The sequence below is a fragment of the Parambassis ranga genome, chromosome 13 (genome assembly GCF_900634625.1).
Source record: "Parambassis ranga chromosome 13, fParRan2.1, whole genome shotgun sequence".
Taxonomy (NCBI): Eukaryota; Metazoa; Chordata; class Actinopteri; family Ambassidae; genus Parambassis; species Parambassis ranga.
In genome coordinates, this window is record NC_041033.1 from 8,985,725 (window position 1) to 9,106,620 (window position 120,896).

At 41.7% G+C, this 120,896-nt stretch overlaps 1 protein-coding gene across 2 annotated transcripts; it reads left to right on the top strand.

The window, feature by feature from the left end:
* Positions 1-43,499: 43,499 nt before the first annotated feature.
* On the top strand, positions 43,500-103,859 carry clmpb (CXADR like membrane protein b). Of its 2 annotated transcripts, XR_003671597.1 has the most exons (8): positions 43,500-43,918; positions 87,459-87,610; positions 91,972-92,176; positions 94,429-94,596; positions 96,007-96,129; positions 96,644-96,785; positions 98,150-99,464; positions 100,274-103,859. XR_003671597.1 is itself a non-coding variant. In XM_028419912.1 (7 exons), exons 1-7 carry the CDS (start codon positions 43,870-43,872, stop codon positions 98,484-98,486), a joined length of 1,176 nt encoding a protein of 391 aa, XP_028275713.1. In that variant the 5' UTR covers positions 43,500-43,869; the 3' UTR covers positions 98,487-103,859. The 2 variants fall into 2 exon arrangements, 1 of the variants encoding a protein (XP_028275713.1); XM_028419912.1 differs by having other exon boundaries at positions 98,150-103,859.
* The last annotated feature ends 17,037 nt before the right edge of the window (positions 103,860-120,896 follow it).

Genomic DNA, 120,896 nt, shown 5'->3' on the forward strand with positions numbered 1-120,896 from the left:
TAACCTTGCGATTCACAGTAATCTTAGTGGAGACCTTAGAGTTGTTGTTTTTCCCTCTTCATCCCCAGCCCATGTCCTTTATCGTCACTGTCAGGGTGAAGCACATTACTTCAAACCCATGCAGGAGCTGCTCCAGGCTGTACTCTGTTCCTCACCGAAAAATAGATAGAACGAAAAGTTCAAGAGGAGTTTGACAGATCCGGCAAGATGGGACCACGTCAAATCCATTGCAGGCTGTACCAGGGGTTTGGATCTGTCATTGTCACAACTAATAATGTGTGGTCCCTCTATCCCTGGCTTGTGGGTTTCTCTGTTCAAAGAGGTACAGCATTTGCCTTGACATTCAGCTAATTCATTTATGATGTCAGGGAATCGCAAACTAAAACTGCTAGAGGACATTTTGGGAAACAGATACTGTGTGTGGGTCCGAGCCAGTGATCATCTCTAGCCTACTGTCACAGTGGACTTTCATCACCAGTAAAACCTCACATGAAAAAGTCATTGAGCATGTGCAACCACTTTAAGGTTTAAATTTGATTTACATTTTCTTTTTTCTTCAGACCAAGAACCAGGACATTTTGCTGTCATTAATATCAATTCCAGCCCATTAGAGATTATACCTCCAATGACTCAATCAGTCTCCAAAATACAGACAAACAGGCCTTTAGATCTTTGCCTTTCTTCCATTCTGAGTATCTATTTAAATTTCATGGGTGGCTCTGGCCCTCCAGGCAACCCTCTGGGCACATGCCCTAGGACCTGCAGTTAGAAGACAAATGTCACAGAGGTAGAGAGGCCATGATAATTTCTCCTCATTAATCTTTTAAAAACATCATCTGTTGACATCTCAATTTCAAAACAGGTTTCATTTAAAGTTTGTGAGTAAAGTCAAGTGTAGATGCCTGGTTCTTAAAACATAAGGGATGACTTGGTAAAGCTGTTAGTCATGTTCATTTAAACCTTTTGGATATAGAATAACTTTTTCATGATGAATGCATGAATAATTCAGTTAGAGATGATATTCAGTGTCTGCAGCAGCACAGCCCCCTTAATCATCATCTTCCAAAAAAAGCATTGCTTCTTTATTATACTGTAGACATATGCATTTTTGATGCTCTAGTATCATGTAATTTATCATTCATACTGCTATGCATATTTATATAACAGTCGTGTTTAGAATTAATTTAATTTAACCAGTGAGTTTACATGTGCGTTAGCATATGAACAGGTGTTTGGAGTATCTTTGCACATGTAAAGACTGTGTTCTGGTTTTTGCTGCTGGCTGTGCTGTGCTGACCACAGACAGGAGGAGCACTGCCAGAGCCCTGCAACATGACCTCCAGCAGGCCACCAATATGCATGTTTCTGCTCAAACTGTATGAGAGCCCGACGTCCACAAGTGGAGCTTATGCTTACAGCCCAACACCGTGCAGGGTGACAGGCATTTGCCAGAGAACACCAAGATTGGCAGATTCTTCAGTAGGGCCCTGTGCTCTTCACAGATGAGAGCAGGTTCACACTGAGCACATGTGACAGACGTGACAGAGTCTGTAGACGCAGTGGAGAACGTTCTGCTGCCTGCAACATCCTCCAGCATGACCGGTTTGGTCGTGGGTCAGTAATGGAGTGGGGAAGGCGTTTCTTTGGAGGGCTGCCCAGCCCTGACTGCCAATAGGTACCAGGATGAGACCCTCAGACCCATTGTGAGACCATATGCTGGTGCAGTGGGCCCTGGGTTCCTTCTGATGCATGACAATGCTAGGCATTGATGCTATGGACTGGCCTGCCCATTCCCCAGACCTGAATCCAATTGAGCACATCTGGGACATCATGTGTCGTTCCATCCACCAATGCCATGTTGCACCACAGACTGTCCAGGAGTTGACAGATGCTTTAATCCAGGTCTGGGAGGAGATCCCTCAGGAGAACATCTGCCGCCTCATCAGGAGCATGCTGACTATGTCATGAATGAAAATTTTCAACTGGAATATTTCGTTCATTGAGATCTAGGATGTGTTATTTTGGTGTTCCCTTCATTTTTTTTTGAGTGTTTCGTGATGCTGTAACAATATTATGTTTTCTAAAGGTATTACTCAAGCAGCAGCCTCTAGTGCTCAAAAATGAAGCCCATGTTGAAGTGTTAAAATTTTAAATTCACCCTGTGGCTCCAAACTATAGTCTGGGTCTACATTATTGCTAAAATGTTAGCCAGGCAGATTGTAGCTCTGCAACATCTACCACACATTTCTTATAGGACAAGGTTAGGCTAATCTTCAAACAATGAAATGGTTTCTATAGAGGAACCTGCTTTTTGAAAATACAATTAAACTTCATTTTCTCACTCAAATATCAGCAATTTATTTTTTTTCCACATATATTTAATCCAGATTTTAGTGATTAATCAGGTTGTGAGCTGTGATGTCATGCATACCGTGAGAGGACATTCCTGTGACATTATGCTCTTCTGCTTTCCATTCTCTCTGACCACACTGACGCACGCAACAATGCATCAGTTGGCTGCCCCATAGATTAAAAGAAGGAAGCGAGGATCTTCCTAAAAATAGTATCAACACTCCCACCAGCTGCTTCATGCTCCACCCGGGGACATCATATTCCATCAATCTTTCAACCATTTATTGACGGGATGTCCACATAAATTTGTCTGACGGGCGTTGGAGCTCTATGAAATATTAATTTTAAATTCTCTGTCTGCCATTTCTAGATGTGGGGGCAAGTCCTGTCCCTCTGGCAACAAAAAGCAAACGTTCATACATTAACTAGTGGATAATGCTGATGGAATACTGAACAGTACATATTGATGGCACCAGCCAATATCTCGTATCTCCACAGTGTAGTATAGGGACAAATTGCAAGAAAGTCACATTGTCATACGGGCAAATGGGGTGACCTAGTTATTAGAGAGACTGAATTATACAGCCAGACATTCAATCCCCACAAAAGCAAATATGCATTCATAGTCTTGAAAGGGTCTTGACTAAGACACAGAATCCCCAGAACTCACTCTGCTCCAGAAGGATTCCTCTGCCATTCATTTCTATGCATGTAACCTAAACAATGCAATGAAGGTACCCCATCTTAACCGGAGCGAGAACTAAACACATTAAAATCAGGGAGCTGCCATAAACCTACACTTCTGTTAAATAACTTCAAATTAAAATATAAACAACTGCGACAATACTCAAACCTTGATTGAGTATAAGAAAATGGAATATGGATGGACTGTCAAGAAGGGAACCCCCATATGTTTACATTTCTGTTTGAGCTAAATTGTATTAATTTAGGTTTCACATCTGTGCAAGTGAAAAACAACTTTAATAAAGATTTAAGTGAAAAAAAAAATATAAACAACTAAGTGTGATCCATGTAAGGGTATGCGAGACCAAAATAAATTTGCATTTTCACACTCTGCCTTCATCAAAGTGACAGGCTGGTAACTGCACTTGGATGAGGCGCCAAGGTTACTCCGTGGTTTGATGCTTCCTATTTAAAATCTGTCTTAAAGTAAATAAATTATGCACATCAATCCATGCAGCCAGTGCAAGAAAAATGCTGTTGAGTATAGTTATAGCAGCAGATATAGATGGCAATCGAAAGGGGTGACGGCGGTGTTCCATAAATCTTATGTATGTATATTACAGCCTTGCATGTGGCTCTAATGGTGCTGCATTCTTGTCTTATAACCATGACACTGGATATATGCAAACAGTAAATTTATTGTTTTCTATATTATGTTTTACAGAGTCTGGACAAAGTCATAAACTGCAGTATGAACATATATCAACAGACTGTGGAGCTGAAATACATCATTGACTGGAACAGATTGAAATTCAAATTCAACAGATTTGAGAGTTAGTAAGTGAAGTAGGGAGATTTGAATGATAAAGCACTAATCTCAGCTCAATTCTTTGTTCATGAGTGGGGTCAGGGAAGTGCCAGGCCGAGGGCTTGAAGCAACCGCGGTGCAACACAAGAGTGACAGGCGAAGAATAAGCAGGCCTCACAGTGATATATAGCTTTATTAATAGGTGACATGGGAAAGGGAAAAAGGTTGGGACAATCCCCAACCTCTGCTCCCAATGTTTTAATTCCATTATGATGCAGAGACAAGATAAGCACGCTGTACAGGTCAAAGACCAATGACACCCAAATCAATAGTGCTATCTACAACACAGCAGCCCCATGCCTAAATAACAAGGAACAAACAAAAGGGCTGAAATAAATTTGTTTACAATTTGAAAAGACAAACAAAGATGGCAATCCAGTCCCAATGTGTAATAGCTATTTATATCCAGATAAAAACAGTTTAACTTTAAGTCACTTAGGGTTATGCAACCCTACTACTCTATTCACAACCGAAAAAAAAGTACGGTAAGAATATTTTATTTTGAGCTCCTGCTTTGGGTTGAAACACACCCTTCAGTAAACACCTTTTACATTTCTTATGTACTACAAATGTTTGTGCAGTTTCCTTGCGACCACAGTGGGTGATATGTTCTGCTGCTTTCAACACAATTGCGCATGTACATATAAACATGGGAATGCTTACAGCTTTCTATTGCGGTGTGACTGGGCTCCAAACAGCTACAGAAATCAATATAAATAAAATATAACCAGTTTCTATTTGTGTACCTTCTCATGTGAGCTTACTTCTGAGGTACACAGTATTTCCTCCTTTATGAATATTCTTTGTTAAAGTTTATCTGTGGTGAATAAAAACAACATCTTTAACTTTTCCACCCTGCATAGCCTTGCACTGGGGGAGGTCTTCTTATTATCTTACTTTAATAATTTCCATCTGGTTAATGAGGGCTTATTTTCAATGAGCCCCAAGGCGGACTTGTTTGTATTGTTGTATTTCATCACTTGGTTAAATGTTAATTGAGTTTTTCATATCATTTGTGCTGAGTTAATGTCTCACTCAAAGGATTTCTACCAAATTAGCTTTAAGGGTCTCTGCAGGTGCTGCAATTCCACGCACAGTGTTAGGTTTTGTGCATAACTGTTTGTTGTTAAAGCATTTTCCATAATTAGCCATCTGTTGAGTTTGAAACAGTGACAGGGTTCACCTGTACTGACTATCATGTACACACAATCGCTTATGTTGGCCAAGCATGTGATCACTATTTTCTATGAGCAATTGATTGGAATATGAGAATCTGCTTTCTGCTGCCTATATGCTTCAACCTTACCCCCCATTATGAATCAATGGATTGCACTTTGTACCCTTTACTGTCTCATGGTACTATAGTCTATTTCATCGATATAGATATATAGACATGGCATCTCACTAACCCTTTTGATAAGCTAATCAAAAGGGTTAGTGAGACACCATGTAGCTAATGGAGTGGATGGAATCATTTGCTGTTAAACATCAAGCCCACACTGTAGTGGTGCTGCAGTTTAAAACGCCGCATTAGAGAAGTGTAACTGCTTTCTGATTAATGCATGAGCCTTAAAGGGTGTGGTATCCACAAATGGATTCTGAACTCCTTCTGAAGATCTTACTGTAACATACAGAAGGGATTTCCATTTCCTTTTCTCATATGCATGTGTTTAATACATGGTCACTGGTAAGGCCTAAACAAATTTACAGTGGCTGAGGTTAGACTGTTTGGCAGTTTTATGACAACAGGAGCCCCAAATGGACTACATGTTTCATTGTAATGAGAATTCTTCCTTTAGGGGCAGCAATCAATTAGTCAAAGGGCTCATGAACATAGGCACTAAAGTAAACATATGCATCAGCAAGTTTTTATTCATGCCCTGCACCAATGAATTTATGAATGCTACCGAGGTCACCCTGAGGGCACTGGAGTCACAGGCTTATATTGTATATTGCCTTGTACAGGGCTGGATATAAATATCTGGAATTGTAATTGATGATTTAAGGCTTAAGCTTCACATTCAGCAGTTGGTGAAAATAAAAATATTCCTACCTCTATAGCTAAAACGCTACAAATCTACCTCTTGACTTGAGCCAGTTAGCTTTCTTAACCATGACTGTTCCCTTGAAGGCTGAAGTTTAAATGACCCAAAATCATAACAATGAAGTTTGAATGTTGGTTTCTAGATGTTTCAGGTTTTTAGTTTTAAGCTTTTAACACATTTGAACATGATTACCGATTAGCATTTTCAGGCAACTTCAGACAACAATTTATTGGTGCATCTCAGTTCTCTCTGAAGATACAATATACTTTACATGTTTCAGGGTGTGTGTAAGTGTGACGCAAGCTGACAAGCAACACAACTACGAAGCACAAAACTACTATAAAGAGAACTGCAAATCTAACTGAACTCACAAGATACTTCATTCTACAGACGAAAAAAGTCAGAGGGCAAAAACGCGCAGCATAAACAACATGATAGTTCAGGGATTTGTGCACATATTTGCCTACATTAATGGTAAATTAATGACATGGCAATGACATCTGGCTGGTGTGTGTGTGATTCTGTTTCTCACATTTTGTCTTCATGTTAATTGTGCTTGTGTCTTTCTCTTAGACAACATACTCTCATTTAAATAACTATAGTTTTTTCCTTGTTAAAAAATAAAAGTCTATAAATGGAACTTTTATATCATAAAACTAGAGAGCAAAGGGGTACAAGGGATGTATCACTTCATTATACATCATGGCATCAACACAGTAAATGCACAAACATAACTGTTCCCTACAAACCAATGCACGGTGCATTGGAAGCCAAGAAAGACACCAACAATCTGGTAAAGAGGGTAAAAAGAGGGAGACGTCGTCAGGAGCAGTGACGGGCAGGCAGACAGACAGGAGAGTGTGGAGGGAAGAGTTGCTCTAAGCATCGCCCAAGTCGTGCTCAGGGCAATGAGCATGTGAGCATGATGCAGTGGAGGTACTGCAGTGGCAGCAGTTGGTAATTACCACTGTATCAGCAACATGTCGCTGTGTTGTCTAATTCATTAGCTACGCATCCACTCCCAATATATGGAGAGGAAAGCATTATCACCTCGCCCCCTCCCCTCTTTTTTTTCTTTCATTATACCATCTCTGAGTTAACAAGCTGTGGATGAAGAATATGGCAGAGTGTACAGAGGCTTAAAAAGGCATTTTTTATTAAGCGGTATGCTATATTATACTGTTTCTGTGGTACACATTACCAGCTGTAATATCTACAGTATGTGGTTACAATGAGTGTGATAAAACAGCATAAATAAATGATGTCGTCTAGTGAGCTACATCACTCACTCTTAAAATAAACCTTACATAGTTTCGAGCTGAATAGTTTAAAAGAACCCTTAGCAAATATATTTTTAAAGCTGCCCTCCCTGTGTGAATGTGTGTTCGTCACCCTCTTTCTTATGCATGGTCAACGCCGATGTGGCAAGCAGTCGTCCTTTTTTTCCTTTTTTACAGTAAGACATGGTGGAAAGTTTTGTTCAAACAACAAGACCTCCCCAAGGACCTTCCTCCGAGGTATGAAGTGCAGCCACCTGAAATATGAGTAGGTTGGGCAGCCACAAGCAAAATCCCACTGAGGGAATACCGCACACTACTAGCACATGAAAAAAACATTCATGCAAATGAAGATATGCACATGCTTACCTAGGCACGTGCACAACCGTACACACACACCCAAAGGTTCTGGTCACATGGAAATTCAGAAAACATTGGTAAGAGGATTCATCTGCTAAAATGGTAAAGTTGAATCATTCCCTATTTAAATAGAAAGTGAGTTTACTTGAAATGCAAAAGAGAATTTAATTTGTATTTCCCATTTAGACCCAATGCACTTGAGGCATTCTGAAAATTCCTGCAATGCCAAAACCAATCTACTGAGAATTTATTATGAAATTATTTTTTTATTATTATTTTTTTCCTTTCTGAATGTAATTTTGAAAATCCTCCACATTTATCCTCAGGGGACCATCTGCTCAACAGTGTGAATGTGACGTCAGGACATCAACATACACAGTGCTTCGGATTCAGCTACACTTTAGACTCCAGGCTATTGTGCACATAATAAGAATACTCTGCCCTCACTGACCATAGCAATTAGTCTTTGGATGTGCAATCACCACATTAAAAATGGCTACTTCAGTTTTGGATTGACAAATGAAGTGCAAATTAAGATCTAGGAGTGCAACCACACCGAAACAGCGAAGGCAAATCTCCCTGTGAGAATCAACATAACTAAACTCCCTCAGTGTGTTAACTGTAAGTGTACCCATACATGTATGACATCATCTTAAGCTAAGAGACTGTTGAGTGTGTGTAGGAGGAGGAGGGCATGTGGTGTAGTAGTGGAGCAGGTTTACCCCTCATCATTTCTCTCTACCTGGCATAAATCATCCTCATCCAATTATGATAATGTCTGTAGCCTAGATTATGTGGTTTTACCACAGGGTAGGAAAAAGATCATTCTTACAGACGTCTCCTACGGTGAATAAGAGTGAGATTTCATTTGAGCTTCAACGGGGCATGTCCTTTTAATTAATAGGCTCGATCGGCTGAGTTGGAGATGGTGCAGCTATTTAAAATGCTAAATGGTTTTTCGGATTTTCTCTTTCTTGTGCAAGAGACACCCTGCTACCCACCCTCAGCAGCACTGCAGACACACACACACTACGTCTCTCTCAGTGCTGTCAGAGTGCCTCATGGTGGCATCTGTGATTAATTTTGCCTGTGCTCAGAGCAGAACTTGCTTCTCCTGGAAGAGTTGAAGCATATGGGTGTGTTTCTGAGCATGTGTGTCGGAGCTGGAAGGAGTTACAGTGGCAGCTTGATAGATCGATGCCTAATGTCATCTGCAATCTGGTATTAATACCTGTCTGAAACAGGTGAGCAGGCTCTCGGTTCAGTGAGGACTGAAGGCTAGAACACAACATAAAAGCACCTACACATGCTAACTGGTAAATTTGTCTCTGAAGAAAAAACTGATTCTTTTTAAAAGAGAGAGAGAGCAGACAAAAAGTTCAAATGTTCTGCTGCACATGTTGTGGATGTACTATTCACAGCTACTAAAGCAGAAACACATGTAGTAAAATGTGTTATATGTTTGAATAATAATTGTACAAATCTTTGTTTTTGTACGGAGTAGTTATTCTGTTATTCTGTAATTATTATTATTTTATTATACAAATGTATATTATTATACATTATGTGTAATACTTACATAATAACTATTATTGTCTAATTGTGTTTGGGTAGATTCACTCTATATAAACTCGATTTTATGAATCACCCAACACATCCTCATGAAAAAAAAAAAACGCCACAAATGTATTTGGCGGGTGTGTTATCGACCAAATGAAGTGTTTTTTTTTTTATATAAGGACTAGATAGAATGATCAGGATTTCAAATCAGGTGGGGATTCTCTATTAGTGCATTAAGATATCATGAATTTCTAAATGGCTCTTTTACAGAACTGCAAATGAATCGGACTGTGCGCTGGCAGCAGATGTGCTACTGGCTTAAAACAGGCTGGATCCGCACATTTTTTAATCTGCCTAATAATACAGTACAGTATGCAGTACATTATAGTGTATAGTTTATCAAGAATAAATATTTTTGGACACATTTGCTTTCTTGCAGAAAGTGAATGAGAGGATACGACTTTTATGTCTTGCTTATTAAAAGTTCCTGTCCTGCATTAGTAAAATCATGACTGATAAAATCCCCAATGTTGGACATGTATAATTCATCCCTTTAAGGTTGAGTAGCCTCACAGGTATTGACCTTGTTGTTGACCTTGAGTGTCACTGTCTATCAACGTATCTCCGCTGTATTGCCTCTTCTGTGCCTGTTCACAGATAAACTGATAAATAGTTAACTGTGGAAGTTGTTGCATCAGATTTGAGGAGAGAACAGAGGCGATGGCAGAATCCTGGCCGCACTGCAGATAGTTTACCCTCGCTGGCCCTCAATAACCTCCCGCATACCCCACCGCCCCCCCATCTCTGTCTCTCCCCAGCATGCACCGTCACCCACTCACCCCTTCCCACCACCTCCCCCCCGAAACCCACTGGTCCCTGGGGCTACCATTTGTGAATTCATCTCTGCCCTCACAGCCCCGCTCAGCTGTCACATCGCATCTCACACACACAGACAGTCAGCGATAACAGTGTTAGGGCTTTTCATATTCCATACACCCAGTTTCCACCTCAGACTATACCGACATGCAATGTTACCCAATGTTAGTCCTTCTCTAATACAACCCCATCAGAGACTTCCTTTGCACCCAACGCTGTGGCTGTGGTGGGTTGGGTTTGCAATAATTTAGCACTTTTCTGTTTTTCTTTCAGTTTTGGTTTTCTAAAATCATCTTGGAGTTGTTTTTTTCTTTAGTGGATCTTAGGAATGATGGCCTAAACTCTGCATTAGAACATCACAAGCTGTTTTTCATTTAGACTAGTGCAGCTTCTTAAAAAAATAATTACAAGGAATACTGAATGAATCATCTTCAAATTGCTGTAAATCTAAGAGGTTTCATTTAAACTAAAAAGCCAAACAGCATGAGAGCCACAGAGCTAGCATACTTAATGTAAAAACATACGCACACAGACATTTCACAGTTTCATTTTAAAATATTATGTGACAGTGTTACATTTACAGTTCTCTAAGCAGCCACTGCATTTTTTGAGCAGCACATTACTTACACATCTCATCAAAAGAAGTGGTGTGTCTGTGCGCCTGTGTGATTTGAAAACAAGAAAACTTAAAAAATATCCATAGATGAAACTGAAAGATGTTTTGACTCAACTACCATACCGCATATTTACATCCAACAAACATGGCAGAATGCTGAATTGGCTGCCATCTTTGTTCAGGAATGAAAACCAGAGTCCGTGTACAGATGGGATGAATTCCTGTTGAATGCCAAATGAGTTCCAGGGAGCTGTAAGAACGCACATGTTGACAGGGCTCATCACCACCATGCTGAGAGAAATTGGGCCTCACACTGTGCCCATCATTATCAAGCATGGTTGATATTTTATACTGCCCTGCTGATTGTGTCACTAGGTATGAGAGTGGACAGCAAGCTTTGTCCACTAGTATGAGAAACGCAAACAATGCTTGGAGTGCAGGAATTTCATGTACTGGTGTGTTTTTCACACATATTGCCCTATTATTGTCCCTGTGTGTCCACTAAAATATAACAATTCATAATCTATCTTCTGTGTCACTGCTGTATAGATCAATAGTCTTCCTGTCTGAGAACAGAATGTCCCGTTTTGTACTACAGCAGTTAGACATCAAATGGGACATATATTTATATGTAAGAGCACATCAAAAACATCTAATCATAAACCTTGGGGATCCTTGTTTTAATGGCAGCTAAAATTTAGGACAAAAGCAGAAGAATGGGCTTAGCTGGAGGAAACAAAGTGTCTTCTGCAGGTTGGACAAATGTATCGTGTAGAGTGCAGGGTAGGGATCGGGGCCGGGTGGGACATGCCAAAGTGGAAAGTGAGAGAGGTAGTGAGAGTGTGACAGAAAACAGAGCGAAAGAAGGAGGAAGTTTGAGCACAAAGTAAAACAACAATAAATGTCAGCTCAGGGTGTGCTGCTGAACAGGACAGCAGGCAAGACTAAAAAATAAATATTTGATTTTTTCTAAAATTACACTGATGACTAAAAGAACGACAGTCAGAAGTCCCTGTGACAAGTAAAGAAAACTTTGGCAGGCAGTTGTAATACTTTTATCTTGGGCATAACTAACATTTTCAACAAAGCACAAAACAAAACTGTCTGAAAGACAGGTGCTTCTTTACACCCAATGCAGGATTTATTTTGTCAGTAACCCCCCCCCCTGTTACAGTACAAGGGAGTCCGCACTGCAGGTCAGTAAGATGGAGAGACCTCAAACACAAATGCTTCAAGCTGGAGTCTGTCAAGTCAATAACAACACCATGTGCATCTCTGCCAAAACAACTCAAATGATAGCATGGGAGGCACGATCCTGGAAACTTTTCCACAGGTTTGGTGAAAAAAAGTCTTAACACTGAGTCACGCAAGTCGATAGAACTCTGCCAATAGAGGTGACCTGCTTATTCAAAAAGACACACTCAATTCCTTAAAGGCCTTTACATGTCCACACAACATGTCCTCATACAACAAAATTGGTTGATTACCAATGACTCCATAATGTGATCATTTGGACATGGAAGTACAAAAATGACAGTCCTCTTAACACAAAACCAAAGACTTCAGACAAATCATATTGGTAGTGCTGCCATTATTATTTTTCCCATGCAGTCAAGTTATTATTCTTTTTGTTCTTAGTGACTGGTTTGATTTAGCAGCAAGCCAGGTTTAAACCAGACCTTTTTTTGTATAAATGGTATGAAATGTGATGCTCAACACAAATGCCGACCATATTTATATGATAAGAGAAATAATTCTCCACTCTCGCTTGAAACACACTCTTCATAACCCAAGTTCTGTTGGTTCAGACAAATGCATTATTTCCGAGATAAAGTCATGCAAAGCAGTGCTTGAAAACTTGTCATTGTGAATAACTGCCAGGACGTGCTGAACCGCTGAACCGTTGCCAGTGTTGTGTGTCCTCTCGTGCTGATATTCATTTTTGCTGACAGTCCCTTCCCAAAACCCCTTTATCACCCATTCTCTTGGACATATTTCTGTCACATGTCGAAGGAAGGTCTCTCTCGCTCAGTCACAAGGATTCGACCTTCCAGATAGACGCACACGCACACGTTTTCAGGTGTCATAAAAGTATGCTCCAATCAGCTGCTCCTTTCAGTGACCGCGATAAGGGGGAAAAAAAAGTAGAGCAGGGGAGGAAAAGGAAAACAATAACATGGCTTCACTTGACTTGAGTGAGTGACTGACTCAACTTGTTATTGAACTGTGCAAAGCTGACAAATAAAAAAAGGAGATGAAAACACAGTATGTCAGTTCTTCAATTTCACGCAAGACTGCCTTGCATCATTGCAGTGTATCCCTATAATAAAGAGCTTTTGCTTTCTGAATAGTGATTACCCCCTCCTTCTTCTTCAGCACGCCACACGGCTGCTCATCCAGCTACTCTAAGGGGTTCTTCAAACACAACAGCTTCTCGAACCTGACCTGACTTTGGTCGAATGAGGACATCTGTGCATCTGAATGTTTGTTCATGTGCTGAAACATTTAAGTGTGAACAATACTTTCCTCACAGCTCACTGGCACCATGTTACAGAGTGGGAGCCACAGGAGCAGGTGTCTTTCCATTTCACCTTTGTCTGTGTGCTTTCCATATTGACTGGGACACCTGTCACATCAACAGCCCTCCAGGGTGCTCCTACCCCAGTGAGGAAAAGAGAAGAGAAAGAAACAAAGCAGTGCAAGAGGAATTAGGCCGACAAGGACACCTGTCAAACTAGCAAGCAGGTTGCCCAACATGGTCTCGCAACTGCGAAAGTGATCGATACCGGGCTGACGTTGTAGACAGATGCACACACACACACACAAGCACACACAATCCCTGAGCCACAACCATCTCTACTCCCTGATTACCCTAACTCACTTATTTACGTGTCCACATATGCCAGCAAGAAAAATGTCCTGCATCAGCATTGTGCTGCTGGGCCATGTTTGCCATTAAGCTTTTGATTGCATTATGGGACATAAGCATGATTGATGCAAGTGGGGAAAATGGTGATGCTGCAGAGAGGGGACAGTGCACCTCCACATATAAATCAATCCATTTGGAGACTGATTATTTTGATCACTGCATAAATGGCTTTGCTCCAGGAGGGAATGTGGATAATTGTTACTGCGAAGAACTACATTAAGAAAACACAAAGAAAGGCAACATACAAAACACAAGGCAAATCCAGCAACATGTGTAGTAAAATGTAGGTGATTCATTTCTAAGGTTAAGTAGTGTTCCTACCAGAACTTCCCCCAGAACCTATTTTATTCAAATATATTCACATAATATAATGTTATACTGACTTTTAAGAGTAGTGTCATACAGCAGCATCTCTAAAGTGAGATAGTGAGACCACTGGAGTGGTCTACGAACACTGACGCTGTCTACAAGAAGGGCATGAATAGACTTTAGTGTGGCAAAGGACAGAATGCTGTCAAAAATGCTGACAATCAGGGAAAATCCCTCTCAACCTTTCCATTAAACTGTGGACAAACTGAGAAGCAGCTTCAGCAGCAGACTCCTGCAACCCAGCTGCTCTAAGGAACGGTACAGGAAGTCATTCCTGCCGTCTGCCATCAGACTCTATAACTCATCTGTGACCCTGTGTTCACAAGAGTGACTAAAGCTGTAAAATCACTTTTGTCGCTCATAAAGTACAGCTGCTGTAAAAGTTCTATTTGCTTTTGTCTCTTAAAATCGCTCAAACATACGATTTTGCTTATCTATTTTCAAGGAGATGTATGCTTGTAGTACAGCCGTATGCTAGGACTTTGCTTCCACTTTTTGTGGAACACCTTAAAGGTAGGGTAGGAGATTTCATTCTGATGCACTTTTTGTTAAATTAGTGTAACTTCTCTTTACAATCCGATAGCAACCAATTAGGTCGGCAGTTTCGCTTTAAAACGAAGAATATTTATCATCTGTGGAAGCTATAAAACGCTAAAAACGTCAACCAATCCTACGAGGCGCCCCTGCATGGAGTATTGGCTGGTTGTCACTCTCTTCCTGCTCTGCGCGCACCAGAGAGGTATGTGCATGATGGCCGAAGTCACAGACTGGTTGGGAGGCGTGGCTTTGGAGTAAGCTCCGAGGGAAAGGGGCGTGTGTTTACTTTCAAAATCTGGCTGACTCTCACTGAGTTTTCAAAATCTCCTACCCTACCTTTAACAATTGCCACTTCCCTAATGTGTCTGTGTGCCTGTTTTTTTCTCTTGCCCTTCTGTGTACCAAACTCTGTAATAATAATAATTTGGATTTTTGCCTTGACCGAATCTTGTCCTGCTTCTGAGTCCACCTTCACCTGTTAAACCAGCCATGACTACGTTAGCATTAGCACAGAACTACTGCAGAAAATGCTGATCTATAACTTGCACAGTAACCTTAATAATATTAATATTATCAACTCTGTCATACTGTTTTGGCCACAATCATTTTGTCATGTAACACTAACTGTCAGCGCTACATATTTGCTATGATGCATATTTTCCAAATGTGACTACTGCGGGTTATATTGAGGGTTTCTAAGGTGACAGCAAAATGAATTTATCTCGAATAGCAACACAGCCTGGAAATCAAAGATGACAGTGTTCACCCTTAAATGATGCAATGGTGCCTCCGGACAGCATTGCACTATAAAAAATTATCTGACTCCTAATAATCCCCTTGTAAAATCATTAATGCATAGCCTAATCAACTGTGCAGAGTAATTTACCCTTCTAATATGGCATTTGCCCTTTACATTAGGCCTGCATGCTGAGTCAGAGCATTATTCTACATTGTTAGTGCCTTAGCTTTCACCTTCGGGCAGGGTCTGCGGATGATGACCAATACAGATGACTTGGTTGTGGTATTCTTGCCATCTGCATTTCTAGTTCTTAGATCTAACATAGGGATTACTTCCATATCACTTTTGATTAAATCAGATATGTGCCTGATGCTGCGTTGTTCTTTCTTTTTCATGATAGCTCTGTCACATCCACTCATCGTTGCCATTTAGCTGTCTGCAGAGCTGCAGCTCTCCGGTTTCGTTCTTTCAGCTACAGCTAAACAGTAGGCACATTAGTCACTGTGTTTGGAGGGATTCGGTCACATCTGCAGTGGTGTTCACAACAGCATACTCTTGTTTTCTTTTTTCCGCCACCCATTCCGCCCCCACTGCTTTTCCTGTCTTTTCCTTCTCATTCTCCAGTTTAAGTAAAATGACAAGCCGATGTTCTGGAGCGAACCAGACACGCTCTAGTGGACAGACTTCAGTGTAATGAGTGACAACTACATGCAAGTCAGTCCCAGCAAACCAACAGTAAAAACAGAGAGCTGATCCGCAGGCCTAATGGAAACCACTGGTCCTGTAAGTGCCCATGTAATGGGCCAGATGCACAAATACACACAACACAGAAAGTCAAGAGATGAGACCCAATGATATTGTCCACTATCATGTTTTGAAGTTGCCCAGATTTCTATGACCAATAGACTCACAGAAGAAGATGGACCTTTAAAATATCAGAATTTCCCTGTGCCAAAGCTCCAGAGAACTGCTGTGTTTATTAGTAATTCATGCTTAGACAAAAAGAAAAAGACCGGTTGATATTTTTTTTTCTCATGGCATGAAAATGCAGTCCGCTTATTGCTACATGGAAGGGCAACTGCACACTTCTTTTTCAACTTCATCCATCGTCTACTGATGATATGACTCTCACCAAACAATTCTTCAGGTCCCCTAGGCAGAGCTGGCGGCAGACAGGGGTCATTAGTAACCGTCTGGACACTCTCCCCAAACAGCACCCACTAAGGAAAATCCACCCAAAATGGGGCCATGTGCCTATCATATTGTATTTCGTGCAAACTGATGATGGCTGGCACCTCTGTTGACAAGTGTAGACTCTGTGTCTCCCAAGCCCCAGTCCTGACAAGATCCTAAAGATCCTGGACACATTGTCTCCATCACCCCTTCAGTCATCCCTCAGAGGCTGGCTGTGGGACAGATGGAGAGAGGTGTGGATTTAGTGAAAGGGAAGGTGAGGCTCTTAGTTACTTTTTGTCCACACAGGCTGATAGAAAAAGTTAAGGACAAAGACTCTTGTGAGAAGTAATGAGTTAGTAGAGTTACAATACTGAGATAAGTTAAGTTAATGTTTGGCCACTGTCAGGTATTCATCTGAGGCTCATTGGCACGCTCTGCTTTGTACATCATTACCTTTGTGTCCTTTGTTCTTTGTAGTTGGTGCTCTCTCTCTGCACATTTCTGCAGATACGTCTGCATTTCTGATGTGCAGTTACTGCCTCTACCCCGCTCACACAGTTCCTGAGTCTGAGATTTCTTCCTGTTAGAAGCTAACTTTTCCTCTCCCCCTGTCACCAAGTGCTGCTAAATTGGGAATTACTGGGATCCATAGAGTATACAGATCTGCAAAATCTCTGTGGTGTCACACAGAGGTTTCCTGAAGAGTGTCTTTGAAGCTCAGATTGGTGACTCTGACTGTCACCATCCTGGCGGTGCCTGCTTATCTAGTAGATCATCCAAAAATGGGCAAAGAGGCTGAGTTCAGGCGGAGATGAGGCATCAGGAATAGACACAATGAGAGCATAGCCAAGCTGTGGTGGTGCCATCACTTCTTTTCAGGCAGCAGATCATGTTTAAGTGTAGGTGGCACTCATTATCGAGACCCAGACAATAATCATTTTCAAACCTCACTCCTTCATTTAGGCTGTTAAGATGGATACTTTTACGTGGGTGTCAGCCTTTTGGGGCCTTTTGGAACTGCTGTTTTTTGGGCGCCACTAGGTTGCTCTCTATAATATTGTAAGGTCTTACCTCCTTTGTTACCTACAATTACTGTTATAACATGGCAGGACTTCTGTGCTGATTTGCCCTATTTGATAACTGAGACCATTTTATTCCAAACGGCCATTTAATAAATCATGACCTGTAATGGCAGTGGTTCACCAGAACACTTAACCTGTGAGCAATGCTGTCATGTTCTCACTTGTACAGCTGCTAAAAGGCAAGAATCCTCATTTCCCCTAAATGAGTGGTGCAAATGGGTCGCGCAGCAGTTGTAGTGTTGTGTGAATAGCTTTTCCCTGAGCTAAATTGAGACTGTAGGGGGAAATCACTGATCTTGTACTTATCCTGACTGATGCCTCTAACTAAAATGTAAAGGGGCAGGAATCCTATCAGAGAGAGGGATGTAGCGTAACAGTGTGCGATCTGTGTGCCCACCAGCCCAATGTGTGTGTCTACTCCAATTATGATTTAACTTGCTGTCCGGAGAGTGTTGCCCTGCTTGGGCTTTTGCTTGTTTGGTGCCAGGAGGTAACTGGTTCAATTACAGCCCTCATTGAAAGCGAAGTGTCTGGATGTAAACACAATTGCTTCTAAGGAAGAAAGGTAGAAAAATGAAATAGGGACAAAGAGGAAAGAACTGAGAAATATTGTTTCAAATCTTGCAATACCAAAAGCACAAGTCAGCAATATGTTATAAATAAATAAAAACAAAGATTACACTCTGTACCTGGGCAGGATGCAAAGCTGGCCCAGCTGTGTGATGCTCGCTCTGCCTGTGGGCACTTTTACAGCCAACATTTACATTTATTTATGCTGGAGCTTGCTCACCCAACAGGCCCCATGATATCCTGCCAGTATCAGCAGTAACATCTGCTGCCTCACAACTTGTGCAAATGTCTATTCTCAACTTAAGCCCACGTAGTTATACATGAGATGAATTATGCATGATCAATTCACCTTACACACACACACACACACACACGCACACATACTCTCACACTACTTATTACCTTGTGTTGTAACATGGATGTCTCTGAGGTCGAAATCACATTTCACAAGACTCAAGGTTTCATATAGAGGCACCACCAGCACATAATTGAATCCCATCTGGTGTGTGTGGGATGACACTTTGATTGAAATATATCAATGGAAGAATCAAAGGGGCAAAGCTGCTTGCACCAAGGAGAGTGAAAGGCTTTCCTTCTTGTGGTCATATAATCAGGTGCATTATCATCCTCTACACTGCAGCAGCTGCACATTTCATTCAATACACTGTAATGGAGTATAACAAACCATCTGTCTGATGCAATGTGAACTAGTCGTCGTTTAATTCTGTCAAATAAAAAAAAATACAACAAAATATCAGGTGAGATTATACCTGGGACTATTTGACCCATTTTTGTTCAGCTTATGATGTAATATTGTTAATACGACTGGCAGGACTCTATGCAGGTGTATGGTATAAAAGAAAGGGAAATTGCTGTTAATAGGCTATAGATAAGGTTAATGCCAAGGTTACAAAGATTAATATAAATTGGCTGCAGATTAATGGTTATCTGATGAAAAACTAAATTATTAGTGTCATCTACGGAATAGATGACATTTAATAAAACGTCTTACGTTGCATTCTGACAATGTAAAAACTGCAGAATGCACATTTTGTAATTGTATCTCTCCATGTTTGTTTCTCTTTTCCGTAACATTTTTCTGACTCTGTCCACCGGATACAAATGTTACATACAGTATAATCACAGATAAACATTTACACTGAGAGGAATCATGACTTGGTGTAAACAGAAGATTTCCTGCCGTCCGGTCTGGACTTGATGTTTTGGTTTCTGTCACAGTACCTGCCATGTAAACAGACTGCAGTGTCACAGTGTGCAGAGGAACACCGGCGTGTACAAAGAGCACTGCTCTACGAGCACTCTGCCTTTTCTCAGCCTCTTCCTCTCTGGCTGTATTTATATTATGTGTGCATGTGTGCGAATGTGAAAAATGATACAGGGAAAGGACAAAGGGAGACGGGGACAAAGTAATATGACAGTTTCCCTGCCTGCAAGGTCTCCTTGATCTCTGTAACCGCTTTCAACCAGTTCCTACTGTTCTGCACAAGATGTCGTCGCAAAGAAAGGCGACCAAAATAAACAGCCATACTTTGTTCACCACAGGCCCATCTCTGAGGCCGGCTCACCAACAGATGTCCAGGGATTACCCCATCCCATTGGAGAGACACTGGCTCTGTTTTTGTTTGTGAGTTTGCTTTACTCTCTTGCAAATGTCAAGTATTTTTAGACAAGACTGAGCTGAAATACTGAATGAGTGGGCAGCACAGAACATGCAGCAAGACACTGGAGGCCTTTCATTCTGACAGCAGGTGATGCTTCATAACTGCTGACACTCTCCTGCAATATGGCACTGCATTTTTCAGGCCTGTATGTGTGTATCAAAGGAATTGCATCATTTGTCGAGTTAAAATGAGCATTCACCTTTGTTGATTTTATGTGTCAGAAAAATACAACAGACATCCTGTGTGGGTCAGGGGAATATTAGACAGAAAATGTTAAGAAAAATGTTTGAAGAGGCACTAATCACATGTAGTTACTCCCCTGTTGGTAAATGCAGAAATTTTAAACAGCATATACTTTGTGGGGTGTTTCAAGTCAGCACACACAATGAACTGGACACATGTGTTGAGGAAATTGTGAGAAGCAGCGTACAGGTTTAAGAGGATGTGATGGTAACACCTTGGTGCCAGATATCACAGGGAAACTGCAGAGTTCTCACAGAGTTCATACTTTGGCAGGTTGGAGCTGTTTTAGTAACTTATCAAGGAGCAATAAGCACATTCAGTGAAAAACGATCCCCATGATCATATGATGTAAAAATAACTAAAGAACCTTAAATTGGACGTTCATAGAGATGAACTCATTCACCTACCCGATTAACAAAAATTAGTACCCCCAAAGCGACTACCTCCTTCTTACAATAAGCCTGTTTCCTGAGTCTGTTTCCACTTTTATTTTGAAAATGCTTTTGTTTTGGAAGTATCAAATTTTTTTTGCAGTTGTTGCAGTTTAATTTACTGTTTTGTTTCAGTTTTCTTGTATTTCTTATACTTCGATAGTTTAATTGTTCTAGTGGCCCTAGTTTCCCTGTGTGTCCTGGTTTGTTTTACTTCCTGTCTTTTTCCCGCCATGGTGATTGCATGCCCCACCCTCGTTGTTTCCACCTGCAACTCTTCAGTGTCTGGGCTTCCCCACAATCTTTAGTTGTTGGTGTTACCTGTGTCTTCTGGATGTTCTTCATCAAGTCTCATGCATTAAGTGTAAGATACACGCATTCCAATAAGCTTGATTGTTGTCCACTTTTAAAGGGGCCCAATTGGGGCTATGTGTATTGCAAAGTGTGTATGTGTATTCCTGTCTGACAATTTGTCGGGTCATTCTCCTCTGACCTCTCACATCAACAAGGTGTTCCATCTGCACAACATGTCTCCTGCTGGATGTTTCTTTCTAGAAAAAATTTTCAAAAAAAAAACTCCAACTAGCTCATTATAGGCACCATCAATCATGTTGGCCACAACATGATTGGCATCTTTTCCTCATTTTGATGTTTAATTGAAGCTTGTATCTGGAATATTCCATGCACTGCACAGCTGCCACATGATTGACTGATTGGATAATGTCTCTACCTGCTCTGCCTCAAGCTGAAGGATCCTCCCATATGAGTTGGATTCCTTTTACAGGGGAGGTTTCAGCCTCTGGGCTTCTGTAAAGTGTCTTGAGACAATTTTAATTGTTATTGGCACTTTCAAGAATGAATTTAATAATTGAGAGAACAAACAGATGTGCCTTCAGCGGTGAATGCTTTGGTTAGTGCGGACGTTTTGTTGCTGTATAGGTCATGGTGTCTAATTATTTATGTAGTTCCTTGTGTTCCACCTTCTTCTGCTTTTTCTCTCAATCTGTCTTAAAAGCACTTCTGCTTGTCAATTATCTTATTCCCACAATGACTCATTGCCATCTGGCTATCTGATGTATTGATATAGATTAGTGCTGGAGAGGCACGCATTCAGTCGTAAGAGAAAATGTAGTTAACCCTTTCTCACAAGAGAATCCATTTCCGTTGAGCTTCTTTGCAAACTATTTATGCCCCCCCCCTCCCACATATCTATTAACCTTTTGTTTCACTCAATTGAATTTGCAAATGATTCTCTTGTGAAGGCAAACACAGAGATAAATTCTCCACTGGACTGAAGTAATTGTCTATTGATGGAGATTTGGCAGTTTGAAGTGCGGCTTTGAACGAGGTTGTATGACTATGTGTGATAACAAATGCTACACGCACGCTCCCTCCCTCTCACACTTGTACTCTAAGGACTGTTGCTTCAGTAAAAAAAAAATGAGACAAGCAGGCCAGCAGAGAGGTGACAGCATCCAAGCCAAGGTGACCCTCTATCAGCTGCTCGTAAGCGTGCACACGGCTGGGAAATACGATGGGCTCCAGAGGCCACAGCACGCCCACTAAATGGGGTTTCATCCTGGCATGGGGACGTACACGCCCAGCCCCTCACCCAGCAGGATCAAACCGTCTGAAGTTTCAGTGCTTTGATTACGGTAGAGTTCACATCACTGTGCTGTGATGATTACCACAAACTGTAAAGAAATAGTGCCGATTTTTCTTAGAGAATAAGATAAGACAAGTACACAATACAGGACCCCCAGTGGACAGCCATATGTCATTTCTACTTTGTTTGTACAGATTAAACTGAAGGAGTCCTACCAAGCTTGTTTGGCTGCTGAGCTTAGATGGATGGATGGATGGATGGATGGATGGATGGATGGGTTTAATAGCTGATGGTGAGCACCTTTTCTGATGAATACAATCATTCAGGATGTACAGAGAAGAAGTAAAGAAGTAAGTGTTTACATGAAGCTCTGCTAATGTTTTTCTTTCCCACAATAGCATCATTTGTCATTTAAGGTGTCACCTCAGATTTGTTAACCCACAGCTATATCAAAGCCAGGCTAAGCAAGTTAAAAAAAAAGAAATATCTTTTTTAAAACCACCAACGCCACAGTCTGGATCTCAATCTTAATAATTGAATGTGGGGATTAAAAGTACTCCAATATTAATGTGCAGCCAGGCCTCCCCAGCCAAGCTCTTCTCTTAACACAGTCATAAAGACATATATTTACCTTCCTTAGATGTAATTAAAGTGCTCATCCACTGGGGCTGTAAGACGAGCGTGCTCCCTCTGATATGCAGCTAATTGAGTATGCCTTCCTGTACTTGAAAGGTCACAGGGTTCCTCCCCCCCTCTCTCCCCCGTCCCCCCTTCAGCCGCAGCCACAGCTAAGAATCATCCTTCAGGTATCTGTAGTGCTAGGCTGACAGCGGGATGAGAATACATTCAATGAACCATAACACCTCTGGGTCAGTTTTACTGACATGGTTGTCCTTGGCTTGTTGTTGGAGGGAGGACTTCTATAAATGGTGGCACATTTTCTTTGTCTGACCATTTTTTTTCACATTTTAACCCCCCCCACTGGCTGGAGCGCTGCCCCTTTTCTCCAGTTGCCACAAGCAAACTAATTACAATAACTACACCAGCGGGAACCATTTTTTGGTTTGACACTCTGTGTAATAGAGAGCAGCGATTAACTGCTGTGATTTGTTGTTCTCTTCACTGCAGACGTGTGACGTGATGGGAGACGTCCCAGCCAGCAGGTCTGTTGTGGGTTTTTATCCTCTGTTCTGTAATTTTTATACATTTTCTTTGTTTTCTTAGTGACCCCAAAATCACAAAATCTAAATGATATCTAATTTATTATCATCAATAGACAGGCAGAAATGTTACATAATGTGTGTCCCTAATGACATTGGCCAGCGGGCACACTAATGTGTTCAGTAATTGTATGCACTAAGTAAATAATACTCCAGCTGAGAAATTAGCCAGAGGAACACATAAACACAATGCATCCCTAAGCTTGTTAGCCCACCTCCTATCACAAACTAATTAAAGTTTGACTTTTCCTTTAAAATGGTCTCACAAACAAAAACAACAATAGGTCCCTGTGAGCGACACCTGCCAGCAAGCAAGGCATCTCTCTGCATTTCCATTAAGGCTGTTTCTTCAGGGCGATGGACTCCCCTTCCTTTGTCCTTTAAAAAAAAAATCAATGCTGCTGTACTGTGGTTCTGCATTCACACATTGATGCTTTAAGTGGCGCTTGTCTTAAGAGTGTGTGGGTATGTCATGAGAAATATTTATCTTGAAAATTGTGGTTAAGAAATACATCGTCATGTTTTGTTTTATTAACATAACTTTGGAATAAACCACCAAAGCAGCACTGTGAAGCCACTGTTTTTCCTCCTCTCTGTTCCACTTTAGTGCTCCAGTAATGGCAAAGGGATTTGATTCGGCTGTCCTAGAGACACTCGGGGTTCCCATTATATCTGCCAAGCCAGAAGTGGGGGGGGGCTCTTGGTAAGAGGCACAGAGGAAAAAGTTCCCTCTGTAGAAATGATAATCGCCTTTTGAGTGAAGAAAGATAAGAAACAAGGAGGTGTGCTCTTACAGTTTAGCACGCTGGCCCTCGTGGTTCCTCATGATCCCAAAGTCATAGATCACTTTAACTTCTCTGCAGTCAGAAGGAAGGGCTAATCAGATACTTTCACTTTTACCTGAGTTTGGGCCAGTAGTTTGAAGTAATAGCGTAGTTACCTGGTACAAAGTGTAATGTTGAAAAGTGTAATTGAACAGTTGATAGCTGTGCTGGATAAGAGACAGAAATGCACTCTATTATTTGAACCAAAAAAGAGAAATGAGTAATTGAGCTCTGTTCATCCTTTGTCAGGTTAAACTGACAGTTTGCATGTTGACAATCACTGTGTTTATGGGAATATTATAACATTTGTTACAGCAGTTGGAGGCAAAATATGTTCACCTGCTAAGATGCTGCATTATATAATGTGTAAACTATTCAATTCTTATGTATTCATTTCATTTTTGTTCTTAAGAATATACATCAACATTCATGTCAGGGTGCCAGTGTTAGCCTGCTGGCTTGTTTTCAGCTGCAGTTCTTTGGCAAAATGTTCCAAAGCCATGCAAGGCTGACCATCTGGTAACAGGCAGAGGCCATGGGGCAAGCTAACAACAATTTAGCTAGTAATTAAAACAATAACAAAATAAGCATTGTATTTTTTTAAGATTAATAAGATGAATAAATAAGGCAGGACCTGAGACTTTGTGAGAAGAAATAACACAGAGCTCCTGTGGGTGTTTCTAAAAGGATAGCCAGTGGCACCATGTCAATGAAGGATACCTGTGTCCTTATACTCTGCTCTGATGAATTATAAAGGTGTGGATGATAGCAAACATCTTCACATGGGCTTCTCTTTAAAACATTGACATTGACTCGGGCAGATGTGGGAATTTATGTCATGTGGTTACTTGCAGATATGTGGATGTGCGGAGCACGCATTGGCCATAAGGCATTTATTTTATACTGTAACTAGATGTATTTAGATTAGTCTCTCACTTAACATTATGCAGTTACCTCCTTTCTATCCATAAGACTTCATAAGACAGCCCATTGCCCAAGGACATCAGCTGCCCTGTTAAAATCTCCATCTGTCCAGTCCCATCTGTGTAGAAACTAGGATTTGCTCTCTGCCTGCTCACAGGTGAACGTGTCCAATGATCAAGGTGAGCAACCACCTGCATGTATGTATGAGAGCTTCTGAAGAATGAGGCTGAAACGACTTTAAAATGTAGGATATCGAAGGGCTTTAAACCAATAAGTAGGCCATGATGGAATAGCTGCTGAACAATGTCCTCACATACTACCTGTGGAATGACAAGGTCAATACACAGCACTGCAATAAATCAATACTCGTTGTGGGTTTAGGGGGATATTTGCACTACACAGTGTGAAATTTTCAGGAATTATGTGAACCTATATATTTATTCTGGAATAAAATACACATGGGCATGGACCATTTTGATCTGTACCAGGAATGTGCTGAAAAGACAAAGAGCTATTCTTTTTTTCTAACATCAGCAACGATGAGGACAGACATCAAATATTCTGCCTAAAGTCATTGTTCCACTGACTAAGTATTATGACCTTTTTTGATTCATCTGACCAACCCAGCCATGCTGCTGTATCATTCAGCAGTTTTCATCATTGTCATCATTTAGCAGTGACGGCTGAAAGAATACACATCTGGTCTTCAACTTAGAGCATTGATATATTAAAAACATCCCACACACAGCATTGTCTTTCAGTTAAGTTAACGCTTTATGTCCCATTAAACAATTAACGCTAAGCCGCAAGGCAGTCAGACTCCCTAAGTTGTGTTGTCTGTCCATATTTGATGACAATCAAGGGCCAATCTTGGCATCTCTGCCTTTTTAAAATGATTTTTAGTGCCTTTTGCCCTTAGATCAAAGAACAAGATACATTTATGTCCATGTGAATTACTTCATAAATTCAAAAAAATACCCCTGTTTGCTCTCTATTCTGTTTTTAGCTTTTAAGCTTTCAAGTGTGGATAGATGTGTTCCTTTGTTGTCACTTCCATTCCACTCAGCACCCTCTGAGCTGTAATTGTGCCTGTTAGACAGAGAAAGTCTTAAGAAGTTCAACAAAGTTGCTGTCATAGTGTAAAAATGAGTGGCTCATTTACAGTATGTGCACTCTGGATTAAAGAGGAAGACTGAAGCATGGCCTGCAGAGTTTTCACTCGCAGCAATGATCGTAAGCATCTTATGAACTACTTTCCAAAAGAACTAACAAAGACTGTCCCTCGGGGAGAATGACTTAAAACGTGTTATCCTAGATATTTTACTGAAGTTTTAGGTAGACCTGCAAGAGTATGAGGATGTAATCAAAGGCGAGCCAAATCGTTTCTGCCGCAAAGGGTGCGACTTTTTACACACTTGGCTATATCTGAGGCACATTTCCCTAAGAAAAACCTGCTTCTTTGAATTTCTCTCTCGTCTAATTGTTTGCATCTCAGCTGGTTCTGGGTAGGCCTTTTATATAAATAAAAATATAAAAAATTATATTACTGTGCCAAACTTAAGTGATTAACCTAAAGATTAATACTGAGCCTGTGTCATTATAAGCAGTGCAATATCCCACCCAGGTGTGTCCAGGTGCTCTAAGGACTCTGGGAGGCTTTGGAAGAAACCAAATGTGTGACTGAGAAGGGGTGAGAAGAAGTCGAGTGTGAGACAAACAAGAGTGTGTGTGTCATTGTGTTTTGTAAGAATTAAAACTCAATGTAGATTTTACGTGTTTCGTCCTCAGGTAGTCAGTGCGTTTGTGTGTCTCGTAAGATGTAAATGTATAAAAGCCTGACTGGGTACATTTTATAATCAGCCACTTAACGTCAACCCAACAGGTAATATCGAAATAAACTTACCACAAGCTGTTGTCTGATCCATCAAAGATTGTGTTTAGTTGTTATCATAGTTTGATTGTTTGACTTTAACTATACATGGCATAGCAGACTACCAGGTGCACCTCTGACTCCTTTAAAAGTAGAGTCAGTTTGTCAGGAAGTGAAGTTTAAGCCCTGTGGAGGACCAGACTGGAGCCTCGTGGCAGCTCCGCAAAAGGGAGCTTTATTTTTAGCAGTTGAACAACAGGAAGGAGAAAAGGAGGCCAATTCTACCTGGCAAGATATGTAGGAATGATGACATCGGCTCAGTGGAGTGTAAACTGAGCACGGAGCTGTTGCTGCAGTTTGATAGGTTGAACACTGTTGGAGGAGGGGGTGGGGGGTGTTAGGTGAGGAGAGAAAATAGACAGCGGAGCAGTGACAGAGGTCCCTCAGCATAGGGCTCAGGTCAGAAAGTTCCTGTGATGATCAGCCACAGGATTGACTTCCCAGGATCCAGAAAGAAGCCTTCAGTCAGTGCAGTGATGCGTTCTCTTACACTGCCTCACATCCTCAGTCAAAGTCATGTTCTGCAGAAGCTATTTGTATATCTTTAAATATCAAACACAGCTGTCTCTGAAACAGTTGGGAGAACAGCACGTCACAAACATTAGAGAGGAAAATAAAACGGGAGGTAAACAGCTTTAGCACTGCAGATAATATCAGCATATTTCCCATCATGCTTGAATTTATAATCGAGCTGACCTTTTACTGATGTCTGATGTCTGATGGCATTCACATACAATTACACAGGGAACTGCTATATCAGTAACATCAGAATATTAATGTGCATGAAGGAAAATGCAATATTTTCGGAACTCAAAGCATTTCAGCAATTCTTTTGTGACGGTGCAGACCTTACTGAAGTTTGATTTAATGGATGCGGCCTGTGATTGCCTCTAATTTCCAGTTTTGGGGGTCCTCTGGAAACATTTCCATTGTTGTCTGTGCCCTTTTCATTTGGCTGGGTTCTGCTATTCTTGTATTTGCTTCGCTTTCAGTGTTTGCTTGGGTTGTGTTTGTATTTGCTGTGTGTCCAGGCCAAGGTTGTGTTATTGTAACCTTACCATTGTGGATGTTTCTTGTGTATTTAAGCTCAGGGCTCATGTAAGTTCAAATTGACATGTAAACACATAAATACTGTGCAGTTTCTGTTTGATATTATGAAATAAAAATCTTATGAATAGACCTTTAACTTCTTATCTCACAAAGATTTCATACAACTATACTGTGCTGACAGCTCTCAGAAAAGGCACGTGACCTGAATACTGAAATCTCAAACTTGGCTCAGCATGTGATCGGTGGTACTGCATGTTGGAGATACAGCTCATCTCAGTGTCTGCTGCTTTTCAGCGATTCGTTCAGGTAGCGGAGACCAGTGAATTCATTGCTCGTCTCATGACAGGCTGCAGATTCTCTGCCTGCGGGGTTTGGTGAGGCAGGCTTTTGTAGCTTTTTGTTGTTAGTTTTGTTGTTTGAGCATTGGTGTATTAGTGTGTGAAAAGACTTGAACTGCCAGCCGTTGTGTTTATATTCAGCTGCACGGAAACTAAAGTATACGCTCTCTGGAAACTGTGTATGCAGCTTTTTATTTGTCATCCAAGATATCATAACATTGTGTGTGTTTTTTTTTTCCTAAACAAAAGGAAGGGATTGATCCTGGATTTGAATTGTTTGAGGTTTGTCAGAGTGAGAGTGAGCAGCCCACATGGAGTAGTTTAAAACACACTGTTTATGCTCTCAGTCCTAAATGATCACAGAAGACAAGCACCGTCTTCGCTAGGTGTCTCTAAAACACCTGTATTCTGCACAAGCCTCCTGCCAGACCTACAACCAACAGCCACCTCTTTGACTGCTGCCAGCACTTTAAATGCAAATAACACATCAGACCAAACTATACAGTAGCCTGTTTAGGAGGCATTTTTGTAGATAGTGAATAATTTAATGGCAAATCCAGTCTGCGAGTCACAGGGGTGGCATGCATGTGTGTGTTAACTTGGCTTAAAAGACAGTGCTGCAGGGGAAGGCCTTCTCTTCTTTTCATTACAGAGGGCAGATTGGGAAATGGATCAGGCTCTGCATTCATTAGTGTGCATACAGAGGCACGATTACGGCACATAGACTTCCAATTCCTCGCAGGGAAATATTTATAAAGGGAGAAATTAATGTTTCCCCTCATAAACACCTTTGAATTTGAGCTTTCTTTAGCTATGACAACCATTAGCAGGTTAATCGTATTAGGTGCAATTAAAAGAAATGACAGGGAGGTGATCACTGGGTGCCCAGAGCCATCACCTTCTCTTGATGTGCCTGAAATATGCATAAGGAGAAAAAGGCTCCAGACCAGGTTCAGGCTCTAATTAAGAGAAAATGCCCCCGGTAAGTCAGATGTCACAGAAACAGCTTGATGGTAAAACCTAAAGGGAAGAAAGGTCAAGACAGAAACGTAACAAATGTGGATATTACGAGCCCCTCGAGCATACTTTTCAGACACTTGATTATATTAAATGGTCTTTGATTGTACTTCAGAAAGATCACTTTCATGAATCAGAGCGCACAATGAGGTAATTAACAAACATCTCAAATCTCAATTTGACCCAACTGTGTATTTTTCTTGTTTCAAAATGTTATCAATAAATAATGTTGGCCGCATCCGAGAGTGTGACTGAAATGCAAATGAGATTTGGTTTCTCTGTCGGCTTCTGGTCTTCCAGGGAGTTATTTTTGAGGCAAATTTGGGTCACGACTCACAAGGTGTTATTTTTAAACATCAGCCCCTTTAGCCAGTGTCTGAGCCACAATAAATTCAACCAGGCACGATTTGCATTTTTAAAAGAACAGCTTGGAGAAGAGGTGGACTTTTTTTTTTGTCCTATTCCTGTGTTTTGTTTTTACTTCCTCCTCAGATGCCGTTTTTTTGAAGAATGTGGACAGATGCGAGCTGTTGTGTCTGGCTTTGGTGGGATCTGTTGTGATGTGGAAGGAGACAGATAGTGTTTGAAGATGCTGTGTCTCAACTCCGTCACTCTCAGCGCATTGAAGCAGAAGTGGTGGACTTGAATGCTGGCGTTGCAGTGTGTCACACAGACGGGCTTTAATTAGTTTCTAGGTTCTGTGTTAGAATCCTCAGTGTCTATATTTGGATCTTGAAAGGCTTACTTCTCATATTTGTTCCGGAGTTTAACTTCGCCATTAGTGTTTGACTCTAGTGACTGACCACATTTTGGCATGGGGTAAATTACTTCAAGGCCGCAGTAGGCGTGGGTGTCGTTGATGGCTTTTCCACTTGACCCTTTTTCCATTACAGAATTTGACAGAGCTAGTATTTATTATTCTGAAATTCTGGGCCTTTGAAAAAAAATCCAATTAGGCCCCTGAATTTACTGGATTATGACACGACCATTTGGGATTTAAAAAGCCTCTGTTCAGTCTTTGTAGAGGAATTATCAGAGATATTTTGGGGGAAGGAGAAATTTAATTGCTGCTTTATTTGTGCATGAAAACATACATAATATAAAACAAATACTTTGCCCTCTGTTCTGATAAGAAATTGCTTTTTAAAACTTACATTTTACAAAAAAACTGAAAGCTGGGGAGTTATTTCTGTATATATGAAAACAGGTATGCAGCTGCAATGTCAGGTGCAATACAAGCTCTGACTGATTGGCTTGTGGCCTGAGGTAATCAAAGGGGTTGCAGTTGTGGAAATCCTGGACCTCCAGAATCCGGTCCAGAGCAGAGGTAAGGTCACCTTCGGTATAAAAATGGTGACCAATGACTTTCTATTTGGAGAAGAGGCAGTAGTCGGAGGATATCAAATGAGGTGAACAGAAGGAGCATTAGACATGTTCCAATGAACATCCTGAATTGGCCAACCCATAATTTTGAATGTATTATTTCAGGCATAGTGACATTTAGCTCTAACAGTAACCCCAACTGAGAGAGAGGTAATTTAGATACAATGGTAATGTGCACTTCATCACAATATAGTTGTGGTACCATGAGGTGGATGCAAACCTGGGACTCCTGGGTAGAACCTCCTCTGTGGGTTTGAACCCTCCAACACCCCTCCTAAAAAAAGGTCAATTTGTGTCGGTGTGCATGAAATAATAGACTGAAGTATGTAACTGCTGCATGTAATGGGATGAGACTGCTGGGATGGTTGCCATCACCGCTGTGGACTGCTGTGCCAGGCAGTTGTCCTTTTGGAAGACGACTCTTCTTGTCAGTTTCCCATGCTAAATATTCTTGCTTTTCTTCATAGCTGTCTCAGGAGGGGTGCCTCCACTGCTTAGACTGTTCTTTCATCTAGACCCAAGTCTCATCCATGGTTGCAAATTGCTGAAGAAATGGCTAGATTAAAAATAACAAGCAAATTGTCTCTTGTTGTGGTAAGTCATTTTCTCATCGGGTCAAAGGAATTTTGGGCAAACTGACAACTTGGTTGTTGTTGTGGATGAGGGACATGTTCCCTGGAGATACCATCTCTGTGGCAAAGTACTGTTGTGTTATTCAGCCATCTGTCAAGATGTTGTCAGGGCTTTCCTGTGTGATGGCAGTGACTGGTCTTTTATCTTCCAGGCTCTCCCTACCACATTTAAATTCACTTCTTGGCTGTGATATGAGAAGGGACATCCTCTTCTATTGTTGTCACCATGTCCACATGGAGCGCTATAAGCCTTTAAGGCTGCAGGTAGCTGTCCATTTTTACCACGAAAGTTATTGTTTTTTATATCTTCTGATTTCGAAACAGTGCTGCTCCTTTATTGCAGAGGTAAATGAGGAAGCATGCTGCAGATGACTTACAGATGTATTCGTTCCCCTTTTGATTTCCATCTCCTGTTGTTGAACAAAAAAGCAGGGAAGCTGTGACGTACACAGGAGGTCTCATTCCTCTTTTTAATCACAGCCATTCTCAGTTCAACAAGCATCTGTCAGGTTTGGCAAAAAAAAGAAGCACAACTCTAATGTCCATGCAATCATATTTTCCCCCAGACGTATGCCGTGCCAGTAGGAAAACACACACACACACACATTGTGTATCCACCAATCACAAACAACAAGTGACAGACAGTATTCCACCACAGTGGCCAAATATGTAAAGTCTCTAAAGATGAGTTTTAGCCTGTGCCGTGTCAGAGTGATCTGCAAGTCAATTGGTTCTGGCCTGGACAGGCTTATCCAAAGTAATGGAAGTATTTAATGAATTTAAAAGACCTCTTTACTATTAGACTATTGTGGAGGGTAGCATCTGTCATTTGTTGGACTGTTCCCTCACCGCCTTGTCCACTTGACCATGACGTTGCTGCTGTCCTGGTACCTTGAAAAGGATGTAATTAGAGTCGTTGTATTGGATGCTCACACGGTTAAGTGACCTTAGGATCTGAGGCGTTCCTCTTTAAAGGTTTTCACTTAGCACGCTCCCCAATACAGGCCGTGATATTCAAGAAGGCTCAGTACATGTGTGTTTTATGGAATATCTCAACATTATTGTTGTAAAAAAGCAAACCATATATCACCGTGCCATCTTTTCCTTCCGTGTACTTCATTTCTGTCTGTATGAGCTCATTAAGCAGGGCTAAGGGACTGGGTGAAGTGAGCAGTATGTCCTGAGGAGGAAGCTTGTCTTCCAAAAGCATTACCGTAACCTAGCACATCTGTCCTCCGGGCATTCCGGTCTGCCTCTCCCCACTCTGTTTGCATTGGCCCTGAGCTATGTGTGTATATTTGCTATTATTAGGAGGAGAACTGCTGCAAGGTATAGAAAAATGTCAGGGAGGGCAGCTATTTTTAACAGCTGGTGCTTGGCCCTGATGCTTCTTTTCACTCTCTTTCTTTTTTTTGAATAGTTGACCATGCTGTGCGCTCTCTTGCACCACTGTGAACTTTACCATGTGCTGGCTGGGCATCAGTCCATTGCCCCCTCTTTCACCTCCATGCCCATGTCCACTTGAATGTGCTGGCAAATAGCAAGGTGTCATGCTTATCCATCCTCTTTTATCTCCCACATAACTACAGCTAAACAGACATTGCTACAGTGAGAGGGTATCATTGATTTGTGTAGGTGCTATTTTTGGAAAATTTATCTCATGTCTTTTAATTTAACTCAGCCAGCAGCAAATTAATGAACTGCATAGCTGGGCGCTTAAATAGTTCCTCACTGGAGCCATGAAAAAAAAAAATCCATTCATACACACGAGTCCTCGCTGACATTGCGGTGCTAATGCAGGCAGGAGGACTCCTCCTCTTCCACAGTGTGAGCACCACAGAGAGAAGGAGAGAGAGAGAGGGAGAGAGCTGCAACAGAAGCGTCTCTCTCTCTGTCTCTCTGTCTCTCACACAGACACACGTGTGCGCTCACTTTTTACTCAAACATTTGTCTGCTCAGTTGTGTTTGACCATCTCTCAAAAAAACTAAGGAAACAGAGTGAGAGGGTAAACCCCCCAGACGGGGTTTAGAAAAACTCTTTCCCCTATTTTCTTTTCTCTTTTAGTTGTTTAACTCAGATGCACAAAGCGTTGTGTTATCAGGCTATTTCAAAATCATCACAGGAGATGATCTCTTGATTGCCTTGATCATATTGTTTCTGGGGCACTTCTGAAACGAGACAAAGACGTGAGAGTGACATGATATTATATCATCCTCTAAAAATAACCAATTTATGAGCTACAGGGAAGCATTGCCTATTCAAACATGATATAAGTGCAGTGTAACCACGGTTATTTGTGGTTCTGAATGTGACAGGTACAATTACAGAAGCCATATGGTGTTGTCTTATCTGTATTTAGGTGGCATTGCAGAGGTCATTCCACTGCCGAGTTTAATGCTGAAGTTAACGGTGTTGTCAAGGCTACCGCATGCAGAATGTGAGCCCGGTGCAAAACACATCATTTTCTTGTTCTATTTTTACAGCCAAGACCACAACGCATAGCCCTATGTATTCCCTCTTTAATTTGTCTCATTACGAATCCCACATAAGCTTAAAAAGAAGACACAGCTTGTGTCCCATTTGAGCGGTGAGATAAACGTAGTAAAAAAAATGCTTATTATGATTTTCTGTGTTCACAGACTGAAGGCCTGTAGAGTCAACCTCAGCGAGCGTGGATGGGAAATGAGAGATGACGTGTTAGAACAGGAAGAAGGAGAGTTTGCACAACTGGCATCGACCCAACAAATTCATTTTGTGGGGCCACAAATCAGTCAGCATTATGTGAGTCAGAATCCTCAACTTGTGTTTGCAGTGAAATAGCAGCAAGGGCTCACAGTGCTGGAGCGCGATCAAAGTGGATTGCGGCGCAAGTGAACACACCCACCGATGCCTGGACCTGGAAAGCATTTTCCTTTTAATTTACTTAAGTTCCTTGTTTAGCTTATTTAATGGACGCTTGTGTTAGAAGCATTAAATACAGCCCTGTTATCCACCTACAGCATAGCAGCTGACCCTGCATGGTGCAGACCAGTTCAGTCATGCATAAATGGCAACCACCCCCATGGGGCATGTCGTGTACAAAACAAATACCTAGTTTAACCTTATCTTGTGAGTGTACATTCAGTAAAACTGACTTTCACCATTTTATAGAGAGATAACATTAGGTATGACAGTCCTATACTGCCTCCGTGATTAGTCAGCATCATTAAGTTTAAATTACAAACACACTGGCAGCACACAGATCAGAATATACACATCCTGAAATGTAGGGTGCATACATATTTCCTTCGTACATCACATTGTCCTTTTTTAGATTTTTGTTTTCATGTTCAGCAACCATAATGCTCGCTGCAGTAATGAGCTAGGTGATATTTAGTGGGTGGCCCTCCTGACTAAAGCAAAGTGACAGCTGCATGCTAGGTTGTAATTTGTTTCTTATAAAACCCCAGTTTGGTGTCCAAGCTCATTACATGTGAGAACGTGTCAGGAGCTGTATTTCCCTGGTAAGTAAACAGCAGTTTCATGCACACAAAACCTCCAATCTCCAGGGCTGATTCAAGATACAATCATATGTCTGCTAAGCTCTGTTGCACCGAAGTGCTATTTTATTCATCTGACTCAGGGCAGCTGCCACTTTCCAGAGCCGTCTGTGTGTGTTTGTGTCTGTGTTTGTGTGTACACTGGAAAATAGTTTTTCCACTTGTATTTTCTACACCTTATAAACATATAAAGTTAATAGAGGAAAATGTATTTCTTAGGCATGAGGGGGTAGTTTTTAAGGCTGTTATGCATCAAAAAGAAGGCTACTGCTAACAAAGCTTAACAACCACTGTAGTTTATTTACACCCCAACATTAGCAGTATAGCTTTTTAAAAGGCTTCCAGTTTCTCTGTTATGTTACAGCACAGCACTATTAAGCATTACCAGTCTAAGCAGCCAGGTCTTCTCTGATTGGTTGGCTTTAAAGACCTAGACAGTCACCACCCCCCATTCATTGCATTTTGAGGAGGAGGAGGTCATAGGAGTACAGATTCATATGTTCACAGAACATGCATGCAAAATGTTATTTGGTCATTACTTGGCCCGATATAGACATACAGTGCAAGACATGGTTTGTCAGAAGCCCACCATAGATTACCGCTACAGGTATGAAAAACTGTACTTGTTCTCTTACAGGCTTATTTATGTGGTGTGCATTTGATTAAATGCGAATAGCACAAAGACTATTTTTGTAGGGAGTAGAAGCAATCTCTATTAGGAGTTAGCTGCAAGGCATCCCAGAGGACCCCTGGACTTGAAGCTTTGATTGTGTTTTTTCCGTCCACGTCTCCAGAGCGTTCGCATCAACTCAAGCGTGATAGTTTCCACAGTGCGTGCTACTTTACCTGATTCAAACATGATTGACACGTGAGGTCAACCGTGCCTTCATTATCATATTCTTTACCTGTATTATTGGAAACCACACATGCTGCAATGAACCTACCACCTCATATGCAAGGAAGCCTTCCCCGGAGACAAGCGGTTACTGCTGCCTCTGGCTAATGTTAATCCTACATAGAACTACTCTCATCATGACTTGTCGTATCCAAGCTGTAACCGTGTGCACATGGGGAGACCACATCAGGACAAATTAGGAAGACCATGAATAAACCTGTCTGTGAGGAAGAAGGCAGAAAATCAAGATGGACTCCAGTGCACCCCTAAGGCCTTAAACTTGATTTGCCCTTAAATTGTTGGCTGGGATAAGACCAGAATGTTGGAGCTAACAGTTGTGTTTTTATCTGAGAGCAGAGGGAGCGATCTTTTTTTTTTTTTTTTTCTAACTTTGGTGATAAATGAAACCTGCACCCAGCTTGAAAGGTCAGGACAGAGATGGAGACTTGTGTACGCAGCTAGAAAGGTGATAAATCGAAACACTGATAACCAGAAATGAAGTTTTTGTCCATAAAATATCGTCTGCTTTTGATAATCTCGGGCTCTAACATCTCACCCATCATCATGAACAGATCTGATGTTAGGTACTCACTCTGTTTGCATTATGACAGTGAGAGCTAGAGACTTTTTTCATGATTATGTATATATGTAGTGGTCATGCACATTGTACAGTAATTTTACAGCAGTATGATGTTTCCAGCAGTGAAATTCAGGTGTTGTTTGTGTGGCTAAAGTCTAGAAATCACATGGAGCAAACAGTAATTTGCACAGTTAATGAATGATGAATGGACAGGTCGATTGATTGATTTGTGTGTAAATCCTCGCCCTGCAGATGGTCCTAAAATCCCCTCACCCTGATTAGTGGCTTCCAACTGTGAATATTAAATAGCCAATAACAGCACACACATCCACAGTGTTCAGTGAAGGTTATCATTGGTTTGTGCTGAACTTTTCATTTCTCGCATTTCATTCTTGGTAGTCCTTGTCAAAGAAATGATCTTGCTTCACTGGTCACTGCATCAGTCACGCCTCAGCCCATAGTTGCTCTGGAAAATTGCCTGAGCTTTAGAGTAGTCCACAGCTAGGGGCATGGAATTGTCTGTGACCAATACCTTTTTCCCTTTAGAAAATGATTTGTGTATGTGCGTGAGTGAGTGTGTTTTTTTTTTCACTTCTAGGGTTATTCAGGCTGCCCCCAAAGCACACAACACACAACACTACATCATTTTTTATGTCTAGTTCAAAAGAAGAAAAATCATACAGCTCTTTTTATCCTTTGGCTCTCTGTGTCCCCATCTTATTTATTCACACAAGACCGTGTTTAGAACCAGGGTCCCTGTATCTTCATATTGTTGAAATGAGTAGTGGAAATTCTTATTTATGTTAATAATTAAGTGAAAAAAATCATGTCATCACTTAAATGGCTTTAAATCCCATATATTTAAACCACATATACCATCATAAGAATAGCATCATAAGACCACCCATAAACAAACGCTTCCCGGCAGCTTCAGAGATTGAGAAATGAAGCCAACACAAAGTACTTAAAACTGCAGTTTCTGTAATGGCCAATCGAGGCTGGCTCTAAAAGTGAGTCAATCCCACGTTGCCCATATTTGCCCGCAGTTCACTGAATAAGAGATGAAATAGAACAGTGCCAAATCAGTGTTTGTTGGGTTATTAGTTTGTTAAATGTGTTAAGGGATTTTGATGTCACTCAATGAGTCCAGTGGACCCTGACTATGGACACAGTTTGAAAGTTTGAAAATGCTGAATTGGCATTGCTGCAAATGGTTGTGAGACTGCACCAGCAGCACACTATGGGGACCAGGTGTTCATCTACTGAACTCTTGCTGCACTGCCATTTTTCAACAGGAGCCCAGAATGGACAAAAAAAATAGAGGGAGTCAGCCTAGGTAGTTGTAATATGCTACCTGACCTCTAGGTGCCAGTAGATCCTATTTACTGGTCCTTTTGAAATCTAGCAATGATGTCTTCATCTATGCATTTCATGTTTTTCCAATTAATTTCTTGAACGTGAGACTAGATATAATTTATTTCTTAGTTGGGTGAATAATATTTTAGTATAAATATTTCTGCTGTAACACATTTGACCTTGCAGGCTCTGCAGGCTGAGAGGGTGTAAGGGGATAAAGATGCAGCTCTGTCATTTAACAGACAAATGGAACAGGTTTGTTCCAAAGCCCCTTGACATCACAACAAAAGCCTTCACCTTTTAACACACACAGTATCGGTTTGCCTGGTTGCCCTTCACTGTTGAAGAAGTGTTGCTTCAGCTATTGAGTGCAGATTTAGCTAGCACTGAAAAAGCCATCGTTTCCCCAGTGGTATGGAAAGCCTATAAGACTGAAGGTAATTCGTAAAATGTGCCCCGCGGTGTTACTTCCAAATTGTTTTATCAACAGCGTGGCCATTTCCCTCAGTGATGAATAGAGTCATGTTGAAGATGGATGCCTCCTAGACACACCCACACCTTACATACAGTATGATGCAAAGCTTCTTCTGATTTACGCCAGCTCTTCACCACCATATGGCTGACATCAGTCACTCCCCAATGACCAGGCAGGAGACCACTTCATCAAACAGAGGGGCAGTGGTAGTAACAGTGGTGTGGTTTAGATTAGAAGAAGGTGGGGAAGGGGACAGAGGAACTTCTAATCCAGGCAAATCAAACAGACAGCACTTCATGCGTTCACATCCCTCCCCTTCTGCTTATTCCTCAATCACGCGTCCTTGTTTGTTAAATGAAAATGGGCTTGTGAGTTCTCGGCCCTGCGTCAATAAACCTGAAGAGGCAAAGCGATCAATGTCAGAGGGCATTCAATTTGCATTCCAATCCGAGGCTAATCAGCTAATTTGCTCAGTTGAATGTGGTACCCTAAGCTTCTGACAAGGGGAACCACAGTCAGAATGTATGTCCTTATTCAATGATGAGGCTTTTTGGAAGCTCAGTGAGATTTGCTTCATGCTCTAGTTGTATTTTTGTCATGTCAGATCATAGCAGTGATGCACAATTTGTTTAAAAGTAGTTTGTTTCACTAAGCCTTTAGTGTCAGCACCATGTGAAAGAAGTGATTACATTTATTTAAATGTGGGCTATAAATGGGACCGATTAAGGCGCTAAGCTCTCAGGTAAAAAAAAAAAATGACACCTTGACGGTAGTAACATGGTGTGCATCGGTGCCCCCACTGTAATAAAAATCCATGTCTAAATAGCTCAAACAACCTCCTCTAATTAAAAATTTAGCTGTTTTTTTTCTTTTAAGGTGATTTCTAGAGACAAGCAGGATGTAGCGTTTTCTTGTAATTTCTGGTGTGGAAAATGGCAGCGTTGAGGGAAACGGATTCTAATTCAGTATGCAGCGTTGTGGAAATTATATTGAAACATGATTGATCTGTTTATACTGAACTGGAGCGGGCAACAATTTCCTAAAGTCAGACTGACGCAATCTGAAATAAACAGCCATCAGTCTTATTTCATTCTATCCAAATGACACCATCATGTGTGTTTGACTTATTCAGCCATTTACTCTTGTGTTTGGTTGATGAATTCATCCATCCACTCATTCATTCAATCATTCCCATTCAGCTCCTCCATTTATCCCTTCACAGCAGACTAACAGATGTAAACTGGAAGTGGGTTTGCTGCTGGCTGCCTTGATGTGATTCTGTTGTCTGCCTCGCCTTTAATTAGAGCATGATAACATGTTTTTAAACTCCATCCTTCTCTGCATCATGTTTCCTGCGAAAGGCTCATAAATAAATTGAGGCGGAACATCCACTTTTGAACTCACTGGGCTTTACAGTACAAGGAGACGAGCGTTGCGCTCATAGGAATGTGGAACAGGAGACGACAGGATGTGGTCTAAAATGGGAGTTGGCTGCTTGTGCTTTATCGCTGTGTATAAGTGATACCTAAATTCATTTTTATCAGAACATCCATTCATAAACACTGCATAATCAAAAACACTGTGCGTTCAAATTAAACGGTTGGTTTAAGAACTTTATTTATCCTGTAGGTCGATAAACATCACTCACATTTAAAAGTCATATATGATGCATATGACATGAATCACAGTAACCCCTGTAGGCTCTGTGGTCTTTACATTACATGGCACTGCTGCTTAATTCATAAGCGTCAGCATGGCAGGACCTGCTGTGTGTTTACAGAGAAGCTAAAATCATTGATCAGATTTATTTCATTGGAGAAGCTGACACTTCGTTCTCGTGGCGCAGTCATTTGGTACCGGATGCAAAGAGCTTTACTGACCCATAAACAAACATCCGATTTGGATCAATAAGCCAAGTGCCCAATGCCGCCTTGAGATGCTCACCATAAATCTCTGTGGGCCGCCCTCTCCCTCATTAAATTATAAAGGATTCGTGAGCCGTGAAACACTAACGGCAAAGCATCACATTGGTTGCTAAAAATAGTGACGGCCTAGACAAAAGAGTTTTTTTTATATATCTTCCCTTCCTTCTGATTGTTACTCAAGAATCCTTTTAACTACCCACTTCTTTCATTCCCTGCGGTCAGAAGAGAGAGGTGGCCAAAGCCTGACATCCCAGCGTGCTCGCGTGTGTTTGCAGGGTGTCTTCCGTGCGTCAACAAAACACTAACACGTCCCTGTGATGTCATGATGAGGGAGATACAGCTGTTCTGGCAGACGGGAACACTCACAGTGAAGCGCTCCGTCTCTACCAGGAGGTCCAATGTGCATCTTGTTGCTCCAATTTAAATTGCAAATCCACTTAAAGTACATAAGTCAGGAGTGCTCCCAGCTAAAATGCAAGCCGTGTTGGGTCTGGAAGAGTTTTTAAAAAATCATGGACCTTGCACTTAGGAGGATTACATTTTCATGTGGTAAAAGAGGAGGAGGGAAAAAAAATGAAGGGAGAGTCCCAACACATCTTCATCATCATCACCTTAAAAAGGGGCAGCCCACATGGCAAAATCTATTTTCTCAATTGTAATGTCTGATAATTTCACAATATGTTTTCAGTGCAGTGAGAAATGAGCGTCTGGAGATAGCTGTAGCTCTTGGTGATGTGAAACTAATCAGGGAGAAAGAGCAGTTTCCACACTAGTGACTTTTCAAGGCCCTGTGGTATAAATATCAACCATCTGTGAGGCCATCTGCATTGGGGTGCTACATCATGCACCAAGGCCAAGCCACCAAACGCAGACAGGTTGCCTCACATGGCACTATCTACACTACATGCAAGACAAGTAACCTAATGCACAAACACTACTATCAAGGATGGATCTGCCCTCATACCTCATGTAATGCTGTCATCTGCTCATACATAAGTGAGGTCATCTTTTAAAGGAGCAATCACGATAACCTCTCTGCTGTATAATGCTACTGTACAGCTGTGTTCTGTCTGCTTTACAGAAACATGTATGTGATGTCTGTTGGCTGTCAAGAGTTTTCATCTGGACTCAGACTGCTGCAGAACTAGGCTGTACAGGTAAATGTGTCTGTTAAACCCAGCCATCCATCACATTTTCAGCACTGACACTGCTGCAGTTTTGACTAGTTTTTGCTTTTGTATTCCCCACCTTGCTGCAGCTCACTTCTCCGAATCCCAACTTTTGCGAAGACGAGTTGCAATGAGACTGTGACCTTTTATATTCTGCCGAAAAAACACAGAAAGGAAAAAAAAAACCTGGCCACACAAGACTGGAGACATCACTTAACCGTGTCTTATCTGTCTCTCAAAATGCCTGGAATTATGTTGTTTATTTGTTGCGCCCTCAGAGTCTCTTCCAGTGTTTTCAGGGTACATGTGTTTCTTTGTGTCTGTACCGCTGAAAGAGATGAAAAAAGAGTGGTGTGTGTGTGCGCGCGTGCATCTACTTCTGCATGTGAGACATTGTTTCAAGCTATCTAGTTATTGGAACGGAAAGGAATGGAGGATGGCTGGTGCTGAAGAGCAGGCCACTTGAGGGAGGAAGAGAGAGAAAGAGAGAGAGGGAGAGAGAGAGAGAGAGAGCTGAGGGGCCACAGGCGACTGGAAATCCTTTTGTTATTTCTGTTGATTGTTGAGATGCTGAAGAGGGGGGATTCATTTGTCTGAAGGTCTGAGTGCAGCCATCAGTATGCGGCAGCACCTCTAATTTTGCTGTTTGTTTACCTAAGACCGCACTACACTTGTAAAATATCTTAGCCTCAAACCAGTGAAGGGATAAATGTGGTGTGGCAGTTGTGAAAAGATTGATAGAATAATCCTGAGACTGGAAAACTGGTGGACAAATAATAATTATTAAAAAAAAAAAAGTAAGCAGACAAATACGCCCGTGGTTCAGAACAGATGTATAAACAGGCTTTGATCACAACATGCATCATCACTGCCTGCTAAATATAAATAGCTCAGAAAACGCATCACGCTTTTGAATTTTAAACATGCAGTATTTCTGGATGTAAAGTCACTTCCAGTTAGCCTGACAGACCAAAACCCTAAAAAGTAATAAATAAATAACCATAATCCCAATTACCACAGGGAAACAGTCAAAATATTATTAATTTGCAATACGTTCCTACTCATAAGGAAGCAAAACGACACTTAAATTCAACGTGTGATGACCATATGTTACTGTTATTGTTTCGCTCATTAACAACTGTTGTTTGTGAAAAAAGTCCAAATTTGTCTGCCAAGTTTTAGCAGACAGACACTTAGTCATAGCAGTAAGTTATCATATGTATATCACCTCACAACACGTATGCTGGTGTGAAAAACAAACATACCTCATAGGACTTTTATTGTCTTAAATCTGAGAAACAGCATTAATATACAGTAGGACCAGGCACAGCTAATCTTTAATGTTTAATGAGGAACTTAATAATTATTATAATTCTGCTGTTTACACAGTGGGTTTAATATAATTTACTGGGGCTACCCTTTGTACTCTTAAATAATACAGCAAGAAAATGTTTGTAGAAACAGCCATGATGGCCCAGCAGTATGTACCAAATATTCATAACGTAGGTGTCACACTTTTTCTCTGCTTTCATATTCTTTTAAATTGTGGTAATTGTTTGGTCTATGCCAAATGTCAAACTGATAATTTGGACTATAATGTGTATGGTGAGTGCAGTACGTTATCAGATATGTCACCAGTGACAGAACACATCTAATATGACAACACTTACATGTTACATAGTTGGTATTTAAATACAATAAACACACACATCATACAGTAGATGTTTCATACATGTGCATACTTACACATGAGTATAATTTCATACAATGTAACATATTACACTAAATAATTGCACATAAAACAGGAAATGCGACAGCATGCAGCTACATATTGTTTATGTACATGTGTTCCATGATGGTCAGTGACATACAGCATTGTTATTAAGCCTATAGTGTATGCACTATGGGCACTTGTTTTATGTGTTGAAATCTAAAATAAAAACACAGTCGCAGTATCACTTTAAGCCCCAGATGCAGCTCTATAGAGCAGGACTTTGCATATTTATTAGCTGACAAGATTTTCATAAATAGCATTCTACAAACAAATTAACTCTCTGGAGTGTGCAGCACATAACAGAGGACTCTCATCCTCCCAAGCTGCCTTTCAGTGTGTGTTGCAGGATGCTCGGGCTGTGTAAGAGAACTTCAGACTCTAGAGGTCTCCATCCTTCAGCATCCCCTCATCATCCACCTATTCGCCCTCTCTCCTCCTCCTCCTCCTCCTCTCTGGCATTTTGTGCAACGGAGGAGGAAAGGAGGAGAGACTGCCGAGGAGGAGACAGAGGGGACCCTGAGACAACACGTCCCACGCCAGAGCCAGACAGCCAGGGAACTTTGATTTGACGCCAAGTATAGCCTGCGATGAAAATGACGATGAGGAGAAAGAGCCACGCTTCTTCTTCTCCTTCTTTTTCTTCTTATTGGGAGGCTTAGATATGTCGGGCGTGTGCAACATATGATGTCCTGTGACTCATGTGCTCCACGAAGATTTATTTCTCTCTGATTTCTCCCGTGAATCCGCTGATGGTACCGCTTCGTTGTGCCTGCGCTTAGGTCAGCCGAATGAATTTGAAGGCAGTCTGAGCGCATTGTTTCCAGCTCCGTTGCATATGGGATTTCCAGCCGTGATGTCTGCAATATTCCGCTCTTTGTTTCTGGGTAAGTCACTTTGAATTTCTTTAAAAACCAACTCATTCATTTTTTTTAAAATCAGCGTAACCCGCTCCTCTTTGTGCGAACCACTGAGGATGTGGCCATTCATGTCCGTTATTATATGGAAACGGTTCCTTTTTTATTATTATTCTTTAACGCGTCCCTAACGCATCTTGCAGCCTCCGTTCAGAATGATGTCAGAATATATTTATTTCTTTAGTTTATTTCACACCGTGTAGTAAGCCCCTGGCACTTTGTGATGCGCACACATTAAGGAATTCGTATGCAATCTTTGTTTCCCCATCTCGGAAAATAAGACACATTGACGGGGATAAAAGTTGAGCAGACCCCTCCCTTTGTATCTGCTGCCCAGATGTATTGACCCTGCATGTGCTTGTATTGACACATGTCCTTCAAAGGAAGGCCTGCTGCAAATAATGAGAGGAAAATAAACTGTATCTAAAACCTCACTTGGTTACAACATTCCCTTATGTTTGCCTGAATGTAATTATGAGCATGTTTACACTTGTTATGTGTTCATTATGTGTTAAAAGTTAATTGTTTCTTATGGCTATTAATTAAACGGGGCTGCTCTTGCAAGTAGAGGAAAGGAAAGCTTCCTTTGTCTCGACAGCGATTTATTTTATTGCTTTACTAACAGCAGTTCTGCCCCTATTATTACTGTTAGTATTATCATAGTAATGCAGTGTAAAAGGCCTGAAGGAGCTTCCAGGTTCAGAGCCAAATGAGGAATGTTTAATTCCACTGTGACTCCTCTGACTGGAAGTTACCGTGAGACTGTGTGTAAAAATGACTTCCAGTAAGTGCCTTTATTCTCCCCACTGTGTGTCTGTCTTAACACCTACAGTAAAAGCTCAAATTCCCCTAGCTGGGTGTACCAGGACATAAACTATACTGTATGTGAGGTGTTTAAGGTATGAAGGCATGGAAAAGTTTTAGCCATATGAGGAAAAATCCAAACAAGACCTGGCAGCTCATGTGCTCTGGTTCAAGTCCAAAAGTCGTGCTCTCCTCGTTCGTGCAGTCTCCACAGACCTCAGCGTTTGTCTTTCATGTTTCATCCCATTAGTTTAGACATACAACTGATGTTGTTTGCTTTTGCTTGATGTAGCTTGTGCTGCAGGCTTGTAAATGCCTGAAGAGTTTTTTTTCCTCTTCAGCTCCCATTATTCAGTTATATTGTGGTGATCTGTCTGCACAGTAAACCCTTGGCCTTTGTCTACTTTGTCTAATGCATTCTGGGAAAAAAGAAACTGCAGCCCCCTGTGACCCTGAATATGACGTATGGAAAATTGAAGGTTGGAGATATGATGTTGGGAGCTGCATACATGCTGACCTGCTAATGCAAACACTGGTATTGGCTGCAGTGTGTGTGTGTGTGTGTGTGCGTGATCCTCAGTTTAACTTTACCAGCTGACTCTGCACATGTTTGGTTAGGTGTGTTTGTATATCCAAAACTACACATGATGATGATGAAAACATTCCACACTGACATACGCTGCAGTGATTTGTCCCCAATGAACAATACAGTAACAGCAGACTTCTCTTAAAGTAACCATGTTCTCGTGCCTGCAGTGTTAAATGACTTGTTGTTGCCATGGTGAGGCATTTTTCCATTTCCCTGTCACATTACGACATATAAAACAATTCATGCAGCTGAAAAGGATCTCATCAGACTGCATTTCCAGTACAGTTGCAACCTTGATCACATGTCTCTCAGGCAAGAACTAAATATCTGCCACCCCCCCCCCCCACACACACACACACACCCCCTTCAAAACCAAGGAAATATAAGTAGCATTGCGAGCTAGGCTGATCCGCTGTGCCAGACTGAAGGACGTTTTCCTGAAGTTATAGCCTGTATTAACTCAAGATCAACACTGAGGCCAAGAAAAGAGAGGAAGTGGCTGTTTTATTATAAAAGAATCAATAGTCATTAATAGGGGCTCATTTTCTTTCTTCTTTTTTTATTTGGCTTTGCAAGTCCTGAGACGTTTTTAAATTAATATCTGTTGGTGATGTAATATCCACCGTTCACATTACAGATAAGTAGCACAATTAATTGCCACAGAGAGTTGCGTGTCTCCCTTCGGTAACTCAGCTGAAATGAAGTAAGAAGCAGAACAAGGTCAAATAAAGTAACTCAGTAACATCGCGGTGCTGTTGGACATTCAGACAGGTAAAGGAGAGCAGTGATTGATTGCCCGCTCTGTCCCTGTGCCAGGATTAAATGATTCTGAATGAGGGAATTTGAAAATGACTGTCCAGGAAGTAATAACATAGTGTAAGTCACTTGACAGAAATGTAATTGGAAAGTATGAGCAGCTTTTAAATGCGATCCAAACCTCTGCACCCTCACTTGGAGAAGGGAGTCTTATGTTCATTTGTGCATCAATCTATTAGAAAATTACAAATTTGAGGGATGGTGGCAGCATGGTAGGGTCTTAATATGAATGTGTCCTCATGCATACATTCATGTGTGAAAACAGAGAGGAGACGGCTCATGCGTATGCACACATGCTTGCTAGTGTTAGATGTAGATAAAGAGAGCAGTGGCTCCAAACAGAAATTCTGTCCCCATTCTATATTTAGCATGTCTGCCGGGTAGGCAGAGGATCTCTGAAATGTGAAGATGACAGGAGCCTCCTGAGCCAGAGGTTATGAAGTGACATCTTGATGTGTTTGTGCCTGAATCACTCCCCCTCACACACACACAGCCAAAGACTTCTGACATTCCTACAAACGCAGAGACATTTCGATATATGACGTCTAGTTACCATACATTAAGGCTCGCTTTTGATCTTCTTTTGGCTCGCATTATTATGTCCGCTGTCTAAATATTTGTTTATGGCCAGGACGTGGTCATTCAGGCAGCTTGCGTGTTATTTAAGGCATGTGTCAGTTAGGTATGGAGTCAGTTATCCTTCATCTCACATTGTAATTGCATAAAATTACTTTCACTCTCTCTTTGAGTGGCAGATACAATTAATTCTCTTAATTACGATGACTTCATGAGTATGATACAGACGTATGAAATTGTTCTGCACATTGTCACACACAGACAAGACGAGGCAAAGCATCGCACAGGAGAATCAACAACCAGCAGTTACACACGTCACAGTTACAGCATGCAGTGATTTTCTCCACCTGGTTATACAATGTCAGTTATTTCACAGGTGTAAACAGATTTCCATCAAGAAAAGGATTGTATTACTAGGAGCCAAAGTGGCTAATCTGAATGGCTCAGCAAGGGCAGAGAGAATACAAAACCTCCACCGAGGGTGACAGGAGAGGCCTGCAGATGAGTACAGAGGTCAAGCCGTCCTCAAAACAATTGACCCATATCATTAACAAACTTTGCCTTTCAAGCACTTTCCCCCTGAAGTGTGTGGCCTTTGAATGACAGCGTGCTTCCCTGAATAACAAGCCGTCCTCTTTTTTTGTACCTGAGGGATTCTTCATGTTTCATTGATTGTGGGGCTCTTAGTCACAAGGTCTCTCTATTCTGTTGCAGCGAGCTGAATGCCATGCTGTGAAACAGAGTGTTTGTAGGTAAAAGTGTCCCTGCTTTGTACAGTAAGTGCTTTCATTCCAACACATTCAAGGCAGGTTGGTTTTTCATTGCAGCCAAAGACACGTGAGGTAGAAATAAATATGGCTCTACACAGTCTTTCCTGAGTTCTACACATTCCTTTGTTTGACAGTTCCTTCATCCTTCTCCTGGTCTTTTTCTGACACACCCATAATTTTCCGAGCTGTCCAGGCGTTATTCTGTATGGGCCTTTTGTCAATCTCAACTTGTAAAACACAAGATGCATGCTTAGACAGAGCTGGGTTTGTGTCGTGTTTCTATAAAACCTCCTCCTTTATATCCTTCACTGGGAAAATTACTGCCAGATTATTTTGGAACGAATGAACAGGAACTGCCTATTTCACTTTACGGCTAATCTTTGACAGATGTTCTGGAAAGGCTCGCGATCACATTAACTGGAGCCACATGCGCAGTCTACACATGACATTGCACCACACCAGTGTGCTGTACTGCTGTATTAATAAACACTTTTCAGTCCAGACAGCTACACTCTTATTTTATACAGCAGATCAACCGTGGAGTCATTTTTGCTCATCGTGGTCAACTAATAGAAAGTTCAGACTGAGATAAGGAACATTTTTATAATCAGTATTTACCTCCATTGCTCCTAAGAGTTTACATTTCTGTACTTAATAAGTAGGTTTCCATTTCCCAATAGGAGGCAAGAGAACATTTTTCTACAACTTCCTCTATCCACTTATATGTTGGGCGTATGAAAACATCAATACACTCGAGGAAAACACTTCATTGATTTTTCGAGCAAAAAAATTACGTGTTTGTTTTCTGATAAGATATATTGAAACACCATCCCTGCATCATGATATGTTAATGTAACTTCCAAGTTAATAGGAAGCCACCCCTATCCCTCACTCGTCATCCACCATGACCATCTCAACATGACCTCCTGTTCCATCTATCTCCAAAACAGGAAATTGAATTCCATGTACAATCTTGTGCCTACTATAATTTCTTACAAAATGTTGTGTGCAATACAAAAGCAAAACAAACAGGCTGGTCATGGAGTCACCATGGGCTTTGGGAAAAATGTGAATGTAATAAATAAAAATATAAAATCAATAGGTCACTGAAGCATGATCCGATCCATTCTGATCACTTTCCCTCACAGAAGGCTAAATTTGATCAAGTGTCATATTAGATGACAACAACACAAGCAATGACAAAAGAACCGATCACCTTACAGAATAACCTTTCACCTCATCAGTTGACCCTATTGACTCGCCATCTCTTAGCAGCTGACCTAAGCAGATGGATGCAGTTAACCATGTCATTACCAGAAGGAAACATTAAGGAGAAGTTGCTGTATTCACCAAACTGCGTTTTGCTGATTTCATAAATTGTTCTGCAGTGTTGTACATTTCTGTTCCATTAACCACTGCCTCTCACTTCCTTTATCGTCTAAGATATGACAAGTTAGCTAATTTACCATATTAGGATCAGACAGTACAAAGCTAAAATAGGAAGTTGTCACTGAAACACATGGTTGGACTCTGGCTCTCTCAAAGGGAGGATATCTGCCTTATTTGTAGTAGTGAGTAACTGTGAAAGTCAATGGAGCAGGCACAATTACAGCTTCCTATTTTCTAAGAATATGTGAAGTGATTTGCTGCTTGTGAGCATAAATATTTTAATCAAGGTCTATGATTGTTTTATGTAAGCAGCGAGTAGATCAAAGAGTGAACCAAACTGAGATAAACGCTGATGCAGTCAGCAAGGTGGAGCAAAGAATCGTCTCTCATTGATTCGCCCTGCTGTAGGTCTGTCCTGGTATTCATTCTATGCAGCTATTGACTGGTGCTGGAAATAGAGTTCAATCTATCAAAGATCAAGTGCTCTCCAGCTGCAAGGTGATCAAAATTCACATGTCTTTCAAAAAAAGAAACATTTAAAAGGATTTGTTTATCAGGGGTGGGGGTTGAGATGCTATCATCTCCGAGCTCCCAGCCCTCGTCGTGGTGCTTTCAAGTGCTTTCTGCCTTGGTGAAAGCTGGCAGTGCGGAATGAAGCTGGCATGCTTGTCTTCTCTTAGCAGAACATGCTTTTGATCTATGTTCTCTGTCTCTGAATCCAGGTATATCTCTTGTTTTCTTTGCAGCTGTGCAATCCAACTGTGCAGAAAAATAAACCGCTAAAATAGAGAAAAATCCCCGTCGCTGAGGTGTGTTTCATTTTCTAAACATAACATCAATGACAGAGAGAGGAAAAGTACACTATTGATAAAACATTTATAGCCAATTAGCAGCAGAGGGGTGACATTGGTGGTGTAACAGCACAGGTCAAGCTCATGTGTCTTCTCCTGGCAACAAGCTAACAGAACTGAGGACACGTAATTATACAGACTTCATATTTACTCTGAAGCCTGATTGACCGGTGAGGCCTTGCTGCAGCTGCACAGGTCTCACTTTTTCATTGAGTGACAGAGCGTCAAAACCTCAGTAAACTGTCTGCCAATAATTGATCATTCCTTACCAGTCGCTTAGCGCTTTAAATGTTCATGGGGTGCACCTGTCAGCCCCCAGCGTGTGTGGTGACTCATCTCACACTGTGATTATTGATTATCACGTCCAGATTTTAGCTTGGACACTCCAACAGTATCACGCTGCTGAGATGTGAATCAACGAGAGAATAGAGCTCACAGCCGGAGTGTGACCACAGGGAGTCCTCCCCATAAAGCTGCTGAGAGCTTAAAGAATTTTTCATGTAGACAGAAAGAATTCAGAAATGAACATTTATTTATTTCAGTGTGGCACCAACGAACAAAGCACTGACTTTTCTTTCACTCTATGGGATTCAGCTGTAATTCAATCCTGAGAATTGACGGCAGATGAATGAAACGAAGTTGTATGCTGCACCAAACAATGGCAGCCCAGAGGAGTTTTATTTTTTCCATTTCTCCTTCTCCTCTCTCACTTTTCCAATTGGGAGCTGAGCGAATGAACAGGAGGAAATGTTCCACGTCGCTCTATTTAGACGCCTGCTGTTTCTTTCAATTTGAAGCAGTCTATTAGTGCAGCAAGCAGGACACTCCATTAGGTGTTTTGAACCCGCGTGGTCCATTGTCTCACTCCATTTCCTCCTTTGCTTGCCAGTCTTCCCTAAAGTGTTAGTGCCTTTAATCAGCAGAGGCCCTTCTGCCCTTCAGACATTTATCTTCGGCCGCATTCGGTCGTCACACAGCAGCCAGGAAAGACCCAAAGATGGATGGTGTTTGGAAGAGAGGGAATTTGGTGGCCATTGATTAGAGTGGTGGAAGACAAAGTGGTTACCTGTGCAAGACCTGAACACCATCTGGAGGATTCCTTCTGCTCTTAGAGCATGATAGCTGAAGTCAGGACTCAGGCCATCTGTCCAGTATAGATCTGTAGCTGGTTTGTAAAGAAAAAAGTTTGCTTAATCTATTTATGGACTGGAACAAAACTTTGGAAGTGACCTTTAAAGCTGTGTAAGATATACATTCTCCTGATGAATTCTTTATAGGGATAAAATTCTTCGTCATCAGAACCTTACCTTGTGTAATTGCCATTCAGTACTAAACTGTAAAATGCAATAATTTAGGTCCAGCCTTAGGTTGCCAGTCCTGCTCTCTTGCAGTGGATGTTATGTGATGGATGGTTTAATTATCCAACCACAATGCCAGCCATTTCATAGCACAGCGAAAAACACTGTAAACTGAATATCACTGATCAATTGCAAGGTTGTCCACAAATTAAGTGTGTACTGTCACTGATTACCCTACAGCACTCACCTCAGTATTTCACATTAAAGACCGCTGAGGCTTTTATCAGGCGGGAATAGGCTGAAGTTTGGAGATAAAGTCGCTTATTCAGGCGCTCAGGCTGTGGTCAGAGTACTACAGTATATTGTCAGTGCTGAAAAAGCCACCCCCCCCTTCCCACCCCCTCTTGTCCTCCCTCATCTTTCCCAGCAAAGTGGTTCAGAACAGATGGCACCACCACCTTTTTTTTCCAACTCGTTAGACTTGACTTGTTGATGAAATGAAGCCTTTACGCTATATTGCCCATGCAGATGTGTAGCTGCACATTTTTAATGTATCTTCAGTCGTGAACTGCTCTGTAGTAAAGGAGGTAGAATCTACAGCCTGAAGTCCTATGTAAATGTTAAGGCTTCTATGTTTTTCCGTGGCCAAAAGGCAGCGCTTTCCTTTGTATGGACATTACATTAATGTGGAATGTGCTTGTTACTGGTGGATAAACACTCTCTGCAGCTGTAGCCTAGCTGTGCTCGTGTGCTCTCTCTACAGCAGTGGAGTGTACCTCAGAGATTATCAAATTGATCCCAACAACCATTCAGTCATAACTTCAGCAGATAAAATCACATTTGTTTGACTCATTCGTTGCAGCTCTTTTAGAAAGCGTGCCTGTTCAGCCTGGCCCCATCATGCAGTTTGTCAGACCCAACTTAGAGAGTAGCACATCTCCTGTCAGGAGACAGACAGGGGGCTTAGGACTCCATTCAAGATGCCTGTCATGGTTTGGCGTTGTTGTCCAAACTGTCACGCTTTGTATGAGTTTGTCTTATTGTGTTTGCAGGATGGTGTGTGTGTGTTCAGTGAGCAAGTACTCCTGCTGCTTTGACTTGACTCCATCAACATTATTAAACATGCAGTTTTTTGGGGGGGATTTCACATTTTTGTTCAGCAGCAGACATAATTTTTATTTGTGTGTCTTTCTTCAAGAGGGAAATCAAGAGTGTTAGCATTTGGCTTGATTTGCTGTCTGGGCTCCAAAGAAGCTGTGGAGGAGGAAGTAGCAGACTTTGCAAATTCAAGCTCTTAAAATAATTAAAGTTGGCATGATGACTCTGCTTTCCGGATGGGTCCTAGCATAAAAAAGGCAGCTTTGGGAGTTACCACACAGCAACAGCAAGCTGTGTTGTACTTTGAAATGAGGAATAATGAAGGTTAGAATATACACTGCGTCTATAGGATGAAATTAAATGCATAATTCTGTCTGTGTGGAGTGAAATGAAGCTTTTGGCCACTGACCCATCATAGAAGAAAACAAACATTTTTCCATTTAGGAGAGGGAGATGCTCTTTACTCTATTAACCTTTCCTCTCGGTTGCACTCTTGACATTGAACAATGTGGAAGAGGCCGACTCCTCGCTGGCCCCTTTTGCTAATGAGGCAATTAAGTCTATCCTGCCTTGGTTGAGAAAGGGGCCGAGAGAGCAAAGCAAGTCATCTGCAGTGTCAGCAAACACCAACCATCTTAGCCGCGCTGCAGTCAGAATACATAAAGAGCCCCCCCGCCCCTTTGTTGTAGTGGTCGGCCGGTCGCTGTGGTTCTCCCTCGTCAGTGTGACCCGTAGCACAGCTGGAGATCACAAGCAGCATCAGGCTGTGTTTATCGAAGTGCACTGAATCGAAGCAAATGGAAATGGAAGAAAGTAAAATGATGTTTGCGCTCGACTCATAAGCTGTTGTGAAGCCACGGTGGGCAGCAACTGTTTAGCTTGGCTTCGGCTCTGTGAGCATTATTTTGGGGATAACAGCACATGGTGTTCTCTTCAGAGATCAATAGTGGCTTATGATTCTCTGCATTACATTTTTTCTGTATGTGTGTTCTCTAAAAAGAAATAAAGACATTTTTATTCTTAACTGTCACCAGCTTAGCTATTTTGGATATTTTGAAGTCTCGCCGTCACCGTCATCTTGGTGCCCTCTTCCCTATTATTTCAAGTATGGACAAAGCAGTGAGGCGTGAGTGTTCAAAATCAAAGAACACATCCCTGTCAAAAATTAGTCACTTCATGATACACATGTTATTACAGTGGTGCCCAAAATTAAACATTTAAATACAAAACAGGAAACAAAATACTGTATTTGGTATTCATATGTAGGCTACGGCTGACACCTGTTTTTGCAGGGCTCTAGATTGTGACCATTGTGGTCGCACATGCAACCTAATTTCTTAATGGTGCAACCAAAAAATATCTGAGGTTGGACCAGTATGACCAGCTGTTAGAGGGAAATACATTCCCTGCGACTTATACATTATCCCTGTGGTGCAACAAAAAACACAAATTACAACCGTGACGTGATCTAAACCAATGAGAGACAGTGAAGGGCGGGACCCCCGTGTGTGTTGCAGACAGACTAAGACCGCCTACCCGACTTCAGCATTTCTGGCAAAGCTCTGGCTATGGCCCTGCTAGGCCCGGCAGATAAACAGAGCGGATGTAGCTGTAGATGATGAGAAGATGAAAATAACTTTTTTGTTAAGACAGATGTTAAGTTAAGCCCTCCATGCAAAATTGTATGGCGATTAATAAACAAACAAAATACAGTGATGTGGTGCACCTAAGAAAAAAAAGTTAGGCGCACCAGTGCAACCAGTGCAGAAAGTTAGTCTAGAGCCCTGTTTTGACTTGTTTCTTTTATGTTATGAGTTATTCATGCAGCTAAAGTGCTGGTTGACAGGATGAATGCCATTGGCTGTAAGTTTACTGCAGAATAGAGTGGAGTGGGGAGTGGATGTATCACTGATCCCAGTCCCACAGGACATGTGACAAGTAAAATGTTCTGCTGTTTTTTATACCTGTGTCTGATAACTAGAGGACCGATGTGTGTGTGTGTGTCAGGAAAAAAGAGAAACACGTGAATATACAACTGTGCCTAAATGATTGAGCGGCTGTCAATGCGTGTCTTCATGCCTGGTTTTATCGTCAGATTTTCCTCCCTGATGCATGTTTGAGGTATACTGCAGGATAGCAATTGCCTCAAGAGCTTTCCACGATCACGTTGATTGCTGTAAAATATGCTGATACTCTGCATCCATTAAAAAAAACACCCTTGTTACCCATTTAAATGAGTTTGACAGCAATTAGCATGTTTCTTCCCTCCTAGCCCAGTGACTGTGCTATGAGCAGCTGCTGTGTCATACAAAAAGGGGCCAGCGTTAGGGCCTAAGTTAATGTGTTTAAGGGATGCACAATTCTAACGAGCGATAACCGAAGGCTTACGGCTGCTCAGAAGGGATTAGGGGACGGAGTTGTCTGTCTTAAAGCATAGGCTTAACCATCATACTCTTTTTTTTCCTCTCCCCCTCCATCCTGCATCTCTCCTCCCTGGTAATGAATCGCCAGTGTTTTCTGACACGAGGCATGAAAAAGAACATCTCACTCGGTAGGGAATAAAGATGGCTGCTCATTAGCTGTGGAAAGGTGTACCGAACTAGAAAGAGAAGATGTCTGTGCAGATTTGCTTGAAATCAATGCTTGTCTTCTGAAGCTGCCACAACTTATCAGACAAAAGGAACCCACGCAGGCGAGTAAAAGTATGCTAGCACATCACAGACATATGTACAGTATGCAGTCTTAAAACAAAACAAAACAAAGAAAAGACTGCTCAGATTTCAGCTTCCAGGTGCAGGTGGTTTCACTGTCCACTTTACTATATTTGCCTTTATTGACCGCATCAATACAGAGAGATTAGCCCTGCTTGGTGTGAGACGCCTCTGAAGTAGCAGCAGCATTGGAGGATGACAGAGGTGACGGTTTCCAGTTACAGGACACTAAAAGATGCATAGTGGCAAGGGCGCCAGGAAAAGTGCACAGTTAGCAACGCTCTGCAGTGGCAACTGACCACATGTGTTTGCTGCTGGCTAAAATTACTGACACTGGACACGACAGGTTACATGCCTTTTCTGCAAAATACACTAAATGACAAAGACAACGTTGCACATGTAGCCTTCAGCTCAAATGCGACAGCATAAAAGAAGATGAGGACTCTATGCTTTTGCATCCAACATGCAGAGAAATGAAGTCACATTTGAATACAGACTATTTCTTGTTATACAAGATCAGGGCAGACGATATGACTAACTCTTGGGCTTCTTATGCTGTCCTGTATCTCAAGCAACAGACTTCTTGTGAAGATGGATGGACCTGGAGGCGGTTTTTCTGAAGTAATGCCAATAGTGTCAGTCGCCCGTCCTTGTGATGTAGCTGGACTTTTGCATTGACATGCAAGTTAGTGTCAGTTTGTCATTCGGTAAGTGTACTACTCAGGGTCTCCAGGGAAATCTTAAAGCAACTGCATCAGCACATTTTTGATTATTAGTGTACGCTCTTCTTGCAACATATTTAGAACACTGCCCACTTTGTTGTCTTGTTCATTTCTTACTTCACTCCTCTTCCAGACCAGCTGAATATAGTATATAACAGATCTGCAAGTGATCCCATAGAAAGGAGAATCAAGGTTGTACTAGACTGAGGAGGAGGAGGAGGAGTGGAGGGGGGTTAGGGAAAGATATTTAACCTGTCCTGTCCTGTGGGTGGACGTTTTGATGTATTATTGCACACATTATCATCTGAATGCATTAGCATGACTGGTAGAACATAGGTTTTGAAAGCCCTCGTTATTTTTCGTATTGATTTTTGTTTAACACTACCTGCAGAGCAAGTAATCCCATTTACCGAGTATTTTATCACATCTGTCATTTTATGTATGATTGGAAAGCAGGAAAAACAAATAGATTCTTTTTTTGCACACTCCAAATGTTTCCTGCATTGCTTACATGGCACTGCAACAAAACAGAAGTATGAATGATGTTTCACTAGACTGACCCGCATGGTCATTAATCCTAATATTTAGACTGTAGCCGCCATCTACTCCCAGCCGTGGCATGACTACAGGTAATCATAGCTGTACACCCCTGTGTATTGGGCTGCAGGAAAAACACTACAAGCGCAGAAGCGTAGTCCATCAATCTAAGAGGCCAGACATTTTTTCCCCAACCTCATGTTGGAGGATTTTACATGGCACCCTCCCCCCATCCTGAGGGAATATGTTTATGAGCCCTTTCTCTTACTGTCCTGTCTCTTCCCAATCCCCTCTGCCTCTTACGAGGCGAGGGGTCTGAGCAAGCTGAGCCCGTATAGCTTTCTGCCGCAGGGTTGTGATGGATGGCCACTCAGCTGTACGCACCTTGCTCACCAGAGGCCGACCATATTTCTCCTTCACTGCCCGCGTAGACCTGCATCTGCATGAGGACAGTCGGAGATGCTGCTTTCTGTGAGCTCAGCAGGGCCGACGAGGGGCATTTGATCAAATGTAATGGAATTACAGTAATCTGATTCCAAAAAGATGACATCTATAATCTGTTGCAGTTACTGTAAATATGCAGTAATCAGATCACAGATGCTTATGATGCTTCAGAGTTATTGCAGTACAACTGTGGCATCTAAATCGTGGAATTTCTTCATGCATTGCAGATTAAAACGAACCCTATTTAGCTGAATGTTCTTATAGGAGTGTGACATACTGTAAATGAACTATTCCAGCAGCATGAGTGGTTACAATTTTCTGCAGGTAATCAGCACTTTTAAGTAATTGCCTTCCAATGTAATCCTCCTAACTGGTGTTGCGGTGAATGGTGGGGCTGGTTGGGGTTGGTGGGATATGGATGGATATGTTGAGGATGACCCGAGGGCCTTATTGAAGGCTACTGCTCGGTCATAGAAGGAATAAACGCTGCAGGGTGCTCTGCATGGCAGCACGCTGCTGCTTTTGGGTCAGAGACACGAGGGGAGAGAGAGGGAGCGAGAGAGAGAGGATCTGTCATTGATCCTGTGGCATTAGCCTGGGCTGCAGTCATAATGAAGCTAGTCCTGTGTGCTCTTAGTGTGAGTGTGTATGTGTTTGTGTTACTGATAACTCCTGTAAATATCTGCATCTGGAGTGTTTATATCCTGGTGATTAATTAGAGCCCGTGCGGACACAAATAAATCACTCAAAGCATGTGTTTGTGTATGTGTGTATCCCCAGATGGGCTTGTGTGTGTGTGTGCATATTTCTGGCACACGCGTGTGTATTTTCTTTATGCAGGTGAAAACATATGTGTGTATCCCAAGACGCCTCTATGTGAACATATTGCAGGCTATGCATTGTCATCATGTGAGTATACTATGTCTACGTATTTCCCTGACTTCGAGTGCATGTGTGTGTGTGTACACACAGTGAAGGAGCAGGAGAGGCTGTTTGGCGACTCATCCATCATTTTCCCCCCTGGCCTGCGGTGCCCTCAGAGGAGTGTTGCGCTGTCACGGTGACATTGGGCTCATTTTGGAATAGAAAAATGGTGCATCCGCCCCCCCAGCGCTACCACTGCACGTTGCCACCCCCCCTCCAGCCAAACAGCCAGCTTAGATGGCGCAGTAACAATCCCTCTAACGGTCTCAGAGTCGTTTCCTCGCTGTCAGGTTTACACACATATCCACAGGGACACATTACTAATCAGAGCGAGTGCTCTATTGAAGGGCCCTCATATGTTCACGGCTGTTGAGAAGCTGCTTCAGGTGGACTGTTACCTTCCCTGACCCTCCCCTACCACCGCCACTGTCCTTCCACCCCCACCTCCAGCTGGATAACCTTCAAAAAGGTTGGAGGAAGGGAAAGAGAGGGGGGGAAAGATGAGACCACTTTATGAGCATCCCACGTTTTCTCTAGCCGCCCTGTTTCGCTCCCTCGTCTGTAATGTACAGAGTGAGTCAGCATCAGCAACTGCAGTATAGCGGCCCGATCAATCTGTTTATGCTCCCTTCTGAAGAGAGGATGCCTCGCCACCAAGCTGCTGCTCCTGTCTTCACAGATTTTTTCCGTGCAGGACAGCCTGAGTGCACAAACTTCACTGCAGAGAGTGATAGGTGTCATGCTCAAGGAGAACCGTTGAATGCAAAAAAGTAGCCAGAGATAAAAGAATGAAAGAAAGTGCTCCAGATCAGTGTGAGTTACTGCGGTGCAGCAGGCCTGATGCAACAGCCAGTGCCACGTTCTCTCTCATCAAGGGTTAGAAAGACAGACTGTGTGGTGCAAGCATGCATAAATATGTGTGTACGGCTGTGGTTTATGTGTGTGGTTTTGTGCTTGCTGTTTTATGGGACACGTTAGGATAACCTGCACGTGTAAACAAATAGAGAGAGAGAGAGAGAAATCACTGCTTACCGAAAAATCACAGACAGTGATAAGCACATAAACATGTAGACGTAGCTCACCTACCAGCTCCCATTATGTAACTGTGTTCCCCACATTTTAATGTCAGTCCCCCCAAAACATCCCCGTGTTGTTGGAAGTAAGAGGAAGTCAGAGAGGATAGAAAAGTAAGAGTGACAAAAAGGGGGAGAACAGAAAGAGAGAGGAAAGCAGGAGTTGAGGAAATGCAGCTTGTTTGCTCCCCTGCCATCCTCCTCTGTCCAACCACTTCATACACACACAAAAGAAGAACATTCACTGTCAACGCACGGATCTACTGATACATCACAAGAGATACACACAAACACACGCAGCTTTTTTCCTGAATAAGCCTCCTTTCATAGATAACCCCACTGCAGCTGACAATAGCAACAATAGCATAAATCCTGATCCCAACCACAACAACAACAGCAGAGATGGACAGCCTCGTCCTTCACTGAACTCACGTCAGCACATTCTCTCCTCTCTGTCTGTGCTTCTTTTTTTCTTTCTTAATTTAAAAAAAAGGATCAGTTTTCTCAGTTGCATCCTGGTAGGACATGCTGTGTTGGTGTGGGTGATTGATCACTCTGTCCTGTCACTGGAGATCAATTGCCATATTGAAGATCTTGTTTCCTCCATTTGCCTTTAGCAGCATGCTTGGCGACTTTAGATTCCCATCTGACCCCACCTCTCCTATGAGTCAGGCTGAAGGTCAAAGTCTGTTATTAATTTGCATGACCTTGTTGACTGTAATGTCCTATTGAGCTGCTGTGCAGTGACATGGCTGTATTGTCTTTCATACAGTCCTGAGAATAACTTCCTTCCTGAATTGAATCGATAACGTAGCATGCTCTGTAAGAAATATTACGCCATTTCCCTCGCAATAATGACAGAAATTGTGGAGAATATATGCTAGCCAGCCTGAAATCAATAGCCTTACTGTAAATGTAAACCTTTCTCTTCCTGCCTCAGTGTGTTTATGTACATTTCTGTACACTGAAATCGGATTCCTGCCTGTAGAGGCTACACTGAAGGCATTTTGCTGGGAGAAATATCACAGTTTTCTTTTAAATATCACAGAGACACTGTGATGCATTGCTCCACGTCCTCTTATCACAGCTGCTCACCATGAAGGAATAGCACATTTCAATCATTCTGTCATGGGAGAACTATAATCTTTTTCTTTTGCGTGGCATATGTCCTTCCACTTCTAACTAATCCTTATTATGCCTCAGAAGCGAAGGTCATTGTCAAAGCCGAGGGGTGATTAAGTTAATCCACTTGTTTTCTGAATCCGATTTACCTCATTTTCCAAACTAGGGAACAATGTTCCAGCACAAAGACATCAAGATGATAGTGTGGCAGGCATTAAGGAGGAGGGCCCCTACACTGGAGAGGCTTCTATTATCTGTCTACATCATCTGCATCCCATTCTGCTTCCCGGTTCTATCAGCAGATTTCCAACGACAGCATTCAAAGCTATCTCTGCCATATGGAGAGCGAGAGTGAAAATGAGAGGAGAGCACGCGACTTAAAAGCGCCATGATCTGACTTATTCCTGAATCAATCTATGTCACTGCAGTATGAACCACTAGCAAAGCAAAGCACAGTGGCCTGGTGAGTAAAGGAGTCCTGTGCTGTGGCCAGAGAGCCTCAGTGAGTTACGCAGTGCAGTGGCATACAGTTGACTTCATTAGCAGGTCCCTCCCTTCAGGGGGATGGGTTATTTACTACTGCACCGTGCAGGGACCGATGCTCCACAGATATTATACTATAGAGATTTGGTGTGCGTAGGTGAATGAAAGTGTGCATGTAAAGGTGTTTTAGTGACAATTTTAGTGTATTTTATACAGTCAATAAATGCAAAAAAAGTAATCAGAATACATCGATGTGTCACTAAAAGGAGTGTGTGTGCATGTAAGACTGTAACTGTACCCCGGTGTACACATCTGTACATTCCTGTCATATGCTGTATGTCAGTGTGTTCATCCATACTTCATGCAAGTCTGCATTTCTGAATGTATGTCTATGGATTTATTAATGTGCGTGCCCTTCACTACATTATGGCAGCCATTAGCTTCTCTCTGTCTGTTCTGATCACTCTCTTCCGCCTTATCATCTCATAGCATGAGAGCTGCTATTAGCAGCCGAGGGACAAGCAAACAGTGTGAGGCACGGTGCTTATATTTATCCAAATACAGACACAGCGTGGCACTCAGACATTTTCAACTGCCTCCTACATAATTTCTACAGCAGACAGTCAGAGCAGATGAGCAGTGAGTGCGTGGTGTCATGCTTTTATTGTCATTACTTACTCAAGGCAGATATAGCCTGAATGAATTAACCACTAAAAAGACAATTGATGGTTAATATTTGTTACTCATACTTGATTAGACATAATTTTTAGGTCTTGACACCACCTACGCTATGGCTGGAGGCATTATGTGGTTTCCTTTCTCATGGATGCAACATCTCAGCAATACCTTGAAGGATTTTTTCCATTTTGGTCCAGGTGGACTTGTTTGAATTCAAAGTCAAAGGTCATGTGCATCATATGGACAGATTTCTATTAATTTCTTGTTTAATGGTGCATTAGATGTCAGCAAGGAGAGGTAAACCTTTTTAGGTTTTTTTTAACAAATTGGAAACTTGCAAAGCGATTTGGTTTGAAACCGATGCTGTCAACAAGCTTCTTCGCCGTTTTTATGGCTACCATGGTGAAGATCCTCACTCCATCCTGGCTTAACAAAGAGGCTCCACAGATAGTGGTTGTTTTTCCTGGTGAGGACAGGCTGAGATTTTGAATACTACCTTATCAATTCATTGGTAAGCATGTGACTGCCCAGTAATTTTGTGCATCATTGTAAGAGCAGAGGCTTAAAACTAATAGTTCTGTATTTCCTTTTTGTGCCTTATGCCAACACCAGAAAACCTCAGCTAGCCCGGCAATAAAATCTGAATCATTGTGCTCACAGTGGAAACCTGTGTGTGATGAATTAAATGATTAAATTAAAAGATGCATTAATGACGGTGAATCATTGTGATTTGAATACTTAATTGTAACATTTAATGCTGAAATCCAACCTGCACTGCAGCGTGGATGTGAAAATGGACTGGAGACCCTGGTGGGAGCTTGAGCTGCAGATTTCGCTCATATACGGCGCGTCACAGGCACAAGAAAGACGCAGAGAATGAAGAGACAGAGAGGGGCGCAAAAAAAGGAGAGAACGGCAGAAGGCAAGGGGGGTGGGGGGATTGCTGAATGTGGGGCAGAAAAACACACACACGGCAAGTTGAAAGAAAAAATGCAGATGTTTAAAAGTGTCTGACAGATCCTGTTGTGAAGCTCTTAGTCAGTCATAATAAACAGACCTAATGCACAATTAAAAACACCTGGGGCCTCTTCATCACTTAACTCAAGCTCACAATCATGGCTGTCTGAGTGTGAGTGTGTGATCTTCTGTGTCTGTCACTCCCACTGCTTCACAGATTAAGGTGTGTGAGGGAGCCAGCAAACACCACAACAGGCGACTCAAACACAGACACTGTTATTTATTTATTTATTTTAGTAACTGGTGTTTTTATCAGCCCTGTTTCCTCAGAAACACCCACATTTTCCTCATCCTCAAAAAGATCTGAATCATAACGCCCTTGTCCCTGCACATTAACGTCACACTCCCACACTGAACAATTATGGTTACATAAGACTGAAAAAAATGGTTGATTGTGTTTAGGTGAAGTGACAGATTTCCTTGAGGAGAAATGGGGGCAAATCAGGGTCAGCTAACAGGAGGGTTTTTTTTTTACTTCAGGCTGTGATCACTGTAATCTGCTGACAATATTAGACAGTCATAAAACAATGAACAATGATTCCCATTTGTGAAACTAAAGTAGTGAAAGTAAAGTTTAAAATTAATGTGTGAGGGCAGAAACTGTGTGTATGTGTGTATGTGTGTGTGTTAGCTTTGGGCTGGGAGTGTGTGATTATGCAGCAGGTTGCATGGAGTGTGTTTAACTTGGAGTCATTGTGGGGAAGGCCAGCTCACTCATCATAAAGATGCTTTTTGTTCTCCAGCTCATAACCAGGACATGTTTTTGTGCAGTTTCTGTGTGGTAATGTTCTGTAGCAACAAAAACAACAAAACTCCAAACATAAATTCTAAAACTGGATTTCTTTCTTTCTTCTCTGTATGCCAGCCACCCAGTGTTTCTGTATGTCTGCTTCTTCTGGTCTGCTAAACAAACCCTTTGAACTCTGCCTGACTTAGGCTCATTTAGACAAGAGAGCTAGGGGAATAATCGATCAAGATGCAGCAGTCGTACCAGTTTAAATATTTTATGGCGTCTGATTCTAGAAGAAGGTTGGAGCAGAAAAAAAGTGAACTTTCTCAAAAAATCCCATGGCTGCATCCACCGTGATTAAGACCTAAATTAATTATTACAGAGCATTTCATTAAAGGAATAAAGTGCTAGAGGGGCAGATTAATCTCAGCCCATTTTCCTGCTTTATTGTTTTTCTGGGTGACTGTTTGTGATGATGAAGCACTGTTGGTAGTGGCCAGTGTGGGAGCCGATCCTTATCGCTTGTGTTCTCATGGCTCTTGCCAGATGCAGCTCTTGGTGGCAATATCTGGGCTGCAGCACGGAGCAGTTGCAACACTAATGATAGAGGGGCTTAATAGTTTAAAGTGTTAAACCTCGTCTTCCCACATGTCCTTATGGGCTATTAGAGTTTATGTTAATTAGCTCGTTTAACAGTGTGACTGACCTCTCTTAGCCAGCCTAATATGCACCTCCTTGAATCCTGCTGCCTACAGATGATCATAGTGATGACTGTGAGTTTGGCTTTTTTTTAGTGCCAGCTTATGCACCAGACCCTCCAAATTTCTGTCCATTTGGTGAGCTTATGAGGGATTTTATTAACTCTTTCCCCCTCACGCCACTTAAAGTGCATCTGTCCAGCTCTGTGGCTATCCAACTAAATCATTGTCTACTTTGAGACTCTGCCTGTCCATACAAATTATCTCTTGCCTCACCCTGGGAGCTGGAGCGCAATGATCCATCTGAGCAAGAGAGCCACCTCCCCCATTACTCTCAAACGGAGCTTGGCAGCCCTCACACTGCTGTGCTGATCATAGCTGGAGCAGGACGAGGAGTTTGTCCGAAGGAAGGGGTGTTTACGTGCATTAATCGGCTCTAAATGGATTAATCTGGTAAATTTGAGCAGATGCACCTGCATCCTAATCAGGCAAGACACCATTTACAGAAGCTCAGTTTACAAAACCATCGCATCGCCAGCTTGTCTTAGAAAATTAGCTCAGCTTACAAACAGACAATGTCAGCAAAGACTCAGACATGACTGATTATAAGGTAATTTAGCGAGCAAACCATTTTGAGTCATACAGAGAGTCGCTGAAGCCAAGCCACAATAACCTAAAAATTAGTAAGCGCCTAAAAGTTGTTACCTAAGGCTTCTTCTGCATCACGTTTGAAGTGCCTATAACTGCTATATTGAAGGAGAAGAATGGCTTGTGCAGCAGTGTGGAGAAATGTGCAGTGTATGAGAGTGTGCTCAGGTGTGTAACCTCTTCCAGAACTGAAAAAAAAAGCCAGCACACAAGTGTCAAAAACTGCAGTTCCATGAGTGGCCACTAGCAGCAGGGTCCACCACCACACTCTCATCCACTTTGCCTATATTTGGATTTACTGGGAGAAAGGTGTCAGGCACTGAGCTTCAACAGCCCTTTAGGAAACCTGTGGGTGGCATCAAAGTAACTTCTTACTTCTTTTAATACAGCCTAAATGAGAAGATTGCCCCCATATGCTGCAGCACATGATGCCCTGATGGTGCAACACATCAGACACAATGAGTTTCCATGTACCTCTGTAAAAGCTACTGACTTCACAGCCCCACCTGATCTGCATAGTTGCTAATTTTCTAATCACAATGAAGCTGCTAACAATTCAAGAGAAAATGCTAATCTCTTGATGATAGCAAGAATCCTCTGGCATGCAATCAAGATGTTTTTATTTGTAGTTTTTATCCCCCCAGAGCTCTTCCCCATCAGTGTTAATCACTCCCTCTTGGTTCACTTTGTTCTGCTGTGCGTAGGTTATCTATTGAGTTATGTGTTGCAATTAGCAATTCAGATCAGCTGCAATTCCAACACAGTACATTAAAGTTCGGCTCAAGTTGCAAATGTAAACTATAAAATAAGTCATGATTCTTATGGCAGTTCTTTTAGAAAGATGGGGGGCTTCACTAATTTTGTATGTTGACAGGGAATGAAGTGGAAGAAGCCTCAGTCTGATTCACTAAATGAGAGGCTAAAGGCCAGGAGGAATTTACTTCCGCACTCACCGATGGGCTGGGATGGATTGGACTGGAGCTGGGTGCCAGATGTTTGTGGATATGTAAGGAATATAGCAGGGCCGGGGTTTGTAGCATGCCGCAAAGTGTAAAAATGCTTGGCAGAGTGAAGCCAGCCTCCTTCTTGGCACGATATGCATGTGTGCAACCTTGTCTTTGTCCCAGCCCTCTCTCTCCTCTGTGTCATCCAGCAGCCTCAGTCTAAAGTAATCAAACTTTCCCATGACGTCATCATACTCCTCTTTCCACTTTCTGCCTTCCTTCCTGTGGCTTTTCTAATGATATGATTTATTAGAGATGTCTAATCAGTTTTTTTTTCTAAAAAGAAACCAACGCACACACACATACCCTAAGGAGACAGAGAGCAGCTAATAAAGGCAATTAGAAGTCAGCTCTTCTTGTTTCTTGCTAAATTAGCATCCGGTAAACCTTTACAATCATCTCAGCTGAGGTTCCTGCTTCTCCTGATTGTCTCTTCCGACTCAAAGTGCCAAAGCAACTGTATTACAGGTAGTGTAAGGTTTGACTTCCTGCAATTGATCCAGTGGAGAGGAGAGATTGATTAAATCTTGTGTCTGCTGCTCACATTCATCTTGTAAATATGGTTGGTCTCAAGGTTGTTAGTCTTCTTGGTCCATGGTTATTTCATCCTGAGTTTATGGTGCAGCATTTTGCCAACTTGTCACTATTAGGCCTAAGGGGTCAACCAGAGGGTTTGATCACTGACCTTCCAGGTCTGCACGGCCGTGCTTCAACCAACCCCCCCACCCACTACACTGATGAAGGATGGCCTGTTAGCGTCACTGGGAGCACCCATGCGTCCCTGAAGCTGATTAAAACACAGGTTGATGGCCGTTATTTACAGCATGGCTCTGTGTGTGTGTGCATTGTCTGTTCTGTTTACGTGTGCATACCTCTCAAGGACTCTGGCCCCAGCAGGCCCCTGGCCTCATAACCATCCCCCCCCCCCCTCACCAATGCAGTGGATCATATGAGGGAATGAGAAGGTGGGGGGTGTAGTTAGTTGTCATTTTTTTCCGCCGCATGTGTCACCTCTTTAGCCTTGGTGAATAGCTAGCTGAAGGTTGAAGGTGCCTGACAGACCATGATATGCCAGAAAATGCTGTGTTTGTGTGCTCGTGATGGTTCGTGTGGCCTATTAGCACGTACAGTGTGTGTTGGTGTGTGCACCTTAGAAGACATTGCAGCTGATGGCTTGTCGCTGATAGTGGCCCCGAAGGTCACAGCACTCTCTGGGTTTCATCTGGCCCTCTCATAGGAGTACCGCTGTAGCTGTCAGCTAATGAGACAGTGGAAAGGAGCAAGGGAAACAGAGGATAGCTAAAGAGCTGAGAGGTAGAAAAAGAGAGAGGGAGATGGTGTAGCGATGAGGAAAACAGAGAGGAAAAAAAGGTGCAGTAAAAGACAAAAAATGAAATCAAAATATGCAGCAAAGGAATAAACACAGAAAGGAAAATAAAAAGAAGAAGGCAAAACATGTACTGCAACAGCAAAACATTTAAGAGTTGAGTTCACATGAAAACTGCAGTTGAGGTGTGGCAAAAGCAATGAAAATGAAATACTAACTGCTTCTACTACATCTCAAAGAAGCCATACAATGCAGCTCCACACACAGCAGAGAGCACTAGGAGTGGCCTCCTGCAGTCTGCCACACACCACACCCTCCTACAAAAAGCATCCGGCCCTGTCTCCTTTACATCCCCCTCAGTCCTCTTGTCTGTACCTCAGTTTCTGTCTCTGTTGCTCCCTTTTTGACTTTTGTTTTCCCTCATTCCTTCAGAGAGCGCTTCCAGACAGTGCCTTGAGGCCACCGTACTCAGGAATGATGGATGGGGTCGAGGGTGCATGGAAGCGGAGGGGGCTGCGGTGCACTGCAGTGTAGCATGACTGATGGGAACATGCATTATTTTCCTGGAGGGCTCGGCCAGAGATGGCCTGAATGTAGTATAGCGCCGGTGCACGCTAAAAGGGCCTGCAGCACAGAGAAAGGAGCACTTTTTTAATGGTCATTCTGTTACCTCCGAATCGTGACCTGCTATGCCTATCATTGTATTAGCTCATAGCAGTGAATTGGCAGATGTTCAGGTTGCTCTATGACATTTGCTCCTTTATGGTCTGCCATTGTTCTCCTCCTCAGTCTTCAGAGCTACTCCCTAAGAGTGTTTGGCTCAAACAGGACCGACTGACTCATCGCCACAGTGGGACGTCATCCCACAACTGCTTGCCTCAGTGTCATACATCATACATATACAATACTACCGGCCACCGCCTACACTCGATTTTATTGTCCTCACTCAGGGTGTGCACACAAGATGGAGTCATTTACACAAAGGCCATAAACATCCACCCAGCTGTCCCCGCAAGTCACATCACTGTGTTTTAACTTAAAATCAATATTCTAGACTGTGCATTTCTTGTAACTTGTAAAAAAAAACAGTCAGTGAATGTCGCTTCCATTATACCCCTGCCTGTCGTGCTGTGCATATGTACTGTAGCTTCGGCCCAGCTCATTCATTTATAATGAGTCGGTTATGACTCCCCTGAGTCATGCTGGAGACTACAGTCTTACTGTTCAGTTGACCAGAACCTCCTGTTGGAGCAGGAAGGCAGTCATGTGCCACTGTACGGTGTTTGTAAGTCAAGAGCGAAGATGTGCCACTGTGATATTAGCATCCAGCACATAAGTGGGCTAAAAAATTACAGATCTATTTAACACACAGCAGTTGGTTATAATTGGAAATGTATCATTACAGAGCAGAAAAGCATAAAAGGCAAAACTCCTGCTGTGGTGTTTTTTCATGTGTTTATTTGAAGTGAAGCTTAATATAAACCATCTGAGTCACTTTAAAGAAGCTTGAATCAAAAACAACTCCAAAAAGTTGTCTGTGTGCAAACTTTGGTAGCTTCTCCTTTAACATACCCATGCATGATACCATTTCTTCGACCTACTTGCACGCAGATGATTGATTTATAAGATATAATATTTATAAGAGCTTTTAGCCTTTTATCATTGCGTGAAATTTCATTGCTCTATGTTCATGTCATTAGGGTATAAATTCATAATTAGGGATGCTATTGCAGGTTTTCGTAGAAAATCTGTGTGAGAATGGACATTAAAATGACTTTTCCCTGAGCCTGAGACTGTGCTCATGTGTGTCATGTTGTGCATGTGTTACCTATAGGCGCCACCACATCCTGTATACTCTCAATAGTAAGAAGGATCGGACGTGGGCAGTCTCCTGTTGTCTGCAGCATGTGTGAAAGGGCAACTCTGGACCTGACTCAGATTCATGTGTGAAAAATAACAAACTAACACATCCCCAATCACTCACATCACCTGCTTCATCTGCGAGTGGTCTAAAAGGATCAGACTTTTTTAACCAGGAATTGCTCTCTACATAGTAATAGTAGACTTTATTGACTCCATCTGAACTCTGTTAAATGTTGTCTAAAAAGGTGGTATGAGCTGAGGAGCATCGGTTTTTAAATGTAGTAGAAATGTTGAGTCTGGACTGCAGTATGTGTACAGTTACTGCCACAGATGATAGTAATTTCTCTGTTCACTGTGTCTTGATGACTTTGATGCGTTTGTTGCCCCAGAATTTTATGCGCAAGGCTGTGTTGACACTGATTCACAATTTCCATAGCAACAACACTACAAAGCAGCTGAGCTTATTCATCTGCTTGATATATACTTATACACTTTTTCAAGATCCTCAGTTGGGTTTTGTAGATGTGCTTTGATGTCTTTTTTATCAAGTCAGTTTAGAGATTCCGTTTAGTTTAGACTGATAAAATCTGAGGTAGTTGGATACACCATGCGGCTGTATTTTCCCTGCACCGAAACCAACGTGTGTGAAATTCAATTTTACCATATTGCATTATCCGCTGCCTTGTCCAATTAGCTCTACGTGCACAACAAGTGCCAGCCTATTTTATGATACATGTTAGTAAATGGTATTCTTCTGTACAGGGATGACTTCATATTTAAAGTGACGACTGGATTTAGTGTGAATTAACTTTAGTGGCTGAGAAGCAGATGACACGCAGTGCTGTTCTGCACACTGCGGTGACAGTCCAGCCATCTTGACTCAGCTTGGAGCCTCTCAGGTGTTCTGGAGACTGGGAACAGAGGCTTTGTGAGCAGGACAGGCTGTTGCCAAATGACTAAAACCTAAACAGTGTGAGAGCACACTTCATCCCCTCTGTCTCCTGCCAGGTGTTCTTCCATTCTTTCATGTCGCCTTTCCTCTGTCTGCTTTCACTCCTCCAGCTTATCCATTTTCAGTCTGCCCTGCTTTTATCTGCATGTTTCCTCTATATTTCCTTCCATCCCCCCCCCCTCTTCTCCTGCTGTGAACTAGTTGGGCTGCAAAGAACACAGAGCCTGAGGACAGGATGTCAGGAAGTCAGCTCCCATGAAAGGCAATGGGTCGCCACCATGCCTGTATAAGGCCAGATGACTGGCCAGTGTCGTGTGTATTAGTGCAAGTGTGTGTGTGTGTGTGTACTCACCACCGTGTGCTCCTGTGCACACACACGTTTTTTTGGATTTTCACCATATGTGTGTGGGTGTGCATGTCGTTACTTTAGTACATGTCAGTGCATGTGTGTGTCTTTTGTGTGACTGCAACCCAGCAGCAGGCTGACGTGTGCCGAGCAGCCACAGGGACCGAAAGGGTTCTGCTCCCTCTCAGCTAATCCAAACAAAGCTCAGGCTGAGCCAGAATGAAGAATGTCTGCACTGTTGGTCAAAGACGCAGAGGGTCAACCAGGATGAGTGGGTGTTTGTATGTGAGAGAGACATAGACAGAGAGAGAGAGACAGAGAGAGACCAGCTTGGTATTTTTACTTTGCATTGTCCTATATTTGTGTGTGCCCCTTGTCTATGTGAGTGTGTTTGCGTTTGTGCGGCTCAGTATTCTCGGTGTGTACTGAGCAAGGAGCACCTTGGTGGGCCAACTATTCTTATCCCCAGACTTACCTGATTGCCATTTATAGTCACAGAGAGATGATAAATGAAGCCTTTGTGGAACCTATTCAGAGTGCAGTGGAAAAATACACAAAGAAAACACACACACACATATGCACAGAAAAAGTCCCAAATAGACAAAAACTCGTATGTTTATCCATTTTCTTCACATGTTTCTATTGTGTGTCCTCAGAGATAGAAGGCTCTTTGTGCAAAAACAACTCATTTTCTTTCCTGAACGTGGAAGCCTCATAGGTTTTCTCATTCCAGTAACATTTGCACAACACATTCCCATTTGGCTCTTTCCTCGGATTCCTATTGCATTTCAAAACTCTAACCACTGACAGTGGAACTGCCTTTTGATTGGGGTGACTGGTGAAATAAAGAGAAGGTTTGGAAACTTGACTGTTTGCCCGAGTCAGAGGAATCATAAGGCCTATTGCATGTTGTGGTTTATCCACGACATGAGGACACATAGGTCATTAAAAAAACACACTGCTCCTTTGTCTTGGAATTTTTAAAAAAGGAGGTATTTAGTGCTGGTTCCCTCAACATACATAGACCAGACCTCATATGCTGCAGTATAGCAAGATACTATGAGTGAACAGGATACAGTAGAGGAACTCCTTTTGCTGTAGGGCACCTCAAGCACTGTTTTTGTAGAGGCTGGCACAAGTGAAGATGCCATCACACTCGCACACATCAGTGTCACTTCGGTCAAATAGGAGAAAAGGATATGTCATGCTGTGATGTGATACTTAATGCTGTAGGTCTCATCAAACCATTTCGGAATATAACATCAGTGATGCCTACTGTGTGTGAGTGTGTGTGAGAGAGAAAGAAAGAGGGACAGCAAGAGAGAGAGAATGTATGTGTCTGATTAGTCTCCATGTGTCCCAGGAGCCCGTCGGCCATGGACTTTAGAGCAGCTGTGACTGGTTTGACCTCTGACCTCTGAATACATTACTCTCAGGGTATATCCCAGAGTGCTGCATTTGCTCTTACAGACTGATATTATTATTATTTTTGTCAATTGCATTACGAGTGAAGCACCTAATGGACAGAGTGATCTGTTTAGCCCTGTATGTTATTATTTGCATTGCACCACTTCAGTACTGTGGGTATAGTACAGGGCACTGCACCAGAACGGTGTGAGACACTTAAAAAAAAAAAAACTGAACTTTTACCTTCTGTGCACACTTTTTACTCTCCAGTGGAGTTCCTGGCAGTAATGAAACACTGCAGCAGCAGCAGAGCAGTGCATTTACAGTGAGGATTGGCCCATTAGCAATGGCACATGTTCAGACACCTAACTATTTGGCGCAGGATCTGGTGCATTGTACCATAGCTTGGTCCCAAAGCTGGAATTAGTTTGAATACAATGAAACCATGAACGCATTATGTCCATCCACACCGCTCCCAGACACCAGTAACACTGCCATTTCTCAAGCAGGCCAATTAAAAGCCAGTGACATTCAGGTGTGGGAGACAGAGTGGCATTAATGCTAATTTCTGCTAAAACCAGTGACATTACAGTAACAATTGGACGGCTACAGAGCAGGCTTTCACTGCTCATCGTCAATCTGCTGCGTTCTTTGGTGAGGAATAGCATGCACAGCTCAGGGAAATAGCCAGAGGGAATTCTTCAACAATAAGCAGCCTTTCAAATGTCATTAGGCATTTTTCTTTGTGCTTTTAGCAGCTGAAATGACCTACGCATACTGTACTGGGTGGCTTGGGGATTGAAGGGGAGGGACGTGATCAGAATCTAAATCACCTTTATTGCTGAGGACATTAACATGTTGGGTCCATTTGTGATGCATGTGTTTAACACTTTGTGCATGCAGAATGAAGATCTGCAGGCGGTGATGTGACTTAAAGATATGCAGGCTGTGTTCCCCATAAAGGGAGTTGTGCATTGTTACTGTAGTGATGAGAATACATTAGCTATTCAGAATGAATTCGTTAAGATAGAAGGGGACCCCACCACCACCACCACCTATTTTTCTGTTACAGCTTCACTTGCCTGCTAATGCAGATGTTATTCCCACCCATCCTCCCGCTGTGCATTAGTAAGGGATAGAAGAAGGCTATAATAAAGGACACCTCTGGATTGAAGGACATCAGGGCTTGAAGGTCGAACCGAGGTCGAGTCAGTATAGCACAATGCTTAGAGCAGCATTATTCTCTCACTCAAGTGTGTGTATGCACATGTGCGCCTGTGCCTGAAATGGTATGTCTGTGTGAGAGAGAGAGAATCACATTCATGCTTTTTTAAATTAGGAATTCATTCTCTGTCTAGAGTATATAGGAAGAGGACGTGTGTGTTTGCTCTTAAAGACCTCGCTCCAGGCTACACTCTTCTGCTCATTAAACCTTACAGGAACAGCCTTCTTCCTCCTCACTCATGTGCAGTGACACCTAATCAGCATACAGCACAGTGCTGCTCTCACACCAAATACACATCTGCATTAACAAGTACAGCAGACCTCATTCAAATGTGCTCATGTGCATGTATGCTTATGCAAACACACACTAGTGCAGATGTATGTGCAGAACATTGGTAACAGATCTCAGGTGGAGCGAAATCCTCTGTCCCTCTGACTGACCTCCCCTTCTATCCCCCTATTAGCCCGGCCTCTCATGCAGAGCCACAAGTGTCACATCGCATCATTGGGAGGCACCACTAATAGAAATATTAATATGGGGGGAAGATGAGGGAGAAAAGCTTGTTTTGCTGCCTCTCTTTCTTTTCCCCTTCAGCAAACAGATTAGTACCTAATCCACCAGGGATAAGGGGAGATAAAATGTCCCTGATTGGCTACATCGGGATAAATAAACACATGTCTCCTGCAAACACATCTACACCGCAGGAAGCAAATTCTGTAAAGTCATTTCATTTCATGTTTAGTCTTAAAACCATACTAATATGATTGAATTCTGTTTCCCGGTGCAGTTTGGTAGTTCTCTTCAATGAAAATCAGATAGTATATCAGTCTGAAGACTGGTTCAAATGCTAATTAGATTTCCTTTTCCTGTACAACACAAAATAGCATCTAACATGTCTCCTCCGGGTCCTTTTGAAATCAAAATGTCTTCTGGCCTTGGCTACCTTATCACCTTGTTCTGAGTGGCAAGTTTACCCTGACCGTAATACCTCCACTGTTAGAATGAGTACCGAGTCAGCATATGGCAACGTAGGAGTAAAGCTGAGATATCTGAACAGTTTCATCTTGTGGAACTCACAGGAGAACATTGTCATCATCCTGGCATTGGTCCAGCCATGCATGGCACAGGCATTATGTATTCTCGGCTGAGCAGCTGCCGTGCAGAGGCAAAAAGTGTGTTTTACAGCAGTAACTGTTCATGTGTGCGTTCTTTATGAGGGCTGACGTTCAGCCTAGAAGGACGAATGTTGATGATGGAGGATTGGGCAGCAGAGTTGTTAGTTTCATGGTGTAAACCTCTCCCTTTAGGTTTCTCATGTAAGAACAAAGGACAAAGGGGTGTGAAGATGCCGGTGCTGTGTAGCTCACAGGAGAGATGAAGGGAGGCTGCGTGGCCAGTGGCACTTTTTCTCTGGAGGAGGGAATCACATACACTGCAGGAGGGACAGTGTCGACCTTATACACTCCTGGGTTAGCCAGTGGGATTTGCTCTTTTCATCTTTATTTTATCATGTATAAATGTATGCTCATTTTAAACACATTCATGTACGATTTGACGCCCACGCCAGCTGTACTGTAAAAGAGATTCTCACAGTTTATCTCAGGGACAAGCAGGTTTAGGCTTGAGTAGTTTTTATTTTAGCAGTTATGCAACCCCACATCCACAAGTAAGTCTTCTAAGTCTGCTATGGGTCGACTCAAGGCTCTGTGTGGATATCCCTATACCGACAAATCTATTGTGTCTGCAGCAGCTGCATGGAAGCTGTGTCACACATCACACACCTCTGCACACTTTGTCTTTTAAAGAATATCGACTAAGTGTGTGGGTGCATTGTCCAGTTTGAGAGAAGAAGAAGAAGATGTATCAGCATATGCATTGTATTCTACAGCATTATAATAACCCCAGCTAACAATCTGTGGAGTCTGCAGCTGTCACTGTCCACATCCAGCTTATATAATCCTGGTCTTATTTTGTAAGCTTTTGAGTACCTAACCATCCAGACTCTCTAAACAAGAATTTCAAACCTGTTGTTTCTGTAACATAAATGGCAGCAAGTACCCATGTGGCACCTGACGCTGACCAGACTGACAGATGGGACCTATAATTTCCACCTGGCTCGCCGAATCATTCCTCACGATAATAATAGCGATGCCGGCATGCCCAGACAAGATTCAGGTGTTGTTACTGAGGCCTTCTGCTGACATACTGTAGCAGCTCATTGTCAGCATCCTACAATATGCAACACATAAATGTGCACACAAAAAGTATGTGTTAATATTTCACAGACAGATGTCTGATTTGTCAGCACATGGGTGTTTGGGAGTATAGTTTAAAATACAGCTGGGTATTTTTTTTATTTATTCGATGGTGAAAGTAAAAGAGAAAGTGTAGGATGGGAAGAATTGCTTCTCTTAGTGAGGAGAACATTCTCAGCACTGCACAACATAAACCTTTCACTGGTCAGAGGCTGTTTTTAACCTTTTGTGTGGGATCCAAAATGCCAAAGAGCCAAACGTCTTTCATTAATCTCAAGACAAAAGTTTCTTACATCAGCACAACCTGCAGAGTGCCGGCAACGTGTGAATCATAACCCGAAGTTTTCAAGTAAAAAAAAGGCAGGGCTGCTCCCACCTCTGCTGAAGCATTCTGTCTCCACTGTTTACTTCCTGCACCTTGTTCTTTTTTTAATTAGAAGGGAAATACTGCCCAAGGGTTGATGCATACGGGACAAAGCACTTAGCATGTCTGCCCATAACTATTCTACATTCTGTTTCCTAAAATAAATCCATTTATTGCTCCCTCCTGGCTATGCTTTCTCATGCCTAAAAGGAGCATGATGTTGATTATAGTGTTAGCTGCCACACTCTGTAGACTACCCATGCTTAAGCTGTGTGGCCACATTTAACTGAAAGGACTGTGGGACATGCATTTGCATAAAACACACATGGAGAGAAAAAATAAGACACCACATGTAGGTAGAGCATGAGATAACCACACTGGCTACAAAACAAAGATTATATATATATATATATATATATATATATATATATATATATATATATGTGGTCCAAAATGTCCCAGATTCTATCATCTGCTAAATTACTACCTTACCACCAATGACATATCCTCAGATACACCTCATACACATTCATCCTAATGTTTAATTCACTTGAAAGTTGAGCACAGGGCATGTATTTCTTTCTCTCCGCTCCCTCTTTTTCCATCTCCCTGTGGCGATGTCACAGGGGATTAAGTCACGGAGGCCAAGGGACTTGTTTATGATTCATCTGGAGAGAGGCTGGAGCCGGTAGTTGTACCCACAGGGCAGGCAGCTAGCAGGCTACTACCCCATGCAGCTCCCTCGCTCTCATGTATGCTAACAGGAGACTGCACACTGAAAAGTGTCTAATGGACCTCATAGAGATGACGCACATAGAGAATTCTTATAAAGTCAGATTGCACATGTTTGAACAGCGTCTTTATGATGCAAATCCTACATCACAGTGTGCAATTGTATAAAGACAAACAGAGGTTGTTTTTGTTTAAGCTTCCCTGGATTAATATGGGATAGACATTTGGTAATCAGGCCATAGCCTAATAATACTTTTTATTCCCCTTTTCTTTACAGTATAAAGATAGAAGTGTAGTGGTCCAGACACATGTATTAAATTTATATAGCATCTACATAGAAGAGGTATATTTCTTCTTTCCATTCTTCATCAGTGAAGTGTGACATCATTTGCTCAGCCCAGCCCTGATCATCCTCTGTCCTTTGTACAAAATGTGCCTTCTTGACACAACATAAACAGAAGCGTCTCCCAGTATAACTGCAGTTGATCATTGATTTTGAATCTGTCAGCTCTCTCTTTAGCTGTTGCATGTGTTAAAATCACATGTAGATGTTTAGGTGGTTTGTTTTGAGGTGACATACTGATACAGTAAATTTGTCTTTGTACATTGTGTAGTTTAGTACATCTGGCAACTTTTTACTTAGCACATAAAACTTCATCCCAACAATCCCAGTTATGCAGCACAGGTTGAAAGAAGTCAAAGGTGTATGATACATTGGTTAAAATGCATTCCATTATTCAGTTTGTGAGAAGAAGAAATTTGAGGTACGCATCACTTTATGAAACTATATTGCTTCATTCTTTCTGTCTGAGTTCTTGATGTGCACTAACTCTAACTCCAACTTTTCTTTTGGTTTTTTATTTGTTTTTAAATTTTGTTTATTTATTTTTTATGAGCATCTCTTGCAGCTTCACAGCGCTGCTGTAGTGAGTTAGCCTTTTTGATGGCAGGCATTTAAACCTGCACCCATTCACTCTAAACTAATTACATGTCAGATTTTTTTAACAACCTGTTGGAGTTGATTAACATTTTAATAGGTGTGTGTGTGTGTGAGTGTGTCTGAGGCTCGCTTTTAATAAGTGACTCACGGTAGGTAAACCACAGTCAGTGCTTATGGTTAGTTTGAAGCACATGTTCGACCACAAAACAAGCTAATCACTATCAAGTCTGTTGTTCCACTATGACTAGTCTCCTTTGTTACATTGTTATCAGAGCCAGACTACAGTAGAATGCACTGGTGTCAAGGCAACTGACATGTTACCACTGTTCAATGGGACTTACTGTCTTCTTTTAATTGCTCTTTTAATTAACTTGTGTCTAGCCTTAGTCTTGTCAGATGATGCCCGAGCATGCCATTTAGCACAGGTTAATGAGATTAACCTCTCATTGACCAAGCAAATGTAGATTAAACATTGTAGCCAAATAAAATGAGCTGGGCTTTATTTACTGATGTGTACGGGCAGGCGGCAGGCAGGCGAGCCACAGCTCTCTCAGCGGCAACATAGCTAAAATGTCAAGGGGATAGAGGGGAGTGTGTTTGGCATCGAGTCGCGAGTGTGGCCGACCAGCTGCACGGGAAAGGAAAGAGCAAAAGCAAGCCAGCACTGGAAAATACTACGAAATTCTCCCACTCTGCACCGCTATCTCAGGAGAGACGGTTGCAGACAGTCGTTGAAAACAGGCCGCTAATCAGTCAGTCACACTCTGACATGTGTAGGTTCCACACAGTGTAGCAGACACACACCTACAGTGCTCAGACTAGGTTCTGTCTCCACTTTTACTCAGGAAGAATGCAAATAACGCCACCTTGTTCTGTCTAAACACACATACACCCATATAATAGGATGACCTCCACGTGTGGGAAGGCACACACATGGGGTGAGCAAACTAAATAGTAAAAGCAGGAGGAAACAACATGTGGTATGTTGAGCTGGAGTGTTTTTTCTTCTTCATTCTTTCCAAGTGAATTCTTAACCAAAGTTTGCATCATTGCTTGGCAGTGACTGTAATGACTATGGACACAAACATTAGGCCTCAGAGATGATGTAAATACTGTATCTTGTAAGTATTCATGATTTATTGTTAACATGTACACTACATTCTAAAAAGTGCATTCTAAGATCTTTATAATACTCCTAACATATCCTCAAAGGAGCAATGTTCAACCAGGCAAAACATGTTTCTTGTCACCACTATTGTACCAGATAAAAAGCCTATATTAATGTTTATGTACTTCAAACATGAGTTCATATTTTGGAATCATGTTAGCATAAATCAAATGTGTCTAGGTTTGTTTCCTGTAATCCACATCACAGTAACTTCTGTATGATGCTAATAGTCCTTGCTGCACAATTCTTGCAGTTTGCCCTCATTTCCTTTGGCATGTCAGTTACTGTAACACACGCCAATGGCCTACTTTAAACATCCTCAGCACTGCTCTAACCTTTTTTTAAAAAAAAAATCACAATGTTTTAAGGCAGCATTAGATTCAATCATCTTTAAATAAAGGTTGTGGATACATTTTTTCTGTGAGACTTAGATACTGGCTGTGCTTTTGTCAAGGAAACCTCTCTTGAGCCAATTCCAGAAATTTGAATAGTGACCTTCGCCCTGTTTCCACCTAGCTCAGGGTGTCAATGCAAGCGAATGTCCTTCTCCGAGCCAGAATAAGCTGCCTTGGCCCAGCAAGTGCCGCACCTCGTTTTAATCAGGCTTCGGGGAGTGAAATATGGCCTTGGCGAGCATGCTGTACCCAACCTCCATTCATCTGGTTTCAATCTTCTCTACGCCCTCGGATGTGGCCGCGTGGGCATTCCTTTTCTAGACATGGGGGAGGTGGGAAGAAGTGGTGCTGAGCAGCAGAAAGGGCAGGCATATTTGTTTGGAGGAGTGTGTCTGTGCATGTGTGCGACTTATGCAGTCATTTTTCACATGAAAATACTGTTGCTTTTGTTTGGTAATGTTCCTCTAAAATGAACAACAGGATGCATTTAAACCATCTCACCCTGAGTTCTTGGTTGACCTTCAGCCAGTTAATGCATTTGCTTTAGTGTAAAAATCAATGCACTCCTCATACATGCTGCATGCTATGTAGGTACATTTAATTAGATACATCCTAAAGGCACACAGCATGCTGTGGATATTTGCTGCGTTTGTTTGTTCCACTGCACAAAGGTGTATTTTATGTATGTGTGTGTGTGTAGTAGGTGAATAAGGTTAGTGTCCTGGCTGAATGGGCTTAGCTAATCATAAGGACAGATGGTAGGTTGGTCCATTAGCTCTCCTAAATGAGCCTAAGTGAGGCCTTTCCTGGAAGCCTGGCAGCCCCTGTTGACCTCCCCGGCCATCGTACAGCCACCGCTCGGGTTCTGTCATCTACCCCCACCAGTCAACACCTTTCAGTATACAGCTGCCAAAACAGACGTGGCATCTGCTCACCTCTGGGGAAATGGCAGTCATTGACGTGTCCTTTCTAGTCAAAGGCTTGGATGGATAGGTTACCTCTTTGTCCTTTGCGTCAGCAGCAGCTACAGCATTAACAGCTGTAACAATACCATCCTGTCATTCATGTATAAGGCATCTGCTTTGCTTTGTTTTTTTCCACATAGCCGATCGAGTAAAATGGTGTGTCAGATACATACCATAGGAGTGGCGACAGTGTTAATATGTTAGTGACGCAGCGCACTATTGCTGGGCGGATGGAGAGAGGGAGTTAGCGTCCCGTCTGTTTTCAATTAGCCGATGAAATGTACAACATGGGAGCTGCTCTGCTGCATTCAGTTTCTATTCTCTAGTGGATGTAAATTAGCGTCTTTGCTGAGAGAGGCTTTGCCATCAAACCCCAGGTGAACTTTGGAGTTCAGACAATGACAAATAATCACAGTGACCTAAATAATGGAAGTAAATCTGTGTGTGCAGAGAGGCGAGGAAGAGGAGGAGAAAGTATGGGCAGCGTCCAGAATTCCCCCCGCACACTCACACACACACACTGCAGTCAAAATGTAGTGCTTACATGTTCAGTCTGGAACTATCTTACTTTGCTTCTAACGCTAAACTTTAGTGTGGCTCTAAATATATCACTCGCTCTAGGCTTGTTTTCTTCCTGTTCCCCTTGTTCGTCACGTGCCAGCAAACTTAACCATATAGCCCACTGTGGCTTTTATTGTCTTCCCACAAGTTGTTAAATGCTTCTTTGAAACACCACTGGGGTATTGAATTGCATTTAATAAAAGCCAGGGGTGTAGTACTTTATAGTGCATGAGCTAGATAGAATTTGAAGTTTTCATCGGTCTTACACTATTGTGAAGCATCCATCATCAGGGCGACCACGATGCATTCCACTTCCTGTGGCCATACACCTAGTCAGCTCTATTTTCAACCTAATGGACATAAAAAATTGCAGATTGCAGCAAAATGGACTTGGCAGCACAAAAGCTTATTAAGTATTGATCCGCTGAGGTCAGTGCCCATGTCCAGCCACTCCAACAATGTGAGAGGAGTTCATTCACATGCTTGCCAGCCAGAAATTGAGATTAGAGCACATAAATAACGGGGGAAATTGAGGGACATTTTGGGAGAACAGAGAAAGGCACCCACGGCTACCTGATGTGCCAGGAAAAGGTGTAGGAGAGGATAGTTGTTTATGTGTGTGGTGTGTGGGTTTTATGGCTGTTTATATCATAACTGGCCCATCTGCCCAAACTCCAGCAGTGCTTATATGATATCGTACCATACCAATGCCCAACAGGAAAGCTTTAAGTTGATCAGCAGCAGGCAGACCTGTCTTCTACAGTGTTTTAATGAATGCAGCTCATCTTGTTTCTCTCTACACCATCTGTCAAGTATGCAGGGTCAAGCATAGCTTGAACTCAGCAAAGAACAGTCCTCCTCTGAGTCGTCTGTACTGCATCTGTACCCACACAGGAGATCTACCTGATGCATATTTTTTCTCTTATTCTCAAACTCCCGCTGACGAAAATACCTTAAAATATCTTAATGCCACTCAGATGGAGAAAACTGCTCAGCCCTGGGGCGAAAGTTTGTTGAAGAAAGATGAAATATTCTCTGTGCAGAAACAGAAAGAAAGTTTTGTTTGAGAGGAGAGACTAAATCAGATTTCTGTCAAAGCAAATATAATTTCTCTAACTGGATTTAGAGTTGTTTTCTTTTGATATCTTATATTGCTGACTTACCGCTCTGAAACCGAGCAATTGTTTTTTCTTCCGTCTTAGACACATGCCAGTGAAAATGAGTTTCAGCAATATGTCCTTGGCTTAAAAAAACCTTTTTAGAATGAAGCATAGTTTTGTGAATGCCTTTGAATGTAAAAGAGCGCTCTCTCTCTCTCTCTCTCTCCCTCCCCCTCCCCCCTCTGCCCTCTGCCCTCCATTAAAATGTGTTTTCTCAGTCGGGGGGCAGCAGGTTTTTTCAAGGCTGTGTGTGCATGTGCTATAGGGGAGATGCACGTACCCACACACATCTTCAGTCACCTTGGTGATAAGTTCCTGCAAGACGTTAGCTCCTTCTCTTCTTTGCTGCAAGCTTCTCAGATATGGAGACGCTCATGCAGAACAAAGTGAATATCCAAAACATGCTGGTCTGTTTAGGCTTTGCCAGATGTTGGGAGGATCTGTTGTTGCAGGGAGAGGTCACTGTCCAAGCCCCATTTAACTGAAGCGTGTTATCTGGTGCAAAACAGACCATTTGACATTTGGACCTTGTTCAGTCTGAACACATTAAAGGGAGGAAAAACGTCTTGAATGTTGTTGTTTGAAGCTGATTGTAACCCTGTAAATGGTTTAACGCCACACACTCCTCTGCCATCCTGTAAGATGCATTGCACTAATTAAATTTTTAAATGGGGAACATCCTTTCCAAAATGATGAATTGGTTTTAAATCTTGAGAAAAAAACTTCCAGCCAATAGGGATCAATGCCTCCTTTGTGCAGGAGACTGGGTCTTCTATGTGTCACTCTTTCCACACAGTCACGTGTAAGTGGTGTTTTTATAACAAAAGCCACATTCAGGTGGAAAGAATTAAAAGTCAGGGTTCTCTTGTGTAGTATTACACTTTTAATACACAGCATATGTGTGTGTTTATCTTGTGCAGTTTTAGGGAGAATAAATCAAAATGGTTTGTCATGCAGGACGGTGAAAATGTTGCATCAGAAACTTTGGACTTCAGTGTAGCCCTTGATGAGAAGCTTGCACTCGTTGGACAGTTTCAGGCTGAAACCAGAAGATTTATGCAGCAGCCATAGGATCTTGGACAGCTACACCCATGAGTGTGGGTGACGCCACCAGATGCAGTGTTGATAAGATGCATATAGCACTGTAAGCAGGTTTCACTGACTCTCTAGCTCCCTTGGGTAGATAGTGTAATTAGCTTTTTTTTCCCCCATCTCCTCCCTGCTTCCTTATTTTGCTTAGGAAAATGCAGAATACTTTGGGGGAATTAAAAGTGCTCGTTGCAAAACTAATTTCGGATCTATTTTGGGGATCTGTCGGTGGGGTGGCGTTGCTATTGCTCTACATGACGGCAATGACAAGGCCATGAAAGGGATGCTAATGAAGGCAATAAAAGCAGTACAAGGTGAGCATTTACCACAGGGCCTTACATTATTCAGTCCTCAGTGGTATTTCATCTCCTTTTTTCTTTTCCCATTGGTCCTCCTTCTCTTTCCCATTTGCCTTCCCCCTCCAGGTTCAAGGGATTATTGAGGAAATGATTCCATTGCTGCTTTCCCTCTTCAAACCCAGCCATTACTGCTTCAGCCTGATTTCTTAGAAACTACTCATCAAAGATGAGTGTGAAAAAGATGGCCCTCACTTTTTCTATAAGGCTCCAGTTGGCTCATTTATCTAGTGGCCCTCATGCTTAACACTGCCACAGATCATAGAAATGGCTGAATGAACTATGATGCTAAATGAGTATTGCATATAGATCCATTTTTTTGGAGCTTGGTGTCTTGTAGGGCCATAGTAGTGTGAAATCTTTTCAGATCAGTCCACCTTAAGTCCTTCTGCCTACAGCAACCAAAGGCTATCACCAGGCCTGTGGACCCCACTGATTAGCTTTCTCGGGTGCATGTTTATCAGAGTTTTAATGTTTTTTTTTAACTATGTTTGAAAGATCTATGGCTATGAAATTGCTAGAGAACTCCCTCAGGATCTGCCTTAACAATGACATGATTGTCCTTATGTTGCGCTGACTAGAAACTAAAAAACTAATTTTTAATTTATACATTAGGAGAAAACAGTTATTCCAGAAGTGCTTGTATGCAATTGCTAATTAGTAGTTACCTCCTATTTGCACATTACTTGTTAATGACTCCTCTGTACCTTATAGTAAACTGTTACTGACAAAAGCTCCATGTCAGCAGAAGGGTGCATCGGTCGCTGGGTGTGAGGCAAGAAGGATTATGGAACTTTATCCCTTCAAAGAGCCAGCCTCCAGTATAAGGGGAAAAAAAATACAGCCTCTTTGATTTTCACAGGAGAAATATATTCATGAGCTGGACCTTGAAACTACAAGGAGACAAGTGTACTGTGCCATATGCAAAACATGTGTTTTAATGGGCCATGATAACTTGGTACATTTAAAGAGGCTTGCCGCTTAAGAAGCCGTAATTAAAAAGAGGGAGCTGTGACTGTATGACTAAAGGACTCTCTCACAGAAAGTGCACGGGGGCTGTTTTTTTATGCACTAACAACTGGAGGCGGCCTTCTTGTCTGCTGAAACATCAGAGGATTTTTTTTGTATTATTTTTCTATTGCGTTCCTCAGTCCTCAAAAATATGAGGCGGGAAGATGTGACCTATCTGAAAATCTGGGCCACATCACCATAGTCAGTTCAGGTCATAGAAGAGTACTGTCGGTGGGGAAAATACAGAGCCTTCAAAACAACACGCTGAGCTGTCAGTATTTTGCTGTTGTCTCATGGCCTATGCTCTTCTCAGCATGACCCTAAGTCAGCTAAAAAACTCAGTGTGTGTCAGCAGGAAGCATTTTCCATGTGAGTCCTATGATCATAGCCCACAGTCTACTCTTTCTCCTGCTCCTGTATTTAAATGTGATTCTAGATAAGCCTGTAATTGACAGTAGATAAACAGCTCTGGCACAGATTGGCAGGGTTGGGAGATGATTGTTACTTCTGCCTGCTGCGGTGAGGCTGTAAATGTCACTCAAATGTGACTTCAGTCGGCTTGTGTCACACAGCTGTATTCCAAATCATAGGATTGTGGCTGAAGCAATGACTCAGTGTCGGGAGAAGATAGTACCTTGCTGCTTTTTTATGTGGATATGGGAAGAGCTGACCTGATAGAGCATATGTTCATAATAAGCATGCATCATAAACACCGCCAGGTACTGTACATAAAATGCGGTAACATGTATTCTAAACAGGAGAAGCAGCACATATTCAAAGAGCAGGAAATTGTCAGAGGAAATAAAACAGTGATACCTCTAGTCCTTTTTTTTCTTTTGTGCATCTGCTAACCTGTGTCTAACACCACCTTTGTGATGGTATAATCCTTCCTCCACACCACTGACTTACCGTAAGTTCTCAAAATAAGGAATTGCACCGTTCCCCCCATGCCTCCCTCAACCCATTCTCCTCCGTCCTTTCACTCATCTCCCTCTTTCCGATCTGCTGTGCTTGAGCACCAGAGGTCATAAGCTTTGGACATGGCAAAGACCCCAGCCAGGCCAATGTGCTGACTTAGGGGATGTGGGGCTTGACTTTGGGCAGTGCAAAAGATCCAGGGCCTGTCTTGTTTGTCTGTCTGTCCGTCTCACTGGCTACACTGTAATGAGATTGCAGGGCTCTGTAAGACGGATTTACTGGAGCACAACTCCCCCTAGGGCCTTTTCATAGAAATTGGTTCCTCCATATTTCACTCAAGCCTCTCTCTCTTTCTCTCTTTGTCAAATGTGTCTATCTTTCTCTCTCTTTCTAAACCTCTGCTGTTAGCTCAGTCTTTCTTTTGTTAATTATGATATGCTTCTTTCCTTTCTTTCTGTGGGTAAAGATTTGAACCTCGCTGGAAGCATGAAGCTGAGCCGATACAGAGCTGAGAAAAGAAAGAACAATAAGAGAGAAAGAGGGACAGAGGATATGGCCCCAGCTACTATAGCTGGGGCCATATCCTCTGTCCCTCTTTCTCTCTTATTGTTGTTATCTTTCACTCTAGTCCTCTAGTCCTCTGCACATTTATCTCTTGCCTCAAGATGGCCACGTTTATTCCAATGGCCTTTCCCATGGACTTTTGGAATCTCATAAAGACACGCAAATGCATACATACCACTGTGACCAGGAATGTTATCTAGGCAGAAGCTGCTGTGGTTCACAGTTGTTATTGTTTCTAGGTCACCTTACTGCAAATTGAATGCCAAGGTCATAAACGCAAACAGAATTTTCATACTGTGTGTGCTGTGCTGCCGCAGAGACATTGTCTGTTGTGTCTCCTAGTTGACACAAATGATGAGGTCTCGCTGTCCAACCATCCCAGCTGTGCACACGGTGAATGAGGCCAATCCAAATGCGAGCTCAAACTCACATCAAGGCGAGCTTATTTTGGGAGCACTGTGTCATCCATTCCACAGCACAAAAGCCCCTCTGCAAGACCATAAATAAGCAGGAAAGTGGGGAGCATTGACTGTATACTGACCAAAAAAAACTCTGATTTGTTAGCCAACTCTTTCTTGTAAATAAAAATTGTATTTCTGTCACAGACACGACATATTTGCCATCTTTCTCTGTGAAATGAAGAATTTATAGCACTCAAAACCTCATTGTTCAGCAATGAAGCACATTTTTGACACCAATCATGCGAGCTGATCCCAAGGTCAATTTAGAGTCAGCTCAAGTACTTTTTCTGGGAAAAGATTGCCATTCCTTTTCCACGGTCACCCTGGCCCTATCTATCTTTTAGGTAACAGTTGAAGCAGTGGGCAGTTAAAGATGAGGTGGGAGGTGAGAACGGAAGCAGGCAGCTCTTATCAGGCCGGCTACACAGTGCCAGGTTCAGCCCCGGGGCTGCTGATGAGTATGGGAGCACTGATTACAGAGGCTAGCCTGAGGAGCTGAGGGGAGACAGTGGGCACAGGTCTCCCAGCACACCCCTACACCACCACCATGAAGCATTAACTCCCACCACAAGCTGCACACACACAGCTTGAGCTCTCTCCTTAAAGCTGCAAAGCCCTCTCTGTCTTATATCTGACGTTCAAACCAATATCGGCAGGGAGTCCATAAGATGAATGACCCTGCAAATGCTGCATTAAAAAGTCATAAAGAGGGGATACCTTCAGGGTGCAAGAGCTCTTCTGCAAGGAGGGGTGGCCCTTATTTTTCTGCTGACTAATGATTTGAACTGAGCAGGGGGACCTGGTGAGCAGAAGGACCTCAGCAATTCGTCCTGTCATTCCCGGGCCACCAAAGGGACACAGAAGCACTCAGCCAACTGCAAAGTACTTTTTCCCACTCTCTCCATCTCCATCTGATGAATGCCAATTGGAAACATCAAATTTGACTGGCAGTGAGTGCCCCAGAGCCTGGGTTTATGGCAGAAAACTCACAAAGTAGTGACAGGGCTTAAACAAAACTTGAAGAAGTGCTGAAATCCACCATATGATGTCATCTGTGTGAGTGAAGCTCGTCTGGGAGAAGTGGTTTCTGTCAGGCTGCTTCTTCGCCTCTGCGTTCTGCATCAGCACTGACTCATTGGTTTCACAGCACAGAGCTGACATTTTCATTGGCCCAAAGATCACTTATGGGACAGGGTGTTGGCTCCTATGAGGGTGGAACAGTGAACAAGTGGACAGGCGCCCAGCGAGTGCTGATGCATCCACACGGCCTTCTCTGGAACATTTGACAGCATGTGATTGTGTCTGCTGAACCCAAAGGAAATTCTTTCAATCAGTGTCTCGGGGTTGAATCACCCCACGGCAGACATAACACCTGTCAATATAAATAGCTTTCATTGAGATCCCACGCTGTTTAATCTGTGTGGACAAAAGGGTGTATTGACTTCTTAATAAGTAGTATGATAATGAAAGGAAGAAACAATATTTACACAGCCTGCACATTTCACTTCAAATGAGCATCTGCCAGGCTGGATAAGTTTTATTTTAAGCACCCGCAGCCCCCTGGAGCTATAGCTTAGTTCAGCAATTAAATTAAAGTCAGGTAGTTAAGTTAAATGTTGTAGAGCCAAAAATATATGTTGCATTTGAGAGTGTAAGCCCAGTAGAGCTCTGCAGTATTGTACAGTCTTTCTACCAGGTGGAGGGAGTCGAATATCTCACCAATGCACCACCCCCTTTAGACACGATCTCTCACACACACACACACACACACACACCATCCATAGTTTCAGCTTCCAGCAAACCCCTGTGACGCCTCTGGCTAATTCCACTCAGGCCCGCTGGGCTGTCCAGCATCCTCCAATAAATTAGCCTTGCTGCTCCCCCGCTGAGACACAAGCCCTGACAGTCTGGCCAGAAACCAAAGTCACTCGCTTGTGCACACACTCATAATTATTGCTACTTTCTTTACTGCAGCCTAAGCTCTTAACTGGGTTGGCTTGTGTATTTGCACGCAGTTATGGATATTGCAAAAGATGGTTGAAGGTTGAATCTCACATTCCCACATTGACATGTGTTCTTAAGAAGAAAGCAACCATGGCTGCTGTGGAAAATGTTAGCATCTTAAGTGATTCAGTATAATTGTATGTCTTCAGTCTTGGCAGAACTGTCAATGTGCCTGTAGTGTGCAGAGCCATAGCTCCCTCAAACTGCGGCTGTGGATAAGAACATGATAGCCAAAAGATTATCACAACGGTCCCTCTGCCAGTCTTTGCTGTAATAAACAGGATCCCCTTTCTGTCTCTCCTCAGTGTCCGAATGTGACACACTGTATCACAGTGTCTGTAGAATATTTAGTCGATTTCCTCCATCGGCATGATCTTGCTTCCTATCCGCAGCATCTGTCTTTTCTCAGGAGGGTGGATCGAGAGAGTGTCCTCTTCTGACATGCCTTTTGTTTCTCTTTTTTAGTTCTATTCAGCCTGCTGTCAGTGGGGGCGCAGACGGAGATGAAGAAGGTCGTTGGGGACAATGCCACCTTACCGTGCCACCACCAGTTCCCAACGTCAAGCTCCCTTGATATCGAGTGGCTACTGCAGAAACCAAATTCCAAACAGAAAGTGGTAAGCTCAGATTCTCCTCTTCCCCCTGTACCAGAGTTCATAAATATATGAAATACCTTGCATTTCTATAATCAACCCTGACATGGCTTATAGTGAGGTCACATTCTTAATAGAAGACAGACCCTTGCTGAAATTAACTGACAAATGGTAGTTTTTTCTTTTATATCTTTCTCTCTCTCTCTCTCTCTCTCTCTCGCTCCCTCCTTCCAATAATTAAGGTATATTGATTACCAACCTGAGCTATAATAGTCGCAACTCAATGTGCAAAGTTAAGGTGTTCATAAAGGAACAATGGAGCTGCAGAATGTCCCCAAACTTTTTTTTTTATATTTGTAACTTTAGAGCTTTTATTTGTACCTTTTTCCAAACCCTCAGCATAAAAACCAGAACATCTAGACATGAAAAATGGTCCTAATTAAGTTTTCATCATTTTCAAACAATAAGTTGCTGCTAGCTTGGTAGCATACGGTATGTGTAATTAGCAGTAAAACCCTTAGAACCTGAAAACTGCTAGAAATGTGCTAACTCAAGCTAATATTGGCTAACAGATGGAGCTGCATCGCTGCCATGTTGCTGTTAAAGCGGAGAGATCTCGAGATATTTCACTGCACCTAATTCATCACACTGACTTCACACAGACCGGAAAAGACTGACACCAGTTCTCTGTCTGTGTCAGCAACTAATGTTGAATTATATACTTTAAACTTCATGCTCCATATTGTGCATGAAGCTGCACTATTTTTACAATCAACATTGTCTCTATAGGCGCTTTACAGAAACCCAGAGCCCGAACCCCCGAGCAAGCAGACAGTGGAAGCAGAAACTATGTATTGTATTTATATGTATTTTAGCTGATATGGAAAATGATATAGAGGGCTGGATGATGTACAGCATGCTGATCTGGACGGAGAGAGACCTGCAGAAAGACACTATTCATGTTTATTTGACAAATGACATGGATGAAGTCAGTAGGTAGCTTCAGCCTCCACCATCAGCCCGGCTCCAGTCCTAAATTTTCTAAATGGCCTTACATGGTTTTGTGTGTCACAGCCTCCGATGACATTTTTCTATCGTTTCACAGTTTTTGAATTATTGCCTTTCTTCTACAGAAATTGAATATAGTATCTGATAACAGATAGAGGATACAATCTCTGCAGCTGTCTGTTGGGAAATGGAGAGATTTCCTTTAGAGGCTGTTTTTGTTCGGTTTGCGCACAGAAGTGTAACGCTTAGAGAAAGGGAAGAATAGAAGAGTGTGGAGGGGAAACAGAGTGGCTAGGAATGAAAGAAAGAGGAAAACAAGTGTCTTATGCTTTGATGATTCAGAGGGAGGCTGCCACATTGCGATGAATATTTAACGGGAAGATAACATTGAAGGCACCATTAATTAAAATCAAACGTCTGAAAATTTGATTAGGAAAGAGACTACGCCTGTAGCGGAATGAATAAATCATTCTTTTGTTCTGCTGGAAGGTCGTGTTGAGAAGGGAAGAGCGTCTTGTCCACATTTAGCCTCTGTTAGCAAATGTATAGGCTACATGTGTTAGGGACACAGATGGGCAGGTGGCAGGGCATCAAAGGGATAGCCTACACAGTTCACCTGCAGATAAACAGTGAAAATAAACTCTCCTGCTCCATTGATTTTTAACCATGGTGTTACCATAGTGACAGCTGTAAAACACCCTTAACAGTGAAAAGTTACCCAGCATCTCTGCAGCATATTAGTAAGGGCTTATAATATTGAGCTGTGATACATAATTGCTTCGCTTCCAGCATACATCATTTACTGGCACTCATTACAAGGACAGTTTTTACACACTGATCTGACAGGCCTGTATGTCCCATCATCACTTTTATGTTCTCCTGCAGTTCAGTTAGGCATCAAAACCACTTGTTTGGGTTTATACCTTTCCATCTGTAGCTTCATTGGTCAACCATATTAACACAAGTAATTGTAATTTCCTCCACAGTTCAAACACTGCTGGTGTTTTCCTGGTCATCTTCTGTATCTACCACTTTAACCTTTACATTATTCATAAAACACCCGTTTTGAAAAACAAACTTTTAAATATTTGATTGTTAACAATACTCTTAATGTTATCTGGTCCATGTGCTCACCAACAGCCCCCTCCTTCATCACATTAATGTTTAAATACTATCCTTTTTCAACTAACATGCACAACAACATGCAGGAAATTATATACATTAACCAGACCATAAAAGTTCCCTGCTTCTAATTTGTGTTATCTTTAAAACCAGAGAAGGCAGAGATGCCTTAATGCCTGCATGCAGCATTTTCAGTTTTTCTCTGAATAAACAAACAAGATCATTTCAAATGCAGTATGTTAACAGCCTTTGGTCATTTCACTAAATTCTCCTTAAACTCCTCACTCTTACTGACACTTTCTCTGTCAGAGTGCACCCAGACATACCCAGAAGCATAAATACACACATAGACACTCATGGTGTAAGTCTACACTCACATTGGTGAAGGCATCAGAAGTGTGCCCACAGGCAGGCACTTTTAAAATATGCCCCACTTTGTTTAGGTGCCAGGGCTGTGTGACTTTGTGCCTGTAGCTTTGGCACTAATAATGTATGCCTGTTTACATTCATGACGTATTTGCTCATAAGATAGTGTGTAGGTCCGGGTATATGTGCATGTGTAAATGGCTAGTCGTCACCTGTGATCACAGCAGGTGCCCCTGTTTCTTAGGCACTGATGTACTGTGGCACCAGCATTTAGCAGTCCCCATCTGCAGGCTCTCACTTGCCCTGAGTAATAGGCCACTGTGACAGCTGTGTTTGTTTGTGTTTGTGTATGGAGAGAGAGAGAGAGAGAGAGAGAGAAAGAGAGAGACCTAAGGAGAGGACAGAAAAAAGCAAAAACATAAACAGACAGAGGAGAGAAAATAAAAGCTTTCAGTACACGTTTACAGATGTTATATGTCTACTGTAAAATTTCAAATCCTCTCATTTCCCTTCTGAACACCCGGTCTTTGTGAACATCAAGGTACTAAAAATAAAAGGATAAGGGAATAATAGATATTGTCACCGTAACACAGACGTCTTATTGTGTACTTGCCTGGTTGCGATGCACTGCATGTGTTCATTGTTTGTTTTTAGATGTACATCTAAACCAATGTAACAATATATTTTGTAGACATACAAATGTGCATATGCAAATGAATGTATACATAAATATAGGCAGACAAGCACATGCAAAGCTGCATGAAAGACTTGTGCATTAGCCAGGCTTTGTACTGTTTCCATAGTATATTTGTGTAGCAACCAATCAGCTGTGTTTTATCATTATGGAACAAATACTGTACTATGTTGACAATGGTGTGGTGGAACAGGAGTTATAGCAGCTTAGGGCCATGCTGCAGAAATGAGACTGTGTCATGTAGTCATAAAAAATGTTTACATTTTGGTAAATGTGTACCCTTAGCTTTTATTGTCTGTAGGGCTATCCCATTGTGAACTGAGGAAGTTCATTCTCATTTTGTGCATGTGTCTGTTGGTTCCAATGTTTCATTCTGGCCTTATTTGATCCAAATTTGATTATAATGTAACATGGCACATGACCTATTTATCTAATTTTCCATGAAATTGTTTCAGGAGATATTTAAGATAGCCCATTAAATTAAAAAATATGACATGATCATGATACTCTTCAAAGATGTAATATAAACAAAGTGAAATGCAATTTATTTAATGCCTGAAAATGTAGAGTGTATCACCGTTTCCTTTGGAGTGAGGTATTTTTGTAGCTGTGTGGCCTCTTGTTTGGTGTTAACATCACATCAGTGCCACTGTGAGCACTTTTATACTCAGCAACCACCAGATTTTTGTCTTTATTTTGATCAATTTGACAGCTCTGCTTGTAGAAAGACCATAAGGAGATAACAGTACTCACTGGTGATCAGCTAAATGAACACTGGCAGAATACTGGCGTTCCAGCAAATGCATTCGTTTGTCAAATATTACTTTCAGAGTGTTAATTATAAAATGATTGTTAACAATGTTACCCATGAGTGCTGGTATTATGTTCTTCACGTTCACTGAGGGACTGTGTGGATATGGCTTAATTGTGCATACACCATCATTACAGTTGTGTGCTTCTAAATGTTTAGGCAGCCCACCAGTCATATATATCCAGAGTATTACATTTAAGTCATAAAAATTAAGTTACAAGCTGTTAAGTGATATGTGACTCATACTTTGGGGATTGGTTGCATTAACTGAAAAAAAGATCTTTGACACAATTTAAACAGGAAGTCTAAATGTGATATTTAGCCCAGAAGATGTTTCAATTTAACAAACAGTGTTAAAATAAATGTTCTTTTTTTAATGTCTAGATCATTACGTTCTTCGGGGGCCAGGTGTACACCAATGAGGCGACAGGCAGCGAGGCCAGCCGCCTCTCCTTTGCTGGGGAGTACCTGGGCGGCGACGCCTCCCTGCTGATCAGTGACCTGCTGCTGACCGACTCTGGGGAGTACTACTGTAAAGTCAAGACTGGGGGAAAGTACCACTGGAGCCAGGTCAACCTCATTGTGCTGGGTGAGTGTTTTCAGACACATTGTAACACACATGCAACGGTTGCAAATGCTCACATGGAAAATGCACGTAGACGCAGAGCCTGTCACACACACAGACCTAATCACTGCATCATTAGCCTGGCACATTTCCTCCGTCATGCTGACTGATCTAATGATTCAATTTGATTCAGACGGTGTGATTTGATTTCGCTCATGCTGTTTGGGTTCGTTTGGATTGGTTTGTTGATAAGGTGAGACCAGAAACATGCAACTGGGTTTTGAAAGAGCACAGAACTGATTGATTAGGTTAGAGATTCAGTTATGTGAACAAATATCATGTTAAAATACATTTCTGTCCTCTGTGAGATCCACATGTAAACAGAGACTGTAACAGACCCGTCTCTAAGTTTCATATACATCCTGTAATCATATTTAGAAGTGGAGGCTGACATTGATAAAAGCCATCATCCAACTACAAATAAGATACTTAGAAATATATTAGTTTGAGTCGTACTTATATCTTGCAACTACAGAAGAGACTGTTTTGGCCTCAACACAGTCATTGTTTTCCTTATTCATCTAATATCCAGATGGCTATAAATGTCTCGGCTTTACAAGTAGCTCAGCAGTACTGTGTGTCTGCCCACATATCACTAATAGCTAAACAACTTTGAAGGACATAAGGCAAAAAAGGGGAGCGGCTATAACACAAAAGCCCGCCACAAAGTCCAGCGGGAGGAACCAGATCATTCTCAATGTCAGAAAAGCAAGCGATTTATTAAAACATCATGGGAGATTAGTTCAACCCGCGGTTATTGGTTTTCTAATGGAACAGTCTGTTAATCCTCTCGCTCGCACTCTCCTCTTCCTTCCATAAAGACATTTCAGTGAGTTAGCGCCTCCATTTTTACAAATTGCCCTCAGCTTTGCAGTGACACTTTTGATTTCGAGAGAGACGAACATTTGCATTTTTCTCCTGCTCCCCACGCTAAGATAATAGCTTGGCAGTCGGGCTGGTAGCTGGCTTGGCATGAGGCAGTGTGTACTTGTGTGTGCGCGTGTGTGCCAGATTCTCCAGTGGTTGTGTATGCGTTAGCTTGCACGTGGAGACCCACACTCAGTGTGTGAATTTGCATTTGCCTCGGTGTGTTTGAGTGTGTATTTGTGATGTGTTTTTGCTTTACTGAGGTTGTGCGCTGAGGTTATCCACTTCAACTGCTGCTGCTGTCGTTAGGCCTAACTGACCCTGACAGAGCTGAGAGATGCACAGAGATCCCTGATCAGCTCCTCTCATTACATTCCTTGCTGAGTGTGTGAGCAGAATACTCTTCTTCTGAGACCAGGGTGTGGAAGAAGAGGAGGGTTAGACAAACACAGGGAGAAATTCTCATAAGCTAAGGCATCCATTAACCACATTATATTTAGAGTTCCTTCTTTTCCAACTTTGCCAACATGCAGCAAAAATACACAAACATCAACATTGCTAATATGAGAGTGGGACAAAAATACAGAATAGATGTTTAAATTTAGTTCACCACTGATCTAAAAATATGTCACTTGGGAGGGAGAGAGCGGAGCGGTGTGCTATTTTTCTGCTTTTGTAGCGTAGCTGTGCCTTTCAGCATGTACTGTATCTAAACAGAGCAGCTTCACAGAGTTCAGTAGACTCTAGCTATACTGTACTCTGCCTCCAGCTACTGGACTATGACCAAAACCTTTGACCTGTGAAGAACATATCACCACAGGCGTTCACAGCCAGCTTTGGGGTCACATTGATCCATTCCCTATGGGACTGTTTTTTTTTTCTGTGTGTGTGTCACCAGCTCCTGAGAAATGACTTTGATGGCAAGCTAGATTAACCAGCTCCCATGTAACAACTGCTAACTGACACCAGTAACTGATGCAGATAGAGTTCTATTGAAAAGTAAAATTCATTGTAATGTATAAGTGAGCTATAATCACAGGCGCTTAGAGAATAGTTATGTGACCAGGCTGATGAACTATAAAGTATTATTCTGAGCTTTAATACTATTTGATAACAGCACTAAGAGTTCATAATTAGGAAATGATGTGAGCCTTGTGGATTTGATGCGGACTCACTGATATTATATGTAGAGTTGTACATCAGTAGCAGTATGTCAATGTTAAGATAAGCAGCTCTCATTGCAATGATACAGCATTTGGTTCAGAGGCTTAAAGATCTGCTCTGCTATGTTTATGTATTTGTTGGTATATTTGCATTCAACTGTTTCTGGTTCTTCTGTGTGCTTCCAGTTAAACCTTCCAAGCCGAGGTGCTGGATGGATGGTAAACTCCTGGAGGGCAGTGATGTCAAGCTGAGCTGTAAATCCAGCGACGGTTCAGACCCCATTAGCTACAAGTGGGAGCGAGTGCTGGACAAAGGCAAGAGTCTGGGCAAGCTGCCAAACCTGGCACTGATAGGTAAGAAAAATAATTGGCACTGTGCTGACATGCTGATTCACCATTCCAGCCTTCTGCTGAGAAGAAAAAAAGCTATGAAGATTCATTTTCATATTAGTGATTTTTTATGGCTGCATTTGTCCAAGGAAGTGTTTTGCTGAGCACACCATCTTTGTTTCACCTCCTACTATCTCTGCATCATACATTTCCAAACACAGGCTCTTAAATCTGCCAAGTGCAAACGGAAGCTCCTTCCGCTGATACTCAGCTGGAGTTATTAACAGTTTCAACACGATGCTAAGTTAAGTCTTTGCTATTGATTACTGAGAGCGGATATGGATAATTTCACTTAAAAATAAAAAAAACATTAAAAAATGATGTCTTACCATCTCTGTTACCACATTAGACCAAAGTCGATAGAACAGGAATTTACTATGAATCAAGTTTGGGATAAGTATCCACTATTTGTGGATTAACAATGGAGGGCCCTGCAACACGCAGCCTTGTGATTTTCTTGCTCTGTTCCGTCGGGAGCATTTATATAAACAACAGGACCTGGTCTGACACTGTGATCTGATGAACATGTCTGTGACATTGAAATGTCAGCCTGACTCAACTGAATGAAATTTTCACGCAGGATGTCAGTGTGTTTTCCTGGATTGTGTGTAAAGTGGAGAAAATCCGATGTAAATCACAGACATGGGTTGGTAGCTCTGACTACATTTATGTTAAAAAAAACATACACACGGTAGCTCCACAGTAGCCCTGAGGCACACTTCACTCACATGGTGTAGATTGTGGCATTCCTCTTGGATCATAACCAGGCATTTCTGCCTCTAAATAGTAACAAGACAGTTCATAGCAGAAAAGCTAATGGCCAGGCCGCTCTTCCCACTGTGTATTCTTCAAACCGGCAGAAACACCCCCAGGGCGCCAACCTCTCTGTCTCTGTTTTCCCTCCAGTGTTTCACAGGCATCCTTAATGGCACGTGTCCAGGCAAAAATCTTCAAATTAATGACATCCACCAAACAACACCTGTTCAGTCTAATTAGTTTTCATTGAACGATAACGTACAGCGTCAGCAGCCGTTATTTATGGGTCTGGTGAAAGGTAATATCACATGGTTGTCATTGGTGGGGATGAATAAACATCCCATGGGGCTGTGGGGCCCCATCGCTCTGTCAGACACGCTCCTGCAACTCTCTTCAAGTCCTCCTAAGTGTGATGGGCCTTACTCGAAAATAAACACTCCATCAATGTGTCTCACTCCCTCTTCCTTCTGACTCCCTCCTTCTTCAGTTCTAACATATGGAATATTTCATTTGCCTTGCAAAAAAATAAAAAAAGGACATTGACTATGGTAAACATGCAGAATTGCAAAAACTGATATATAGCTTCAGTATTAAAATGTAACTCTTCTTATTTCCCAGATCTCAAGAATCCAGAGATTGTAACCCTGAGAAACCTCACCATGGACAGCACAGGTGTTTACAGGTGCACAGCAAGCAATGACGTCGGAGAGGAAAACTGCACCATTGAGGTCACAATGCAGCGTAAGTTTCAGGAGGAGAAGGTGGAGTCGACCTCACAGCAATCACCTCTCACCAAACTGTCACTCTGATTGATGGTTATTGTTTCAAACTGCAGCTGGAAATACATTTATTCCCCTCCCTGCCTTTCCATCTCTCTCCCTCTCTCCCCCTCTACCCTCCTCACTCTCCTCCTCCAGTGCTTCAACATTAGACTGCAGTAAACCTAAACTGGTGGCCACTGGTCATCACCCCTGCTCCAGCAGTCATGTTTCACTGTCACACTAATACATTTTCTGAGAGGGGCAGGACGGTTAGGGTCATGGAGAAAACCACACATCTAGTAGCAGAAATAGTTTTCCAGGCCTTGTGTTAAATTGAATTCAGGCACGGTGGCACAAAAGTAAAGAGTGTTTCTCCAGTTAATGGGCGTGGAGGATACATATTTGTGAATTTAATACAAAGACTATGAATGATAGGTGACCAGAGACAGTAAGTAGTTCTACCTGCTCATCAGTCCCTCCTTTCTCATTCACAGATGTGAGGGATGTCGGGATGGTAGCGGGTGCAGTGGTGGGAATATCCCTCGGTGTCCTCATTGTCATATTAATCATCTGGCTCGTCTTCCGGAAGAAGGAGAAAAAGAAGTACGAGGAGGAGGAGACTCCAAATGAAATCAGGTTTATTCATCATCTTCTCCTTTATGACTGTTTCACCATTTTTAAAGTGTCAGTGTTTCAGTGCAGTTTATATTTTTAGATGCGCTCAAAAGTGTCCTGATTGGTCATTTGGATTCAGATATTATGGTGGTGTACGATGGATAGAATATCACTGCTTTTTGAGGAAATAGGTAACAGTTATGTGTCCCAGATAAAGTAAAAAAACTCATGTCAAAAGTTCCACACTAGTTTTTAAGGACTAAATACATGTTAATGTTCAACGCAAACTGTGACCCTTCTAAGACAATGACAATAGTAACTACCTTGTGTTTTATCTGAACACAAGATTGATGTTGAGCATTCGTGTCAGTTGTAAAAGGTCTAAAGCTAAGCAACACAACACAAGTGACACAGCACAGATGTGGGTGGTACCTGCCATCTGGGAGAGAGATCCACTGTATACCTTAGAGGACTCTGTGGACCTTTAATGATACATGTAAAAACATCAACCTTTTTTTTCCTTTTTTTGTTTTTGGAACTGTCGTTGGTGTAGGTGCATATTTACTGTTGTAATAATGAATAATGCAGCATGGTTGAGGGACAGCTCGGAGTAAATAATGCAGATGTAATGAATGTGTTTTTCTGTTTTCATGCCATGTTAAGAGTCTGGGCTATTTCACTTAATGTGCTCCACGACGCCACCAGCAAGTGACGCACATCCCTTGGGTATCGATTTTAAAAAACAACCGTTGCGGGTGTTTAAAAATTTAATTTTTTTCGTGCAAGAGTTATAGAGATCTCTCTGGTGTGCCTGAGAAGACACCATGTAGCCAGAAGTGCACAGACAAGAACTTATCATTTCTGACTTCCAAAGTAAAAATCATACCACAAATTAAAGTTACATCAGTTTTGTTGATTAATGCCATGTGGTGAGGAAATGTGTTTTTGTCATGCAGTTTCAAGGTTTTTTTTGTTTTTTTGTTGTTTTTTTTGGAGGGGGTGGGGGTCCCTTAAAATTTGAGCTAAAAGTGGAATTATAGGGGAAAGTTTTCATTGTGCTCTCAGCACAAACTTTTTTTTCTTCAACAATTGTATCTGGGGAACTAGTGGTTTCAGCAGATTTCATTATTCTATGCAAATGTGTTTCACAAAACTCAGGGGCTTGGGGGGTATCTCATGAATTACATGAGGCCCCGACATAATACTAGTCCCATGCGTCTGAGGCCTTAGAATAGCATTAGGGAATGGTACGGTGGAGTTCTGTTTTGCACTTGGTCGTGTGTTTGTGTGTGTGGGTTTCTCTTCTGTCAGAGGTGCAGTTTATTTGATATAAATGGACCTTTGTCATGATTGTTTGTTTTGTGTGTGTGTGTTTTCAAACACAGGGAGGATGCAGAGGCACCCAAGGCCAAGCTAGTGAAGCCCAACTCCCTGTCTTCATCCCGCTCTGGCAGCTCACGCTCCGGTGCCTCCTCCACCCAGTCCATGGTGCACAACAGCGCCCAGCGTGGTCACCGCCCTCGTCCACCTGCTGTAGCAGCTCTCAAGGAAAATGGACAGCCTCCAGGCTTCCCCCAGTCCCCTCCAGCCTACAATGCAGTGGTGCCCACCAAGACCCCTGAGCCGCCCGCCACTCCCAAATATAACTCCAGGAACATGTCTGGGCCCACGCCCCCCACCCTCATGGTCCCTGCCCAGACCAAGGCCTTTCAGACTGTGTAGGACTGAAGGCCAAACTCTTCCTGCAGCCATGTGAGAACCCAGCCCCCCAAATCCCTGCCCAAAACCCCCCCGCCCCATACCCCCCTTCTCCCCCCCAAGACCCTTCCCAAAGACTAAGACTCTTCCATAAACAAAGAAATGCAACTAGTAAAAAGGATGTAATTAAAAGAATCAATACTATAAGTCCAAAAGTACTTTTAATGAATGCTACTTAAAAAGGGAAAATAAGACATGCTTGCCCCCTTCTGAATTACATAAAACAATAAATCAAAAGAAAAAGCAGAGACCCGAGATGCAACACTGCTTGTGTCTCATGGCTAAAGGCAGAACTTATTTTCTGAGTTCCTTCTTTTGGCTTTGGAAGGCAGAGAGAAGCACCATGTGCAGTGAGGTGGAAGAAGCCCCCTAGTAGAGCTTTTATTTATTTATCAAATCAAAGGGTTAGGCATGCAGTAGAGCAAAGGAGTGAAAGAAGGAAAACAGTAAAGGCTGGATAATAAAGGAAAACTAAACTCCGAGCCACGTACCAATGGAGCCACGCTGCTGTTGAGCATCATATAAAATGTATGCATCATATGAGATGTGCACAAGCCTAATGGAAACCAGGAGAAAGAGAGAGCATACGACAACACCTGATTTTGTTTTCTCTCTTGGTGGACAGGGGGCATGAGGGGGATTCTCTGATTCATGTCACCCTGCACCTCCAACTGGCTGCTTCTGGCACCTGCTCTGAAGCCACAAGCCCTCCCTCCTCCCCCCTCCCCCCCCCTCCCCTCTTTGCCTCCTATGGGCTGGGCTGATTGTGCCCATCCATGTGGACAGACACAGCGCGCGTGGCGTGTACATCATCTGCCTCAGTGCTCTCGGTCTTTCGTGCTCTCATAAAGGAACCCAGTTGAAACTGTGGTGGTCCTGAGACTGACTCAGCTGGCTCACAAACAGCTCATCTGCTTTACCAAATAGCAGGGGAAACTTCAGGTACAAGGATGTAGCACTGACAGTGGAGTCAAATCAATGTAGTTGTTACCCCCTTCCTCCCACATCCCCTCTGTCTACATCTATAGACATCCTTTTCTGATACTGAATATCCTCCATGAATAATTAAATAGTATTTATTAGGCCTATAGTAATACTTTAAATATAGAGGATAAGCATCTATTAGACCAGCTGGACTTTTTCCTTCCTTTCGTCTCTGTTCTCCTGTGTCTCTTCTCTCTGAACAGGTTGTAAAGGGTGACAGACAGCTATTTGTCCATTTATCTATATTAAGAAGTGCCACCAATCCCTAGAATGGGTTATTATTATTGTTGTTGTTGCTTTTTTTTAAAAAAAAAATCTTTTGTTTACCTGTTACATTTCTGAACTGAAACCAAAATCTGTCACCATGAATGTGTGATGTACAAAGATGGTGGATCCCATTATTTTTAGCCTGGATCAATACACAAGCTAAGGAACAAAGAATTGACCTTGACGTTCCATTGTACAAACACAATGTCTGATTGAGGGGAGCAAGGAGTATGATATCTAGAGACTAGGGTGTGTGTGGTATCATCACTAGTACTCTCCTTGGATCCATAACAATGGCCTGGCACTTGATTGCTGTCTCACTGGCTTGGTTATTGGTCGAGCTGTGCTATCAGCCAGTCCCCTCTTTTGTTGAATCCTCAGACAGACCCAGTGCAGTTTGATTGAAAGTAGCTGAAAAAAAACGGGCAAGTAGCCTATCTAGTGTGCCTTTGCAATCCCTCTCCCAGTTTGATGGTTTCTTTCTTTGTCCTTATCTTCAGCACACCAGTGGTTAAGTCTCTGTTCACACCCAGCTTGGAGGGTCAACAGCAGCAAATACTGAGAGGTACGACAAACTTGCCCTAGTAATAACAGATTCAGCCTAGGGAGCACCAAGCAGAGCAATTTATCCATGGTGAGAAAGCAATCCCATGCCACAGGACAATGTACTGTACATTCTGTAATCAGTCTTGTTTTATATTGTACATACAGATAGATATACACACATGATGTCATTTAATTTAATAAATAAGGGTACATGAGGGGAGAATTCTCCCTTACAAAGGAGTCAAATGGCAAACTCACAGTGAATTTAGCCCATGTGTTTTTTATACGCATGCTGTGTTTCAAGTGAACATGTGAAGCCCCTTGTTCTGATGACATTTTTAAACTTCATGTGAAACTGATAATATCATATTAACATAACAGAATATGCAAGTACAGAGAAGAAACATCTTTTTCATGATCCTTGTGATGATAATGTCTTTTGATTTTAGTAACCACTTGACCCTCAAACATCAACATTGGATTAAAAATTCCCCTCAACAAAGTTTAAAAGGCTAATTGGAAATATCACAATTTTAGATTTTACACTACACCCAGACTTGCTTGAGCTTCATGAAGCCGCCTCTCATCCAGCTCAGTGACCGGTAGAGACTTCCTCCTTCATCCAGGAGTTGAATGTCTTGTATTGTAATGGTTGATATGTCTCAGGGGTGTCCCAGCACCTGATTATGGATGTTTTTCTCTTGTTTTCTCTCCTCTTTGATGCTGTCTAGCCAATAATAACAGCAGAATGCCATAATCATTTAGCTGTAACAACACTATCAAGACTAGAAACACACATTTTATGTTTCAGGGCAGCTAGCAAACTACCTGAAAAGCACTCTCGTTGTTGTGGTGAAGTCCAAAAAGTTTACACAATCATGAGCAAACTTTTGTCCAGGTGGAGTGTTTTTCATTAAAAAGTAGCAACAGACTATGCTAGTTGCTATCCAGCTCATTCATTGCTGGCATCTACTATATCAAAGAGTGGAAAGAAACAGAAGTAATGTCATCACATGTCTATTATTACCAGTGTTTCATTTTTAAATATTATATGGTTATCTCTAATACCGGTGTATTTCAAAATCCCCAGTATGTATAGTTAATGCATAGCTAAATTAGCTGCATGTGCACAAGATATATTAAAACCTTCTTTGTGTTTTATAATCCAAGGACCGTTAATCTCAGGACAAACATTACTGTTTGTAGTTCCTGTTGTACCTTGACGAACTGTTCATATTGTTCATACATACTCTTAATTAACACAGACCCGAGTGGGCTTTTAAACACCAGTTTAATGTTTTAAAAACCAGCATTTGTTTAAAAAGCACATGAGGTTTGATTTCACATGTAGAATTTCACACGTGACTTAATGTAAGGAAAATTTCGAGAAAAAAAATGCCTTTTATAATCCAACTTAAGAGACAGCATCATATTTGACAGGGACAGTTAACTGTGCGTGTGTATGTGTGCGTGCATGCCTGTGAATGCGTGTGAGAGCGTATGTGTGGGTGTGTGCATGTAAATTCAGTATGAGCCCTTGGGCCGCACCCACACATTCTCATGGTCGCCATTCGCCGAGTGTGAAGGATCCAGTCAGCCTAAACTAACATCTATCCAAATTGATATGACTGCAGACAGGCAGTGTTTATTTTAGTTCACTCACTCATATGCCTATTGAACTTGGCTTCACAAGCGACAGTCATGTTTTCGCTTGTGGGGTGGGGGTGGCGTCGTGAGACAAAGGACGTCCATAATTCATAAGAATCTTCAATTCTGGAGGCCACTTGTACGCTCTCTTCTCTCTCTCTCTCTCTCTCTCATAGAATGCACTTGGCCATGAGTGTACTGATGGTATCTCAAGGCACACACACACACACACACACAGGTAAAAAGTTGTATATACACATACATGAAGAGGTGCACACAAAACCACAGCTGTGTGCTTTGTGTACATTCACAGCTGCACACACACACACACAGTTTGCACAAACAAAAAGCCCAAATAGCAATCCTTGTTATTTCTGCTCCTTCAGAATCAATTTGATGGATCGAATGTCTGGAGGTATTACGACTGACTGATGGAACCAGGATACCAAATGCAGCAGCACAGAAAGGGACACTCTACACTGCATCACCCAGGGAACATCTGCACACACATACACAGATATACAAAAACAGCAACTGTAACAAAACCCACACACACTTGCATGCAGACACACTTACATCGAGAAAGAGAAACACTGCTATGCATCTTAACAATCTGGATAGTGTATGCCTGAAGACTTTTTTTTTCATTGGAAACTGTGAGAGTAGCACTGGGAATCAGGAGAGAGGTATAACAGGATTGATACTGAGCCAGGGCTGTAGGCTCTTGCCATTGAAATTCCCTCCACCACAGATGAAAGTAGCAGTGGAGGTGGAGGATGGGATGCAAGTCTTCCAGCTGTTAAAATTCCTCCAAGCTTTTTGATTTGCTTTCCAGCATCTGCAAGTCTCAGGTGGCAGATCCCCCCCAGTTTATGAACCCTCGCGTTGCATCTCTTCCTCTCATGTGTGTGCAGCAGCTTTGTGGCCCGACAAACTCGTGCTATTTTGACAAATGAATTTTAAAGCTCTTTTGTCAGTTCAGTGGGGTGGAGGAAGAAAAGTCTTAACACGCTTCAACGTGTCAGCAGCACATTCAGTATCATCCTTTACAGCACTCTATATTTATTGTCTTATTATCAACACTCAAAGGTGCAGTAAAATCATTAATGGTTATCCTGCGTTATATGATAGGAGTATGAATCTCATGTAGCCACAAATGTTTTATGTTCAATGAAGCAGTTTTATTTCTGATTAAAGCTGTTGAGCAGGGCAAAGTGATGCTCAGACTTTGTGGTTTGGCCTTGTATGTCTGTTTAAAAGGGAATGTGATGTATTATTACTTTTAAGAGTGGAAAAGATGGATGGGGCTTAATTCAACCTCAAGAAGGAGAGACAGAAAGCAAAGGTACCTGCATGTCCTAGGAGATTGAGCAGATGAACGGGAATGCTTTGCTTTGATGTAACATAACTGTAATCGGCTAAAAATGTACAAAAAAAATATAACAAAAAAAAAGAAAAAAGAAAGAAAATCTAAAATTGTAAATATATCCACAGAAAAGTTTTATGAAGCTTTATTTTTGTCTTTTTTTATTTTCAATTTTCATCCATGTACTTTGCACTTTTTTGTGTGCTATGTGCTCATCACCGGCCTGTGTGGCATCTGTGTGGTTGGCTGTTTCTCTTTGACTGTATTGTTTCGGTGTCAGAGGGAGACACGCTCAGCACGGCATTATTAAAAGGGAAACGTACGACACTTTTTCTTTCTTTTACTCTCATCTGTTTTTTCTGACGTGGCTTCTCTTTGGTTTTGTAAAACAGTACAGAATTTTTTCAGTTTATTCGTTTGATGAAAACAATCCATGTAAATATCACAAGTAAAAAAAAATGTATATTTTTACGACCTCTGAGTTATTACTCTTTCATTTGCAAATAAAATATTCAATGACAACTTAATTAGTCTGGTGGAATATTAATTTGGATTAAATATAAACTAATTTTACGCTCTTCATTCTGCAAGGTATTGAACATGTGTTTCATTCCATATGAGTCGGTTGACTCTGTTGGAATTTGACAGCTGCCAAAAAGCATTACATTCATGACCTACTTGTTAGAAAAATCAGAAATGAAATGCAAAAAAGAAGCTAACAATGGATGTTATCGGTGCATTATTTTTAAATTAAATGGAATACATTCATGAGTTTAGGTGGACCACACCAAATGCACCTTTACTCTCAAGGACAAATCCAGAAAGCACAAGATGGGATCCCATTGTACTTGGTATATAGCAAGGGTGTAGTTTTAGCATGGACAGAGGGGACGCATCCTCACCAATGTCCAGCAATTACTAAATTGGCCCCACCAATAATTTGACCCCCTCCAAAAAAACAGATCCTCTTTGGGTGCAGGAAGGGTTAAATTCCATTCTTTTGCGGCGTCCTACCAATAGATATCCTCCTCTCCCAAAGCCCTTGATATTCTGATTCTGATTGGGTTATATCAAGGGCTCTGGGCCGACCGTAACATATATGGCCATGTGATTGGCTGTGCCTTTCCCTGCAGTTACTTGTGTGGCTTGGTGCATATTGAAGAGATGGCAGCCATAAAGAAGGTCTATATAGGGAGTTATTTTGTAAATAAACCTGTAAGTCATTTAAAGTTCTCTAATGAAATTAGTTCATCATAATAATAATTGTTGGAGTCTTGGTCCCCACCAATGCCAATCTACGCCCTTGGTATATAGGATCCTCACTTTTCCATTAAGAGGTTCATTTTCTATCTAAATACTGTGTGAGATTACATAGAAACCAATTATATCCAATGATAATCTGACTAAGTAAAGACCAGTAAGATATTTGTAAATGGTACTTATTTTTTAGTAAATCACAAATACAATCATCAACTTTAAGTTTTGTTTAGTTTTTTGTTTTTTACCACAGGACTCTCTGATTTACTTGAAAAGCTACTTGTTATGGTTAACATTCTCAGTAAATGTTCATGGTAACAGTGTGAAGTAACCCTTGCAAATTGGTCTGCAGGGTTTGCACTGCTTACTGTGTATGTGAGTGGTCTTATGCACATGTTCTATAGGCCAAGATACCTTGAGGAATGTGTTCAGTATATGCAACTGGAGAGAACCTCTTGCACCAGAAAGAATGAGTAACCATCATAGAACACCAGGTTCAGTTCATATAATTATAGAGTTCTTGTTTTAACACAAAATGAACATCACATTCTGTCCTGTAAGATGAAGCATGGGGCAGAGGGCTCCTTCTTCCCCTTCCTCCCTGCTCTCCGGCCCCTCAACGTGACACTCACTCTCGTGGCAACAAGGTCAGCGATATCTATTGACCTGTCAGCCACTATTGACTGACATTCATCTCTTCCCTCTGAAAAGTTCTTCTTATGTTGACGATCTATTGAACCGCCAAGATGGAGTATCTGTGTCAACCCTGCTTAAAGAGACATGGGGTGACTTTATCTGTGCTTCAAGGATGCACACATAAAAAGGTGACGTGAAGTCCCAAAAGTGGGAATGACACTCTGAGAAAAAGGCACATGTACAAGCCACGGGGGGGAAATACAATTACCAGTGTGTTCTCTGACATCTGTTTGTTAAGGAGTTGGCTGCAGACTGCTTGCTAAATTTACATCTTTTCAAAACACAGCATCCATATTAAGCAGGATCAAATTTTCAAGGCCAGATCACATTCCTCCACCCCCTGTTCCATGCCTCTGTGCCCATTGTTCCACATGATTAGCCATGTGTGATGGCACTGTCATAAACCCATCTCACTAGTAGGCCCACGCACGCACACACACGCACACACACACACGCACACACACTAATCATTGTTTGCATACGCTGCAATGACGCAATTTGGTTACACATTGGACCATCAGAAAAGTCAATTTCCAGTGTTACACATTGCAAATGTTATTCACGCACAGCACACACACATTACATTAAATAAATAAATGTGGTCTCATGGTAGAGTGTGCATTAGCTAGTCTGCTTTTTAGACAACTGATTGTATGGTCTATACGTAGCAGTTTTAAACAAATGCCATGTACTTTAACTAATAACACCCTAACAATTGTATTGATCTTGCCCACACTGAATACATCATTCAAACATTCCCTGTGTAGATTGGATGTGTACCCCTGAGGCTGATGACATCAAAAAAAAGCTAACTGGAGTCAGCAGTTAGCAAACCTGGAGTGCAATCAATGAAACAAGATTGGAAGTGTGTGTCAGAGCTACTGTTTCACAAGAACTATGTGAACTGATGCAACTCTGTTACTACATAGATAGATAGATAGATGGATGTCATCACACAGATAACAAATCTTCTGGCTCTGAGCGGGCTTTGTAGCCTAATTAATTTGCATTTTGCTCTTGGTCTCACTCGATAATCTGCAAAGTACATACTGTAGATTGCCATAGAAGGCCTGCTGATATGCTTTTAATCATCAGTGGATATTAGCTAATCAGGAATCTCAACCTATATAAATCTAATGCGGTGCTGTGAGCAACTTCTGGAATGTGAAAGTCTAATTTTAGAATCTATGCTCACATATTAATGAATGAGATCTGAATATTGTCATCTTTCTGGGGCACTGACCCCAAAACATAGGTTGTTAAAAAACTATTACATGAATAAATGTTGAGTTTATGAAGCTATCTGTGCATGCTGAACTATTGTTGTCATGTTTGTCTTTGAGTGCAGGTACTGTACATGTGTGGCTTTGCTTAAAGCTCCCTCTGGTGGACCTTGATGCACAAAGGGCAATAGTGAAGCAGGCACTAATAAACAGGAGCGTAGAAATGCAGAGAGTAGAACACAGTAGAAAGTGAATGTACAACATTAATAAACACACTGGCTGTTTAAATCATCCATATATTCACACATAGTTCAATGCCGTTCATCTTAGCAGTAATGGATACACACAGTGCAAAACATTGTATTTTAGCACACAGTTGCTGTAATGAGCTTCACTGTTGTCAGTCTTTAATACCGTGGACATGCCACAGTGCTTTGAGAGTCTTTGCATTTATAATATCTGGGTAATGAACACTGCACTGTGGCCCACTTCTAAAGTATATTTCACTCTGACAACTACACTAATTATAGTGCTGCCATAAATTCAGATAGAGAGGTTAATAGCATGCTATTTTTTGACACTCATTCCACTTTATAAACTTCAGTTGCCTTTGTAGTCGAACTCTCAAGAAATGAGATGAAGCCAATTTGCATGTTAAAGCTCTACCTGATAATGTTCAGTCTGAAATAACACACCTCTGACACCTGTGATAAATGTGAGCATCATTTGTCTGAGTCTGTCACTGAGAAATCTGAATATTAAACTGTTGCTTAATTACCACAATTGTGATATGTTGTACAGCCTGTGCTGGACGTGTGTGCAACCTACCTTGATACATTATTATTCAGTAATTATATCACTGCATTGACTGAGAGCAAAGACCGTGGATGTCAATTTAGCAAACTAGAATCTTATTTCTTAAGCTGTTAGACAGTCTAATTGAAAAATATTAAGCAATTAATGATATATAAACTTTCAATGGAGCAAGCAAATTTAACTGTAGGCCAAATTAAATAGGAGATTTATAATTCTACCAGACTTTAATCTGAATTAGAAAAAAAAACAAAACATGTTTTTCTGTTGGTTTACAGTGTTTTCATGTAGAATGTGTCATACATTACCACAGTTTGCATAATTTGTAATGGATTTTAACATCACAAATCTACATTTATTATTTTGTATTTTTTCACTATATCCATTAAAGGGAAAAGATCACAAGGGACAACTGCTAAAAACTAGCACAGAAGAAAAATAAAAATAGTCCTAGTTCAATAAAGATTACTGGAAGGATAAGTTTAAAATAAACTGGACAGTTAAAATGCTATGTTATAGGTGGTTACGTGTGATAGGTGTTTAGAAACAGGCGACATCAGAGGCAGTGAGGTAAAATCAGGTCCTCGTCCCAGAATCCTCTTAAAGGGGCCTGAAGTCCCCAGACTGCAGTCTGAAGCAGCTTCACCACGGAGCTCCTGTCCCAGGTTACAACTGCAGCCTGCAATTTAATCCACACTGTTTCTCTGCAGCCAGCCAGCAGTGTTTACATAGTGCGCACCTGTCCCACAGAGCATGGCAGCTTTTGGGCACCTCATCCCTCAGCTGAGACTGGAGGAACCGGCGGAGGACAAGCTGCCAAGGAGCATCACCTTCCGCCCCTTCCACCATGGACTCCACCAACGAGGGAGGACCAGCTCTCCCTGCCGTGACAGAAAGATACACGAGTAAGTTCTTAAGCAGCAACAACTAAGAATGCAAACTCAGCCATCACTCTTTGCGTGAGAAGTTAAATTACACCGTTGACGGAGGCAGAAAGAAAGAAAACACTCGGCAGTGCTAGCAGAACACAACAAAGTTAGCATCTAGCTGGTCAACAAACATGCAGAGTTAAGTTTTAAAATGTCTTTTCAGGGGTTCAAGGAGACCAAGCACTAACGCGAGAGTGAGTGTTGTTGTACAAATGAATGAAGTCTAGTGTAATGGTGCTTCACTTGAGTGTGCAGTGGATAGGCTTTTGTTTGCAAACAGCTGGGAGAGGTGTCTGCCAGATGCTAACCTCATTTAGCCTGTGCAACAGCCATGCAACAGCAAAGTAGAAGTTCTCCTGTAGCTGTAGACTAACGGTGATTACATTGAACTGGAAAATCTGAGAAACACTGTGACTCTGCTTCATATAAACAGTTTTTGACAATAGAGGGGAAAAAATATAGAATTGTCCATCTAGCCATTGCTGTAGTTCTGTATAATGTGGATGTAGCAGGTCCTGGTTTTTATATCAATTTACTGATTTACTCTTCGTGTACTCGTGTCCAGTTTACCTGCAGAGAGAGCGATGGGAAGCAATGATCTGCTGTGGACGGGGTGTGTTAACAATGAATTCAAGTTAGAATCAATCGATCAATCAACCCAACAGTAGACCAGCAGCTTTGCTCCCATGTTGACATTTAGGATGGGGTCAGCTGGACTCACAGCATACTTTTCTGAAAACATTTCACCACACATACATAATATGACCTGGGTGCGTTTTCACAGAGATAAGTCCAACTGTCTGCTTCTCCCAGTTGTGAGCATGGCGATCAATACATCATATAGCCTCTCTTCAAAGAAGCCAAGCTAAAGCCCTAAGGAAAAAAAGAACAAAACTATTATCAATAATTAAAAAGCAGTCACTTGGAAAAACAGGATTGATACTTTTTCACGGTGAGACTGGTTTTTACCTGTGTGTGAAGTGATGAAGATTTCATGAATCCTGAGCTTTAGTTAAAGTTTAAGAATCCTGACTATTTCAAGATGTTACAACATGAACCTGGCATGAGAGATTGCTCTTTAACTGCAGACATCCGTGCCTGTTTCCACGGGAGCTGTCACCTGGGACAATTAAGACCTAATTGCAGCTTTGTCTAATATGAAAACTGGCTGTTGGCTGCCACAGTGGCACAGTGATTAGGCATCCACCTCTTCCTCTGTTGAACAGTTATCACCCTCTCCAATGTCATGAATCTGTCTAGTGATTCTCTGGGTAGAAAGTGATGTATGCCAACTGTGTCAGAGCCAGATTACACAGCTCGGTGGTAGTGTTTGAGCACTAAAGGCATCTGTCTAATGATGTGGCAACTAAAGACAGTTTCTGGAAGAAAAAAAACTTTGTTCTGCACGGTGATGAGATTAAACTGAAAGTGTGAAATATGCCAAATTTCTTATGACATATCCTCACTCTGGGCTGAAATTCACAACGGTTGTGGCCTAAGGAGCTGCTTTAATGTTGTTGCTTTTATCACTTAGGAACCAGAGAAAGATATTTGAAATTAGATGTTTTATTTTGTGTGTGTCAGAATTTCCTAGAAGCAGTGCCCTGCTGTTTTTCCTGGTAAAACAATCACTTATCATCATCCTTAGCGCCCCATTGCACAGCAGAACAAAATGCAAAGATTGCGTATGAAGCCAATTTTTAGACATAATGGTGTATTTTATTGCTTCACATTGCAGACAAGTATGTAGATGAGCATCAGTACATTTAACCTCCATCTCAGAAGAAGAATGGGTGACACCCGTTATCTGTAAAATTATGAGTTGAAGGACGCTGTGAGCTCTACTGAAAGCACACTTGTCACTTGTCAGGTGCCTGAGTTTGTCTCAGGAGGATGTAATTTGAGGTTTATATAATTGCGTTGCCACCCCCTCTGGCTGTCTCTGTGGCAGTGTAACATTATAAAAATGTCACTGCTGTCCACATGGTTACAGCTACACAGCTGCTGTTTCTCGTTGTGAGCAAGTTAGAAAACTGACATTAGTCACTGAATCTTTTTTTATGTTGCCTGAAAATAAGTTTGCTATCATTAAAAGATAATGTGGCAACGTCACAAAGCTCATATTATACAGCTGACGTAGTAACATTGCTGTTTGAGATAGGGTGGGTTAGATAGTCAAGACTGTGGTATTCCAGGAAACTTTCACTTACTAGCTTCATGTCCTGACCACTCAGTGTAGCTGTGAGGATGTGATGATCACATTTCCTTCAGCCCATCTCAGTTTATAACCATGGTTGGAAATCCTTCTGTTGTCATTGATGTCAGCACCTCTGTGATAGAGCTCGTTACACCTCATTCAGAGTTTGTCACTGGAAAATTAAATGAAGTGACCTATATGAGTTACGCTCATGGCAGGGAGAGTGGCTAAAGTGAGGTGATGCACAAGGTTCAGTGGAGTCACACACTCAAGTTAGCTTGATATGCCTGCGTTTCATTGATGTTTTGTGTGTTGGTTCCAAAACAACTGAGGATTGTTTTGTGAGTCAGTTGTGTATGGATTAGCAGCTGCAGCACAGTATCACACACTGCTTTGACCTTGCATGTAGGAGTGTCCTTACTGTGCCTTAGAAGGACTGGAAACGTACATTTCTAATTAGACTGTGTGTGATGGAGTAGTTTAAATTATTTAATTGTGTCAGTTCGAGCTCAGTGCTGACTCCACTGCACTTTCTTCTCTGTCACAGAGGCCTACATGGATGCTAGTGTATGTATAAGGGTACTAATGAGGACTTGGTCAAAGCTGCGACTGGTAAATGAGGCAGAGCCAAGCTTTGGTTGAGGAATTGATCTTTTCTTTTATCCCTGCAAAATGTTATGCAGCAGCTCCCTCTGATAATCCACAAACACAGCTCAGATCAAAGCCACGAAATAGTGCATTTTAAATCTGGGTTTAAGAAACAGCCATCCCAATCCCAGTCTATTCTGGAAAGAGAAACTATTAAATCAGTGAGTTGACAATAGAGAAAGGGATGGGCTCTGTTGGATTGCTTCTTTCTCATTAAATTTTATTTGTGTGATTTACTTGTGAGTAAAAGAAAGAAAAACAGTCTTTTTTCAGCAACATTGTTTTTTCCCCTCACATTGCGTGTGTATTTGTGTATTAGAAAAGTTCTGGGCTACTTCTTTTATTGGCACTCAATATTATGCTGCAGTGGCTTTCAGAGACTTTTAAATGCTTTTTGCAACAATTTGGAAGAAGAGTTTGTTGGTTTACGTATTTTTTTTACACAGACGTACTTTAAAGTACTTGACCTGGGATGATTATTTTTCCAGGTAATATATATATTTTATCTGACAGTCCTGTAATACAATTTATTTGCTGCTGCAAGGAACTATATTAGTGCATGTAGTTGTTAATGAGTCTAGAGGGGATGTTCTTCATCCTGTCAAACTTAAGAGCAGAAGTGCAATTTGTAGAACATGATCCACCCTTGATCCAACACTACTAAGGTGTAATTTTGTCCTAAATAGCTGCTACAGGATAAACCTACACTTACCCATGTTCTGCTCAGTTTTCACCAATTAGGAGAGTGTATGTGCTCACATGGTTAGAATGATGCTTTTTTTAGCTTTTATGGATTCAAGTGTGACTGCCTAATTGTATATTTAGTGTCTGTTTAGCAACTAAAACAGTAGTGTAGGCTTTAGGAGGACAAGGTGGTTTGAACAAATTCTGCAATAAGTGTATTTGAATGATGCTGTTAGTGAGCAGCCTGAACAATGATGAAACCAAATTAGAATGTCTGTATGACACTCTGCATGACACTCAAGCAAGGCCACTATAATTAAGCTAGAGTCTTCTGCAAAAATTAATTCTATTACATCAGCCTGCTAATGACTTTTCTTCTTTGTTTAACTGGGTTCAAAACCTGGTTTGCTTTAAGCTAGTTTTGGTTTAAATGTGAATTGTCTTAATGCAGTGTGTGATTGCCTCAGTGGCTTTCCATCTAACACTGTGAACCTACCCTTTAAAGACCGCCCCTTAAAAAAGCAGTGCCCCAGTGATGGTCTTAACAACACTGCCAGTCAGGATTTGTGAGTATGTCTGAGACTGATACCTCTTTAAAGTCAGGAACACTGACTGACTGACTGATACCTCATTAACAGTTTGGTGAAGTCAGCAATGTTACATACTCCATGTTGTACAGGTTTTAGTGTACACTGTTAAGGAGAAGTCAAAGGTGAGCAGGTGTGCTCAAGCTCAACTGTATAGGTAAGACTGTAAGCTGCAGGCAAGAACTAATTTGCATTCTCAGAGACCCACGCATACTAAACAAGTCAAATGTGAAGGGTTTCAGGCATTGAGGGATTATTTCATTGAAAAAAAATCTGTGTGTGCTGCTTGTGATTCTTGAGTTTCCTACAAGAACAGACAAGTCACTGTGAAAGATTTATGCTCAAGTGCAGAATACTTTCTTTGTTAAGGTTATGATTCACATCAATAAAATCTGTTGATTATATTTTAAAGTTCCAGACAGCCATTTACTGCAGTAATTTGTCTGTGGACCTTAACTTTTTGCCAACGTAGAAGTTCATTTCCATAAAAATGCATCTTTATCTGGTCTGCCTGTACCATAAATCAGTTTCCCCAGTTTTTAGCAGGCCAATAGGCTGCAGAGTCAGTTAAGCTCCTATGCTAGGTAATTAGATTCAGATAATCCAAACAACAAAAGCCATAATCCTGCTCAGATTCACTGCATTCTGTTGATGTTGAACTGGCAGACCTGTTAACAAACTGCAGCCAGAGTGATTATACAACTGAGCTGTTTATTGGATCACAATGCACAAGTTTACCCACATTATATTATGTCATATGTCATGGGAAGAACTGGATGAATGCCTTGCTGTCGCACGGATATTTGTCATGGCACTTCCAGTAGAATCCTGCTGTCCACCAAAAAATTACAAGGGCCAGATGATCCTGTGTTTCATCGTTATATTAGCTTAAGTAGCATGTTGATTGTTGATGTAAATATATGTAAAGATTATTAATAACGCAGACCTTGTAAGTTAAATAGATGACGTGATGTTGGATGTAAATGATTTTTTTTATCTATATATTTTTTCCATTTAGGTTATATTTATATATTGCACAAAAAATCACTTTCTGTCATAGCATCTACATATACATTTACAGTGGAAGGTTCCACCAAGGGCGTCACCATGGAGCCTGCTTCACCCAAGGGTCCCAGCTAATCAGACAATGCAGCGAAATTGATTTCATCTCCACCTTCCTATCTCCATCCTTGTGCAGACCAAAGATAAAACAGGGTGAGTCCCCAGGGGCTCAGTTAAGCCCTCCAAACTCATTTCCTTTTCTTTGACTGAAGAGCTAGATTGATTGTAGACCTGTAACAACTATGATCAGTTTTAATTAGTGAGCCCATTCAATAGGCACAACTAACTGTTGGTGTGTAACTAATCAGCTGTAAAGATGCACCTGCAGTCTGAAGGTATTCTGTGCATGATGTATTGTTTTCACATGATATATATATATATATATCTCACATGATATATATATATATATATATATATATATATATATATATGAATAATAATAAAAACATTTGTACATGTAATGCAATTTGCCTGAAGTAATGCACTGTGGGAACCAGTGTAATAATATTATCCATTACAGGTTAACATTGGGTTGTAAATACTATCATTCTTAGATACTGTACACATAAAGTTCCCAGGTCTATCGGTAACTTAAATCGGTAATTTAAAGAATGACACAATCTATATATACATACAGGTATACAAAATTCCAGACTTAACTGCATTTTTACATTCTGAAGCAGTCTTATTCTGTTTTTACTACTCATTGTAACTCTCCCTATCACACAATGTGGTGTATATCTCTGTCCACATGGTGGCACAATAGCATTACTCTTCTATGAAATGCTGAGATATTTATGCCAAGCAGCCTTAGACATGTTTCAACTTTTAAACTTAAATGAAAAGGTTTAGGTTATTTGGAAACAGCTGAGCCTTCAAGTTGTCTTCAAAATCCATTTTGTCAAGATAGGGCCCTGTCAGGACAAGTCAGATGATGTTTCAGCCTCAGGCCAAAGAGTCATTTTCTTCTGCCTGTGTAGGATTCAAACAAATCTCTGACATCTCTGATAGACCATCCACTGGAGCACAACCACAGTGATATATGCACACATGCACATGTCATGCACGTACAGACCAGCTCCCAAGGTTAAGTAGTGTGTGAAAAATAAGCATGAAAGTTGCCTTTTAACAGCGCTCACAGGGGACAGACATGCCAGGGAATATAAGCAGGGAAGCGTTCTCCATCTGCTGCTTCTTTGTTATGGATTATTAATGGGATCAAGGACAAGACCTGAAAGATGCCTTTATTAAAGAAAGAGATTCATATTTAGAGGCCTATCCAAAAGTGCATTTGCAATCTATTATCAGGAGTTGGGCTTGGGGCAGTCTTCGTCGTCTTCACGCAGTAGTCTTCACAATTAAGGAGCCCATAGTTTTAACTAAGGATTATGAGAATCTCATATTCATAGTGCAATACTCTGAATCAACCACAAAAACAAGAAAGCAACCCAGAAGCATCTGAAATATTGATGTCTGTGTCCTGCTGTGCTTGCAGCTGGGAGGTTATTATACTGTACCACAGAAATTAAAACGTCACACTGCAGCAAGTGCCAACTGATCTTGTACTTAAGAATATGCTTGCACATATCTTGCTGGTGAGAAAAGGTTTACTACTGAGCATTAAAATATTTATTGCCGGCCTGTTGATGACAGCAGACGGTACATGATGACTAAATAATGCATTTATTTCTGTTTTAGAAGTGCAGACTTTTCTATTTTAAGTCAGGTGACGTTTTCTTCCTCTTCTAGTCTTGGGGCTAAATTACTGGTTAATACAGCATTATGTTTAAATGACAAAAAGACACAGTGGTATTGATTTTCTTATCTTGGAAGTGTATTTTTTCACTCTGACCATTACTACTGCAATAAGGCTGAATGATTTGCAGTACCAATGGGGGCATAAACTGAACTGCCTCTGGATGCATACAACCAATCAGAGAATCAAAGCATGTGACATAGGCAGAGCGACAACCAGACCAGTAGTATCAAGAAAAGACATTGAAAATGGTGTGCAGTGGAGTAGGCACACCTGTGAATGACTGTTGTCAGTATTCCTGTAAAAACCTGTAAATCCAGCTGCTATTAACAATTCTGCAAATATTTTAATAAGTAAAATATGTATCTTACATAAACGTTTACACTTGGTGCAATATGGTTTGTACTGTGTGGAACTGGCTGTAAAGATGGGAGGGAGGATAGTTTTCCCAACCTGTTTCACAGAAACGTTTATTAAGGGGGTATGGCTAGCCAGGCTAGTCATTCCACACACTGTGGCTCTCCTAGCACACCTCCTTTTTTGCCAATATGCTCAGGTTATGTGGGAGTTGGTAAATTCAGGTGGAACGGCCAGAACCTCCCACACTGAGCTTGAAAACCACGCCAAGCTTATGATTGACGTCATTAAAATCTTTATTCGGGGGTCTAACCAAGCAGCCTTGTGTTAGTCCTGCAGCATATTTTTGGTGCTGTTTTGTTAAAATGATGACCGAATGATTGACAATTCTAACATTTAAACTTAAATCATTATGTAAAGTAGAATCTATTATCCTGCATGCCATGAAGGCCTGTACCATCGCTTTCATTTTCTTATCTGCACAGACACAGCTCAGCTTTCAATCTCATCTATTCTACAGCTGGTACACACAAACATACCAACATATTATTTCTCTCTCATCTCCCCGTCTCCCTCTTCTTTCCATCAACACCTAGAATTTGGCTTAGATACTTAAGCCAGGTAATGACTCCTCTGTAATCACACACTGTTCACACACCCAAAGAGGAATTATCCTACTCTGTTACTGATTACACCTGTATTGACACCAAATGCCAGTTTGTGTCATATATAACACAGTGCAGCACCACCACACTGCTGCCTCACGTAAATCAAGCATATAATTTTATCCTTAGTGCACATGCAGTGTGCAGTAAAACCAATTTCACTAATCCTCTTTTTTAACTGACAAAGCTCTAAAGGGAACATTGAATAAAGTGTCACTCTGTAACAGTATCTGCCCCTGCCTGACTTTTATCTCCCTCCACTCTCTTCTGTAATTATACTCTTCCAATTGCCTCCTTATTCCAATGCTTGTGAGAAAGAGGCTGTTGAACACCGTCTGTAGTGCATGAGCCTTTCAATTATTTTTTTGATTATCTGATGAGGCTGAAAATAAAGTTGTCACATTGTCCTAAATCAGTAAAGATAAATATCGGCACCTACTGTGCACTACAAAGGTACATCCTAATGTGGCAAAGCTCTTAAAACAAAATCTGTGCGGCTCAAAATCAGTACATTTTGTATGATACTACAGGTTTTTATTTGATATATACATGATTTATTTGAAGTATACAGTGTTCCATCAGTAACAGTAGGGCGTCATCAGTGAAGACCAATGCACTAATCAGCTGTCAGTAGGATATCTGCCAGTGTGTCTTATTTGGGAACTTCAAGTGAGGCAGAGAGAACAGATGAGATGGCTTCTGATTTTTATAATCATGCTGATTACTGTTCTATTTTTTCATAAATTAAAGCATGAAGGAGGAGCTCCATGTAGTGTACATGTGTGCACAAATAGTTGAACTAGTCTGCAAAGGCATGCATGTCTGCACACAGCTCACAAAAACACATGTTACAGTTAGGAAAAAAATAAAAGTTTTTGGTTAATACACCATATTTACAACTTCCCCCAACAAAAGCCCTAAAAAAATGTAGCCATTGCACATTGTTCCATGAGACTGGGTTGCTCCAAATTTACTGACATTGTACATTTTTAATTATGCTCAAAATTAGCTGATGTGAGCATTTTCATTAGACAAGACATTACTCTGGGCAGCTATGTAAATTCAGCTCTGATTATTAAATGTTTAAGTTTAAGTACATGCACCAAATAAAAGTTAAAACCAGGTTTTTATAGCTGTGCTGATGAGAACGTAAGACAACTGTGACACTGATGCTCATGCATCATGAAGTGTATCTATCATTCTGTCACACAAATACAGGGTCAAAGTGACATTTGCTTCGTGGTCAGGGTGACATGCAACTGAATCATGTCTTTTTCTTCTTAAGTGAAGTGAAGAGAGAAGAAGCCTGTTCCCACTGAAATATATATATATATATATATATATATATATATATATATATATATATATATATATATATATATATATATATATATATATATATACAGTGGGGAAAAAAAGTATTTAGTCAGCCACCAATTGTGCAAGTTCTCCCACTTAAAAAGATGAGAGAGGCCTGTAATTTTCATCATATGTATACCTGAACTATGAGAGACAAAATAAGAAAAGAAAATGTAGAAAATCACATTGTAGGATTTTTAATGAATTAATTGGTAAATTCCTCAGTAAAAGAAGTATTTGGTCACCTACAAACAAGCAAGATTTCTGGCTCTCACAGACCTGTAACTTTTTCTTTAAGAGGCTCCTCTGTCCTCCACTCGTTACCTGTATTAATGGCATCTGTTTGGAGTCGTTATCAGTATAAAAGACACCTGTCCACAACCTCAAACAGTCACACTCCAAACTCCACTATGGCCAAGACCAAAGAGCTGTCAAAGGACACCAGAAACAAAATTGTAGACCTGCACCAGGCTGGGAAGACTGAATCTGCAATAGGTAAGCAGCTTGGTGTGAAGAAATCAACTGTGGGAGCAATTATTAGAAAATGGAAGACATACAAGACCACTGATAATCTCCCTCGATCTGGGGCTCCACGCAAGATCTCACCCCGTGGGGTCAAAATGATCACCAGAACTGTGAGCAAAAATCCCAGAACCACACGGGGGGACCTAGTGAATGACCTCCGGAGAGCTGGGACCAAAGTAACAAAAGCTACCATCAGTAACACACTGCGCCGCCAGGGACTCAAATCCTGCAGTGCCAGACGTGTCCCCCTGCTTAAACCAGTACATATCCAGGCCCGTTTGAAGTTTGCTAGAGAGAATTTGGATGATCCAGAAGAGGATTGGGAGAATGTCATATGGTCAGATGAAACCAAAATAGAACTTTTTGGTAAAAACTCAACTTGTCGTGTTTGGAGGAGAAAGAATGCTGAGTTGCATCCGAAGAACACCATACCTACTGTGAAGCATGGGGGTGGAAACATCATGCTTTGGGGCTGTTTTTCTGCAAAGGGACCTGGACGACTGATCCGTGTAAATGAAAGAATGAATGGGGCCATGTATCGTGAGATTTTGAGTGAAAACCTCCTTCCATCAGCAAGGGCATTGAAGATGAAACGTGGCTGGGTCTTTCAACATGACAATGATCCCAAACACACCGCCCGGGCAACAAAGGAGTGGCTTCGTAAGAAGCATTTCAAGGTCCTGGAGTGGCCTAGCCAGTCTCCAGATCTCAACCCCATAGAAAATCTTTGGAGGGAGTTGAAAGTCCGTGTTACCCAGCGTCAGCCCCAAAACATTACTGCTCTAGAGGAGATCTGCATGGAGGAATGGGCCAAAATACCAGCAAAAGTGTGTGAAAACCTTGTGAAGACTTACAGAAAACGTTTGACCTCTGTCATTGCCAACAAAGGGTATATAACAAAGTATTGAGATGACATTTTGTTATTGACCAAATACTTATTTTCCACCATAATTTGCAAATAAATTCTTTAAAAATCCTACAATGTGATTTTCTGGATTTTTGTTTCTCATTTTGTCTCTCATAGTTGAGGTATACCTGTGATGAAAATTACAGGGCTCTCTCATCTTTTTAAATAGGAGAACTTGCACAATTGGTGGCTGACTAAATACTTTTTTTCCCCACTGTATATATTTGTAAGACAAATCTTGCTATGGTGAAACACTTCAGATTCAACAGATTGTACTCAGGTCACCCTGCATGAGGAAGAGACTTGCAATTACTTGTCAGTTTTAAATTAGTAAATGTAAGTGCACTTTAGAAGAAAATGATATAAATCTAAACGTCTACATTGAGTAACAAAATGTGCAGTGTATAAATCAATGTTAGCTGTAGTGTCTTTTGGGGGTGAGATGCCAGGCTTGTTCTTGTGCTGTGAGATTTTGTTCCTGATAACTGCAGTTTCTGGCCGGCAGGGAGTATCTAAAAAAAGTTGTGTCTTGTTCTTCACCGCGCCCTGGAGGCACACAGTGCAGGTCCTGGAGAGATGGCAGATTGCAGCCAATCACCTTTTCAGCAGAACAAATGATGTGCTGCAGTCTGGCTTTGTCCTTGACAGTACTAGCAGCCAGCCAGATGGTGATGGATGAGGCGATGATGGAGGTGTAGAAGTGAGCCATCATTGTCCCTGTCGGGTTAAACTTCATCTGCTGTACAAAGAACATCCTCCCTTTGGCCTTGTTTTGGTTACACTTGTGGTCTTTGGTGATGGTGTGAGTGGGGCTGGTTTTTGTCTGAAATCTACAACCTGGCTTCACCAGGTCACTGTCAAATTGATAGGTTGTCATCCACACTTTCACTTCAGGACTGAGTTAGGCCTAAAGATGTAGCTGTTGTTCAGTCCAAGAACTTAAGGTTAACTGGTGTTTATAGTTTGAAAATATTTTCCAAGCCTCACATCTTCTTCTCAGAAAATCTAATTAATTACAAAGAAGCTTGCAATGTACAGTAAAAAACAGAACTGCTGTTTTTTAAGTCACAGTTACCAAGGTACAACTTTTCCTGACCTTAACTCTTATTAGGTGATTCAGTAACACATTTTTTTTACTTTCTCTAAGACTCCATAGCAACAAAGTTATTAATACCATTCCTGCCTTTTGGGATTTATATAGATCGGTGGTTGCCACTTTATGCTGTTTGATTTCTCTGAATCTCTGATGTCATGTCATAAAATCACTTTTGAGAAATGTATATCTCTGAAGCCTCAAAAGAATGAATTAAATTATCCCTTTGAGTGCTTTACTTGTAGTTTTTTATCTATCCTTTCTGATTAGGAAAAGTAGTAACTGAGGGCATGTGATGCTGATTCTTGTTGACCTGTTGGCTGTAAGCAGGTGACTTCCTTTTTCCATTGCATATTTTTTACATACTTTTCAACATTAGGATTGTTGGATTACTTCTCTATCAGGTACAGTTCTTAACAGTGTTTGTTTATTTTGTTACTGGTTTCTGCCAGCTAGACAGGGCAGATATTTGTATATTTACCATTTATGTAGTATTTGGTATGCATGCAAATGTGGGCATAGATGTGGACTGTGTGTGTTTCCTTGTAGATTACAAAATGTGCCCTTCACAGGGAGAACATTTGTTTCATTGCTTTCATGAAATCAAACAGGTAGTGAAATATTCATATTTGTATGTCAACAGTAATGTACCGTTTGACCCAGCTGGCCTTGTCTTATCTGCCAACACATACTCTGTGATCAAGCCTCAGTTAAAAATATATATATATATATAAATTATTTCAGCAGAGACACATCTGAAGGTTTTGCAGTTTTTGTCTAGTTTAGTTGTTTTAGGGTTTTTAAAT

Coding starts and splice junctions, on each gene's coding strand:
- clmpb (XM_028419912.1), top strand. CDS start 43,870: ATGGGATTTCCAGCCGTGATGTCTGCAATATTCCGCTCTTTGTTTCTG. Junction 96,130..96,643: donor CATTGAGGTCACAATGCAGC/GTAAGTTTCAGG, acceptor TCTCATTCACAG/ATGTGAGGGATGTCGGGATG. Junction 96,786..98,149: donor GAGACTCCAAATGAAATCAG/GTTTATTCATCA, acceptor TTTCAAACACAG/GGAGGATGCAGAGGCACCCA.